At 40.6% G+C, this 123493-nt stretch overlaps 12 protein-coding genes and 2 pseudogenes across 18 annotated transcripts; 7 read left to right on the top strand and 7 right to left on the bottom strand.

The window, feature by feature from the left end:
- Positions 1 to 12753: 12753 nt before the first annotated feature.
- Positions 12754 to 14384, bottom strand: LOC133737901 (protein ECERIFERUM 26-like; annotated as a pseudogene).
- A 2053-nt stretch (positions 14385 to 16437) lies between these two features.
- On the top strand, positions 16438 to 18395 carry LOC133736751 (V-type proton ATPase subunit c''2). Its single transcript, XM_062164342.1, has 4 exons — positions 16438 to 16674; positions 16767 to 16844; positions 17667 to 17837; positions 17941 to 18395. Exons 1-4 carry the CDS (start codon positions 16544 to 16546, stop codon positions 18104 to 18106), a joined length of 546 nt encoding a protein of 181 aa, XP_062020326.1. The 5' UTR covers positions 16438 to 16543; the 3' UTR covers positions 18107 to 18395.
- Positions 18396 to 18512: 117 nt separating this feature from the next.
- Positions 18513 to 20659, bottom strand: LOC133736750 (uncharacterized). Its single transcript, XM_062164341.1, has 3 exons — positions 20302 to 20659; positions 19917 to 20221; positions 18513 to 19482 (listed from the first exon to the last, which is right to left on the bottom strand). The coding sequence occupies exons 1-3, from the start codon at positions 20545 to 20547 to the stop codon at positions 18771 to 18773; spliced, it is 1263 nt and encodes a 420-aa protein (XP_062020325.1). The 5' UTR covers positions 20548 to 20659; the 3' UTR covers positions 18513 to 18770.
- A 1026-nt stretch (positions 20660 to 21685) lies between these two features.
- On the top strand, positions 21686 to 23826 carry LOC133735907 (uncharacterized). Its single transcript, XM_062163354.1, has 3 exons — positions 21686 to 21930; positions 22989 to 23111; positions 23369 to 23826. Exons 1-3 carry the CDS (start codon positions 21774 to 21776, stop codon positions 23584 to 23586), a joined length of 498 nt encoding a protein of 165 aa, XP_062019338.1. The 5' UTR covers positions 21686 to 21773; the 3' UTR covers positions 23587 to 23826.
- A 333-nt stretch (positions 23827 to 24159) lies between these two features.
- Positions 24160 to 25965, bottom strand: LOC133735906 (uncharacterized). Its single transcript, XM_062163353.1, has 7 exons — positions 25729 to 25965; positions 25604 to 25646; positions 25408 to 25500; positions 25261 to 25323; positions 25063 to 25158; positions 24809 to 24886; positions 24160 to 24519 (listed from the first exon to the last, which is right to left on the bottom strand). Exons 1-7 carry the CDS (start codon positions 25896 to 25898, stop codon positions 24433 to 24435), a joined length of 630 nt encoding a protein of 209 aa, XP_062019337.1. The 5' UTR covers positions 25899 to 25965; the 3' UTR covers positions 24160 to 24432.
- A 154-nt stretch (positions 25966 to 26119) lies between these two features.
- On the top strand, positions 26120 to 32144 carry LOC133735905 (carbon catabolite repressor protein 4 homolog 6). Of its 2 annotated transcripts, none has more exons than XM_062163352.1 (15): positions 26120 to 26278; positions 26364 to 26706; positions 26792 to 26958; positions 27084 to 27149; positions 27584 to 27636; positions 28154 to 28235; positions 28409 to 28455; positions 28687 to 28768; positions 29342 to 29434; positions 29574 to 29606; positions 29691 to 29775; positions 29966 to 30909; positions 31066 to 31151; positions 31324 to 31408; positions 31740 to 32144. In XM_062163352.1, exons 1-15 carry the CDS (start codon positions 26201 to 26203, stop codon positions 31806 to 31808), a joined length of 2313 nt encoding a protein of 770 aa, XP_062019336.1. In that variant the 5' UTR covers positions 26120 to 26200; the 3' UTR covers positions 31809 to 32144. The 2 variants fall into 2 exon arrangements, with proteins under 2 accessions (XP_062019336.1, XP_062019335.1); XM_062163351.1 differs by having other exon boundaries at positions 29687 to 29775; positions 29880 to 30909.
- A 30439-nt stretch (positions 32145 to 62583) lies between these two features.
- Positions 62584 to 65426, top strand: LOC133738643 (3-ketoacyl-CoA synthase 11-like). The gene is made up of 3 exons (XM_062166220.1): positions 62584 to 62766; positions 62919 to 63102; positions 63354 to 65426. The coding sequence occupies exon 3, from the start codon at positions 63652 to 63654 to the stop codon at positions 65188 to 65190; it is 1539 nt and encodes a 512-aa protein (XP_062022204.1). The 5' UTR covers positions 62584 to 62766; positions 62919 to 63102; positions 63354 to 63651; the 3' UTR covers positions 65191 to 65426.
- A 175-nt stretch (positions 65427 to 65601) lies between these two features.
- LOC133738644 (probable histone H2A variant 3) lies at positions 65602 to 67347 on the bottom strand. Its single transcript, XM_062166221.1, has 2 exons — positions 67163 to 67347; positions 65602 to 66061 (listed from the first exon to the last, which is right to left on the bottom strand). The coding sequence occupies exons 1-2, from the start codon at positions 67271 to 67273 to the stop codon at positions 65765 to 65767; spliced, it is 408 nt and encodes a 135-aa protein (XP_062022205.1). The 5' UTR covers positions 67274 to 67347; the 3' UTR covers positions 65602 to 65764.
- Positions 67348 to 70203: 2856 nt separating this feature from the next.
- Positions 70204 to 73640, bottom strand: LOC133738352 (EG45-like domain containing protein). Of its 5 annotated transcripts, none has more exons than XM_062165882.1 (4): positions 73390 to 73640; positions 70876 to 71045; positions 70397 to 70700; positions 70204 to 70276 (listed from the first exon to the last, which is right to left on the bottom strand). In XM_062165882.1, exons 2-4 carry the CDS (start codon positions 70988 to 70990, stop codon positions 70270 to 70272), a joined length of 426 nt encoding a protein of 141 aa, XP_062021866.1. In that variant the 5' UTR covers positions 70991 to 71045; positions 73390 to 73640; the 3' UTR covers positions 70204 to 70269. The 5 variants fall into 5 exon arrangements, with proteins under 5 accessions (XP_062021866.1, XP_062021863.1, XP_062021864.1 ...); XM_062165879.1 differs by having other exon boundaries at positions 70876 to 71040; XM_062165880.1 differs by having other exon boundaries at positions 70876 to 71032.
- A 1725-nt stretch (positions 73641 to 75365) lies between these two features.
- Positions 75366 to 80475, top strand: LOC133738351 (probable 1-deoxy-D-xylulose-5-phosphate synthase, chloroplastic). Of its 2 annotated transcripts, XM_062165877.1 has the most exons (10): positions 75366 to 75938; positions 76532 to 76651; positions 76738 to 76902; positions 77138 to 77285; positions 77586 to 77854; positions 78210 to 78486; positions 78778 to 79070; positions 79181 to 79459; positions 79642 to 79926; positions 80082 to 80475. In XM_062165877.1, the coding sequence occupies exons 1-10, from the start codon at positions 75771 to 75773 to the stop codon at positions 80229 to 80231; spliced, it is 2154 nt and encodes a 717-aa protein (XP_062021861.1). In that variant the 5' UTR covers positions 75366 to 75770; the 3' UTR covers positions 80232 to 80475. The 2 variants fall into 2 exon arrangements, with proteins under 2 accessions (XP_062021861.1, XP_062021862.1); XM_062165878.1 differs by lacking the exon at positions 75366 to 75938 and having other exon boundaries at positions 76733 to 76902.
- A 3461-nt stretch (positions 80476 to 83936) lies between these two features.
- Positions 83937 to 88116, top strand: LOC133735917 (probable boron transporter 7). The gene is made up of 12 exons (XM_062163360.1): positions 83937 to 84193; positions 84441 to 84546; positions 84622 to 84704; positions 84870 to 85062; positions 85154 to 85292; positions 85372 to 85537; positions 85647 to 85813; positions 85929 to 86102; positions 86186 to 86712; positions 86998 to 87253; positions 87360 to 87500; positions 87598 to 88116. The coding sequence occupies exons 2-12, from the start codon at positions 84443 to 84445 to the stop codon at positions 87625 to 87627; spliced, it is 1980 nt and encodes a 659-aa protein (XP_062019344.1). The 5' UTR covers positions 83937 to 84193; positions 84441 to 84442; the 3' UTR covers positions 87628 to 88116.
- Positions 88117 to 92148: 4032 nt separating this feature from the next.
- Positions 92149 to 96634, bottom strand: LOC133735916 (potassium channel AKT1-like). Its single transcript, XM_062163359.1, has 12 exons — positions 96168 to 96634; positions 95689 to 96054; positions 95529 to 95586; positions 94922 to 95239; positions 94517 to 94762; positions 94314 to 94412; positions 94123 to 94155; positions 93843 to 94028; positions 93521 to 93715; positions 93328 to 93403; positions 92653 to 93228; positions 92149 to 92491 (listed from the first exon to the last, which is right to left on the bottom strand). The coding sequence occupies exons 1-12, from the start codon at positions 96344 to 96346 to the stop codon at positions 92205 to 92207; spliced, it is 2619 nt and encodes an 872-aa protein (XP_062019343.1). The 5' UTR covers positions 96347 to 96634; the 3' UTR covers positions 92149 to 92204.
- A 2201-nt stretch (positions 96635 to 98835) lies between these two features.
- Positions 98836 to 100707, top strand: LOC133740688 (cytochrome b-c1 complex subunit 7-2, mitochondrial). The gene is made up of 4 exons (XM_062168637.1): positions 98836 to 98994; positions 99087 to 99244; positions 99818 to 99865; positions 100276 to 100707. The coding sequence occupies exons 1-4, from the start codon at positions 98901 to 98903 to the stop codon at positions 100342 to 100344; spliced, it is 369 nt and encodes a 122-aa protein (XP_062024621.1). The 5' UTR covers positions 98836 to 98900; the 3' UTR covers positions 100345 to 100707.
- A 5311-nt stretch (positions 100708 to 106018) lies between these two features.
- On the bottom strand, positions 106019 to 107512 carry LOC133737900 (probable glycosyltransferase At5g03795; annotated as a pseudogene).
- Positions 107513 to 123493: the final 15981 nt, after the last annotated feature.

Here is a 123493-nt window from a genome sequence, read left to right as displayed (position 1 = left end):
AATTGACTTATTTGGGAGTATTAGTAACAACCCACCGAATTCTAGCCAAAGTTTATGATCAATTAATCAAGAAATTAGACTCTATTCATTTATTTATTTTCAGTATTGTAATTGTATGTCACGATGCATGAAGAATGGGTTTTGCATTCTAAAGTCCTCAATGAATCTAGGTAATGCAAGAGAGATTATTCAGAGCACCGCCGTGCACTTGCACCAATATAAATGAATGGTTAGATTGCATTAAATACACTTTTTGTTTATTAAAAATAAAGTTGATAATAAATATCAAGGGTTGAGATTATTTTATAAGAGTTGGGTCACTTGCACCGTCGGTGCATATAATAATTTTCAGTACTATAAAAGCAAAAAATTATAATTAATAAGCCAGGAAGTGGAAAGATTCTGTCGAGAAAAAAAAAATGACCGATAGAAATAATTGTGTTCTCTATCAGTAATCACACTAATTTAAAGGCGGCACCATTAAACTAGGTATTAATGTCAACTAAAGGCTTGATTAGTATCTGTACAGATCTTGCATAATGATATTGAATATCCACTTTCAAATCAAAGCTTTATGATTATATGGCAATACTTAATTCCACCAATAAGATAGAACAGTAAACAAGCACATGCAGTCTAGACAATGATGTAGTTCTTGGTTTCGTCAAAAAAAAAAATGATGTAGTTCTTGGTAAGGTCGTTTGTTGATGCGAAAATATGAAGCAGAAGAATACAACTTTTGATTGGAAAAGCAGTATCTTCTATTGTTTAGTGTTGCTTTCTTGGCAGACAATCAAAGCCTCAGGGTTTATGCTCGTGTTGAACGGTTTTAAGGTCTTTTTGATGCGAAAATATGAAGGAGAAGAATAGTAGAATACTGATTCTCTTTTGATTGGAAAAGTAGTATCTTCATTTAGTCTTTCTTCTTGGCAGACAATCAAAGCCTTAGAGTTAATGCTTGTGTTGAGTGGTTTTAATTATTTTGACTACATTGTAAAATATGATAAGGTATGAAATCGTTTCTACATCATATTCATATATTTTCTCTTTTTTTCTTTATCGATCCAAAATTGACAATTGCTCATATGATATTTCATTAGTTTTACACCTCCATTAAAATTTCAATCATATTATTGGATTTGCGTAATATGAGTTTTGTATGTCATCACTTTTTTAGGTTTCAATTGTTGATTAATCTTCTTATGGTTTTTTTTTTCTCTCTTTCTCTAGAGAGGTAAAATTGTATAAAAAAAATGAACGAGCTCTAAATATTAAATTTAGAGGTGTAAATACAACCACCTCTCTGTCTCCCCTTTGTAAGATTGAGGTTGTGAGTTCGACTTTCGTATTGTAACATTTGAGTTATTTATCTAATAAAAAAAATCATTTTCTGAAAAATCAATATATCACATAATCTTTGATTTATTATTTTTATAAAATAAAAACTAATTTTTCTTTTTCCATGTGAACATGAAAGGGGAGAGAAATTTCTTGGTAATCTTGGTCTTGCTTTCTTGTCAAACAATCAATTGTAATCCCTCTAACCGTCCTTGAACTTGGCGCAGGAGAAAAAGGGCACAGAAAGTCAAAAGATAATCAAAACAAATGAATCTCAGTTAATCAAATAAAAACAAGACAACGTAATTCATTGTCAACCCATCTTGGATCAAAATTTAGCTGGAAGTGGGATTTGATTGAGGGTTTAGATCATCCCAGCAAGACAATCCAAATCTGGAAAAAGATGTTGCCTTTACATGCAATTCATGTTTTCATGTGCCTTTCCCAACTAACACAAACCAACAAAACAAATACGGGTTTGACTTTGGAACTCTAAAATAGGTTCCTCAAAGATATTTAGCACCAAAAAAGATATGGAAAAAATTCACCAACGGTGTCTGGATACTTAGGGGACTTTCAGAATGATACCTGAACTTACAAAGTTATCAATGTGATACCTAGACTCATTTTTTCGTATCAACATCGTACCTATGACCAATTTCTGTAACGGCTCCGTGACGGAAATTGGCCGTAGGTATCACATTGATACGAAAAAATGAGTCCAGGTATCACATTGATAACTTTGTAAGTTCAGGTATCATTCTGAAAGTCCCTAAGTGTCCAGACACCGTTGGTGAACTTTTCCCAATTTTGCACGTGCGATGCACGTGAGTCACTTAATGAAGACAAAAGGACCGATTTACCCTCAAATTCTTTATTTTCTTTTCTTTTCTTTTTTTCTTTATTCTTCTTTCTTTCTTTCTTTCTTTCTTCTTCTTTTTTGGTTTCTTCTTCCCCTGATTTGAATCATCAAGATTCAAATCATCTTGCCGTCCGATTCCCACCGCCGATCACCGATCAAACACCACCGTTGTGTCTCAATCCACCTTCATGCACCACAGATGTTTCTGGTTCCCCCAACTTCAAATCCTATAGCAAATTGAAATTGTGCATTGAGGCTTCACCGCTCACTCCGAGTTCATCCCCGCCGCCACCGCCAATGACTTGACCACCACCACTCTCGTTCTCTCCTCCGACCCCCTTTTATACACCATTGATCAGAAACTCAGACCCCGCCAGCCCTCCACTCTCAAATCACAGCTCCAATCCCACCCCTCCATCCTCTCCTTCGTTCCCGACATGCAACACCACCTCCACACCATCCTCACCTGCAACTTCATCAGTTTAGCCGACAACTTCGGCCTCTAGTCCAACTTCGATCAGAGGCAATTTTAGGCAGACAAAGATTAACAACTTCGGCCTCCACACCATCCTCACCTGCAAAAAATTCGAGCTGTTCTTATTCACCAGCTTCGCCACTCCGCTGCTACCCACCATTGTGCCTCGCCGATTAGTAGACAAAGAACTCGGAGCCTCCACCATCGAGAAATTGAGGCTCACGTTTTGCGTGTCCTGCGCGGCGGATATCGGCATCGTCGGAGAAAATGTTGTATGAACATAAATTTAGTTTGGGTTCCACGGTGGCAGCTAGTCGAGCTCGTTGATTGCGGCCTTGGCTTTCTTGATTAGCCAATCGACGACTTTGCTAGGCTGGTCGTATCCAAGCCAGTCCTGCATGTCGTAGAATTGAATGGCGGTGTGGGCGACGAGCCTGATGCTGCGGTCCCTGGGGCATTTGGTGGTGCAAACCTTGCTGTGGCGGTTCTTCCGGCCGGTGGTCCTTATGTGGTCTTGAGCCTCCACGATTTCGCTAGCGGTGGAGGAAGAAGCAGTCCTTATCCCCAAACCCAATCGAGAAGCAGCGGAGGACGACGTTGTTGTGCGGTGGTGGAGGTTGTTGTGGTCAAGTCATTGGCGACGGCGGCGGGGATAAACTCAGAGTGAGCGGTGAAGCCTCAATGCACAATTTCAATTTGCTATAGGATTTGAAGTTGGGGGAACTAGAAACATCTGTGGTGCATGAAGGTGGATTCAGACGCAGCGGCGGTGTTTGATCGGCGATCGGCGGTGTTTGATCGACGGTGGGAATCGGACGAGCAAGATGATTTGAATCTTGATGATTCAAATCAGGGGAAGAAGAAACCAGAAAAGAAGAAGAAGAAAGAAAGAAAGAAAGAAAGAAAGAAAGAAAGAAAGAAAGAAAGAAAGAAAGAAGAAAGAAAGAAAGAAAGAAGAATTAAGAAAAAAAGAAAAGAAAAGAAAGAAAGAATTTGAGGGTAAATCGGTCCTTTTGTCTTCATTAAGTGACTCTCGTGCATCGCACGTGCAAAATTGGGAAAAATTCACCAACGGTGTCTGGACACTTAGGGACTTTCAGAATGATACCTGAATTTACAAAGTTATCAATGTGATACCTGGACTCATTTTTTCGTATCAATGTGATACCTACGGCCAATTTCCGTCACGGAGCCGTTACGGAAATTGGTCATAGGTACGACTGCTCCGTGACGGAAATTGGCCGTAGGTATCACATTGATACGAAAAAATGAGTCCAGGTATCACATTGATAACTTTGTAAGTTCAGGTATCATTCTGAAAGTCTCTAAGTGTCCAGACACCGTTGGTGAATTTTTCCCAAAAGATATTTACCACCAAATTAAGTTTCTGGGAAGCAGCTAAACGTCTCCTGTTTGAAAACATGTACCCCAAGGTACATTAAACCGACCCTAATCTTTACGGAAAGCGATCGGAGCCGGATTCGAGTGTCTATTAGCTAGAGTGACAACACCCTTTTGACAATTTGGTTATATTCCACGTTTTATTAGTTAAACGTTTAGCTTCCATCTGCATTCTTTGGTTGCTTATATTCAATTTGAATGTGTTCCTTGAGCGAGAAGCGAAGCAAGAGTTGTACACGTTATTGGTTATATAACTTAATTCAGCGTCATCACTTACTTCACATCTTCCCATGTAGTACGTACCAGGAGCTGTACTATATTTGATTAAACCCTAAAATCTAGTTTATTCGATCTCGATTAGTATTAGTGGTGAGTCGATCGTGAACCACAGAGCCATAAATGATGATGAATCATATATAAATTAATATATTCGTTGCTGGGTTTATTAATCTTGTGTTTGTAAAAACCTCAATTTGAAATCTCTATATTTTGTTTAAAAATACATTTTTCCTCCAAGCGATGAATAAACAAATAATTCTTTATATCACCCTATTGTTTCAACCCCCTCTCCTTTTTCTCGTTGCAATGGAGAAGCAGTAGCACGTTATAAACAGAAACCAGATTACATATATAGTACTAGAGAACAGAGATGAGTACATCAGCAAGCCAACTAGACTATCTTCAAACGTGAAATTCCAGGAATATAAGCGCATGCCTAGCTAATTGGTACGCTTCTTTGCCAAAAAAAAAAAAAAAAAGCTAATTGGTACGCTACCCCATTACACTCGCATAAGACAGGAAAACATAAGACCGAACTAAAATAACGAAACAGAGTCCTAATTAACTTCTTCCGATATAAGATCATTAACAATTAGCCTCTCCAACTAAGATAATTAACAAGCGGCTCATTGATCAAAGGAAAATTAAAGAAAAACCGCCCTCGCTCTTTAGCACCCAGTTCTAGACTATCAAGACAACGATTTAAGTTGGAAATGATGATGTAGATGACAATATCAGCTTAATTGCCATGATCTCTTCCAATATTTATCAGGCATCATGCATGACTTCATGCTTCAATCGTTTACTGGGTTTTGAGCTATTGCTATAAATCTATTTTAAGGAATATGTCAATGTCATAGAAGCCTTGGTCGTTACACAATGCTAGCTCTTCTGATTTTCTTATTTTGAAAAGAGAGAGGGAGTACGTTCTTTTATTGAGAAAGAGGGAAGTCCAACATATTCTAAATACTCCAAATTCAAATCCTTAGCATATAATATAATTAAGGATGTAAAATACCTCTGAATGCTAGCATTATGGAAATGAAATTAAGCTAGGTCATTTCAGTGTCTGACCCAAGCCGGCCAGGCCAACAGAAATTTCTCTATATATTTATTTTTCATTTTTTTTAAGAAATAAGATGGAGCTAGCTAGCCAGCATCAAAGATTAACTGGATCTATGTGATTCATATATATTTCCCATGTGTAGAAAATCCCCACGCAGCCGGAGAAGATGTGTCGGCCAATGGTCAACCATTTTTTCTTTTTAAATTATTTCACAAAATTATCGATTTATATATATGTGCCTATTTCTTGGGTACATGCATCTAAGTGGATGTGATTCCCTCCTTTGCTGTTAATTAACAAACCTCGTTTAGTTTAATCAATTAATTAAATGAACCCCAAAAATCTCCAACGTGGTGATCGATTCCCCTTAATCCTCTTCATGTCAGCATGACAATTAAATATATGCAATAATGCAAACACAATTTTCTCTAATGTTGACATTATTTTAAGCTGTTAAAATTTTACGAGCTGCATAGAAATTGTGGTGCGATTAGATCATTTGCGTTTACTTTTTAGACTTGGTACTTGATGAACGAACTATAGTTGAAGTTAAGTGTTCTTACATCTTAGTAGTGACTAGGATCGATACCAAGTACTAATTTATTGAGTTAACAACCATTTTGTTTACCAGGAAAAAAAGAGTATAATAAATATTTTAAGGATGATATATAGCGTTTCTTCAAAGAAAATTGATGCATTAATTTGAACTTAGGTGTTGATGTTAATTGACATGATGAGCTCATTTCATATATGTTTATGCCTATTATATATACATATATAAGTGTGTATATATAAGTGGGCGTGTGTGTGTGTCTATATATATATATGTATATATATATATATATATATATATATGATCAGAAGTGGACGTCCGCAGTGCCACAAAAGTGTGAATGTCCATGCTTCTGTCGCGATTAGGAGCTAACGGCAGCGCGGCTCTTGCCGGACGGAGGCCATACGTCGATCTTGAGCTTATTCTTGCCGATGGACTCGCCGGCTACCAGTTTGCAGTCAACTTGATCGGGCTTGAAGTTTCAGGTGAGGTCGCTGCCCAGAACCTTCGACCTTGATCTCTTTAGCCTTCATCTTCATGCTGAAGTCGTCTGGGAAGCCCCTGGCCTCCATCCGGCAGGAGCCGCGCTACCATCGGCACCTGATCCCTAGAAAAGCATGGATGTCCGCACTTTTACAACAGTGGGGACGTCCGCCTCAAAACGGGCCTATATATATTTTTATATATATAAGTTGTCGATGGAGTGTGTTTAACATATATAGCACATCAATCTGAAAGCACAAGCATACAGATTTGTAGTGTTCGTTTGGAGATTCCACTACACCCTTTTACTTTGAGAAATCAACTCTAGCCTATATTCTTTGTCTTGAATCACGGAGCTCGGACCATTAGTAGTTGGATGAGTTTACAACTTTACAAATAACATGCATGTTTTACCGCCTACTAAACATAAGCGGTAATTAAGTTAGGAAAGGGAGAATTCCACAAATGGTCACTCAACTATGACTCATTCGACATTTTGGTCACTCAATTTTCAAATATATCACTTTGGTCACTCAACTATTACTCTGTCAATCACTTTAGTCACCCAGGGGCCATTTTATCTCACTTTAATCACTTCTCCCAATCATTGTAATACGGATTTCTCAATTTTTCACAATTGGTTGGACGTAAATATCATTAATATTGTGGCAAATAATTTTTTTTTAATGAAAAAAATTAACGAAGTGACTAAAGTGAATTACAGAGTTAAAGTTGAGTGACCAAAGTGATATATATATTTAAAAAGTAAGTGACCAAAGTGTCGAATAGGTAAAAGTTGAGTGACCATTTGTGATATTCTCCCATTAAGTTATACTAGGGCTGTCACTCGGTCGGTTCGAATCGGTTATAGGTATTACCAACTTCAAAACCAAAACTTTCGGTTTCAAAATTGAGCTACCAATTACCAACCAAAATTTTCGGTTTAAATCTACCAAATTCGGTATTTCAGTTTTCGGTATTACCAACTTTAGAACAACTAATTCTTTGTTATAACAAAATTAGGTTTTTCAATTTTATAACCGTAAACTTCGTATTCATCTACTAATCGTAACTTTCTTTTGTAAATATGACATCAAATTTTAGCCATTTTCAATAAAACTAGGTTATTTAACCATCTTGGACTAGGTTACTCAAAATACATGTACTATTAATTAATGTAGTATATTGAGTAATGTTCATACTATTATGAAAACTTTTATGTTTATTTCTTAATATACATGTATGTGTATTGAAAACCATAGTATATAAAGCTAATATTTAGATAATCGGTAGATTCAGTATTTACCAAAACCAAATCAACTTTTTCGGTAATTTTCGATTTCGGTTTTATCAGTCTCGGTTACCAAAAAGTCAATTTACTAAACCTAAAGTATCGGTTGGTATTCGGTCAGTTTGGTAATTACCAAACCAAGTGGCAGCCCTAAGTTATACTATTGATGATGTGATGGTAGGTTCAAATACAATAATTTTCACATGCATGCTAACCCATTGCCTAACAACATACTCATAGGCGCCCAATAATTAATACATTAATCGAAAGCATTTTGGTGCTAGCGTGGTACTGTAAATTCGCTTAAACAAAATATATGGGTTTTTTGTGTGGCATGAACGAAAAAACTGAACGCGCTCCACGCGCGTCTCTCTAAAACTAGGTCTTCGTGTGCTCCTCTGTGCTCGTCCTGTGGCTCACAGCGCCGAGGCAGGCTTCTGGCCTCGTCGGAGGGTGGTGAGTGCAGCCGGACGGGTTGTCTGTTGATGTGATGACGGTTTGGCTCAGGTTTGGGTCCGGCTTGGTTCAAGGGTTGAAGACAAGGTCTAATGAAGGCGAGGGGGAGGCGACTGGTAAGGGTTGGGGGTTTAAAGGCAGATCGCGGTGGATTGTTGTCGGATCCGGTGGTTGGCTTAACCGATCATATCAGATCGGAGGGTGGGTTAAGGATGGGGAGACCGGGTTGTGGGATCGGGTTCTTCCCAAGTTTCGGTGGGGTGGCCGGATGCCAGAGACGAAGGTGTGGCCGGTTGGGCGGTGAATGGGGAGCGATCTGGTCTGACAGCACGGTGGTAGTAGAGCGACTGTGGTAGACCACTGGAGGTGATCCGGCAAGGGTGTCGCTGCGGTGGTGTGGAGGCTGGGCATGATGGGCTTCTGAAACTTTCATTTGACTTGACTTTGGGCTTGGATCCAGTTGGGCCTGGGTTGTGCTTTTGTTATTTATTTGTTTTAGTTCAAGTTTATGTTTATCTTTTATCTCATGGTTTTTTACCATTAATAAGTCACTACCATTTGTTGGTAGAACGAAGTGGGTTTGGTCCCGGTATATGCACTCTACGTGCCTTGTCTGCTCTGAGAAGACGACGAGTTCCTTGCACTGGCAAATGGTCGCAGTCTCTTAGTGGCAGTAATGTGTCTGCTCTAGGTAGGCGGCGAGTTCCTTGCTTGGTCAAATGGTCGTAGCCTCCTAGTGGCAGGGTGAAACTAAGTGTCGTCGGATCGATCTTCCGGCGGCAACATAGTAGGAAAGCTGTGTTTATGAAAATTATGCTACGTTGTAATCGGGTTACATATCGAGTTATCTTTCCGTTATGTCACTGCCATGTCAAAGCAAATGGAGTAGCCAGTAGAGCACTCTTTGCTAGTTGGTGCTTGTTAGAATACATGTGTTTTGTAGAGATTTCTGATACTATTTCGGGAAATACTCTAGATGCTTCTTGTAATAAGGGGTTTAGGCTCAATGTCCCCCCCTTGTATTCGACAATTTCATTAATGAAGGATTGAGGGCAGCCGTACCAGCCCTTTATTCAAAAAAAAAAAAAAAAAAAAAAAAAAATATATATATATATATATATATATATATATATATATATATATATAGAAATGCGCTTTCATCATATACTTAAATACCTGCCGTAAGCAAAGTCAAAATTTTAAAACTTGGAATTGGTATTTTTCTATCTTAATTGCTTAAGATAATAACTCAACTCTTTGTATGTTGCTTTCAACACACAGATTGTAGTTCTATACCTCATATCTATATTAAATAAATGGCTTCAAATTGAAGAGAACTTGAGAGTTTTGTTGGTTAATGACTGGCAAACTTACAAGTATGTTTCATGTTCGTAATCAATTGTAGAATCATTCGACACAAATTGTATAATTTTCTAATAAAACCTGGAGTTGCAAATTTATATATGAAGAAATTCTTTGGACCCTTCTTCCTTCTTTTTCTTGTCGTAAACTAAACCGGAATCTTTCCCTCATGAATAGAATTGGTTGATTTACAAGTAACAACATTATGCTGGTTTCTGTCATGATATAAACTTCTTGATTAGTGTTGTTTATAATTTAAGGTTTTGTTTTGCTCGTTAGGTAATTAATTTGTTTAATTCTCGAGGAATAAATACAGATTAATTAATTGGCTAGGAAACTGGTTTAATAAGGAGTGCTTAGCCAGTTAGAGGTTATTATAATCTGGCACTTGCAATGGAATTTTTGTGATTCCATTTTCAATGATGCTAAGCTGCTAACTGCCATTGAATATGAGATATAATCACTAATCAGTATATGTTTAGTGTTTTAACCAAGTGTTGTCTTGGCCGCAGAAATAGACTGTTCAACTTCTAAATGACGTTGCTTAGACAAAATTTGCCCACCATTTTAATCAAGCGTTGACATAATCGGTTAATTGAAAGCGATAATTATTCAGATTATCTTCCTATACATTTCACTTTCAGCTTATTCATTTTGCAGGCCGGCTAGATATATTATGAAATCAGGGTTAGGCTAGGATAGATATCTAGCTAGTATTTTTTTTTTTTTTTTCACTTTGACTGCTTTGGAGTTTAGGGTACTGTTACTTTCATTTCTTCTTTGGGTAATTAAGTTGCTAATTTCTTTTTCAATATATGTAAAAATTGATCGAATAAGCTTCTTAATTACTATTTGTAATCATGTTTATGTGAGATGCAATTAAGATGAACAAATAAAACATAACCTTCATATATTAGAATAACATTATAGTACGTAGGTACAGGTCCTTCTCCTTGTGATAGTACTATTCAGGGTTTATAGACTACAGTTAGCACAACCGGCCGGCCTGCTTCTCTTTACAGAGCTCGTCAACTTCTATATTCTAGAAAGAGAAAAATTCAGCTACTGTCCCCAAACTATTCTGCCAAGGCCAATTTGATACCCGAACTCTCAAAAGTATCAATGTGATACCCAAATACCTAAATTTTGAGAGTTCGGGTATCAAATTGGCCTTGGGACCATAGTTTGGGGACAGTAGCTGAAATTTTCTAAAAAAAAAAAAAATGAAAATTAACCAAAAAAAGGGTAAAAAGTCGATTTTGCTCTTTTTTTGGACCCACGTACTTGCCACGTCAGCAAACAAACGACATCGTCAGAAATTTTGGACGGAAGTATCACGTTGATGCCAATTTGAGAGTTCGGGTATCACATTGATACTTTTGAGAGTTCGGGTATCAAATTGGCCTTGACAGAATAATTTGGGGACGGTAGCTGAACTATTCTCTTCTAGAAAACACTTTCTTTCAAGTCAAAGTCATTCATTTCTGTTTGGAAATTTGTATGTAAGGGAATTGATTAAGCTCATAAAATTTGGTGACAAGAAGGCATATTCAAACTTATTCCAAGATGTAGATGCTAGCTCCATCATCAACTACTGCAAGTCTGCAACAACAACCGATACTATGCAGTATTTGTATGCTAATTTAGAGAAACGGCACATCATATATTACATGTGTGCGCGTGTAGTTTGCAGTCTGTATGTGTTAAGCTTATACTAATCCATTTCGCTTTCATTCATCAGATGATTTAGCTCAGGGATACGTATATTCATAGTTTATTCTTTGTGTAGTGTGACCAAAGTCTATAGATCACGTTTCCTTATCCTAAGAGCAAGTTCACCCGTAGTCAAGAAAAGGCAAAGTTGAGAAGTCAAGAATTCGACCAACCAATGTACTGTTCACTGCCACTGGACATGGATTCACACCCGTTGTTTTTCTTGACTGGTCAAGACTGGTCAAAACTCCACCGAACATTACCGTTACAATTAATTCCTATCAATATTAATTCATCCACCGTCGGATTGTTCACCTTAATTGAAACCAACGGCCCAGATTAAAGGACCGTTGGTTTCAAATTTTCTGAAAAGCCAACGGGTCGATGCCACCTGTCTCCTGCCGTAAAAGCAATGTCGCTACGCGACAAAATACGGATATGCAGAAGGTGCTGGGCCACATGACGCTTCTCGATTGGTCCGTGGCCTCCACTCCCGCGTCTGTCTCCTTGCGTCTGCACCTGACGTCACCCACGTTCTCCTCTTTGGCGAGCTGGCAGCTCCATGACCTTGGGCAAGAAAATAGTCAGAGGCTTGCCCATTTTTTTGGCCTGGGTCAAGAAAAGGCAAAGGTTGGCTGGTCATGCTAGGACGGTGGAAGCATAAAAATCAATTAACCGGTCAAACACATCATCATTCCCTCATTTTACCCGGGCAAAGTCATACTGATGGACTTGCTCTAAATAAGATGTTTTTATGGGCGGTTTTCGTGAAACTCAATGCGTCCGAGTTTTTAACCTCCATTTAATCAAGTTTATTCTTCAATTGATTTACGAATACATTACCCACTGTTTGAATAATCAGGTAACATGGATCAAAAAGTGAGCTTGACATAAAATTGATTAAACAAAAAAACTAAATTTAAAAGAATCCTGTAATAGAATGGCCATCCTATACTACATATAGCTTTGAAAATGTTCATTGCATGTGGCCTGCTGTGATTGAAATTTATATATACGTCATTGTGGGAGCTTTTGCGAATTAAAGATCAGATACAATCGTCTTTGGAAATATGGAAGAGAACAAATCATTCTAAAGATGCTCTATCTTCTAATTCGCGCTAACATGCATCATGCGTATGGAAACAAATAAATTGGTAGAGGATTTTCAATACAATAATAAATGCATGTTTTCTTTTTCATTGTACTCAGAGTTGGAACATGTTTGGTGGTGATGAGATGTGTCAATTTTCCATGGGTTACTTAGACGGCTTGTCACAATTATGATGATCAAGAGCACCCCAATACAGGGTACAAACTCAAATTATTAATAAGAACTTAATTGATACACAAAAATAACTAATTGATTGGATTGCCACAACCATTAATTTTGTTTTGTAAAACCATTTGATACTCATGAGTGTACCATGAGTCCATGACAAATACACAAGTACAAAATTAGCTTGTTCTAAGCTAGTTTTGAAAATTTAAATTTTTCTTTAGCATACACAAAATTGTACAGAAACTCACTCTAACGTAGTAAACTTTAGCTAGCTAGTTTTTATTCACGTTCATAAAGATATTCGGAGATAGGAGTAAAATAAGATCGTCTTCACATAACTTGACCATCTCGTCATGTGAAAGTGTAATTATTACCACCCTACTCAATTCACCGTCTTCCGGCTTTGCCGGAAAAATTAGAACCTGCCCTAACCCCAACACCGGCTCTACATAATACGACATGCGAATGGGTGCAATCCCATCTTCGAAAACTGTCCAAAACGGGTCTACAGCCTCTAAGCTAGCACAAATGAGATCTGAATCGTTCATCAGCGAAGGACATTGGTCATCGGTACATTCGAGCCACTCGATCAAATCCATGATACCCTCGTTGTCCATTTTTGCTACCAACTCACCTATAGAACTCACAGCTTCTGATAAGTTGTTTTGTGGGATTCCATCTTGATGTACCTTGTTATATACCATGCAATTTCCAAAGAAGCCTTTGTCCCAACCTAAAACCTTTCTCATATCCATGCATATAGACATGTTGATAAGCTCGTTTCTCATCCCCTTGCTAATGCAGACCCAAAAGAGCCCAGCTAGGGCCTCGAAGGGTGACGGGTTGGATCTGTTGGTTGCACCAATGGTCTGGGCCATGGCAATGCAGGCCCGAAGCCCCGAACCATGGAGTCCGAGAAGGCAAAGGCAACGGTTGTGTGCTTTTGTTTGCGGGATGCATAGACTTCTTGATGGAGTATTTGTAGTGGTTGATCAAGGAGGTATAGGGCCTGAATCGGGTGTTCTGTTTCCGGGTCTACGGGGTGGCAGTGGGTGGAAAAGCGGAGGCTGCAACATTTGTCCGGGGAAGCTTGTGTCAGCCCAGGCCTTAAGGAACACGGTTGCCAAAGTGGGATCTGCCAGGAGATGAGTGCAGCTTAGCCCAATTGCTAAACCACCATGCATCCTCAAATTCAGTAAGCTGAAAAGGAAACAAAACGCATCATATATTATTAATGACGATTAATGTGACAATGTAATATATTAGACAAATTCTAAATATTTTGGTCGCTGAAAGAGTAATGCCTGAACATAAAATGTAGACCAAAATAAGGGATGGTGGTCCATTTCCTCCCAATAGACAAGCATAAGCTCCTTCTCCCTATCCACATTTCTAAGCCACTCCTCCAAAGTCCCTTTATCCCTAGCTTCCACCATTCTCACTCCAGCGTCATTGTACTTCGCCGACCACTGCCCCCTCTCATTCCTCTCCAATCGGCCTGTCATTATCGGAAAACTTATAAGCGCTCCCGAAATAGACTCTCTACGCCTCCTGGTGACTTCACTGGGCTCTGTCACACCCATTGATGGGTAATACAACACCATTCTTAGGTGTTTCTTCTCCATTATCCGGTCAAGAACCGATAAGGGGTGGCATTTTCCGACTTGGACTGGCCTCGTACTCACAACTGTTCGTGTGCAAATGATTCTGACCTCGGCTATTAATGTTAGGATGGATATTGGAGTTCGTTGGGTCGGGGTTTTATGGGTTTGTTTAGCTAGTGTGTCTCTAGTTCTCCTGTAACAGATGAAGGCTGAAGGGTCCATGTTTAAGGGTACCAAAAAAAACCAACTCTTGATTCCCAATGGAACTATCATAATCACACAAACAACATGCAACAAAGTTTTTTTCTGCATCTTTCTTATTGTTATAGTACGTGTTTGATCTCATCTCTATTTGCCATTCAATTTAAGTATCAGGAACCTCATTGTGCAAAGAAAATTAAACAAAATAGTGTTTCACATTACAAAGGATATTATGTTGAATTCTCTTGCTATAACACATTTCATTTTTTTAGAATAATTAACACAATTTCATGACAAATTTATTGTTTTATTTTCTTTATCTTTTGTTAAGAGCTTTTAGTCTTTTACATAGGTGTGATACGATGTAAATAAATTTGTAGATAAGTTTTTGTAATTTGAGACGCATGGTTGTAATATGCAAAATTTAATTTTAAAGCATTGCAATTTAATGTTCTAGTATCAACTATTTAAACTTCTTCAAAATTACGAAATTTTTGTCCAAATTTTTATAATTTAATGTTATCGATATTTAAGTAATATTCAAAATATTTTCGAAACTAATTTTTCCCGACCATTAAGACTGATTTTAATAAGTATTTCAATAGATTCCCAAAACTTCAATCAAAATTTTCATATACCAAACTTAAATTTTTAATCTTGATTTGTATCTATAATGTATTGTTTTGGATTAAATAGTATCTCTTAATTATAAAAATGGAGAATTTCACAAATGGTAACTCAACTATGACTCATTCGACACTTTGGTCACTCAAGTTTCAAATATATCACTTTGGTCACTCAACTATTACACTGTCAATCACTTTAGTCACCCAAGGGGCATTTTATCTCACTTTGATAATTTCTCCCAATCATTATAATACATATTTCTCAATTTTTCACAATTAGTTTGACGAAAATATCATTAATATTGTGGCAAATAAATTTTTTTTAATGAAAAAAATTAAATAAGTGAATAACAGAGTTAAACTTGAGTGACCGAAGTGATATATTTAAAAGATGAGTGACCAAAGTGTCGAATAGGTAAAAGTTGAGTGATCATTTGTGATATTCTCTCTTATAAAAAAAAAAAAAAAAAACTCGGACTGTGTCTTGGTTTTTGAGATTTTCTTCTCGTCCGACGGCGTTGGTTCGCCATGTCGATTTGGGCTGCTGCCGGGCGGGTACTTGAATGCTACTGCCTAGGTGGTTTCATGAGTGAGGGGTTTGGCGGAATGGGTGACGGTGAATCCCAGGTGACATCTCCGACTTGGGGTCGGATTGTACAGGGACATCAACATTTCCAAGACTAGTGGCGGTGGTGGCTAGAGCGGTTTCTGGGCAAATTGTTTGTGAAGGTGTGGCTTTGGTGGTCTGGGCGGATCGCTGTGGCGACGTGGCTTGGTGGTTCTGGGCGATATCTTGGGGGTGGTCGCGGCGGTTGGGCTCTGGAAGGCGGCGTTGCATCGAAGCTGTGCGTGCGGCTTGTGGGTTTGGTGATGGTGTTTTGGGCTTGAGTCAACCCTTCTTTGTTGGGCCTTGAGCTGGGCCCCTTCTCTTGGGGCTGCCCTCTTGGGCTTTTAATTTAGGTTGTGGTGTTTTGCCCTAGGCCCATCCCTTATGTTTTTAGTTTATCTAATTACAATAATTTTCTTGTATTAGGAAGCTATGCATTTTTGTGCACTATATGTATTTCTAACGCCTCTAGAGTAGTACCAAATGAGGATTATCTTTATGTCTACGTATTTAATTGTCTAATAAGTGAGTCTATAGCTATGTACCACTGTGGGTATTACCACTATCTTCTTATCTATTGCGGAAGAGTATGTAACAGCCTATTCTGCCTTGTGTTGTAACATATTGACACCCGATTTGGGTTTGATTCAAAAAATAGTGTATTGTTTTGAAGATGCATATACTAAATAAGAAAGACATAAAAAAATCTTTCATTCTTAAAAAAAAAAGAATTCGACAAGACGAGTGACACTATCGGAGTCCCAAAAAAGAAAGAAAAAAAAAAAAGTGGCTCACGCGCGCATTGAGGACGTGTAAGCACAGCTCCATCCACTCCTCCCTTTCTCAGTTTGTCTCGTAATATCATACCCTCCCGAATCAGATCAGAAACCTCTTTCCTCTCATACTCTCCCTCCCAATCTTACCCCCACAAGAAGAAGAAGCCGAAGATGTCAGGGGCGGCAATAGCGGTGGGTTACTCAAGCTCGTGGGCCCGCGCCCTCGTCCAGATCTCTCCCTACACTTTCTCCGCCGTCGGTATTGCCATATCTATCGGCGTCTCTGTCCTCGGCGCCGCCTGGTTTGATTTCTCTGCTTTCTTCTAATTTCATCGATCAAGTTCGCATCTTTGAATTATTGAATGATTCTTTTGAGTATTATTTGGATGATTAGGGGGATTTACATCACTGGGAGCAGTTTGATCGGCGCAGCAATCAAGGCTCCTCGCATCACTTCCAAGAATCTCATCAGGTGATTAGTTCTTTGCCTGTTTCTAGATTCTTATGGTTTTAGATTTGGAATTATATACACCAAGCTTGTGATGAGTTGCTTACCAGAAATTTGGATTGCCATGATGATATTGCATATCTCTGTGATTGAATTGGATAGTGGATATAATTAGGCTGGTTTTTGGTTTATGGAGAATGGTGCTGTCTTTTGAAAATTTGAAATCATATTTGAGCAGATGTTAGTGTTTTGTTTTGTTTTGTTTTTCAACTCCAACCTATCTGCACTTGTGGTTAGACATTGGCCGTTTAGTTAAGTTGTGCCTTGATTTTTTGCTTCAACTAGCTCTGTGAAGTGCGGTCGTCTAGTTGAAGGAATCTCGTATTCCTGATGTCCCATAGGGCAGGAGGTTATTAGAGCAATATTGGGCAGGAGAGCTATTTGTGAATTTCTTATTCTTTGATGCTATGGATGGAAGGGCATAGTATAGGACCTATGAACTCTAATATTGGAAGCTGAGCAGCCATGTAGAGAAGGAAGCTATGATAGTTATAAGGCTTTGAAAGTAGGATAGTCGTTACTGCCGTTTACGGAATAACAGATTTTTAGTAATAGATATTCAGGATACTTTGACCCCTTTTCAGGTAGCTTATAAACCCTAAACCTTTCTGGTATGAATTCTGATAATTCATCTGTTGCTTGACTGTGTTTGCTAGTAAAACCTACACTACATCATCCTATAATTGGCCATGTATGTTGATTCATACATATGTGTCTGAAAAAAAAAAAAGTATGACCATGCTGCATCTGGAAACTAACTTGGAAGCGGTACATCTATTGTCTCAGTGTGATCTTTTGTGAAGCTGTTGCTATATATGGTGTTATTGTTGCAATCATTTTACAAACAAAGCTCGAGAGTGTTCCTGCGTCAAGGATATATGAACCTGAATCTCTTAGAGCTGGATATGCAATCTTTGCGTCTGGGATCATTGTGGGATTTGCGAACCTTTTCTGCGGGTCGGTACTTTCACCTTCCTTGTTACATTTTTATGGAGTTTTATTAAAAATTCACCAGATCGTACAGTATGAATGATTTTGCTGATTTCTCTTTCGGTGACAGGTTATGCGTGGGAATTATTGGAAGCAGCTGTGCATTGTCCGATGCCCAAAACTCCACACTTTTTGTGAAGATCCTTGTGATTGAGATCTTTGGCAGCGCCCTTGGATTATTTGGAGTAATTGTTGGAATCATAATGTCAGCTCAAGCAACATGGCCTACAAAATGAAATTGATTTGTTGCTCTCTGAAACTTGGCAAGACATTAAGACAGCGTTATGCGCCCACATGAATCTGTATTTCGCTGGTTACTTCATTAGTGATAGGAATGTTAAAACTGCTGTGGAAATATTAATTTTTTTTCCTACTGTATCAATCTTAGGCTGTATTTAATCGGATGGGAATGAATTGTTGGAGAGCTGGTTCTATCTTGTATAAGAATGAGTAGTATTACCTCATTCTTGGTCACAGACAATATTATTTAGTGTTTCAATGAATAACATGAATTTTTTAATTTTTTTTCTGAGACCTCCTTCCTCAACTTTAAGCTTGAGTAGTATTTCCCATTTATATGAATGTTCTATAATTGGTATGCAGTTTCTATTTGAATCTTCATTATTGTTTGCAGAAGTCCCATACCAGATGAAACTAATTCTTTTTCTGCAAAGTAGTTGCACAACAATAATACATACATATGCATCGGACATGGCGAAAGTGATACAATGCTCATATAGAGATCATGCCTTATTGGCTGCATCAAATCATTTTGAATATAAAAGGTGAGAACATCTGAGAACATCAGGAGCAGATGCCATTCTTCGGTTGAAGCCCTTAATTGGCATCAGAATTGGAATGAAATCTGTCTTGACGATTCCCCGGGTCATAATATTCAAATCACACTAAAATGGAAGGAACGTCAGAGAAAAAAGGCATGAGTTTCTGTTGAAGCTCTTGGCACTCCTCTGGATCAGCCTTCTTGGGGTCAAAAGACTGTCGGTCAGGAAGAACTAGACCTTGTTTAATCCTCCCCATTCTCCTTGCATGAAGGACTTGCTTCGATACTACTGGTAACCGAATGGACTGATATTCTTCAAGAGCTGATTGCAAGTTTTCTGCACCCCACTTCTTCAGGCACTGGCCTAACACCGCAGCATCCAAGACCGACATGTTTGTGCTTCTTACTGCATGAGGAGTTGTGGGGTGAGCTGCATCTCCAACCAATACCACATTGACCCAATAGATTTGCTCCAAGGGTTCACTGTCATATATGGCATTGATGAAAGGGTGGCTCGTTTCTTTGATGACTCCCACGAACTCAGGAAGCCACATCTTCTCTGCTTCTTTGTGCATTGCCTGGATCACGTCGCTGCTTGCCTTCGTGGTCATTGAATTACCCTTCAGATCAGGCTCTGGTTGATGGACATACCAAATCCAATTCAGCCTATTGTTCAGAAGCTCGTATAGCACAGTGTGAGTCCCAGAACCTAAGCCGAAGTACAAGCATTTCCCGAGTTCAGGGTATGCCTTTCGGATCCCCATTATGGTTTCGGAATTCTCATTTCCTGAAAAATCAAGAACCCCTCTCCATGCACAATAACCTGAATACCTACAAAATCATAATATCATAGTACCCCCCATAAACTTGGTAGATGTTCAGAAATAGACCAACAATGTATATAACCTGAATACCTACAAAATCATAATATCATAGTAACCCCCCATAAACTTGGTAGATGTTCAGAAATAGACCAACAATGTATATAACCTGAATACCTACAAAATCATAATATCATAGTACCCCCCCATAAACTTGGTAGATGTTCAGAAATAGACCAACAATGTATATAACCTGAATACCTACAAAATCATAATATCATAGTACCCCCCCATAAACTTGGTAGATGTTCAGAAATAGACCAACAATGTATATAACCTGAATACCTACAAAATCATAATATCATAGTACCCCCCATAAACTTGGTAGATGTTCAGAAATAGACCAACAATGTATATGGAGTTAGCTAACAACACTACACACACCTCAGCTTATGATCAGGCACAAAGCTTTGGCGGATTTTAGAGAGACACCCATCTGCTGCAACAAGCAAATCCCCAACGATTTCAATGATCTCGTTACTTTGAAGGGATAAAGCCTTCACTTGAACTGATCTCTTGTCACTAGAAATGGAGAAATATTGGAAATGGTGACCCCAAAGAAACAAGTTAGGTGGCAAAGCATGATATAAAAGAGCATGTAGGTCAGCCCAATGTGCTGCTCTGCAGTTAAACTTCTCATCTCTGGTTAGTGTCCACTTAACCTTCTTCTCACCACCCACAGCATCATTCTACACAGAAACAAGTATTCGTTAGATAGTTGTGAAATTACAAATTGAACATGATTGAATTGGGGGGGTTTAGTTTGTACCTGATCAATTGTGAGGGGTAGGGTGGTCCTGTTGAGAAGCTCAGGGTCTTTGATCCAAGACTGAATGAGTTGCAGGGAGAGAGGGTCAAGTCCTAGTCCTGCACCAGTTGGGCTTCCAGTTGGGACTTGATATGATTTCTCAAGCACCACAACATCCCACCCTGCTAATATGAGCGTGTGTGCGCATGATACACCTGCTATGCTCCCTCCTACTATTACTGCCTTGGGCTTCTTTTCCAGAGTCATCTCTCTTCCTTGAGACAGACTAGAGAGTCCTCTCTGGTTTGTCTTTGTTAATGTTTTTGCTAGCAACTAAAGGACAATGTGACCAGAAAGAAAAGAGCAAGACAAATAAGATAATCAGGGGGAAAAAATGAAAGGATAATAACTTATTATAAGATCACCACTAGTTATAAGGGAATCATATGTCATCACATGGCGGTTTACTGGTTTACCATCGCTAGACTGATATTTGAAAGGTATGTTTTTCCTTTCCTTTTGTCTCACAACATGATTTCTCATAAATTTGTTGGGTAGTGATTTTTGTACTCCATTATTCAACATAATTCATCAATCCCACTTCAATTTCAAATAAGAAAAAGTAGAGTGCAAGTATGAAATTGGAGTGTCAAAATTACTCTCCATTTTTTTTCTATCATACCCATCTCTTTTTTATTTGAGAGTTTCTATTGAGACCTCCAAATCTGCTCACTTGACCTCACTCTATTATGAATTATTAAATGACATATATAACCTACTATAAAATGACTATTAAGGACAACAATTATACCAAAAAATATTATATTTATTTTATGTAGATTTTCCAATTCAATAATATTACATTGTATTTCTTATTATTTTCCTTATCTATTTTCATTTTCCAATTTCACTACATACTCATTAAAGCATTCATATATATTTAATAAGAATTAAAAATATGATTAAGATCATGTGACATAAAAATGTATGATATATAAGTTGAACGCATATTGGTGAGGGAAAACAAAATAAATCCTCTTATGATTTATGACTTAGAATCTAGGTCAATCTATTATAATTAGTAATTTAATCTGTTTAATATCAATTTAAACAACTCGTGGAATCAGATCAGACTGATTTCTACTCAATTGGGTTCATTATTTTTAGACATAAGAATTGAATCACAACTTTCTCGATGGGCTTGAACCAAACATTGCACACCCCTACTCAAATCCGGTGTGCCAATTCCACCTCTTGCCAATGAAAATAAAATTTGTGAAAGAAAAGAAAAAAAAAAGAGTTTGGAATTTAATGTTAATGGGCCTCAGTCTCATCGTTTTAGCAGAAGGGTCCAGAGAGTTGGCCTGCACTGACCCCTACTTAAACCCAAAGATACAATTGTCTGTAGAGTAAGTCCTCTCCCCTGCAAAACCCTCCGTCTGTGTTTCTCTCTGACTCTCTCTCTCTCTCTCTCTCAGAAGAAAGAAGAAGAAATGGGGGCTGGGAAGCGCGAGATCCAAACCTCACTGGAAGGACTGAGGGACAAGAACTTGATGCAGCTCAAGAAGCTCAACACCGCTCTCTTCCCGGTTCGCTACAACGACAGATACTACGCCGACGCCCTCGCCGCCGGCGACTTCTCTAAACTAGGTGACCCTCGCTTCTGGGTTTCGCTTATTTTTTCCTAATATTTTCTGGGTTCTGCTTGTTTTGTGTGGCAACTTTAGCTTTCTCAATCAAATGCTTGTTCATATTCTGTATTTTTGTTTGAGAGAAGTAATTGTTCAAATGTTGTTCCTGTAGTGGACTCTGCTTTTTCATTGCTTTTGGGGTACTGTTTGATTCGTATGCGGTGGTATTTTGTTGATTATGCATATGTTGTATTCTTTATTGTTGTTTTGTTTGCTTCTGTTTAATGGAAGATTGCGTCTGGTTTGTGCTGGACAATGCAGGAGTTTGAATAGATTATGTGTTCTGAGGCTTGGTTTGATATATTGATGACTCTGAATCAGATTGTTGATACTTGCTGATTTTCTCAAACAACCGTGAGGAACTCACTTTTTGTTTTATATTTTGAATATAAAAAAAATGAATGATGAGACTCTGGTGCATCGGATCAGATGAGGTAGTTGAGACTCTAATGATAAGAGGAGTTGCTCTGAAAAATTAAGTTGAAATGTTTTGACCATACATTATGCATAATCGATTTCTAAAATAAATTTGTAGGAATTGTTTCTTAGTATGTTGGGCTTGATGTTAGGAAGGACTGCTGTTTTATGTCCTCTTACTATTAGACTTGCCAAGAAGGTCATTGTCTATTCTACACTAGTCAGAACTCATGAATGAAGAAGTGGGTGGGGCAGTGGCTTGAGCGTTTTCAAAGGTATCCTGTTGTGAATTATATGTGTAGTATGTGGACCATGACTTGTTTATATGAGGAGTCTAAGGACCTATTACTGAGCTCTCAAGGTGAATTTGTTATAGTTACTTGATGAAGGTGCATATATGATTTACTAAACTAGACTGATAAGTAGATGTGGTATATAAATACAGAAATACAAACCTACTATGTATTGGTATGTCCTGAAATCATCATTCTGGGGAGTTTATATGTTGAGCTCTGCTGTTTGTGTTGAATTTTGCTCTTCATGGCACGTTGACAATTATTCTGGTTATTAAGCGTTTGTTCTTACTATTGTTTTCCACAGCATATTACAGTGATATATGTGTTGGTTCAATTGCTTGCCGGCTTGAGAAGAAGGAAGGTGGGGTTGTCCGTGTGTACATCATGACACTGGGAGTTTTGGCACCATATCGTGGGATAGGCATTGGTAAGCATCTACAAGCTTTCTTATAAATTTTGTAGGGAAAACTTACTACTTTGGTTGAAATGCATGGTGCATTCTTCGATAAATTTGCCTTCTGGATACAATATGTAATGCTGTGGAGTGCCCTTTTCAATATCTGATTGATTTGGTGTTAGGTTGTCCAGAAAGAGCCCTCATACTTTCTGGTGTGCAGTAAAAGTTTCTTGGATTCAAGTATGGTCTGTGCAGGTTTTCTGATATTAGCTCTGCAATTTCTGCAGGTAAAAAGCTGTTGAACCATGCTTTTGAACTCTGCGCCAAGCAAAACATTTCTGAAATTTACTTGCACGTTCAGACTAACAATGATGATGCCATAAGCTTCTATAAGAAATTTGGGTTTGAAATCACGGAAACTATCCAGAACTATTACACAAACATCACCCCTCCGGACTGCTACGTTCTTACCAAGTATATTACCCAACCTCAGACAAAGAAGTAACATGTCAAGCCGTCAAACGGGAAGTTCGTTACATTAATTTTTGATCTCTGTCACTTCCCAATTATGCTTGATTTGTCTAGTTATAAACTTGTTAAATCATTGGAAGGCCGAGTCATGTGAGAGTTCATCTGCTATGTTTCTGCAGACATGACTGCCTCTTTATCTTTTTTGTACCGAGACATAATGTCATTTTGAAAATTTTGTAATTTATTGGCACCAGGTAAAGGGGTTTTCATCTTTTTCAGTAAGGTATGCATGTGTGGCAGTAAGGCAGTTGAAGTATGCTTTAGTGGCGGAGTGCCATTATCTGAGTATGATGCTTTAAAACACATAATTAGCCTGTTCTAAGCTACATGAGCTGAAGTACCAAATTTTGATTCACCTTTACATGGTGTAGAAACAAGTAAAATGTGAGGGTTGCAAGAGCACACTGCCAAGCCTTCTATATATGGCTAGGAGTCATCCAAAACAAGTTCTCTGCAAGTTTTTATCAGCTAAATCTGTGTCTAATTAGTCTTTCTGACATTCTTTTTTCCCAGTAACTTGATAAAATCATACAGATATAAAACAGAATATACTCGAACTGCTAGATGCAATTTAAAATCTAGCGCCTGCTGGCGTCCCAGAGATGTATCTAATTCCTGAAAGATATACAAGATTTCATTTACAAAGTTCCCCTACAATACTGAATACATGATGATGGGCGTTACAATAGCTTCACTTATTCTTTCATATACAGATTCAAAGGTAGACAGTAGGTGAGCAAATGCCGTGTATAAACAACAGAGATCGCGGAATTCCAGAGTTCCATCATACAAATGATACAGTAGCTGCTGTATTGACTGTTCAGTATGCTAAACCGCCAGAAAAAGCATCTCCATCATGAAGTACACTCTCTGTCAACCAATAACCATCCCAAGAGCCACCAACCCTCTGTCAAGAACAAAGTACAGATCAAATCCTCTAGTCTGCATTTACGTAAGCATTAGAGATTGATCTCTAAATCACAAAGTACCCACATGACCAAGATCCGTATATGGCTACCCTAATTTACAAAATCATAAAGAAATAGTTATGCTTTGGAATTCAAATAACTCTTTAAAAGGTCTACAATGGTCAGTAACTAGCAGTCTACTGACTGTACAGTTGACTGTCAGTTCCACTGAGCATGCCTGCAATGAAGCATCGGTTATGATAACACAAAAGTACTGGAATCACCTACCTGAACCATTGTGAACTGGAATGTTTCTTCTTCCTCTGGCCGATTTCCTCGTATCCAAATCCGCTGCTTATATCGATTCTAGTTCACAATCAATTAAACCATGACAGATGATTAGAAACACATAGTTAACTACTAACACCATGGTAGCACTGATACCACAGAAATGAGTTGGTTCAAACTTTGCATCACATATATGTATGTTAGTGGCCTCACTAAAACTCAAAATAGGTACACTGAACAATAATAACTCATACCTCCTCTACAAATAAACTGCTCAATATCTCCCTCTCCTTGTGAGCTAGTAACACCCTATAGGTCGAATGGTGAAAAATTCGCCTGAACCGTTCAAACTGCAGTTGCAGTGAAGCAGCCAACCAAGAGGAAAATCATCAGCCACATATTGATCAGTAATCGTAGAACCACACACTGTTGAAAATTCAAAATAAACCAACCTGCCCCAAATCAAAGAATGGCCCAAAGTAGGTGGACCTCTCAAAAGGATCAAACCCGGCAAACTGTTTAAACAGGAAAGAAAATGTTGGTGTCTGAAACATAAAATAAAAGCCACAACCCAGAAAACAGAAAGCTAGAAACTTTACCCTGTACATGACCTCAATGCCATAATCTGGGCGGGGTTGGTCATTGTACTTCAACGCATCTAGCTGGTGCTGAACAGCTTCTTCTGCGCTAAACTAGAGCACAAGTCATATATATATATATATATATATATAGAACATACAGAAATATGAAAAACCGGTGATACTATTTTGTGGAACCAATCAATAATATGATTACATTTAATCTTGGCCCAAACGGTCTCTTCTTGCGAGATTCCAGCCTGCACCGGAAACAAAAATCATCAAACCCTAACAAAGACGAGAAATTGATTTGAATAATTAACCGAGAGGAGTACGGAGTACCAATTGGCCGAGAGGAAATCAGGAACTTCAGAAGAAGAAGCTCTGAACCGAGAGCTGAAGGAGACGGTTGGAGGACTCAGAGTTCTGTTATCAGCAGCGGCGAAAGCCTTGGATTTGGAGAAGAGAAACGGAGAGGAGTTGGCAGATGACGGAGACGAGCTAAACGACATCGTTTCGAGCCTGAGAAAAAAATGGTCTCTCCCAGAATGGCGCGCGATGGTGGGAAAAAACACGAAGAGGGTTAATGGTGCTTTTTGAGGATGAGGTTGAAAATTACGTAGCAGCCAACTCAATATCCACCGTCTAAAATGAGAACGAGTGTACCAGCGGCCTTGATCCCACGAACAGCATACTACTCTGTACACGACTACATTGAGTCCAGTCCGTAAAAGAGTAATATTTACTGGGCCCCACGTGTGGGTCCCCCCCCGGTTAAAGTGAGCAGCGGGTGCTAGCTTAGCTAGTAGAGAACATGAAGCTTCCTCCTCCTTCTCTTCAATACGTCGCCGTTTTGGCCACACGCGCCACCGCAATGCCTTCGCGCCCTCCCGTACTTTCTCTCTCTCTCTCTCTACTATCTTCCAATGGCTTTGAGACGTTAAGCTGACACTGATCGGTTCCTTCTTTCTCAACAGCTTCGAGGCGGACGGAACCAATGGAAGAGAGGCTGCTCGAATCGTCCGTTTTCCGGCGGCGACAGAGCTCAATACGTCACCGGAGACTCGCACATCCGGTCTGTCCAGGACTCCAATCTCGGATTCCGGCAAGGCGACGCCGGAAGCTTCACCAACCAACCCGGTCATCACCGTCCGTTTAGTCAGAACAATCAGTTCCGTCGACCTCCGCCGTCGGATCACAGCCAACACTACCGGCCTCACCAGCAATTCCGGCCACCTCAGCAGTCGCGGCAGCGGCATCAGAAGCCGTTGGATTATCGGAATTGGGAGTATGCCATAACCACACTGCCCCCTAATTCTGGTAAATGAGTCTAATTCTGTATGAAGAAAATGAATCATAGTCTAAAGCGTAAGAGAGTTTAAAGCTTTGTGTTTGGGCTTGACAGAGAAGTTTATAGTGCTTTCTTATAATATACTGGCTGATTACTTGGCCAATGGCCACCGGAGTAAGCTTTACTATCACATTCCCCGGCATATGATGGACTGGCAATGGAGGAACAAGAATTTGATTTTCGAGCTTGGCTTGTGGTCAGCTGACATAATGTGCCTTCAGGTTAGATGACATCTTTACAGTTCCAGTTTTCGTGTACTAGTAGAGATGGTGAATGTTCAAAACATCTTTGTTTTGGACCTTTGCTTTGCTATGGGAGTGACAGGGTTTTGTGGTTTCAATTGCAGGAGGTTGATAGATTTCAGGAACTTCAGGACGAGTTGAGGCCTCGGGGGTACAGTGGCATATGGAAGGTGTGCTTAGAAATGATTATGCTAAGGTTTTATTGATAAAAGAACATTTATTCGTTATTGTTTCTCTATCTACATGTTTAGTTTAAATAAAGCCGTGGAATAGATACCTTCTTAGCCTTGATGCACTTTAAATCAATATGTTTGAGTGCAGATTTTGGTTAGAATCAATGATTGAATTACTTGAGCGGTCCTGCAGAAATAAGGGCTTGAGGAGATTGATAAATAATCTAACGTCCATAAATATTTATGATGGTTTGTAAATAATCAATATAGCTGAGCGAGTATCATGTTGTTCACCCTTTAGTTCTTTAGAAAAGACCAGGAAGTAAAATTTTCGACTCTATTTAATCAATCTGTTAGTCCACAAGTTATTTATGGTTAGAGAAAAAAAAAAATCTAAAAATGATGGTTTATAAGTGTCTTGGTTTCTACAGATGCGAACTGGCAATCCAGTAGATGGCTGTGCGGTTTTTTGGCGGTCATCAAGGTAGATCTTGTTTCCAGTGTCTAGATTTCTTATTCATTTCTTTGCTTAGTTGTCATCTCCTTGTGTCGTAAATATGTTGATATCATGATATGTGAGATCCTATGTTCATTTTGACTGGATTCCTACATGCATCTCTACATTTATCTTACTGGATCTCCCAATTGGAGTTGGCTTTGTAGGACAATATTATAGAGGGATGTGAAACTTAATGGAAACTTAAGGTGTAGACTGATGAATTGAAACTCTCTTCGTTTGGATGAAATTCCCTCCCCTTAGAAGTAAGAACTCATGTGTCCCAATTATCATTTTTCTGTATTGGGTCTGATTGTCATTTCGTATCTTATCGTAGTCATTGATTTAAGTCGTTTATTGACACTGCTTTTTTATTGGTTTGTTTTTCTTTTCTTTATTACTACTTTGTTAACAAAGATATTCATCTTGACAGCATTTATCTGCTGGTACCGCATGCTAATGTTGACAAAACCTGATTTATATATTACTTAAATTATCTTTATAGGTTTAAGCTGCTTCATGAGGAATGCATTGAGTTCAATAAGCTTGGTCTTCGGGATAATGTTGCTCAGATATGTGTGCTGGAGGTATTAAATATTTGGTTATTTATACCTTGAACTTACATGTAATCACCAGCATTTATTCTGGATATTCATTATTCTTTCTTTTTTTTGTTTTTTGTTATCTCAAACTGTCAATTTCCTTTTTGTTTAGTTTGAAATGGTTTCATGCAAATACTGTTAGTTTCTTTGTTAAACAGTCGTTGCGTCAAACTTCCAAGGAAAATAATGCAGCTCTACCAACAAGGTAATTTAAGTTTCTTTAGATAACATGCACACTTGTTTTGGTTTTGGAATTTTCTCATTGTTTGGTACATCCCAGGCATCTAGTTTTGAAGTGGTTTTGGTTTTAAAATTCAGCTAAAACATTTATTTTGAAAATGGGAATCTCTCTTAGATGGGATGCACATGAACGTAATGACATCTTGTATTTTCCTTGTGACTGATACTGTATGCTGACTTTGATTTGCATCTGCAGCTCACCAGATTCTAATAAAGTTGTTATTTGTAACATTCATGTTCTTTATAATCCTGGACGAGGAGAAATTAAGCTTGGCCAGGTAATTACTCTTATTTGAGTAGGCCATACAAGTTGATCTGTGTCTTTCACCTTCACCATTTATTGCATCATTAGTGCACGACTACCACTTACATAAATGTCACCTTCCATCTTCTCATCAACTATACAGAACTATTGATTAGCAACACCTTCCTCATAAGTATGGGTGGAAAAACTACACGAGTTCCACTACTTATCCATTCTTAAAAGTGATCTGATTGTTTGATGCAAGACTTGGTGACTAACTGCCTGAAAAAAGGGCAAGTACACAGCACTCACAGAAGCTGATGCACACTTTATTGCTATACTAAGATCTTTCATTCCCAACAACTGCGACTTTTAAGTTATAATATGTGCTATACTAGGTGATTTAGTATTTTTGAATCATGAAAAGCTCTCAGGTTCTCGACCCTATCTTATTTAAAAGTCTTTTGTTTGCATTCTTCTATCAACGTTGAAATGAGTAGCTATGGTGTGGAAATCCATCACAAACACTTCGACTCCTGTACTGCTAAAGTTTCCATTCAGTTTTTCAGTTTTCAAATCAAGTTTTCCTGCAATGTCCTTCAAACAGGTCAGGGTGCTCCTGGATAAGGCTTGTGCTGTTTCCAAATTCTGGAATGATGCTCCCATTGTTCTTTGTGGGGATTTCAATTGTACTCCAAAGGTGTCTTTCTTTACTCCTGAAGGTTATATTTGCAATGTGAAATGTTATGGATAATTTTTTGCATCTTCTGAGTTGGTTTTTTTTTTTTTTTTGTGCTTTATTCTGATACTAATACTTTTTTTTTTGGTCTTTTTTGCAGAGTCCATTATATAACTTTATTTCAGGGCAGAAGGTAGTTCTCCTTTCCTTCTCCATTTCTAACCTCCATTCAATTTGTAATTGCAAATGTGGTTTACATCATAACTTGTGCAGTTAGATTTGTCTGAAGTGGACAGAGATAAGGTATCAGGGCAAGCTTCAGCTGAAATTGGTCCACCTAGGTCATTTAATCCTAATTATAGGTATGGTTTGTAGAAGCCAAATACTGAATATCGGTAGTTATTGGAATTTTTATCTTTGAATGCCTCTTATATCTTGAACTGAAAGCTTGACAAAAATATTGCAGGGGTCAGCATGCTAGTAATTTCATTCAAGGTTCACCAATGGTAGAATGGAAGGAAGCTAACATAAATGTTAATGATTTAACCTCAGATCCACAGAACCTGAATAATCCAGAAAGCATTGTGGTGGATGCTGGTGGGCATGATGCTGAAGCAAACCTGGAATCTAAGCAGAATGCTGTGGATGTCTGTAAGGTTGAAACTGGATCAGCTTTCCATGTTCAGGGTGATGGATTTGAGGAACATCCAAGTGATGGTGACGTGTCTGTAAATTTGAGTGATGAGTTTCATAATTGTTCTCCTGCAGTATCTTCCAATTCTGAAAAGGTTAACTCTGATGTGACTGACATTAGATACAAAGACAGTGTGGAGTACACCTCTAATTCAAATGATGACTCAAATGTTTGTGTAGAAAGAGAAAGCATGAACTGTAGTATCCTTAAACTTTCCTCTACAAAGGACAATGTAACTACTGGCGAGGGTTGTGATACAGATTATGTGGATCCTTTCAGCTCTAAAACTCCTTCTTCTGAGGTCTCTGGTCAGACTTCGTTTGCTGATGTGACTGAAGGCCCCCGATTGGGGAACTTGAGACATTTGCCATCCAAAGAAATTTCTGTTGTTGAGAAGTCAGCCCAACATGAAGTCAATATCACAAGTGCATCTACTAGTGTTGACCCTGAAGTGCAGAAAAATTTGGAAAAAATGTCTCTTACTGAGCTTGATGAAGCCATACCAGAAGGTGGAAACACAGTTGAAGATGATTGTACATTTTTATCTGCATTACACAACACTGGAGATGGCTTCGCATCTGATTTTGCTTCTGATCCTCCTAAGTACATGTTGCCTGTATCAACTGATAGGATTGAGGATGAATTATCTCCAGGATTGGATTCAGAGACAGTTGGTGTGGAGAAAACTACCTATGATCCATCACTATGGACTCCAATGGAGATAGAAACTGCTACAGGCAATGGGGAGTGCACTGTTTTAGAACATCCTTTGAAGCTTAAGAGCACATATACTGAAGTTGAGGTAGTCTTGTCATTCAAGATTCTTTCCACCACTACATGTAGTCTACAATCTTGCAGTTTGATGTGCACAGTAATCACAAATGTGTCAGAAAAATTATAATTCTTACAACTAGTAAGGATCTGAAAGTGTAAGCTTACATTTGTTTCATCTTTGCAGGATTGTACTGGGACTAGGGACTCAAATGGAGAGCCCCTGGTGACCAGTTATAATAGGTGTTTCTTCGGGACAGTTGATTACATCTGGTAAATTCTCTATGGTTCTGCTGTTCCTAGTGTCATTTCTGTCACTTAAATTCTACCTATTAGATTTGGTGGAGTCAAAACTTCATTTATATCAGTGCTTTTGTCAATATCTTTATTTCTTATTTTGAGAGAACTATGATTGCTTATGATTGTTGTTCTATTTAAATATTAGGCGATCTGAAGGTCTGCAAACTGTCAGGGTCCTTGCTCCAATTCCAAAACATGCTATGCAATGGACTTCAGGATTCCCAACCAGGGTAGGTTACTTGATGCTAAACTAATAGAAAAATTTCCCTAAATATTGAACAAATTTCTTTTCATTTCATAATTTTCAGTAAAAGCAAAGGAATGATTTAAAATATGACAGAATTTATAGTTTAGTTTAGTTTCTTGGATTCCCAACATCCACAAATCTGTGTTTCATTGTTTCTATTACAAACGAACAAAGACCTTTAAAAAAAAAAACAAAAAAACAAAAACAAAAAACAAAAACAAAAACCTGTCCTGCTTACATCATCTTCTTGTGGTTGCTTTCTGTTATTTTTTCCTCACTTTGCTAATAGTATATTTTTGTGGACTGGTTTTCAGAAATGGGGTAGCGACCACATTGCCTTGGCTACTGAGTTGGTGTTCATGAAGTGCTCTGACCAATCATAAGTATAACTCTGAACTCTGCCAGCAGTATGGTCAATAGTCTAGAAAATTGAAGCTTGCAGGTGAGCTTCAATTCTCTCCGCATCTCGTAATACTTTTAGTTTTACCACTGCTTCTTGTTTTAGGCTCTGGGAGAATCTCTGTCAGTGTTCTCTTCCAATGATTTGAGGTTGAGTATAGTCTTGCAGCAACCGGTGCATATTACATTTTTGGTGTTAACTCCTGTACATAATTTTGGTCTTCTGATCTAGAGATATTCATCGACCTGGTCCTAAACATAGTGTTACTTGTATTACACCATTTAAGTTAATTATCAGGTAGTACATTTTACCGAGTTCATGGTGACGGTACCCAGTTGGAGCTACTTACAAAGTTACTATTCCATTAGTTGTTTGGTAAGTTGACACATTCAGTGTCTGAGCTTGCATGCTTTTGTGAGGCTCGAAATGCTTTTACTGGTAGCACTTTTATCAGAAGCAGGTATGCGTATATTTTCTTAAGGATCTCGTGTGAAATTGCTTTCACAGCAAGTACTTCCAGAAATGAGTAAAAAACAACCCAAAAGCATATCGTTTTGATAATTGAAAAGCGATTTCCGGATTCTTAGCTTTTATCTGAACTAAAACAGATTCGGATTTCTATTTGGATCAGTAAACTGAGATGTGCGATTTCATTTTTCAGAAAATGGATCTATAATAATTCCATGTCCTTTTGTCAATGAAGGCCCTAAAAATGCCACAGATCGTTTGTCCCAATACTGAAATCAAGTAATCAACTATAAGGTAGAGCATCAAAGTTCAAAAGAACTTCGAGGAGCATCTTTCAACAAAAAATTTCTAAAAGCATCTCTATTGCGCAGGCCCTTTGTAGTTTGGAGCAAGCAAGTTGATATTCACGTTGATATCATCTTCATTTTCTCCATTGCTATTGGACTAAGAATATGAAATGAAATTTTGAGCCGACCAAACTCTAAACCTGAATTTAACTCGTTTGGATGGTAGATGTCACTTCTTGACCTAAGTGGCTTATCTTGTGTCTGAATTGAGGCGTAATTTTAGTTGTTAAGGGCATTCGTCTTTACACCTCGACATCCTATTTGAGTAGACGTAATTTTTTGTCCGTTTTCTACTTTTTAAGGGTAGCTTTTGCCTACGGAAAATTCTGGCACTTCTCCCATAATAAGTCTGCGGTTGACTTCTTCATCGACATATGTAAGTTTTTATTTTATTAATAAAAGACTTCAAGCGATGAATGATTTTTTGACAAAGATGTTAGTTTATATTTTAATTTTTTTAAGAGACGTCTGTGCATCATATAAATTCTTGTGGTACCCATAGGTCGGGAACGTGGTAGCCAGAGGTCCTCGCCTTGGCCCGGGGCCTGTCCTACATATAGAACTCGTAATTACTCAATTTACTTGTCTCACGTCCTCATCATCTTCAAGAATTCACATGAAAACTTTATGATTTGTACCATAGAGTATTGGAAATCAGAACTCTGAACCTGCCTCTCTCCTCTTTGATTAGATTATGTCTTTCTTTTCTGAAACATGGTCCATTAAGTCTGTATTTTGAAGAAGACAAGACACTGAGAATTGGCAAAAGCATTTACTCATAATAGTTGTACTACTGTAAAAAGTACCCTATGACTATGACTCTTCCACTATAAACTTTACCTTCATTCAGACCTATAGAACAGAAATCTAATTTTACTTGGGTGAAATGCTATGAAACTTAAAAACAGGGTTTGGTTTTTCTTTTCTTTAGCTAAAGAATTCGGGTTTTAGATGTCTGCTGTCCTGCATTTCCAACCATTAAGAAATAGGGGCCGTTACTTTTGAAAAAAAAAAAAAGGGGCCGTGATCAGTTCTTCAAATACGGCCCAACATCAATCCAAACACTCCACTAAGAGATATTTGTGTCCACTTACTCAAACTAACAGTGCAACGACGCCATTCACTTTACCTTTTCAGTTCTCTCTTTCTCTCTCTGGGGAAACGACCACGATACTCACCGAACACCAGGGATTAAGATTCAAGTTCTTGCAGCGGTTGTATTTTCTCCGGCTTCGGAAACATCGAAAGAGGTCAAAATTGAATTTTCGATTCGTTTTTCAGATTTTCAGGTTTTTTGCGAAATCGATTACATAAATCTTCAATTTAAACTTGTTGATAGCTTAAATTTGGTTCATATATGTGAAAATAGACTTTGCATGTGCGAAAATCTGTGAAATCTAGGGTTTCTGGTTCATACGTGTGAAATACTGTTGTGAATGTTGTTTTTTGATTATAAACTGTTAATTGAGTGAAAATGGAGACTCATTGAAAGCCTGTTGTGAAGTCGAAAACAAAAAAGAAAAAGAAAAAAAGATTATTGCCCTCCAATAATATGTCTATTTGAGGGCAATAATCACTGCATTGTTTATTAAAGTATGTACTTACATGAGCATTTGCCTAAGCATAATTAGCTACAATGAGCCACACTCATATTGCCACCAGCGACACCAACAGGTATCGAGGGTGTGACCTATGGAAACACAGCCAAGCAGGCTATCACCTGAGCTCCTGCCCATCCCGAGATCACTGCTGACGCGTCGCCACGCGCCGCGCCAAGATCACTTCGCTGAAGCATCAGAATCTGGGAACTGAAGCATATCAGTCTCACATCGAAAACAAGGAAGAGATCAGTCTCTTCCCCACCTATAAAAGGTCTACTCTTCTCTCCTCATTAATTACGCATTTACTACTTACCTAACGTTATTCTGTCAACATAAATACATTGACTAACTTAGGCATCGGAGAAGAGAAGATCGCCAACCGCGGTCTCCCTCTGACGCCCTTTGTATTTCATTTGACCGATAGCGGAAGCAACGAGAACATCACAAGTAGCGGTTCGCCCATTGAACCAACGTTGACCAAGGTTCAGCTACCGCTGAATCTTAGACATTAATATTGGCACCGTCTGTGAGAATCTTTGAGCAAAAGGTCATCCCACCATAACAATCACCATGACTAACGGTAGCGGGGGAATCACCGAAGGGCAAGCTAACCAGTCAGTCAATCCCCAACCCACATGTTGTGAAATTTTAATTAAAACTCGCAAGCGCACGAATCGTCGTTAGTGTAGTGTGCAAGTACGAGGTCGTTCCAACTGAGGATTGATAATCAATTTAAATCTTAACCTAATTAATCCAAACACAAAAACACATAAACAATCAAACTAAAGAAGATATGGCTTTAAGGTTTTGGACTAAACAAATAATGTGAAAATTAAAGAAATAAAGAAAGAAACAAATAATGATAAAACCTAGGGTTTCAGAATCAACCACTAACAATCCTATTTATGTTTCAATGCAATTAACAGATTCTTTTGTTTATCTAGATGATAATTCCCGTATCTAAGTCCTTCTTAGGTACTCTAGACCATAGTTTTCCTTAAGTGTATGATGCTCTCCCTCTCGGGTAAAGATCTTATATCCTAACTATGCAGTTTATCCTTCTCAGGTATAAATTTAACGTGCAAGACTCATTACGCTTTAGAAAACTAGGGAATCAAGCAAACCATTAGTCTTTCTCAAGTAATAATGTAATTTACCACACTTAATCACAAGAAGCTAATCAAATTATATTGCATCTCTGCTTCAAATTTGTCTTCCAATTACTATATGCAAAGCCCTAAGGTGATCAATCAAAGAACTTAAACATAAAACATCAATTCAAATAGTGATTAAGAATTCATCATAAAGAAACTATAAATCCATCAATAAAACATCAAAGTATATAAACAATCATGATAGGGCATCATCCTAACCCTAGAAAAGGTTTAACAAAAGATAACTAAGTAAAACATAGGAAAAACATAAAAAGAATGGAAAGGAAAAGAAAGGGAAGATGGATGAGTCGTCTCCGCTCCTTAGGCATCTTCAATGTGCTCCGAGACTCCCCTCTCATGTAAACTCGTGCTCCCTTATATAGGGAAGATTTCTGCTCATCTTTGGCTTCATGTTTCCTTGTAAAACTTGGGTTTAGATTTCTTTCTTCATTTGGAATAATAAAACCTTGAAATATCTCTTGTAGAAGTAGGAATAAGTTCATTATTTAATCCTCATCTGAATTAACTTCCTTGAAACATTAGGATTGATGATCTTGTACCACGGAACTTGAGTTCTCCACGAATGGTTGTAAATTCTCGAGCAGATTTCCTATTCTGACTTATCTTCAATCAAATAATAGTAACTTGCTCTAAAAGTATCGAAATCAAGATCCGTAAAATTCTACAGAAAGTAGACATCCGTTGCTTTCCAATGATATAAGGCTCATTGTCTGATTCGATCTGGATGACTCCCAGTAATTCGGCGAAGTTGGGTGTTCTGCACAGACAGATTCTAGGACTTGAGATTGCATATCTTCTTTCAATCCCACATAGCTCATTCTAGCTTCTTTAATTTCTTCTTTCTACGAAACAAACCTACAAAAACACTAAAAGATGTAAATGAATCATAAATAAAGAGAACTAAACAAAAATATCAAGATTAAGAAGCATAGAAATATAGGATAATATGAGCACATCACCACCAACCCCGCGATTAACATTAGCCACTGACCACGCCTTATTCAACACTCCGATTAATCCCAGCATGGAGCCCCAGGACACCCCCCAGTTTCAACAAACCGAAGCAACAGCGGAGGCTCATCCGGGCAGCAGTCGTCGCCCGACGGGCCAAGACCTTGCCGCTATGTATGAGCTGGCATTGGCGGACCTCCACAAGGCAAACAGGAAGCGTGAACAAGAGCGCAAGAAAAAGGCCGAGACCCAGAAGCAAGTGGCCACGCTAATGTCAAAGTTCGACGAACTGAAGAAGGCGCTGGAAGCAAACGCTAACATAGCGCAGAGCGAGCAATCACAAAGTACCAGGCGAAGTCGACCTAACGGCGGACGATTGGTACCCGCACCAATCATGCAGATGCAAGTCCCGCTGAATCCATCCGAGCTGTTGGGAATGGGTCCTCCACCTCCACCCCCACCACGATTGATGATGGAACAAGAAGCGGAATCACAACTGCGCACCAACCGCTCCTTAGCCAGGGCAAGAACCTAGGGTAATCCCCCTGCCCCCAGGAGGGAGTTAGCTTAGCAGAACTTCCAGGAAGGACTCGCTGGTGACGCAATCGCCTTAATCTTGGAAAGGTTGCAGCAACTGAAGCAGAGATTGATCCGGGCTGAGACAGGCGCCCCAACGCCAGTTCAAAATCGGCTCTTGCGTCAAGGCCAGGACCATTCACCGCCAGAATCCTACAGGTCGTCAGGCCAGCACATGCAAAAACACCAAAGATGCCACAATACAGCAGCCTCACTGATCCCTTTGTCCATATGGACACCTTCAAAAACGTCACTAACAACAAGGGGTTCGATGACGCCACCCTCTACCATTTGTTCAGTGAGACATTGGACAGTGAGGCAATGAGCTGGTTCTTCGAATGTCCACCAGGATCCATCGACTCATTCCACGCGCTATCAAACGCTTTTCTGTCACGGTTCATCCTGTTGGCCGCTGGACATCACAACACCAGCCAATTGTTCAGTGTCAAGCAGGGCGCAGAGGAAACATTGAAGGCATTTGTCACTCGATGGAGAGCGGCGGCATCTCGGTGCCGCGATCTTGATAAAACAATGGCAGTGGCAGCCTTTAAGAAATGGCTCCTAAAGGGACCATTTCTCTATCACCTCAACTACAATCATCCAAACGCCGTGTATGACCACGACATGAGCGAGGCCGTCCTCCACATGCAGGCAGAATTCATCACATATGAAGAAACCCCACCACCACCGCCAACACCAGCAAATTCTACTCAGCCCTCCTCTAACCAGCAAGAGACCGCTAACAAAACCCCTGCCGCACCGCCAACTGATAAAAAGAGAGAATGGCAGCAAAACAACTACCAAAGCAAGCGACAAAATGATCAACATTACCACAAGAGCAATCGCTCATCCCACGGGGATAACCGTAACAAGCAAGCGGAGTCCTCTCAACGGTATGCAGTGTTCACGGTCCTCACGGCCTCGTATGAAGAGATATACGATCAATGCAAGGACCAAATCCCACCACCACCATCAAGAAAATACCCAAGAGTGGGCAAACCAAGGAACACCAGCAAGTGGTGCAAATACCACGAAGACAGCAGTCACAACACCAATAATTGCAACGCTCTTAAAACAGTGATCGAGACTTTGTATCGTGATGGCAAGCTGGAACAATTCAAGATGCAGCAGCCACCGCCAGTGGTCACCAATATCTAGCCCATGTGCCGCATCAATACCATTGACGGCGACACTCCTATCACTAACATGTCTCATAGGGCTAGGAAGCGGTATGCGCGCGCTAACCACCCCAAAGAAGTTTGCAACATCCGCTATGAGAGATCCGCTAAGATACCAAAATCTGGGTGGGAACCCATAACCTTCTCTGAAGAAGAAGAGCGCGGAGTACATCTCCCCCACGATGATCCATTCCTCATCAACGCCATGCTCGATAAATGGTCCGTGGGAAGGGTCCTCGTTGACAGCGGATCCGCTGTGAATGTCATCTTCAATGGCTGCTACAACCAACTCCAGCGGAACAGAAAGCTACTCCAGGATCACGAGCCGCTGCTCAACTTCTCCGGTGACGTTACACAACCACTGGGTTCTGATTACATGTGCCTAGCTATCGGCGCTAGGCTATGCACAGCAGAGATACATACAAAATTTATTGTTGTCGATTGCTTCAGTTCCTACAATGCCATCATTGGTCGCCCGACACTCAACAAGCTAAAATGCATCATTGCCGGGTAGCTTCTCATGAAGTTCCCCACACTCAACCGCACGGGCTGTGTGAAAGGAAGCCAACAGTTAGCACGAGAGTGCTACTCAACAACTATGGCTCGGTCAACACGCCGCCATGAGATCCTAACGGTAGGAAGTCATGTACCACTGATAGATGCAATTGAAGCCTTCCCATCCTTACGCGCCCTCTTTAGTTATTGGCACATGGAGAGCGGCATGTTGTCCACCGCATCGTCCCCTTCTTCAACGTCATTTTGCCGACTTTTCCGTTGAAGGACGGCAACCGGAGGGGCGTTACAGGCAACTCCCCTCGACGAAGCAACCGGCTCAAGACCCGCTATTGTAACAGCTTCATCACAGCCCAGATCTTTCTGCGGCGCGGTCCTTTCCTTTTGCACCACGCGGCGTGCTCTGACAGGCCTCTCCGCGACCTTCTCTTGTCTCCGAACCTCGGCCACGGGGCGCTCAGAACAAAAGGCAAAATACAAAAAACAACAAAGTATGCTTAGCGGTAACTACCTGGAATCCAAGTCAAGTTCAGTGACGCTAACAACTCCCAGCCAGTCAATAGCCGCAGGTTAAGTAGATTGCGATTATCCCAGCAACCCTTGATTCTTGCCACGCGGCACTCTTCCTCTGGCGTCAACACGAAACGCAACCCCGCTACACGCACCAAGAAAAGGGGAAGTGTTAGTTTCAGATGTAAAGGAAGTTAGGGTAACCAAAAAAAAAAAAAAAAGGAGGGGAAAAGAAAAAAGCAAACGACGGCAACCTCGGATAGGTTGAAACTTTGACTTAATCCTATGGGTTGGTCCCTCTATGTTCAGGCTCGCGTCGTATTCCCAACCCTCGGTCCCGACGCAATAGGTTGCCCGGCAAAAGGACATGGAGTCCGGAGGATTCTCGACCAACTGAGGCGCCCCGTTGCGCCGACTCAGGTTCACTTGGCGCTACACCATTTCCTCCTCACGTACACTAACTCGTAGAAGTGTAGAACCTCGGCTACAGTCGGACCTTCACAACCGGACATCCTCCACAGCGTGTTCAACACCATCAGAAGCTTCCACATATTTGGACAGATTTGTCCAAAGGCGAGGTTGAATTCGCATAGTATTATTTGGAGGTTTGGCAACAATGGAAACCGAACCCCCTGACGAAACGCAGCCTCGTGCACGGCTGCGTACCCCGCTGGCAGAGACGACGAGGGCTCGTTCCTCAGCGGCGCCTTTAGCTTTGCTACCCCAGCAAGCTTAAACACCCGCTTTATTCTGTTGATCGTCACTTGAGACATCGGGCCGACCGCTTCGTCTACCGGCGTCCAGTCCGACAACTTCCACGTCGAGATGATGGCGTTTTCATCAACGGGGTTACCGCCCTCCTCATGTGAACCGCTGGCCGCACCGTGACTAGCCAACCGCTCCTCTCGCCGTTGGCTAGCCGCGGTGTCCTCCCCGGCCGACACAGCGGTCTCGCTTCGTCCCCCACCGCGTTGGGCATCTCCAGCCATTGTCGGATATATCGTTTGCAGCGGTTCGATGTCTAGCGAATCGAATAGTGAGGTTCCTGCTGGGGCAGACGGATGCAACGAGTCAATAAAAACCCTATCTGAACCGTTGAGCGACACGTCAGACCCGAAATCCTCATTGCTCGAGATCTCTATGACGTTAGCCATCACAAACACCCTAAAACCAAAATAAGTTAGTAGTAAATGGATCTATACTACGCCTATGTCAGATTCTATCCAAGAACACCACGAACACAAGTGCAAAGAAAACCCAGAAAGCACCAAAACAAGAAACCACATATACCCTTCTAAACCCAGATTCGTCCATCTAGCAAAGTCACAACCATCAACTGTAATAACCCGAAACTTAGTATCACTGTAGAGCACTCTAAGATACCTTAAACTTAGAAGTAATCCAAGTATCTTCTAAGCACTTTTTTTTGAAACCGATGATACCACATGCTATACTTACAAGTTATATAGGTAAATTTTTAGAATTCTAGTAAACTTTCTAAAATACGTTAGTTCGTATTACTTGTGTACACTCTATATTTGTTTTCAAACCCAAGACTATTATCTATGTTATTTTTGTGATGCATGTTATTTTAGAACTAATTATTGCTATTTTTTTTACCTTAAGAAAGCACTAAAGTTCTTTACTTATTAATTGGGTAAATGTGCATATATGTGTGTGTGTGTGTATATATATATATATATTTAGCAAGTGGATTTATGCTTTCTTTCTTTTATTACTTTTTTAATTTTATCTTATCATTTTAATCATTTAACCTAAATAGTAACTAGTCACTCACCTTATAATAATTAGTCACTTACTTATTTTATGCTTAATTCTAGCCTATTTAAGCATATGATCTGATCATACTTCCTACAAGCTTGAAGATCAAATGCAAAATTGATCTAAAACTCCCTTAGTTGAAGAGAAAACTCAACTAGAAGTTCTTCACACAAATCCTTCACCCTTTTTCTCTTAAGAAGTTCCCTTTTTGTGAAAGAAGTCCAAAGTTTGATCACAAGACCTTCTGAGTTCCTTAAGTAAGTACATGATTACATTCCTATATTCTTTTGTCTTTAAGATTTATCAAATTGCATAATCAATGATAAAATGGAAAAGGATCTGCTTTGCTGCAAACCCGTATTTTCGTATATAACAAATTCTGTTTTGTCAAAAATAATTACAGTATTAAATTCCTCATCAAAAGTTCTTCAATTTAGGCTTTTGAATCACTCAAAAAGGTTAAGAAATGAAGAAGTTATGGCTAATCAAAGTTTTCAACTTTTAAACTCGCTGGAAATCTCATACAGCCATCACAACTTCAAAAATTCATATCTCCCTCATTTCTTATTCGTTTTCTACAAACTTTATATCAATTTGAAGCTTAGGACCTCTACTTGTGATCTGGAAAGTTTGAGAATTAATGGTAAAATACACCGTACGTAAAGACTTAAACATCAAAGGGCAGTATCAAAAATATTGGTTTCTATACTGTTATGGTTCTTCACCATTTCTGGACTATGTGACTAAGAACAGGATTACATGACTTATTCCATTAGATTCCTTGTGAAAAACCCTTTGAATTGGTGTACTCATTTGACTAATTCGGACTTGTGATGGACAACATAACACATCTTGAAGTTTGATGACTCTAATTGGAGAAACATGAACATGGTCAATGAACTTCAATGGATTTGGACATAAGAACTGAAATATTAACTATAATTTAATTTTGTATTGTTACTCATTTAATGCTTGTGCTTTATTATTTTACTTGATTTCAATTATGTATAAGCTTCTTTTTAATTATGTTATTTGCTAGTGAATTTACTTATTTTATGTTATACAATTATGTTACATATGTTTTCATATGAGATTATTCCTAAGTATATGTCTCTATATGTGTGTGTACATATACATATATTACGATCTATAATTCATAAAGATTGTATTTTGTGAATTTGATTATGTCCGAAAAGTACAGTTGTGAAGCCGGGTGATTAGTACTACCCCGTGCTTAAGTGAATTACTGGTAAAAGTGTTTTGTGTTATGAGAAGTTAGCCTGGGCCCTAGTCCCTACAGATAGTGCACTATTATACTCATAGGAAAGAGGTGTCTACCTTGGGTATACATACTTTGGAGGTGTCCTCAGTATGCTGCGGCTTACCCGTGCTTTGATATTATGGACCCTAGCACGTGGATTTATGAATTATTACCAGTCAACCTGGCTTACTTGTGCTTTGGGTATAGTACGTTGGACCCTAGCACTTGTATTTATGATTTGTTACCAGTTAATCCGAAAATTCACTAAGAAGAGAAGTGTACTTATATTATTTTGATCAAATATCTGTCTGCGATATATATTATCAATATGTTATGATGCTAAGTGAAAAGAGAATCAAGCATGTATTGCTTAAAGTTTATTTCACATATTAATGCTGCAATATTTGTTGGTTCAATAAGGAGATGTGATTAAGTGATTTATTACCAGTCTCATAAACCATTCACACGAATGAATATATTTGTATATATGTGTGTGTGTATTGTGTGTATACATATACATATTTAAGAATTCGTATGAACTTATAAATGGTTCTTGGTACATTTTAACTTGGTTGTCCAAGTTTGATTTCTTATAAGACACATTAATATAAGAATGTAAGATGTGTACTTACTGGGCTTGTGTTGCTCATGATGCTACACCTTCTTGTTTTCAGGTAACGAGTAGACGCTTGGGGAAAGTGGGGTGATTCTCTAAATAAATGAATGTCTTATTTTCTACTACTATTTCAAGAGAAATAATGTAATATATTTTTGTTCAACTTCAGTATTGTAAAAATAATAATTTCAATTCCTAATAAAAGTACTATTCAGACTTATTTACAAATTCTCTTACTTTAATTTATTCTTTGAGGAAGTTTTGTTTGAAACAACCCACATCACTAATTCGGGTACCATATTTCAATATAATATTGGTCTCGGGTTTGGGGTGTGACATCAACCCTCTGCCAAAAACGCAAAAACCTACCCACAAGTCTTTCTAGACCCTCAAACACGTTATCACAACAACAACAAGAACACATTCAGAGCCAAACATATCCAGAAGTCCAAAACAACAAACAAAAGCGAAAGCCAGAACACCAACCTGAAGTATGTCGAAATATGCGCTCACAAAATGCCCGCTTCTGCCTCTGTGATGGTCTTTCTCTCTTGCAAGATCAACACCCTCACTGCTCACTTATAGCACTCGCTCCTCCAGACTCTCACAGACCAAAGCTTGAAGACAACGACTCGAGTTTGAAGTTTGCACAAAGTGTCAAATCTCTCTAAGTTCCCCCTCTTTTATGTCAACATTAAGCAAATCCTAGCCGTCCGCTAAAAAAACGACATCGCACGGGAACTGTACACGTGTTCCACGATCGCAACCACTATCCGGATTAACCGAAGCATTGCCTCGATTACAAAGATGATATTTACTCGCATTAATGGCGAAGAGACAAGCGTGCTGAGAAGACGTACACCCACACGCCAACCCAATAGGTCGCCGACACGCATCCGCCGATGTCAGACGAAACGTCTAACCAATTCAACCATCAGAAACAGCCATATCAATCGGCAAGCGAGACAGTCTCCGCTAAGCGCAACACCGCCAGCGGAACTTCTCCCTTTCATCTTGCAAGCGAGACAGTCTCCGCTAAGTGCAACACCGCTAGCGGAACTTCTCCCTTTTATCTTGCAAGCGAGACAGTCTCCGCTAAGCGTAACACCGCTAGCGGAACTTCTCCCTTTCATCTTGCAAGTGAGATAGTCTCCGCTAAGCGCAACACCGCTAGCGGAACTTCTCTCTTTCATCTTGCAAGCGAGACAGTCTGCGCTAAGCGCAACACCGCTAGCGGAACTTCTCCCCCTTTATCTCGCAAGCAAGAGGGTCCCCGCGACGCTTCTTACCATCCTAGTTAGTAAAAAACGGGACGCGTATAATTCGGCAAATAAACGTACGTGTATTATTCGGTTTACCTAGTCTAAAGATACGGTCAAATATTCGGTCAAAAAAATGAGATACGGCAAATTTATAAGTTTGAATTATATGTGTATAATTCGGCAAGTAGTAGAAAAAACGGGTTCAAAAATACGGATATATAAAACACTATTTTTGTAAGAAAATAACTAATAATCTACTCTAAACTCTTGCTTTATTTTATATCATTTATGACGAAGTGGTGTTAGCTCAGTGGTTAGAGCACCCACTATCTAATGACGAAGTCATGGGTTCGAGTCATCATGGGGGTAGGAGTGAAATCCTTTGATCCTCTTTTTATAAAGAAGAAAAAAAAATATATATCATTTATGATATGTGATAAAACATGAAAAAAAGGATATGGCACCTGTTTGGCTCCAATTTTCCTTGAGCTGGTCAACAGTCTCTTTTCTTGTCCGGGCGTGCCAGCACTGTTCGGGTGCGGTCGTCGGGGGTGTCCCTTGACCTGACTTCTTTCAAGCGATTGTAGACGAGGAGAGCACCAATTCTCGTCGTGGGATTCTTTGTGCCTCGTGGCGAGGACTTTTGCTGAGCTTCTTGAAAATCACAATCGATACTCGATGTTGTAGATCGAGCAGAGCGAGAACCACTGGGAAGTAGAGAGAACTTGCTAAAGCGTGACTTTAGCTTGACTGGTTTGCGAGGGCGTTACCCTTGCTTGGCTGGTTCCGTAACCGTTGTGGTCGTACTACAATCGGCTCCCGAGGAGACTAGGACCGAAGTACGTTGACAGAGTGTTTGGTGGCACTGAAAGTCGGCTTCTGAGAAGACTGGGACTAGGAGTGTGATCACCGGTAAAAGAAAGAGAATGAGAGGAGTTGCTCTTAGAGAGGTTGCTCTAGAGAGAACTTAGATCATCTTAGAGATGTTTTGATGAATGAATTGTTGTTTTTGATACTTGTTGTAGCCTCTATATATAGGCTACCAAGCAACACTATTTGGCCTTAAACAACTCATAATGGATTAGGTTTTAGCACTTAAACATTAATGGAATGTTAGGTTTGAATACTTAAACACTTAATGGAATTTGTTAGGTTTAAGTCATTTTCTGCTCCCTTATCCTTCAATTTTTTATCTCCACTAAGAACTCAGATTCAACCTTCGATTTCTTCATATGAAATGATTCACCATGAATGTAGATTATTGTGGTAAAATTTCAGAATTTATTTTCATGTGGTTGGGCCGGAAATGCTGCTGGACCTCTTACAGGTCCAATTTTCCAGTTTTGCTTCTGCAGAAAATTGGATTGATTGTTTGAAGGCCTTCCACTCAAAACTAGCTCTGGAACTTTTCATAAGAAATGATCCTTGGGCTGTCTAGAATGGATCTGCAGAGTTTCAGCTCATTTAGAGTTCATTTGGTCAGGCGGCCGCTCCTTCTGTTTAGCTCGGTTTCTCCTAGCCGAAGTAGGAAAATGTGTTATAGTTGACTTTTCATGCTTCCATAGTAGGCTTTATTTAGCCTTGATTATACGCATTTATATGCGTGTAATTATATCTAAAACACTATAAATAAGCAAATCTCCATGTCAATTAATATGTAATTAATCCATTTTTATTTATTTTGTAGAAAATAAGCGGAATTGCGGAAACGAGAGAAAATAGTGCGAAATTGGAGTTTCCGAGAAAGAAATGAAATTATTGATGTGGTCAACCACAGTCAAAATCAGAGAAGGAGTAGAATGCAATTATTCATAATTGTGGGCATGCACTTGAAATTACGAAGAGAGAAAGAAAAAAATATATATATATAAAAAGGTTATTGTTTAATTAATCAATCATTGATTGATTAATTAAACCAACAAGGAAATGGTGCTGCACGTGTGTTTGACTTCTTTAATTCATGTTAGTATGGCTGGCTTTTCTCTCACCACCACGTGCTAGACCACATCCATTTGCCCTTTCAATTTTTCAGACCATGTGCTGCTCACACTAGCAGACATCCACAGTCTTTTTGACACGTGCCAGACCTCCTTACCCATTCAGCCCTCTTTCATCCTTGACACGAAAACCTACCCTATATTAAGGGATATTTTCTCTCTTCCTGGAGACAGCGCCGGAACACAAAAAATAGAGGCAGCCCCTTTGGGCTGCTCTCTTTCTCATCCTCTCCTCCTCCCTCTTCATTTTCTTTAGTTTCTTTAGTTTTATTTTGGGAATTTAGAAGGACTCACTCAAGGCTTTAAGGGAATCATCATCAAGAGGACCACACCTCTATTTTGGGTAGTTGGGTGAAGAAATTGCTTGGTTCATACTAGCTCATAGCTAGAAGTGACCAAGCTAACTCTCCCCTCTCTTCCTTATTATCTATTCCATAATTTTATTTGCTATTGATGATGTATTTGACTATGGGTAGTGAGTAGTTCAATTTTGGGAGTTAGGGTTGTGAAGCCCTAACTCATTTTGTATAAATATTGATGCTTTAATTTTAATAAATGCAATTTCCATTGTGTATGTTTTAAATCCGAATTTATTGGTCCTTAGAAGCATGTTTCTAGGCTTTGTCACCCTTTGAAATTATGTTGTGGGCAATTGTGATGAGTAGATTGATAAATTGACAACTTATTGGTCTTGTTGCATCTAGGATTTAAGTGTGGTAACCATTAGCTAGCTTAATTGTAGCTAAGCTTGCTTGGGTCTCTATTATCTTGCACTCTAAGCCTCTAATTTTGGATATTGCAGCCTTAACCGGCGTAATGCCCAAATTAGAGAGTTGATTGTGGCCCTAACCGGCATAATCGATACACCGAAAGGATAATTGGTTTAGTAGCCTTAACCGGTACTAGATACGGGACTTGACACATATAGGAAATGCATGCATTTGTGAAATTGACATCGATATTTGCAAGATAGTTAGTGTGAATCACCCAACACTCCCATGTTCCCATTAATTTGAAAACCCAAATTTATTTTTCTAGTTCGTTAATTAGTTGTTTAGTTTACTTTTCGGTTGCGTTTAATTTAGTTGATTCCCAATTCAAAACCCCCTACAAATTTCGACTCATTTGTGCATATCCACCACTAGGCTCTTAGTTTTGATTAGGCTTTGGTGAAAACCAAAGCCGAGCATTGCTAAGGCTTGGTGCCTTAGATTAGCCTTTTTTATTTTATTTTACTTTTCTTTTCTTTGCTTAGTGACTCTAGTTCCGACCACCCAAGGATTGTGGGTTAGCCACTAATCCTCGTGGTACGATAAACTTGGGCACAATATTTCCCTATCTTGACAACGATACGTACGCTTGCGTAAATTTGTATCAAGTCAAGCCTCTAAATATATATTTCGAACTTGTCAACAATATATAGCTTGAGCCACTGACATTGGCTCAATTTCTCCAAGACGTGCCTTGTCAGGCCAAAATGCTCATTTTGGGCCCAAACAGCACCCAAGTAAAATATAATCAGGCGCTTGAATTACAATACGCTATACATAAGTTTTTCTTTAATTATACGCATACTAAAGTTTTATACGCGTTTTAATTAACTAGCGCTTTAATTTTTTTTTCAAATTCCAAGTATTTTTACTCCGTATAAAACGGATACGTGTATAAAACGTGTTTTAAAAGGTCGAACTCAATAATACGCGAAAAAACCCGAGTCTACAATTTCAATACGCCGTACTGAAGTTTTTTTCAATTATACGCGTATTGAAGTTTTATACGCGTTTAATACGCGTATTAACTAACTAGGCTTACCATTGACACTTAGCGGAAGGCCTTCTGCCAACGGCGACTCCCGAGGCAACGCCTTATAATGACAACGACCGCCACACGGCGTTGCAGTCAAGCTCTTTTCCTCGGGACAAGTAAGGGGACACGTCAACACAGTCTTCGACAGCCCTGATCAGGCACGTTGACCCCCGCCACTCTGGTATCAAAGATTGGGCTCGCTACCCAACACCCGCTACTCAGCCCAGCTCCCCTCAACAAACAATATACTTGCCAAACGGAGGTCTATCTTCGCCGGGGAGTGGGAGACTCCTTGGGGGGGCTAGCAGGGGCCCGCCTGAAAGGGTGTAAAGCTTTTGCTCAGAACAAATCCATGGTTGACAACGCACTGACGCTAATTATGCTTTTGCAAGACTAGCTGAAGTAACGCTTCGAACCGCTAGGCAACTCCCCAACCAAGATTGCCCTCCTTGACTGGGGACTTGGGGGACTTGTACTTACATGTGCATTTGCCTAAGCATAATTAGCTACAATGAGCCACGCTCATACTACCGCCAGTGACACCAACATGTATCGAGGGTGTGACATATGGAAACACAGCCAAGCAGGCTATCACTTGATCTCCGGCCCATCTCGAGATCACTACTGACGCGCCGCGCCAAGATCACTTTGCTGAAGCATCAGAACTTGGAAACTAAAGCATATCAGTCCCACATCGAAAACAAGGAAGAGATCAGTCTCTTCCCCACCTATAAAAGGTCTACTCTTCTCTCCTCATTAATTACGCATTTACTTCTTACCTAACGTTATTCTGTCAACATAAATCCATTGACTAACTTAGGCATCAGAGAAGAGAAGACTGCCAACTACGGTCTCCCTCTGACGCCCTTTGTATTTCATTTGACAGATAGCGGAAGCAACGAGAACATCACAAGTAGTGGCTCGCCCAACGAACCAGCGTTGACCAATGTTCAGCTACCGCTAAATCTTAGACATTAACAAAGTACACTAATATGTTATTGATTGAAAATGGAGTGTTTTCTTGGTGGTCTGTTGGGGGGAAATAGACAGATTATTGCCCCCCAATAATTTCTTAACTGTGGTTAATTAATCACTGAAATTGGAGTTTTGAAAAGTCTTATGTTGTTTTGAGTTTATTAAAATACAATAATCTGTGAATGATAGAAACTGGTGATTTTTGGGGTGGTCTATTAGGGGGCAATAGACAGATTATTGCCCCCCCCCCCCCCAATAATGTCTTATTGGGGGTCAGTAATGTTAGAAACTTTGATTTTGAAAGTCTAAGATGATGATTTTGGTTTTGTTTGCGCGCAGAATGGCAAGACCAAGATTCAACCTATTGAGTGATTCTGAAGAGGAAGCACACAGTTGAGTGAATCATGACTCTTAATGGAGCTTGGAGAAAGTGAAAACTGAAATCCTGAACATGATATGACAGGACCCGCCCCGGATTTCAAAGTGAAATCCGAAGTGGCCCTGCGGGGCTCACTTTAGAAGAAATTATATCAAAAATTTGGCGGAACTTCTCCTAATAATGGACTACCCAAAAACCTGGAAAAAAAAAATAAATAATAATTACACTTCTAAAAATCCATCCTTATTCTCTTGGAGTCACCCTGCTCCCTAATTCTCAACAACTTCACCACAATACAAGTCTTAACTTAAGAACATTTAGCTACTAGGTGATCAGAGCAATCTAATATACAAGATCTTCAAGAAAATAAAATAAAAAGGTAAGGATCGATAAGTCCTACAATGTGGAAGCAATGACGGTTATGCCTCAACTCCATGTACTCCCGATCTCAACTAATCTAGCCTGCAAGCTGGGCATTGGAAATCGAAGGGCTCAGGGGAAAAGCATTTAAAAATGTTAGAGTGAGTGGACGAAAAATAACTAATCTCGAAGGAAAAAAAATATAAGATTTAATTCTTTACCAATTTAATCTCTTAAAAACCAAGCATGCAGTAAAAATCTTGAAAATACTCTTAATCATCATCTTTACTGAAATCTCAATCACGTAAAGTAGAACATCTCAAAATCTCAAATCCCTCAAATATATAATGATATTTCAAAAATCTCGTTAAATTACTCATATCTCAAAATCATATCTCAAAATAGGCAATGACTAGAGGGGACTGCCGACTAGTCATCTCATACCACCTGGAGGAGACTGCCGACCAGTGATGCATCGGAGAGGACTGCCGACCAGACGAGGAGGAAATGGTTAGAGGGGACTGCCGACTAACCATAGGTAGTTAGAGGGGCCTTCCGACTAACTACCTCATGCCATCTGGAGGGGGTTACCGACTAGATGACGCATCGGAGGGAACTGCCGACCGAAATATTCTGGAGGGAACTGCCGACCAGAATATTGTCTGGAGGGGACTGCCGACCAGACTATTACCTGGAGGGGACTGCAGACTAGGTAAAGTATGCATGCGCTGACTAGAGGGGACTGCCGACTAGTCATCTCATACCACCTGGAGGAGACTACCGACCAGTGATGCATCGGAGAGGACTGCCGACCAAACGAGGAGGAGATGGTTAGAGGGGACTGCCGACTAACCATAGGTAGTTAGAGGGGCCTTCCGACTAACTACCTCATGCCATCTGGAGAGGTAGCCGACTAGATGACGCATCGGAGGGAACTGCCGACCGAAATATTCTGGAGGGAACTGTCGACCAGAATATTGTCTGGAGGGGACTGCCGACCAGACTATTACCTGGAGGGGACTGCAGACAAGGTAAAGTATGCATGCGCTGACTTATTTACCTCCTCAATGAACTGGAATCAATCTCTTTAAAATAATTGCTTTCGGAAAGAAACCCGATATTAATTCAATAAATCATCAATAATTCACCGAAAGCATAACTTCAGAATATCTCGATAACTCAAGGCTCAATATCTCAATAAATCCTCGAAAGCATAAATCAAATACTCGGTAAATCAATAAATGCTTTCGGAAAGAAATCTTTGTACTTACATGAGCATTTGCCAAGCATAATTAGCTATAATGAGCCACGCTCATACCACCCCAATCGGCACCAACTCCTCCTCCTCCTCCTCACCTTCAACGGGGTCATTTTCTACCGTTTCTTCTACAGAGGACCCTGAGTGGTGCCCACGGTAGTGGCCCTCGGCGGCTCCTGTGGCTCCAAACCCGCAATGGTAGCTGGCTCCTTAGTCGGCACCACCCTCTCGCTCTGGCGCCCACGCTGCTGGGCGGGCACTCTCTCCTTGGTCTTCTTGGGAGCAGCATGGGCCTTGCTCCCGCCAGCAGCCCCACGCTCGGCGCGAGACTCGGGCTGCACCACGGTCTGACCGGCGGCGGCAATATGGGAATGGTGGGGAATCGGCATCACCACCTCAACCTCCGATTGGCTCAGCGCCTGAGTTTGAGGGTCAACGATGGTCTGCTTAGCGCTGAGCCCGGCAGCATACATGCCCTCGAGAAAGTTCAGCAATTCCGCACGGTCCATAGCTTTGTCAAAAGCGTCAAGGCTGGCCTTTTTACCAGGAACGGGATCTGAACAAACAAGCAAACAATACAAGTGAGCGTACGACAGGTTGACAGAGGCACAGGTTGGCGGGAGACACTTACCAGGGGTACGAGTCAATTTCAAGTCGACCAACAGCTCCCAATCAGTGAGCAAACGAAGGTCAAGAAGATTGCGGTTCTTCCAACAACTTGTAATCCGAGCTATACGACACCGCTCCTCGCTTGTCAACGTGAATCGCAATCCCGCTGCACAAAGAAGAAAACAGAGACGATGTCAAAAAAAAAAAAAAAAAAAGGGGGGGGGGGGGGGGGATATTTATTATACAAAAAAAATTTTGCTCAGCGGAAACTAGCGATAACCTCGGATAGGTTGGAACTCCGACTTAATCCTAAACGTCGGCGCTTGCTCATTCACCCTCGCGTCGAACTACCAGCCCTCGGTCGCAACATAGAAAGTCGACCGCCTGGGGGACATGGAGTCCTTCAAGTTCTCAATCAACTTAGGCACCCCTTGACGGCGGGTCAGGTTCACTTGCCCGCTACAACCCTGACGCTTCACGTATACAAGCTCGTAAAAATGAAGAACCTCCGCCACGGTAGGCCCTTCGCACCCAGACAACCGCCAGAGGGAGTTCAGCGCCATCAGCAACCTCCACATGTTAAGGAAAATTTGCCCGAAGGCGAGGTCAAGCTCGCATAGTAGAATCTGAAGGTTGGGTAGCAGCGGTAACGTTACACCCTAGCGGAACACGACCTCGTGCACAGCGGCATAACCCGCCGGCAGAAACGACGCCTTCTCGTCTTTCTTCGGTAAACGCAGTTTCACCACGCCAGGGAGGCGAAACACCCGTTTTAGCTTGGTGACTGCGGATGGAGGAGGTCTTCCCGCCTCGTCAACTAGGGTACCGTCGGGAAGAACCCAGGCCGATTCTATATCCTCTTCGACGACGTCATCCTCGTGCGCGGAACCACTCATGGCGCTGTGGCTAGCAAGCCACTCCTTAAGTTGCTTGCGGGCGGCGTTTTCTTATCTCACCATTGACGTTTCTGGGCCCCCAGCACGAGCCTTGGCTACTTCCCACGGAATAGTTTGAAGCGGTTCGACGTCTAGCGGTTCAGGCAGTGAGTTTCTTGCAGGGGCAGACAGACGCAACGTGTCAATAAAAATACTATCGGAACCGCTGAGCGACACGTCAGACCCAGAATCCTCACTGCTCGAGATCTTTATGACGTTAGCCATCGTAAACACCCTAAAACCCAAGTCAGTCAGTTCCAAAACTATCTAAACTATCCCAAGAACAACCATACCCAGAAAACCCAGAAAGCACCAAAACAAGAACACATTGTATATACATTCAAAGCCCATATTCGACCATCTAGCAAATCCATAACCATCAACCTTCCGCCACAAACACCTAAACCACTCCCCAAACCCTTCTAGACCCTCAGACACACCACAACATGGCAACAATTACTTCGAATGACAACAAAAGCATCAAGTGACAGAAACAACAAAGCAATCAAGTCAACACGAGGCTCAGATCAACAACTCTGTACGCTTGAATATGCGTCGATGAGTTTTTCTTTTCTTCCAAACTCAACGCCCTCACTCGACTTGCAGACCGCCCTCCTCAACTCTCAGAGAACAAAGCTAGAAGACAAACGATTTAGGTTTTGAAGTGCAGAAAATATCAAAACCCCCTTGGTTTCCCTTTCTTTTATGTCAACATCAACCAGATCCAGGCCGTCCGCTAAAAAATGACATCACACAAGAACCGTACACGTGCCCCACGATCGCACCCACTATCTAGATTAACCAAGGCGTCACCTCGGTTACAAAAATGATATTCACTCGCATTTATGGCGAAGAGACTGGCGTGCTAAGAAGTCGTACACCTGCACACCAAACCAATGTATGACAGCCACGTGTCAGGAGCTGTCAGACGAAGCGTCTATCCGAAGTAACAGTCAAAAAGCAGGTATACCAATCGGCAAGTGAGACAGTCTCCGCTAAGTGCAACACCGCTAGCGGGACTTCTCCCTTTCATCTTGCAAGTGAGATAGTCTCCGCTAAGTGCAACACCGCTAGCGGGACTTCTCCCTTTCATCTTGCAAGTGAGATAGTCTCCGCTAAACGTAACACCTCTAGCGGAACTTCTCCCTATCATCTTGCAAGTAACAGTCTCCGCTAAGCGCAACACCGCTAGCGAGACTTCTCCATCTCGCAAGCAAGAAGGTCCCCACGGCATTTATTACCGCTTACTATCAGCGGAGGGACTTCCGCCATCGGCGATTCCCGAGGCAACACCTCATACTGACAACGACCGCCACACGGCGTTGCAGTCAAGCTATGCTCCTCCGGGACACGTCAACACAGTCTTCGACGGCCCTGATCAGGCACGTTGACACCCGCCACTCGGGTATCAAAGATTGGGTTCGCTACCCAACACCCTCTGCTCAGCGCAGCTCCCCTCAACAAACAATATACCGACCAAACGGAGGTCTATCTTAGCCGGGGAGTGGGGTACTCCCTGGGGGGCCTAGTAGGGGCCCACCCGAAAGAATATAAAGCGTTTGCTCAGAACAAATTCATGGTTGACATAGCACTGATGCTAATTATGCCTATGCAAGACTAGCAGCAGTAACGCTTCAAAACCGCTAGGCAACTCCCTAATCAAGATTGCCCTCCTTGACTGGGGACTTGTACTTACATGAGCATTTGCCAAGCATAATTAGCTATGAGCCATGCTCATACCACCGCCAGCGGTATCGACAATCATCAACGGTGTGACCTACGGAAATACAGCCAAACAGGCTATCACCTGAGCTCCGGCTCACCCCCAGACCACTGCTGACGTGCCGCCACGTGCCACACCAAGATCGCCTCGCTGAAGCATCAGAAGATGGGAACTGAAGCATATCAGTCCCACATCGAAAACAAGGAAGACGTCAGCCTCTTCCCCACCTATAAAAGGTCCACTCATCTCTCCTCATTAATTACGCATTTACTACCTACCTACTGTTATTCTGTCAACATAAATACATTGACTAACTTAGGTATCGGAGAAAAGAAGACCACCAACCGCGGTCTCCCTCTGACGCCCTCTGTATTTCATTTGACAGATAGCGGGAACAACAAGAATATCACAAGTAGCGGTTCGCCCATCGAACCAGCGTTAACTGAGGTTCAGCTACCGTTGAATCTTAAACATTAACAATCTCAATATAACTTCAAAGCTGATAAGTGCGGAGCTCAAACCTCAAGAAATCTCGATAATTCAATCATGCTCAAATATTTGCTAAATCATTCGTACTCGTACATCATTATATAAATCGATATTCGAAAACAATAATTCTCATAATATTTACTTAATCAATCACTTCCCGAAAATCACTTCTTAACTCAATAACTCATAAATAAATAGCTCGAAAATCTACTGAAAACCCTCGGGAAGGAAATCCACTAATAATCCGGTAATTCATAGAGCATAAATAAATCTCAAGAAATCAAGCTCATAAAATCATTAAAACCCAATAATTCAAATCATAAATTAAATCTCGATCGAAAAAAAATAATAATAATATACTGCATGCACAATTAATTTAAAATAAATGTCCACTCACAGTACTGTTTAGGCGACCACGCATACGGGTTTCTTTGTCGAGTAGTAGCTCGGTATATCGCCCAGTACACAATTATATTCTGTGAATAACAATTTGGCAATTAAATACGATTCCAAAATCAATCCTCTTAAGTCAACATCTCCATTTCCTTCTCCGGTTCAACCCAAACTTTACCGCTAACACCATTTCATTAATTTACAAGTTTTAGGGCAGATTCGAGAGAAATCCGACGGTTGGATTCTCGTAAATCAATAATCGAAATTCTAAATCTTCGGAAATTAGAAATCGATTCAAAACTTCTCTAATCTTCACCAAATTCACATATATAAGCTCTACAACAATTATAGGATTTAACTAGGTAAAAACATAACCCAAAAACCTTCCCTACACGGCTCCATGCGCCACCTACAGTGGTGGCGCGTGGGGTTCGCGCTCCACCGGCCACCACCTCCGCTGGCTACCAAATTTCATGTACAATATCATCTCAATATTTCCAAAAACTTTCTCAACTGTGGTAAAGTCAGAAAATACCTCTAAGTAGCCGAACAATTAAGCAACCCGATTGCACAGTGAAATCTTCCAATTATGCTTTCTTCCTCCACGCTGCAAGAGGTTTGGAGAGCATGAAGAGTAGCTCAAGGCACTTCTAATGGATCCGAGTTTGTGGTCGGAGGTGGCAGGATTCGATAGAAACTGGCGTTGACCACTTTCTGCTACAGTAACCGTAAGATTCTCGGAGTTGGTTCTCCCTTTTCTGGCTAAATCGTCACAAGCCATCGTCGCAGGCTTCAAGGGGAGGAGGAGATGCGTCTGTGGGGGCCGGTAGCTCGCCTGTTGGTGGCCGGACGGCAAAGAAACGCCGGAGAGAGAGAGAGTTGCAGAAGAGAGAGAGAGAGAGAACCACGGGAGGGAGGAGAGAGAGGAAAATAGAAAGTTACCGTGTAACACAGTAAAAATTTAAATTTATACCATTTACTCCAAACAGTAACTTTACTATTTCGCTTATAACTTTCGCATACGAACTGTGATATTTACGTACCACATATGCATGCGCTCGGTTTAACGTCATCTACAACTTTTATGAAGAAAGTTTTCTCAAATTTTGACCCGAACAAAAAGTCATCTTTTAGGGCCCCCTAAATGTTCGAAACGGAGTCGAAAGTAAAAATAAATATCGTTTACCATCCGAAAGACCAGTAAAACAATAATTTGAGGTTGGAGGAGTTTACCATCCAATAAATATTGTTTAATTAAAAGCTGCTGCACACCTTTGTTTGATTAAATACCAGCCAACAAGACCTCCTGCTGTTTGATTAAAGTCTAGCCAACAAGTCATGCTGCACCAGTGTTTGGTCACGTGCAGCCCTTTGTTTTTTCTCAATGGACGACCCTGCCACCCTTGCACTCCACAACATGCCTCCAATCATCAACCATTATCATACCACTGCTCAAGATAACTCGGCGTTGCCTTGAATGAATCCAACCACACCATATGGGCACCTCTTATGAAGATGAGGCTTGGAGCACGAGGAAAGGTTGCTACCTCACTGGAGCCAGAGCTATACCAGATGAGAACTCTCCTGAATTTGAAATTTGGGCCACAGACAATGAAAAAGTGAAGAGTTGGCTCATTGATTCCATGCAGCCATCACTCATGAATTGGTATATCCGACTCCCAACAGCCAAAGATGTTTGGGAAGCTGTTGAGAAGACTTTTTATGATGATTCTGATGAAACCATGATTTTTGAATTAAACAAGAAGTGCTTTGGAGCGAAACAGAATGGTCGGACCCTTCCTACCTACTACAATGAATTGGTGGGAATGTTTTAGAAGATTGATCAGCGTATGGCTTCTCAAAATAACACAGTGGCTGCAGTTGTTCAAGAGACTACTGCCATGGCACGGATACGAGTTCACATGTTTCTTAGTGGACTTGATTCTGCGCAAAGACCCAAAATTCGACTTGGAACAAAGCTATGCCTATGTTCGAAAAGTGCATTCTGATAGGCAAGCAATGGGACACGCCTTTAAGTCCTCTGTCATGGCTGTCCAACACAAACAAGGTCCTCCCCCAGGCTTCTCAACTCCTCCACCATGTCGTCCTCCAGGTAAAACAAATCCATATGCAAACACAAAGTGTCTGCTCTGTGGAGATTTGGGTCATAGCAAGCAATGGCGTTATGAAGTCATTGGCTATCCTGATTAGTGAGATTTCACCAAGAAACCGCGAAAAAACCTTGGAAAAGATGTTATGGCTACTACAGAGGAAGATGAACCACCTAATGCCTCCGCTAATGTAGTACAGTCAGGTATGAAGGGTAAGGTATCTGTGAATAGTTCTTGAATAATTGATACAGGTGCATCTAACCATATGACTAATAATCATAGCCTCTTGAAAAAGCTGAAACCCTCGTCTCAAAATATTGTTTATACTGCTGATGGTACTCCAACTCCAGTTACCGGAGAAGGCTCTCTTGTTCTATCTGATACGTTAACCCTTGACTCTGTATTGGTTGTCCCTTCATTAGCATATAATCTCCTATCTGTTGGCCAGATTATCCTAGCACTAGCATGTATTGTGACTTTTTATCCTTATTTCTGTGTGTTTCAGGACATTCTGACTCGGCGGATTCTTGGTTATGGTGTTAGAAGGGGGAAACTCTACTACTTGGATCTGATAGAACATGGAGAGCAACAGCTGTTAGGACAAGTGAATCAGGTCAATGGAGTAGAGAATGCTAAGGAAACAGTGTGGCTGTGGCATCGTCGTTTGGGTCATCTGTCTTTTAGTTATCTTAAGAAACTACAACCTCATTTATTTTTGGTTGTTAGTGATTCAGATTTTCATTGTGATGTATGTGAATTGGCTAAAAGTCATCGAATTTCATATTCACCTAGTCTTAATAAAAGTCTCGTTCCGTTCATGAAAATTCATTCTGATGTTTAGGGTCCTGCCAAGATCCCGTCTCTCTCTGGAGCTCGATATTATATGACTTTTATTGATGATTGTACTCGTATGACTTGGGTGTCTTTATTGAAGAACAAGAGTGATGTGTGTTCCATGTTCAAAGAGTTTCACAAGATGGTCTCTACACAGTACCAACAGAATATTCGAGTTTTCCAATATGATAACGGCGGGGAATACATTAATGGTCATATGCAGGAGTTTATGCAATCTCATTGAAATCGACATCAGACGTCGAATTCATATACTCTTCAGCAGAATGGGTTGGCAGAAAGAAAGAATCGGCAGTTGCTTGAAGTTGTCCGTGCTTCCTTGTTTGGCATGCATGTACCTCATGCATATTGGGGAGAAGCTGTGAAGTCCGCTGCCTACCTTATTAATCGTACTCCTTCTCGAGTGATTGAATTTCAAAACCCTCAGCAGCAGCTTCAAAAACTTTTGTCACTTCCATTGTTACCTAACCTAGAGCCCCGGTGTTTGGATGTGTAGCCTATGTTCACATTCCTAAGCCTCAACGCAGCAAGCTTGATCCATGTGCCTGTAAGTGTATATTTGTTGGTTATGTTGAATTTCAGAAGGGTTATCGATGTTATGATCTTCTTACTGGCACTATGCATATCTCTCTTGATGTTGCTTTTCGTGAGTCCAAGCCTTATTATTCCGGAGGAGTTTCGACTATGAAAAAGTTCATCTATTTGCAATCCTCCTTAATTGATTTCGACTTTTGTCCAAAGCCTTTACTACTTATGAAATAGGTTCACAAAACTATTAGGTGAATTGTTTACCTAAATCTAGCTCCAATTACATGAATATATTTGGCAACCAAAGAACACATACATATAAAAGTTTTCTGTAAAACAAAATCAATCAAGCAATCTCACATAAGCAACATAGAAATCAACATATAGAAATCACAACTTTATTATCAAAACATATAAACGGGCTTTAAACTTTGCCCTTAACGTCATGTTAACTAGAATTCATAGCTCTACGAATCACACAAAGGAAAACAAAAGAAAGTATAAAATACACCTTGAAAGATGAATGACAAAGCCTTGAGACGAAGAACTTGAAGATCCTTGAAAGCAAGCAATCTTCTAGGGACAACACAAGGGTGGATGACGGCTAGGATCTTGATGTATTGCATGACTTCTTCTCCTCCTTGGTTGAGACGCAGAGCTTCTGAAGACTAGAGAGTGGAGAGAATTTTTGGTGTGTGAAAAGAATGAAAGAATTGGTTTGTGAAGTGGTGTCTTTGGCTTCAAGAATTGCTGCTATTTATAGTGGAATCCTCCTCTCTTGTGATGCAATCATGGCTAATCATCTAGAGGTGATTTCCCCTCCAAATTTCCTTGATTTTCTCATGACAGGGTCTTGAATTTTCTGATCTCTTTTCCCTTGAATAGTGACCGGAGACATCCCTTATCCTCTCTGGTATTTTCTGATTTTATTCCTTCCTCATAACTTCCCTAGAATTTTGCACAGCAAACTCCACATTTCCCTCCTTTGAATTGCACTAATTTCTTCTTCCAAGAGTTGTGCACACAATGAACTCCTATAATCAAGAAAAATCAGAAATTAATTAGAGTTATAATCAATAGGAAATAAGATAATTAGGATAAATATTGAATATAGACACTCCCCTTTTATCTTCATGAAATAAGAAGAATTTATGTGAATGAAAACTCCTTGAATTCCTCCTTATTTATGTAAGTCTTCTTATCCTTCAAGTTTCCTTGATTTCATCACTCAAGAGTTTTCAATGGGATGGACTCTCTTTAAAACAAGAAAATCAAAAATAGGAAAGTTCAAAGGAAGAAAGTTCCCTAAAACAAAATAGGAAATATTTCCTAAAATGAAAGAGAAAAATTTCTAAAATGACTTATCCTTCATTTACGCTCATTTCTGCTCTTTTTTACCTCTTTTCTCTGATGTACCTAGAAAATAGAAACTAAATTAAAATGATTAAGTAAAGGAAATAACTAAGCAAAATATGAGGAGTTAAATATTAAACCGTCGCATTAAAATGCTCCTATCATCTGTGTTTGAAGAATTTGAAGTCTTGGAATCAAGATTTGGGGTTGGAAGTTCAGTTGAAAACGAAGCTGTTGGAGTAGTAGAAGACGAAACAGAGGTTGAGAAAGATGGCCAAATTGGTGGTGGACCTGTGGGGAAAGATGGGCTAATTAGTGGTGGACCCGTGGGGAAAGATGGAGATAGCTTGATTGACTTACCTAGCCGACATCATGTGGGGTCCTCTTCCTGCAAAGACAGAAGGGAAGATGGAGATGGACTGAGTGACTTACCCAGCTGACGTCATGGCCTACCCGTGGGTTCCCCATCCAGCCGACAACGTGACCTACATGACCTACCTGTGGGATCCTCATCCAGCCAACATTATGACCCATCCAACCGACTTCTTCATGACCAGTCGAGCGGGACAGTACGCTATGACACTAGCATGCAATCCCAAAATGGCCTTGACAAGTCAAACATGGAAGATGCTTCAATCCGTCCTGGAACATATGAAACATCACATGATGACGAATTACCCATTGATCAGCCCAGCTGTGACTCACCCAATGAAGATAATATAATTCAGAGTTCTCATCTGTCAGAGTTTTTACCCCTCTCTACATCGTCAACTGAAGGATCCGCTGCGAATGTTCCTCCTCAGGTACCTTTATTTTTGAATGAATCATCTAGGGTAGATAATATTGAGTCTAGGAAATCACAGAGTGTTACCAAGGGTATTCCTAAGAAACAATATGAACCAGACATCAAGGCCAAAACTAAATATCCTATCGCTAATTACATATCTAACCATAGGTTGTCTGAGTCACATGCACTTGCTGTTGATCAATTATCTATTGTATCTATTCCTAGTAGTGTACAGGAGGCTTTGACAGATCCTAAGTGGACTCAAGCGATGAATGAAGAACTAGAGGCCTTGCAAAAAAATTTGACCTGGGATATTGTGTCTATGCCTGATGGAAAGAAGACTGTTGGGTATCGTTGGGTGTTTACATAAAACTTAAAGCTGATGGGAGCATTGACAGGTACAAAGCCAGATTAATTAGTTGCTAAAGGATACACCCAGCGCTATGGAATTGATTATGAGGAGACGTTTGCCCCTGTACCAAAAATCAACACTGTTCGAATCTTGATTTCACTTGCAGCAACTAAAGATTGGCCTCTACATCAGTTTGATGTGAAAAATGCTTTCCTCAATGGAAACTTGGAGGAAGAGGTGTATATGGACATGCCGCCAGGAGTCAAAAATATGCCTTGTGATTCTGGCAAGTTTGCAAGTTGAAGAAGTCTCTGTATGGGTTGAAGCAGTCTCCTAGAGCTTAGTTTGGCAGATTCTCTAAGTCTATGAGGGCATTCAGATATAGACAGAGTAACTCGGATCACACCTTGTTCATTAAGCGTAGTCAGGTTAAGATTACCGCTCTGATAGTATATGTTGATGATATGATTGTCACAGGGGATGATCTAAAAGAGATGGAGGCCATACAGAAGTATCTTTCTAAGGAGTTTGAGATGAAGGACCTTGGACAATTGAAGTATTTTCTTGGGATTGAAGTTGCAAGGTCTAAAAAAGGGATTTCTTTATCACAACATAAGTATGGGCTTGACTTGTTAGCTGAGACTAGAATGCTTGACTGCGGACCCATTGAGACACCAATCGAGATGAACCACAACCTCGCCATCTATCCGAATCAAGTTCCAACTGATAAAGGAAGGTACCAACGTCTAGTAGGGAGGCTTATTTATCTTTCTCATACTAGACCTGATATTGCTTATGCTGTGAGTGTGGTTAGTCAATTTATGCATTGTCTCAGTGAAGAGCATATGAATGCGGTGTATCGTATTATGAGATATCTTAAAATGGCACCTGGAAGAGGTTTGTTGTTCAAAAAGAAAGATGAATTGGAAGTTGTGGGGTACACGGATGCAGACTGGGCTGGTGATAAGACTGACAGACGACCTACATCTGGGTATTTTACATTTGTTGGAGGAAACCTTGTGACTTGGCGCAGTAAGAAACAGAAGGTTGTTGCTAGGTCAAGTGCTGAAGCTAAGTTTCGAGGTATGGCACATGGAGTTTGCGAGATGTTGTGGATTCGTAATGTGTTGAAAGATTTGGGTTTTAAACTCAAGAAACCTATGGACTTGCATTGTGATAGCACATCTGCTATTGAGATTGCTCATAATCTTGTTCAGCATGATCGGACTAAGCATGTGGAGGTGAATCGGCACTTCATTAAGGAAAACCTGGACAGAAAGATTGTCTGTTTCCCCTTCGTGCATACAGAAGATCAATTAGCAGATGTTCTTACGAAAGGAGTATCAAGGAAAGTGTTTGACAACTCAATTGACAAGTTGGGCATGATCGACATCTATGCACCAACTTGAGGGGGAGTGTAGAATATTATGTAAATATTTACTTTCATTGTTTGTGTAGATTACATATTTTGTATAATTGTAGGAGATATTGTCCTATTAAGATTACACTTGTATCTCTTTATAAACCTCTTATTTGGAGATGAATAATATATCGAAGCATAACAACCACATAGAACTCTTATTTTCTACTGATAAATGAGTTCCCAGATGACAAGAGAGAAGTCCTTTTCCTTCTCTTCACCTTTGTTTCACACAACTACAAGACTTAAAACACCAACACTTGGTGTAAAGTCCATTTTGATCTCATCTATATTTCCTTCAAAAACAAGAGGGAGCTTGAGATTTTCCTGTGACCATTTTCTGAGCATTCTGCATTCCTGGTTCTTCCTCCAAGGTTTGTTGACGTGTCAAAGTAGTAGTAGTTGCATTTTGTAACTCGTGACCGATCATCATCTTGTGAATATTATCTTGTTTAGTTTTTAATTCCAATATATTCCCAGTACAATCTCACACTGTGATAGTATATAAATGGTTACATTTTTACAGCTCAGCCCAACACAAGACATTCATTGCTAGTTTGCTACCAAAATTCATTTGAAAATCATTTCTGTTCACCCTGCGTCACACTCACACTCACCCTCTCCCTCATAATAAAGTCACAAGAACCGTTATTAGTGCCTGTAACTCTCAGGCAGAGAAGGAAGAACTTCTGGTCAGATTTGCATTCAAGGTCAGTTTTCTTATCTGGGTCTATCTCAGAACATAATTTTCTCATCTGGGTTTCTTGCAATGCTGGTATTTTGATTTTTTTTATTGCATGCATTAACTTGGACTCTTGGTTTTTCCAAATCTTGTAAAAGTGAGAAACTTAACCTATGATCGTTTTCTGGAAATAATTAGAGATTCTATGTTTTTGTATGTTATCACAGAAGGTGTGTTTCTTTTAGTTAGTGATGTGATTGTGGGTCATTCATTTTGCAGGGATGGTTAGAGCTGCATTTGCTTTTCTCTATTGTTGAAAGTACTTTTCTAAAATTCCTTTTCTTGTAAGGTTTAATAATTCAATTCCTAAAACCCCAATATCGTTTTCTTGGATTATCTTAAGGAAATCCAATCCAACCCTAAAGCCACACTATTTTATTGACCACCCAAATGTTGTTGAAATTTCACGCTTCTTTAACATAACTGTTCCGCTTTATTTCACCCAAAGTCTCTTTAGTTTTGTGTAATTTAGATCCAAAACCCATCAACCCATCTCTTAAAATTTTCTGAGAAAAAAATGTCAAGGTCCAATTTAAATACACCTTTAATATCTCCATCACTATCATCACCAAAGCTCCCTGATTTCAAACAATCTGTGAAATTGAAGTATGTAAAGCTTGGTTACCATTACCTCATCACTCATGGAATGTACTTGTTCCTAACCCCTCTTTTTGTTCTCACTGCTGCACAACTCTCCACATTCTCACTCCAAGACCTCCATGACCTTTGGGATCATTTGAGGTTCAATCTCATATCCGTTCTGCTCTGCTCAACTCTCTTGGTCTTCTTGTCCACCCTTTACTTCCTCACTCGTCCCCGCCCCGTTTACCTTATTGATTTCTCATGCTACAAGCCCGAAGATGCTCAAAAAACCACTAGGCACGTGTTCATGAATTGCTCACATTCCATAGGAACATTCACTGGGGAGAATCTTGAGTTTCAGCGCAAAATTATTGAGAGGTCAGGTCTTGGGGAGTCTACATATCTCCCTGAAGCTGTTATAAGGGTGCCTCCTAATCCATGTATGGCAGAGGCAAGAAAAGAAGCTGAGATGGTAATGTATGGTGCCCTTGATCAGCTGTTTGAGAAAACTTTTATAAAACCAAAGGACATTGGCATTTTGATTGTGAATTGTAGCTTGTTCAATCCAACACCATCTTTGTCAGCTATGGTGATCAATCATTATAAGCTACGAGGGAATGTTATTAGTTACAATCTTGGTGGGATGGGATGTAGTGCTGGTTTGATCTCAATTGATCTTGCTAAAGATCTTCTTCAAGTCCACCCGAATACCTATGCTTTGGTCATTAGTATGGAGAACATCACTTTGAATTGGTATTTTGGGAATGACAGGTCAATGCTTGTGTCAAACTGCTTGTTTCGAATGGGGGGAGCTGCAATTTTGCTTTCGAACAATAGGTCTGATAGGCGTCGATCTAAGTACCAGTTAGTCCATACTGTTCGAACACATAAAGGTGCTGATGACAAGTGTTTCTCTTGTGTTACTCAAAAGGAGGATCCTGCAGGGAAAATCGGTGTTTCTTTGTCAAAAGATCTTATGGCAGTAGCTGGGGATGCTTTGAAGACCAACATTACAACTTTGGGTCCTTTGGTGTTACCTATGTCTGAACAGTTGCTCTTCTTTGCTACACTTGTTGGAAGAAAGCTTTTCAAGATGAAGGTGAAGCCTTACATCCCAGATTTCAAATTGGCTTTCGAACATTTCTGCATTCATGCTGGAGGAAGAGCTGTGCTGGATGAATTGGAACAGAACTTGCAGCTTTCGGACAGACATATGGAGCCTTCAAGGATGACCCTATACAGATTCGGCAACACCTCAAGCAGCTCTCTTTGGTATGAACTGGCTTATACAGAAGCCAAGGGAAGGATGAAGAAAGGTGACAGAACGTGGCAGATAGCTTTCGGGTCTGGCTTCAAGTGTAATAGCGCGGTTTGGAAGGCTTTGAGGACTGTGAATCCAGTAAAGGAGAAGAACCCGTGGATGGATGAGATCGACATGTTCCCGGTGGATGTTCCAAAGGTCTCAGCCCTCTAAACTCATATGGCAGTTTCCCATTCCTTCTAGGTGTGTTGGGGAAAGTTGGTTTTCTCTTTTAGTCGTAAATCTTCTTGTTTGTGCTTGAATAGTCTCTGTAGCGTTTGATTTACAATCTGTCATGGCTAGTTCTCTTGACAATGTCAGAGTGGTTTATGTTGTTATTTCCTGGGTGATCCATGATTCACAATCGATCATTAGTAATCGGTGTTTCTTGGATTCTGCCTACTTTTTTCTTCTGCTACTGAGTTTAGCATGTTCAAATAGGTGAAGCTTGATATAATAGACAAATGTTTTGACAGGATTCAAACTCTCGTGACATTTTTTGTGTTTTTCGCAAGTCTGAAAACTTTTAAATAACAAACAGATATAACTTGGTTTTGTTTTTTTCTTTTTTCTGTTCGGAAAAGATGAAGAAGATGAGCATATATTAGTCTGATATTAGAAAATTATACTTAACCCTTACACACCAAGCAATACGCCTCTAGACTAATAAAAGTATAATATAAAGATGTACAGAGGTTCCATTTTCCCCCGAGGGTTGACAATACAGGGAACCCACAACAATCCAATCCTATTCTTTAGAGGACTTGTTGATGAGAGACTTGTGAATGTGAGGGATCACGCCACCGCCGGCTATTGTACCTTTGATCAGGGTGTCCAGTTCTTCATCACCACGAATGGCAAGCTGCAGATGCCTGGGTGTTATACGCTTCACCTTTAGATCTTTGCTTGCATTACCTGCCAACTCCAACACTTCTGCAGTCAGATACTCCAAGATAGCAGCCGCGTACACAGCAGCTGTAGCCCCAACTCTTCCGCTAGATTGAACCCTTGTCTTCAAAAGACGGTGAATTCGACCAACTGGGAACTGCAGGAATATTTAATCACATATGAGCGAAAGAAGAACAATGATCTATTACATGAGCGTAATGGTTACAAGCACCAATTTATCTACTCATTGACAAGAGCATGATACCCTCATGCCTCCAAATTCATAGTATAAGAAACCAAAATTTTCACTTATAGGGTGGATGATAGCTCACAGATTAGATCAATTCATTATTAAAAAGATAGAAAGCAAATAGCCATTTCACATTGCAGATGCGAGAAACAAGAGCCGTCCCAACTGACTATATGCATTGACCAGAACAATGAAAAATTAAAACAGACAAATAAACCAGCAGTAAGATATCCCAAGAAAAAATCATTTGGCCCGAAAAACATGTTCAATCTTCTACAAAATAAGACTGCAGTTATACAGTGGCCAGGAAGTGATCTCTTAAGCCAACTGTGTTCCTCCTTTGACAGAAACTATGTATGTTCCTAGCAGGTATTCATTAGGTGCTGCATTCAATGTGACATATTGGTTACAAGTGAGTTACAAAAATCAGGCATCAAAGGGTTATAGACATCATCATAGTTTACAAAAAATATACACAGAGGGAACCAGATATCAGATTCAACTTTATATGTCCTGATCCTCAATGTGATTGGAATAGGATAACCAGTAGAACAACAAGTTGGGATTCAGTAGCAAAATGTCTTGTTTTTACTTACTCCTACACCCATCTAATTTGTGTCAGTAAATCCTTGACGAGTCTAGATCACTTTTCTTGAAAGAGGACAACCTCCAGTTACACACCAAAGATTAATCTAAAGAAAACCTCATATGTAAAGTATAGTTGCACCAAAATTTAACTGCAATAGATAGATTCCTAATCTCTCTGACCAACTCCAACCTTAAGAATCAGAGACCCCATTGTAAAGATTTAAGGCTATTGGGCTCTAAAATCTCCATGACCCACAATTAAATTTCTCATCTTGTTCACAATCAGATTCCCAGCAAATATCCTCAAGACATAAAACTGGTCTTCTGAGCAATCCGATGAATAAAAATTACAAAAAGATGGAAACTTTACCACAAAAAAAAATCAAATGCCCAATTAGCCTTGAAATATAGAAGTAGTACCTGAAGGCCAGCTCGAGAAGAACGAGAGGTGGGTTTCTTCTTGTTGTCTTTGTCTTTGTTGGTCGCTGGGGATTTCCCCATTAACAAACCCTTTGCTCCTTTACCAGACATGACTCACCAAATTCAAACGTAAAACGCACAAGAGTGAATCTTTTTTTGGTTTCAGACCAAGTCGGATGGATTATTTATTTATTACCACCGCCTTTTCTTTTATTTATTACCACCAACCACATCTGGATTTGGATTTGGAGACGGATTTACGGTCCAAAAGGAATCACACTCTTTGGGCTTCTAGCAACGACAAGGTCTTTGGGTCCAGACCTAGGTTGACCCTTTCAATCTGCTGGCCCAAGTATATGGGCTCATTATCCATGTAGTCCGGAACCAAAAAACTGAAATCACCCCAATGGTTTTGGTTTTGGTTCGGTTTGGTTGGTGTTTAGGTCTAAGCACCAACGGAAAACCGAAAAATTACCTCGCGGTAAGGCCGAATCTAGCCAGATTTGTTTATTTTTTGGTCAATCTCATTGCAAATTTTTCATTTTTTTAAATAGTAAAACGGTTCATTGAATAAATCAAATTAACAAAAAAAAAAAATTGTTTGCATGGTAAAAAAACTTTTTTTTTAATTTTATCCAAACCCCAATTATTACATGTTGGCGGTTGCTGATGAACTATGAATTTGTGCCAACAGCCCATAGGTCACCAGCTAACATGAAAAAAAAAAAGAACAACAACAACTTTGTTGATTCAACTTATGGCATGTAATTAGCTACAGCGTACATAAATTACCGTGTTCCCCGACTTAAGTGCGTAGTTGATGACTCAGTTGCTTAGAAACCACAGAACGCTGTTGAGTAACATGCGCCACGACACAGTAATCATCTAGAAAGAACATTAATCAAATCCCTTTGTAAATTGGTATTTCTCATTGGTTAATAATAATTTAAAATGACCTGTCGGTTGTGCATATCATTAGCAAATACACCCAAACATAGTATTAAAAAACAGAGGCGAGGTTTACTTACCTAAATAACAGTTTTTAAGGGACTGTGAGGAAAAAGTAAAAATCTTACTACTGAAAATAAATACACAGTCTTAAGTTTTTATGATTTAAGCTTTTAAACTAATATATGTAGCTGTTATACATTTGTTTCTCACAATCCTTTAAAATTGTACCTCAGGTGAGCAAACCAACTTGCTAAAAGATAATCATTTTAGGTTTTAGACTTGCATTCTATATATATGTGTGTGCGTGTATGCAGAATTTGACTTCTCTTTTGTATGATATTTTGATCCGAAGTTCAAATCGAAACATATGTTAGAATAATGATGTATTAACCTGTAGTCAAAGTAATTCGTTGAAAATTAATATTAATTAATTAGGTGGTTCTTATATATGGCTAGCAGCTCAAAGATCTGGAAGACCGCGTAATTCTAGTCTTCTGGAAGAGAGATTGAAGCTCTAGATACTAAATTCCAAATGAATGTTAAACAAATTAGTAAATTATGAATTAGGTACGACGGTACGTGCTCGACATGCAAATTAAGGCTGAAATGTCATAGAATATAATTAAAACAAAAAAGTAGCGCGGATTTTGGAAGTACTGTTTGAGAGTAACATGGATTCATGTCATGGGCGGAGTTGAATTTCAGGCATGCATATATGCGATGATTGCGATCACCATGCGTTTATTAGAAAATAATCATAATCTGTTGCTTGAATCATGCCTTAATTCATTAATCTCATCTCTCCGATCTCATCACCTACTATTTCTTTCTTATTATACATCAAATATTTTTTCCTCTTTAATTAATTTGATATACATCGTTAACTTTCTCGACATATAGTTTAAGCTTTAATTTGGAGGATATACTCGTGCATCTTCTAATGTATGTGTCAGCTGGAGGATTGATCGATCAGTCTGTACGCATTAAATTATTTTTTATAATTTCCAAGGTTTCTAGAAATTAAAGATCAACATGCAGTATAATTTCAACTGCATACCAACCATGCAGAAAAAAACATACATAAAAATCAATACCGCGCACAGAGTAGCTAGCTATCCGCTAACCAACCAAATAAGTTGACGTACAGCAAGTAATTCTAGAAATCTAAAGGGACCCAATTTGCACGTTGACTTTGATTCAAACTAGTGGCGGAAGGACGTGGAAGGCTATATGGGCTCAAGCCTAGACGAGGTTTTGGGCTAAAAACCTTTAGGTATATATATATCTCTACCTTTCAGTCCATACCAGCCCAAAGAAAATAAAAATTATCCATCAAAGTCGCGTGTATTCCCAATCTCCCACAGCAGCTCCCAGTCTCCCACAGTAGGTCAGATTTGTGCGTTTCGATGAAACAACTCCTCTAAGTGGCTAAGTCTCTCTTCGAAAGCGAAATGCCTCAAGCAATCCACACCCAAATTCCTTTCTTGTGGAAAATCTCACCCCTTGTTGTCCAGTAGCCTCAGTCTGCGACGCAGACCAAGGAATCTCCAAAGCAACAATCTTTCTTTCGCTTTCTTGTAAACAAGGTATGAAGCTCTGTTTATCTCCCCTGTTTTGAATTTTTGATACATCTCTGTTCTTCTTCCTGCTCTGTTTTTCCCAATGGGGTTTTCTCAAAGAAATCCCAGATCTCCTCTCGCCGATTCTGTTTGCTAATTGCTACTAGTGGCGGATGTAATTGACTAATTGTGAGTTGGGCTTTTGTGTATAAGTTGAGGATTGGGGGGGGGGGGGGGGGGGGGAGCGAGAGAGATTCCATGTTAGCTGAGGATCTTGATCATGGTCGATGCCTCGGTGGATAGCCTATAAGGCTATGATGATTGTATTTTTAGTTAGAATTACCGACTGATGTCTTTGATGATAAATTACTGGCTAAAAAAAAGAAAAAAGAAAATAACAATAAAGTGAATGAGCTTTTGTTGGCTAGAATTACCGACCGTTGTATGTTTTGATTGAAAATAATAAAGGTGTGAAGATGAGCCTCCCACTGAGTTCCAAACCTCAAAAAAAAAAAAAAAAAAAAAAAAAAAAAAAAAAAAAATTGTGCACTTCTAATTATACCTAGACAACAATTGGATCCTGGATCTGCCACTGATTCAAACCCTGCAAAATAATGATGAAAAATGTATCAATTAACACTGTCAAGAAGAAGCTTTTAAGAAATTAAGATCGAGAGGGTTTTATATATGTTCTGTATATATCGAATTATCGATCACCACTTACTGTTGAAATTCAACGTTAACAAATGAAGCAGAAGAGTTGGCGATGGCGGCAAATGCAGTTGTGGAAAGCACCATGGTAGCATCATTCCTCGAAGGCCTAGACTTAGAAGAAAGCGCGCGATCCACAATCTTGATCTGAATCGTCTGCTGCCCCGGAATGCAAGTTTTCGGGACAGCGGCGCTTATGCATCTCACCAGATACTGCCTGCCACAGGCTGCTCCGTTGTCCCATATTCCTTCTCCGGCTGACCCAAACAGGTTGCTTGAAGGAAACTGCGACGGATCGCTACCAAAGCAGGACGTAGCTGTAGGTATTGTACATAAACTCCTCATTAGAATCGTGGTAGAGTATAAAACAATCACAAACTTGCATTTCCAAAACTGAAGCAGTTAGGAAATGACTGAACCAGCAGTTAGGAAATGAGCGATCTAAAACTAGCTTCAAGTATATGCTTGAGCGCAGGGAGTGATAATACTTACGCAGATAAGGTGGGCTGTAGTGGGCAGCGGTGCCAACATCGGCCTGAGAGGGACGGAAGAGAGTTGCGAGAACGAAGAAGAGCAGGAATGGAGGGAACCGAAGAGGACTAGACATGCTTTCTTCGCAAATAAGAAATTTGATTAACTATCAGATCGACTGCATATCTATACTATTATTAAGAGAAGAGGCTTTGTTAGCTAAAATCTAAAATTTTGACATAATTAACCCTAGAAGATTAATAAACTTTGAAAATTAATTAAATCACAAGGATAATTAAGACATTTACAAAATATATTTTTATTAAAAAAATTTGAAAAAAAATATCCACAACCCACTTTTCTCTCTCCCATTTTCTTTTCTCTGCAATAACCAACTTTTTTCTTTTTTATTTTCTGAAAAAAAAATTTAATAACTTGCACATGCAGAGCATGTGTGGAAAAATGCTAGTATATAATTAATAATGCTGCAGTTGTCTTATGTTCTGTTGAGGATATAATGAGACATAATTGAGAAATGGAAGATCCATTCAAAATCAACGATTGAAAAGTTAGGTTCATTTTAAATGAGGTGCGTGACAGTTATTTGTTAGATAATATTAGGACAACATTAAGGGTTCAAATTTGAGTTGAAAAACTGTAATCCCGCTAATTAATAAAGTGAAAACAGGAGAGAAAACAGATAGAAACAAAAACAAGAGTAAAAACAACAAAGCATATATGCAGCAGAAACTAAAAAAAAATAAGCAAAGAGATATCTGACCCCAATATGATAGTGGTTACAACTAATGCATGTACTTGCTAGCTAGATTTTAGGAGAGAGCAGAGATGGAGGAGATCGATGGTTGAGCTAGGTTCAATGGTTTTGGTATTATCGTAACAAAGTTCCAAACAGATGCAATTCTCCTTTGCTTATTCGTGTTGTAGTTCATGATATCAATCCGTCAACCAACTCTTTTTGTCCACAATATTTACTTATACTTTATGTGAAGCCAACTTCTTTGTCGATATTCTTGCATGTATCGACCTATTAAGTTAAGAATCAAGCTCTTCTTCTTCACGAGAAAAAATCTAAAAAGGGAAATATATGACCCAAAATATAAGAGTTTTGAACAAGATGGTGACTGATTGACCCTCTTGATTAAGCTAGGCGAGGAGGAAAAACCCTTGTTTAGCCTTTTATTTTCAATTAGACTTATTTCATCCAGCTTTTGATATCATCAAAAAACAAATATTTTTATCATCGATCAATGATTCAATAAGATTGATCCTTGTTCCTTAAACGGCTTTTAAGTTACCTGCAGGCTAGTTAGCTATTGCTAGCTGTCTTCTTAATTAGTTAAATTTCATGATCTTCGGCTCAAAAATAAACTATATACTAGAAAGGATAGAGTAATGGGAATTATATATACTGGTGAAGAAGAAACAATTGGTTTTCGTTATCTAGTTAGCCAAAAACAAAAAGTTGGCGGCAGCCCCAGGATCGAACTGATATAAGTTGAAGAATAATCCAAGAACTGAGACAAGATATACAGCTAGCAGAATCTGAAATATTCTCTTGAGTGCATATATATATTACGTACGTATGAATCTCAGCCGCCCATTGCCTAGAGTTCAGTTACAGAACAGAATTGAACTATGAAGTTCCATCTGGTACAAGGACGACAAAGCTAAATGTTGCCGCCTCCATCTCATCTGTGCTACAAAGTCTTCACAGATCGAGTGTCGATCATGAGCAGACTCAGCACCCTTAATATGATGTCAAGCCACCTCACACAACACATGGGGTTTATTAAACCGCGAATTAGGATTTAGGGTTTAGCAGGATATACATGACCCGGCCATTAGTCCTTAACAAGTAATGAAATGTCTAAAATTTAAAAAGCTGCCTCTGCAACTATTATCAGGTCTGCTACATATATGGCTGATCGTTGCTTAAAAGTTGTGTAATCTCTAGCCCCTTAATTTTAACATTCAATTAATTGAACAAAGTAGTTTTATCTCAAAATGCCTTGGATGTTATTATTAGTGAATATCCAGTACAATTTTGAAGTCTTATGTCATGGAGGTGTATATATAGCTTCTTTCTTCAAAAACTTGTAATATTTTTGTTTTTAAATGATCTCATTCGTCAAAAATTTATGCAGTACTCATTGATCACTTGAAAAGAAATAAAATAAAATTATGCATTACTCTATACACCAGTTGAGATTAACCCATATACATATACAGAAGATTAAATGGTTTGACGGAAGTTTTCCCCAACCAACCTTGAACTCTTAAAGAGGAAAAGCTCATCAAAATTGAGAATCCACCATGGTCTAGATCGACTTTACATGTCCAAAAATGTATTGATTCACACAAGATCTATGTTTTCCTTGCTATATATATGACGAACAAATATGAAATGCCATCCAAGATCTAAAATCACAGTCAGTACGACCATATACATAACATGCGCTTTAAGTTGTAACATTAAAATTGGGTATTAGTGAAGGCCAGGGGAGATAAACATACCTGCTAAGTGCAGAACTGATTATCAGCTAGCGCCTGAAGAATTAACAGATCGAGCCTTGTACTGAAGGCTGCAAGTGCTGATGGACAAATTCAAATTAACGAACTGAAGCTCCGGACAATATTGTGGATGGAAGGAGAAAGATATAAAAGAAAATGAAATCTCAACAAGATATATTAGGTAATGCAATAACTGATTCAATATTGATCAATTCCTCAGCAAACGTTTCCTTGCAAGGGAGATACTCCTCAAATGTACGTTACGCTGTGGTCAATTGACTCAATTCAAACGTAATATACTTATCTTCACCACAAGATAATTGTTTAAATGATAATGCAGCAAGATGCATGTGAAGCAACTTGGTGGTCAATAGAAATATGGAAGGATATTAACTAAAATTGACATGATTGATATCACTGTTCGTAGCATAATTATTTTGTGACTTATACACACACAGATACCATGCCAATTAATATTAACTAAAAAAAATGTTACCGAAAAATGACTCAAAATTTATGACGATCTGTTTTAAATTGTTTTTTTTGGTTGTTGTTGATAAATTTTTTTTTTTTTTTTTTTTTGAAGGGAAAGACGACAAACTATATTAAGTGAAACTGAGAAGTACATGGAGCGATGCAACAGCATCGAAAGAAAAACAATAAAGCATAACAAGATGCACAAACGCATCTATAAAGTAGGAAAATAATAAAGGATAGCAAGATGCACAGACGCATCTAAAATTAAAGGTAACCATGTGACTTGATGTCGGACGACATCGCTGCACTGCATATGTCACGAGAGCAGTGTAAATATATGAGTAACCGTAACCGTAACCGTAACTGTAACCGGTGATATGATCACCTAGGAGAGGTGATTCGCTCACCAGGAGTTTGAAAGTAACCGAGGGTGTCAAAAACTCGAAAGTTAACAAACAAACTCCCAAGAACCAGAACAAATACCAGATCAATATGAGCAGTTGTCTCGGATCTAAGATCCGGATTTGTAAGCGACCAGGATCCCAAATACGGATCCAAATCCGGCCCGAGACCAAAGTCAAGTCTGCCAGAGCAGCCTTGACAACAGCCCAAGCCCATTCGAATCTGATTAGGGCACCCCAGCACCATCTCTTCTCTGAGCACTCGAAAGCTTCCACCTCTGAGCACTGGAAAGCCTCCGCACCCAAACCCCAGTGATCCGAGCGGCCGCGCTGTCTGAATCAATCCGGGGCTCCACCAAACCTTGATGGAAAAGACCATTCCGGGGAAGGCAGCTGCGCAATAGATCTGGGATGCCCCACCACGTTGATTCGATCTGCGAATTCTGCCAGAGGCGGCCCGAGTGCAACCCCTCCAACCCTCGTCGAAGAAGAATCAACCATCGTTCCAACCTAGCACACCGGACGGGGTCAGCCTCACCTAGTACCGATTCGGTGACAACACCACCCGATCAATCTGGTCTGGGCATGCCCTGAACATCCAAGCACAAACCAACCCGACCCACCACACCAAATTTGAGACGCGCCCGCTGAGGCCTTGACGAACCACCACCGTGAGCCGCCATCCGCGATGATAGATAGGCTATCATCCTAAACGCCGATCGAGCCGGCAAAGAGCAGGCCGCTTCCAACTCCACGCAGGGGACCGTCATTGGATCAAATGAGAAGGAGGGAAGACGAGAGTCCCCGCTCCAAAGGTCAGACACCACAAAAAGTGAAGGAATAGAACCCCATTGAAGGGGGAAGGTTCTGCAAAACCACGCCCAAGGGCGGCGACCGCTCAACCCTAGCAGCGCACTAGTAGGTCTCATTATCTAAAAAAAATAACCTGCTGTTTCAATCATTGATAAAATTCTTCTTGATCTATGAGAACAGAGAAATGCCAAGTATATATAGAACAAAATAATATTATTCTCAAAAAAGAACAAAATAATTATTGCCGTATTGGGTATTGGAGAGTAGGGGGACTGCCGGAGCCAGAGTGTGTGGCCGGTTAGGTATTTAAAGATGGTTCTAAATGGAGGCTCCGACCCGGATTATGCTCATCCCTTCATTTCCTTTTGTACTATTTGCGAATAGATACTCTCCCACTTATTCTCTCTCTGTCTCCACTCAACCTCTCTGTTCATTTCCGGTTCGTCTTTACTTACCAACATCCTTCTCTAGTCTCTACTCTCCTCTACAACACAACTCTTCTTCTGTCTCATCACATGCACTAGGACATTATTACCCTCCACACTTGTGGATTATTACAAGCTCAAGGCTTAAATGCTTTGGTTCTTATCTCTCTGACATTAGTTCTTCATCATTTTCTGCACCTGAGCTCTCAAATTGTGCTCCTGTTCTCAAATTCATTGATTTGGGAGAGTTGGGCATCTGGTTTTTGTTATGGGTGCTGCTTCTGCTGGGTACCCATTTGGAGTTACTTCTCATTGCTATGGAAAGATTGGGGCTTTTTCTCATAAAGTCCAGTTATTTGGAGCTAATTTTCCACCTCGTGTGGAATTTCCAAGAACCAACTTGTACCCAAGTTCTGCTTCCTCCATATCATCCAAGGTAATCACTTTCACTTCCATGTCTCTCTTATTGAATGTTACGGTCATCTGCATGATTGCCCAGAAACTGAGAATCAGAGAGAAAATTGGGAATTGGAACCTTCATGTTGTACTTGCAGTGAGATATGATTTTGTAGTTATGAGGCACAAGTGTTGTAAAATCATAAATCAGTTTATTCCCATTGGTGGGTGTGTGGCAATGTGTATGTTTGTCAGTAGCATCTCTAAAATGAAAAATCTTTTTTTTTTGGTGAGTAAAGACTAAAGACTTTGTTTTAGGATGTTCAGAAACATAAAAGGTAGAGTCTTCCATAAGGAAGATGAGAATTGAAATTAACATTAATACAATTATGTCACTTCTTCTCATAAATGAAAGGTTTCAAATGGTCCTGTAAATTCTTGCTCCCATTAGATATGTTGTTTTTAGTTTGATTTATAACCTGGATCATATTTTAAAATGATTTGACATGGATGCAGAAGCTCGGCCGTATTGGTTGATCTGGATCCATAAAAGTATGACACCCTTAAAATGGTGGAATGTTTGTATTATTCGCTGTTACATTAGTAGTTGATATCTTCCTTTCCTCGATGCAGGAAATAGTCACTCAAATATGTTCTCTACCTGATAGTGGTGAATTCTTCCCAGAAGAAGTCTCGACACCCATTCTCGATTCAGTTGAAAATCCTATGCACCTGAAGAACTTGTCCCTTAAAGTTAGTTTTGAGGCATTCAGATACTTTGCTTCTTGTGCTTAGACTTAAATGCATAGCTTTTACTCACCACAGAATGATCAGTGCAGGAACTGAAGCAATTATCTGATGAAATCCGTTTAGAGTTATCATCTATAATGCTGAAAACACGGAAGTCTTTTAAAGCCAGTTTGGCAGTAGCGGAGTTGACAATTGCAATACACCATGTTTTCCATGCACCAGTTGATAAGATACTATGGGATGCTGTAGAACAAGTAAGACCATAACACATATAGCTTTCTCTTTGTATGAATGCTTAGTTCATAGAGAGACATGCAAGTTATGGATTACTTTTAAATGAATCATTGTTTATTCTGATATAGTTGGCTCTTCTAGGTACTTGAATATTTCCCAGCTGTTCCAGTCCATTTACTGTTAGTGCGCTTCTATTTTTTTATTTTTCTAGTGATTGTATGAATAGAATTTGAAACATGTCTCTTGTGGTGGCAGACATATGCTCATAAAATTCTAACAGGACGGCGGGCCCTCATACATACTCTGCAAAGAAATGGTCTTTCTGGTTCTACATCACATCCTGAGAGTGAATATGATCCATTTGGGGCAGGGCATGGGTGCAACAGTGTTTCGGCTGGACTTGGTAGGACATAATTCTCATTTGTTTCCTGTTTGTGATAATTAACTGTCTTCCAAGAAAGTTCACGCTTGTATTCAATGTAACTTGAATAGCGTGCTTCTCTATCTAGATGTTCTGGTAATCATATGTTCTTTCCATATCAGTGTTGTTTTATGTGCAGATATTATTATCCTTTCAAGTTTGATCAGTGAACTTTGTTTTTTATCCTTATTTTTTTGACTGCACTGCAAAAATTGAACCGCAGTAGTACTGCTTTATTTTTCAAAATCATACTCAGAATTTCAACCTGATGTTTTGTTACAGGGATGGCAATTGCACGGGATTTAAAAGGGAAACGAGAGCGTATTGTTACAGTCATCAGCAATGGTACAACTATGGCTGGTCAAGTCTATGAGGCGATGGGTAATGCAGGGTATTTTGACTCGAATATGGTAGTTATTTTAAATGACAGTAGGCATTCTTTACACCCAAAGATTGAAGAGGGCCCCAAGACGTCTATTAGTGCTCTATCCAGTACCCTAAGCAAGCTCCAGTCAAGTAAATCCTTTCGGAAATTTAGAGAAGTTGCTAAGGTACTTCGAGCTTTCTGTAGTTTTATTCTAATCAATTCTTCTGCTAGGAATAGAAGATTATTGAATAACTTGAGGACTTCCATATATACATATATATATATATATATGTGTATTTTCAGATATATCAAAATGCTTGAAATCGAGAGATATCTTGACCAAAAGAAAAATTCAAACCTTGGCAGAATTTAGCTATCTGAGCATGCAGAAGTTATTTGGTTTTAATTGGCCTACATATGAGAAAGAATGTATTTTTCTTGGTATATTTTGAGACGTGAAATATATCCTGTTACTGCGCTTAGCTTTATGCCTTATGCTTTTCATTCTGTGAAATGACTCCCGCTTTTTTTTTTCTCAGGATGTTACTAAAAGAATTGGTATGCATGAATTGGCAGCTAAAGTTGATGAGTATGCACGTGGTATGGTGGGTCCACCAGGAGCAACTCTTTTTGAAGAGCTTGGATTGTATTACATTGGTCCTGTTGATGGACACAACATTGAAGACCTGATTTGTGTTCTACAACAAGTGGCATCTTTGAATTCAATGGGTCCTGTATTGGTTCATGTTATAACAGAAGAAAATCGGGGAGTGGAAAACAACCCAAAGCTTGAGGGGGAATACAAGCAGCAGGAAGGTATTTCGTTGCCTCTCTTGTTTCCTCTCTGATGTTCGTTTCATATTCTCTCCAAAATGCTGTGGCAACATTGGGATTCGTGAGTTGATTTAGGTCTACTGTAGCTACACTCGAGCCTGTTTAATGTGGTTTTATATTTCTGACCTGAGGCTTGGCCCTGGTTCAGCCCCTTTAGTGATTCTCATTTTCTATCTGGTTTTCTGGCCCTTCTGATCTTCTATGTACAGGATTAAAAGACATATTCAATTTGATCTGACATATATATCATTTTACACTTCCCAAACCTCACAGGTTTAAGTAGTTCTGATGATTTAGCGTCCAGAATGCACCGTAGAACTTATAGCGACTGCTTTGTGGAGGCTTTAGTTATGGAGGCAGAGCAGGACAAAGATATCGTGACTGTTCACGCTGGGATGCACATGGAAGCATCATTTGAACTATTCCGTGACCGATTTCCTGATAAGTTTTTCGATGTGGGAATGGCTGAGCAACATGCAGTTACTTTTTCTGCTGGTTTGTCACGTGGAGGGCTGAAGCCATTTTGCATAATCCCTTCTGCATTTCTACAAAGAGCTTATGATCAGGTTTTGCAATTTCTCACATCTGCTGGTTTTATAGTAATTACATTTATAACAATGTGAAAGAATAACGACACTAATGTCCCTGAAGCTCATTTTCTCATGGCCTTTTTTAGGTAGTTCATGATGTAGATCGACAAAGAATTCCAGTGCGTTTTGCCATAACAAGTGCAGGCTTGGTAGGATCTGATGGTCCCATGCAGTGTGGGGCATTTGATATAACATTTATGTCATGCTTACCCAACATGATTGTCATGGCACCATCCAATGAGGATGAGCTTGCCAACATGGTGGCCACTGCAGCCCGCATTGATGATCGTCCAGTTTGCTTCCGATATCCCAGGGGTGCCATTGTTGGGATGGATCATTCAATTTGCAGTGGGATGCCCATCGAGGTACTTGTTCCTTTTTAGCTTCATCACTTAGAAAGAACTATAGTTCTATACCACTCTTTACCAACAGGAATATCTAAAAACTTGGTGGTACATTTTCATAATGGTTTGTTTTAACCAAGTAATATTAGACAATATAACTTCTTCTCATGCCTCTGTTTTAATTCGTTTTCCCTTCTGAGCAGATTGGAAAAGGGAAAGTTCTTGCAGAAGGTAAAGATGTGGCTTTGCTTGGATATGGATCAATGGTTCAGAACTGCCTTAAGGCTCGGTCTCTTCTTTCGAAGCTTGGCATTGAGGTAACCGTTGCTGATGCGAGGTTCTGCAAGCCATTAGATATTAAGCTTCTTAGGCAGCTTTGTGAAAACCATTCATTTCTGATCACGGTTGAGGAAGGGTCTATTGGAGGATTTGGATCCCATGTTGCACAGTTCTTTGCGCTCGATGGACAGCTTGATGGAAAAATTAAGGTAATATTTATAGCAACATGGTTCTGGTACTCTAATTCTCCTTATGTATCTGATCCTGCTTCAGTCATTGAGCATGCATCAATCAGATACATACCTTAACTTTTAACACATCATCACTTATATCTTTGTTTTCTCTGTTTCATTTAACTTTCCAGTGGCGACCAATTGTTTTACCAGACAACTACATTGAGCATGCATCCCCAAGTGAACAACTAGCTATTGCTGGGCTGACTGGACACCACATAGCTGCAACAGCGTTAAGTCTGCTTGGCCGAAATCGTGAAGCCCTCCACTTAATGTGTTAGTCTGCTAGAGGCCTGCTTTTTCTTTCCTTAGAGAAAATGCTGCTTAGCAGAAGAAAGGAAAATGCAGATTGAAGCTCAAGCAACATATACTCTACTGAAGTATAGGGAACCTGTACATGTACCTATTTGTATATAGGTTAGAAGCTAAAAGTCTTCAGCCCAAAGTCCCAGACTTCCAATTGCTGGTGTCAAATATACTATATTGTGCAGCTATATCTTCAATAATAAACATGAAATTTCATCATAGGTGTCTCTCTGAACCTTGTTACATTGTGTCTCGGATAAACTAGTTGGTTATTGGCAAGATAGGCCTATAAAATGACAATAATGCCTGGTCTCCCAGAAAATCACAACTATGAAACATATCATGTTCTTATAGTAATATGAATTGAAGATCTTGAATTGTAATTCAACAAAGCTAAGAACAAAGTCAAGACATACCATCAAATGTTTACCCATTTCCAGTAACAATGAGCAAAGGTCAAAGGTGAGTCATGGCAAAGCATAATGAAACTGCCTCAAAAGCAGCTTTAGGCGTTTGTTACAGACACTAGACAAAATGAGGAATTCAGTTTTGCTTTATGAATCATATGCAGTGTGTGAGATTAGATCTCCCATTATGTATATGCTTTTTGCTAGAGGTAGAGCTAGAACTAACAAAGTATATATGTAGCACATGGGTATATGCTTATGCATAGCTATAATTTTCTATTAGTCTATTACCATTGTCTAGTCCATTGGTTGGAGTTACATCCTTGATCTAACAAAACCTAACTAATAAACTTTAATTACCTAACTAAAGTATGCTATACAAGCTCTAACGCAAAGTATATTTTCTCCAAAAATTAGGTAAAACTCGACTCTCGATCAGACTCTACCTCTTACACGCACTAGGGTTTGTCGATCAAGCAGAGTCTTATATTGGATCCAAATTGAAATAAACTTTACACCTAAACGCACTAAATGTGGATCCCAGATGGTACTACTAGCTAGCTAGAGGCACAAGGCTCGAACAGATGTTTTGTTTTTTAACACGGTTAGATATCTATTTCATAAACAAATCAATTGATGATAGATAGATCGAGATCGAAATGTATCGTGTAAAATCTTTATATATTTATTTTTTTCAATATGGAACAATACTTGACGTACGTTACCATTTCAAAAGTTGCAAGATGAGGACGTATGGCAGTAGGGCAACGCAATAAACATGAGGACCCGGTCACCCGAAGGACGTGGACTCCAACAGATCGAGTCGGTGTCACACACTGATATGAAGATCTGTGCATGCAGATCAATTGTCATGCATGCATAATGCATTCATACACAGTCAAGCTGCGAAAGCTAAAACGAAGCTGTGCTCGGCTAGGATTTTCTGTACGTATCTGCATGAAAGCTGTGTCTTCATTGCTGGACAGAATAACATGCTGTCTATCTCTTTTCTTCTGCTGTAAATTTTGAAAGAGAAGAGGATGTCATCAGGCTTCGAATTGATGGGTAGGTGGGTAGGTATATAGCAAACAAAAATGACAGAGAAATCCCAGAAGAGAAAGAACAGTACTCGATCATATCTAATCCACGCGGAGTTGGGAGGAGAAGTTTTAAGGCTTCCAGATGAGAACATATTATGTTCCGTAAGGTTAGCTAGCTGACGATCGTGACCTCAAAATTATTCCATTTTGTGTCTATTAAACAGCTACCAATGCTTGTTAAATATCAATTTGATATGAAAAAACAGTTATGCCCCCTTACAAGTCATAGTAAATTAAGTTAATAACAAAAAAAAAATCATAAAATTTGAAATCTTGTTTTCTATTTATACCGAGCAGTTCACAATGTTCACGTAACAACCTCATTTTCTTCCAACAAAAACCTTGAACCCAAATTTCACTTTTCATTATAATTGTTTCATCTCTTAGGTTTAATATGCATAGTATGGACAAAGTTGTAATGCAATCATGATTTCGAAGGCTTCTAATAAAGTATGTATAGTTTTATCTATCATTTAAAATTAAAAGGTTTGCTACCGCATAAAAGTTCAATCGCACTTCACTCAGTAGTAAATGGCTAGAGGAACATTATTTGTTCGGTCAACAAGCACCGAATAAAACTACTTATTTATTCGGCAAGATACCACCAAATAAGACAAATATGTCGATACGAAGGGCTTCTTTTTTTTTTCTTTTTTCTTTTTTGAAGTAAGGGCCGGTGCGGCTGCCCTCAAGCCTTGATTAGTGAAACAGCGGAATACATGAGGGGACATGATACCTAAACCCCAGAGAACAAATTACAACAAGAGAACTTCCTGAGATAATAACAGGAGCCTCAACTACAAATTAACATGTATCCTAATAGGCACCAACTAGCAAAGAGCGCTCTACTGGCGTCTCTATTTGCTTTGACATAAGTCATACAGCGGTGACACAACGGAAAGATAACTTGATCTGCAACTCGATTACAGCTTAGCATAATTTCCATACGTATAGCTTTCCCATCATGTTGCCACTGGACAAAACATCCAGCGACACTAAGTTTCACCCTGCCACGAGGCGGCAGCGACCATTTGACCAAGCAAGGAACTCGCCACCAACTTAGAGCAGACCAGGCACACAGAGTGCACTTACCGGGACCAAGCCCACAAACTCCTACCTGCACTCGATAGGGACTTATTGGAAATAAAAAGCAATACAATAAAACATAAATGTAACACTGGACCTGGGCCGAATACCAGCTAGCCCAGGCCCAGGCCCAACTACCAACGAGCCCAAGTCCTTCTTTAATATCAAAGAAAAGAAAAAACTTAAATGTTATCGTGAAGAAATTTTGGTTCATATAGATTCTGCTGGGTGTTTGAGTTTTGCTGGGTTTTATTAAAGAAATGATGTTATTGGAAAATTTACTATGTGTACTAAGAAATTTTATAATTTTCTAGGTGTAAAAAATTTGCTAAGTATAATTAGATATTTGCTGGATACATTTAAAAAGACGTTTCTTATCTAGTGTAGTTGTGTTGCAAATTTGCAATAATATCATTTTTGTATTTAACAAAATAAAGTATATACTCATTTATGTTTTCAGTGGTGGCTATGAGAAAAGAAGAAGAAAAATATAACCTAAATCTTGCTAGGCTGGGTTTCCGGAACTTTTTGTTAGTTGCATAAGTCATTCACGGATGACTAGTCGTAAACTTCCAGTCGTTTTTAAATTGCTAGAGAAAATTATGGCTTTTCCTCGCAAAGTTATGGAAGTTTCGGGTGAAGGTGTTTCAAAATTTTTGACATCTGTAGCAATTTAGTGTGATATTTATTGGTGAATGTCATACTAAAAAAAAGATTTATCAAAATAGAAAAAAGATAAATTTCAGAATCTATGCAATCTTCAGGAGAGTAAAAATCATAACTTCCCCAATCAAATTAAGAAAAATAGTAGATCATGCATGGATATTCTGTCAGAATTGTATTTCAGTTTCATGGTTGAGCCCTAATCTAAATAGCAATGAAGATGACAGACATCCTCCCACCTAAAAAACACAGAAAAGAACAAAACAAACTTTACAAACCCTCAGTTACGCGCTCTCCGATCTCGTCTCTCCTCCCCAATCCCTTCCCTCCACGTCAGCTTGTCTCCTCCCGGGTCCCGCGAAACCCGGTTGAACTCGGATCCTCCTGCATGTTTCCTCGTCTGTATTTATCTCCGAAACTTTCTCGAAAACCAAACATTTTGAGAAGGAAGCCAGCCAGACGCAGAGAGTCAGAGACACATTGCTAATAAAAGAAAATTTAAGGAGAGAGGGACAGGGAAGGGAGGCCTTTGTCCCTGCACCCTCTGGTTTAGAGTGTCTGAGACCTCCGGCGACCCTCCCCCGGCCGGAAATATACTCTCTCTCTCTCCCTTCTTCATCCGCCGCCGCCGGTCACATCCCACATTCTTCATAATCAACCAAACCAACTCTCCGCATTAAGGTAACATGATCTAATAAAAAACATGCAAACCCATGTTCTGTTTTGTGTTTTGGTGAAAATTTGTTTCACATTTGTGTCATGAGGCCTCTCTCTCTCACACACTATGGTACTGTTCATATTGTTTATTGTGTTTTTGAGTCCTGTTTTTCACCTAATGCTAATGGGATTCACATGACTTGGCTTTAAATTTGTTGATACCAATTGTGATTTTTAATCCACTCTGTTTTTTTTTTTCTTTGCAAAACAGGAATGGACAGCATCAAAAGTCCATTCAAGGGTATAGTCAATGATTTTAAAGGAAGAACAGCATGCTATAAACAAGACTGGATTGGTGGACTTTGTTCTGGCGTTAGGTAAATTAAGTCTTATGATCTTACTTTTGTGCGATTGATTCGATTTTAACTCATGGTGTTTTGAATCCATTTCAGGATATTAGCTCCAACCTTCTATATTTTCTTTGCTTCTGCGCTTCCGGTGATCGCCTTTGGGGAGCAATTGAGTAGAGATACAGGTACAGCATGTGCTCCTTATGGACATCATGCTAAAAAAGTAGAAACCTTTAAGAAAAATCTACTCTCTGCCTACCTAACATTATGTTTTAGTTTCTAGCTAGTTTTGTGTTTTTAGTTGAGATTTTTAATGGAGGAGCCTGAAATTTATGTTTGTATGATGGTAGATGGAAGCTTGAGCACAGTGGAGACATTAGCTTCTACAGCAATATGTGGTATCATCCAATCATTATTCGGCGGACAGCCTTTGCTGGTTTTAGGAGTTGCTGAACCAACCGTTATTATGTACAATTATATGTACACTTTCAGCAAAAAAAGGCCGGAGTTGGGGACCAAGCTATTTCTAGCTTGGACTGGTTGGTACGAATATCTTTGTCTTTTTCAATTTTCAGGTTGCCAATGTAGCTCAGAAAATGATGTTAATGATTTGTCCAATGTACTTATGTTACAGGGTTTGTGTCTGGACATCACTGTTGCTGATTCTTCTTGCAATTTTCAATGCATGTAACATCATATCCAGATTTACGAGGATTGCAGGAGAGCTTTTCGGCATGTTGATTTCAGTGCTCTTCATCCAAGAGGCCATCAAGGTACTGAGCTTTTTAACAAGAAACAAAACAAGTTTCGAGTCTAGTGCATTGACTAACTCTCGTACATGCTTATTGGCAGGGAGTAATCTCTGAATTTAGTATTCCACAAGCTGAGAGTCCAGATAAGGAGGAGTTCCGATTTGAATGGCTCTACGCCAATGGGTTGCTCGCAGTTATTTTCTGTTTTGGTTTGCTTTTGACTGCCCTTAAGAGCCGAAAAGCAAGATCATGGTGGTATGGCACAGGTAATAAATTGATATTTTTTTTGTTTTGTGATTTCATCTTTTTATGAAATTTTTCTACCAAAACTGGCTTTCGTTATTCTAAATAGCTGTTTTTGGGTGACTAACACAGGCTGGCTGAGAAGCTTTACCGCCGACTATGGGGTTCCCCTTATGGTCTTAACATGGACAGCAATGTCTTATGCTTTACCCAGTGAAGTTCCACATGCAGTTCCTAGGCGGCTCGTCTGTCCATTTCCATGGGACAAAGAATCACTGTACCACTGGACAGTCATAATGGTATTAGTTTTCTTCATTAAGTGACTTCTTGAGGAATTACGATGGTTCATATTTGGTCCCTATAAAGGCCATATTGCCTAAGACACTAATCAGAGGCTTGACATTTTAATTGCAGGACATGGGGAAGGTCCCAATCGTTTACATCTTTGCTGCCTTTATACCAGCCATTATGATAGCAGGTCTATACTTTTTCGACCACAGTGTAGCTTCACAGCTGGCACAACAGAAGGAGTTTAATCTTCAAAAACCATCCGCATACCATTATGATTTGTTACTGCTGGGAATAATGGTGTGTTTTGGGAGCTCAATCTATTTTTCCTGTTCTTTTGTAATATCTGTTCTGATACTGCTGATTTATTTTGATTGTTACAGACATTGATTTGTGGGTTGCTTGGACTTCCGCCATCAAATGGGGTCCTTCCACAGTCCCCCATGCACACTAAGAGTCTTGCTACACTAAGGAGGCAGGTGATCCGAAAGAAGATGGTGAAGAGTGCCAAGGATTGCATGAAAGAAAATGCAAGCAACTCTGAGATTTATGGAAGGATGGAGGCTGTGTTTATAGAAATGGAAGGCGGCTCTCCTCCAAATCCCAAGGAGTTGGCAAACTTGAAGGAGGCTGTGATGAAAGCTGATGATGGGGGAGATTTGAAGGGAAAATTTGATCCTGAGAAACACATTGATGCTCATTTGCCTGTTAGGGTCAATGAGCAAAGAGTGAGCAACCTCTTGCAGTCGCTTCTTGTGGGAGTCTCAATATTGGGAATAGCCGCAATCAAAATGATACCTACCTCAGTTTTGTGGGGATACTTTGCCTATATGGCAATTGATAGTCTCCCAGGTAGTCAGTTCTTTGAGAGGATTTTGCTGCTCTTCATCAGCACTAGTCGCCGTTACAAGTAAGTCATTGTTTTAAGTGGTTTAGAAGTTTTCGTTAAAGAATTTTAGCCAACTTTCATATGGAGGCACAACAACACCTCTTAATTTGGAACATTTTTAGTTTGTTTTTCATCAACATTGGACTTCAATCCAGATTCACAAACAGCGATAACATTAGAGACCCCATGAGAATCTTTTTAATGTGTTGCAGATAGTTTTCATTCAAATACACTATGTGATGGTGCTTTAGAATTTAGATCATAGGCTTGAGTTTCATGTTCTCATTGTCTCATTGTCTTGGACAGGGTCTTGGAAGGTTCTCATGCTTCATTCGTGGAGTTAGTACCATACAAGTACATTGTTGGGTTTACGCTCTTCCAAGTGGTTTACTTTTTGATGTGTTTCGGGGTGACATGGATACCTATAGCTGGAATATTGTTCCCATTGCCATTCTTCCTTCTTATCAGCATAAGGCAACATGTGCTACCCAGGTTCTTTCACCCTGCCCATCTTCAAGAACTTGATTCTTGTGAGTGGGAAGAATGTCCTGGTGCTCCACAAGTAAGTCCCTTTAGCTTGCATCTAATTATTATCCACAGATAAAATATATTGCAATGTTTATGATGATGAAATAAAAAATAAAAACTCTGGTGTTCTGTGTGAGCAGGAAAAACCACATGAAGCTGGCGGTGACGAGGAGGGTACAGAATCGTTCTTTGATGCTGAGATATTGGATGAGATGACAACCAGCAGAGGCGAGTTGAAGCTTAGGACCAGCTTCAGTAGTACTGAAGACAGGTTTTCTCAGGTAAGTTAAACAAGACAATTTGTTTATCCTTTCTTGTGATTTACTACTACAATCAACAACTGATGTCATGCCACATTGCCTTTAAATATTTGTGCAGGTGCATCCCGACGATGCTCCCCGAATATGACAAGACAGTGGATTCTGATTAGAAATAAAATAGATTGATTGATTGATCGAGCTTCTGTTTTGTGCCTTGTGATGAGAGGATGATGATCAGTATGCTCCTCATCCGAGGATTGCTGACAAATGCGTCTGTCTGTCTGTTGTGCCACTCAATTATAGCAGAAGATATTAACAAAATACAGAAAAGGGAAGGATAGGAAGGTCTAGTTTGAAAGACAAAGTTATAAAGAAAAGCACATGTGGAAGGTCGACATTGTTTTTTCAAGCAAAATTAGAACAAGGATGGGGTAGTGAACAGAGGGATACAAGGTTAAATGGAAGTGTAAGGGGATTCAGGAATACTGTACTTGTATGCAAAATTGAACAAAGGGTGTAAATCCTTTTTTGATAAGAACCAAGTGGTTTATTAGAATTTCACTTTAATTGGTTCAATGTACTTACAAAAGTTAGTGGCTAAATCACAATTAGATTAGATCCCAGCATTCATTTAGTATATCCTTGTTTCTTTTTTGTTCAATTTTCCTTTTAGTGTTTCCAATGGATACAACTAAATCATCGATAATGATAGACATGAGCCGAGCGAGCCAACTTGTTGGGAATCAGCCCGAGCTTTGCACGAAGAAATTCAAACGGACCTTTGGAGAGAGTATTCGTAAATATGTCTGCAACATTCTCACTTGTCACCTCCTTCTTGTTAATTGTTCCATCTATAACCTTCTCTCGAATAAAATGTTGCTCAATCTCAATGTATTTAGTTGTAGCTGAAGAGAAATGGAATTGATTGAATTGCTTGTTGTCAATTGATTACAAGAGTTAACTGATATTTAAACTATTACAAGCATAGAGATGCTAAACAAGTGTGGGAGACAACATTGAGATGCCAAGGTCTTGAGCTCCTAACATGTCGTGGTCTTCTTATTCTCAATGTATGGGAGATGGTGACTTTGTACTTTTGAGGACAGAGAGCATGCTTTGTCTCTTGGTGGAGAGTTACTATTATTATCCCCCCGCAAGCTGATGCGGGGATGAGGAGCAATCAGCTTGGAACTTGGAACTGAGATCTGCAAAGCAATGCTTGGAAAGTACTTCGGTAAAGATATCGGCAACACTGGCAGCAGAGGAGGCAGGTTGAAGACGTGGATTGCCACTGGTTCTCGAATGAAGTAAAAGTCATGTCAACATGCTTTGGTCTAGATTGGAGAGAAAACAGAGAAGTAGACATAAACACAGTGGCTGAAAACACAGAGAAGAAGCAAACTGAATTGGTGTACCATGGAACTGACGAATAGAGAAAGAGAGAATTTTGAGTTTGTTTAAGAATGAAGAAAGGTAATAGTCGCACATGCAAAGTGGAGATGTAAAGTAAGGAAGAGTAAATCCACTGCACCAGACGCACGAACCCAAAGGGTCCCTCAAATCTACGGCCGACAGATAGGATTTCTTTCACAGAGAAAAGAAAAAGAGATAGTGAGAGGAGAGTCTGAACAGAGGAGAAGGAGAAGGGTTGTTGGGATTTGATGGGAATTTAGATATGGTGCTTCCGTTGTCAATGGAGGAGAATGGCAGCGGATTGATGTCAAAGGTAATTTAGGGTTTAGAAGAGTAAAGAGTGAGGAAGAGTAAATTCACTGCACCGCAGACGCACGAACCCAAATGGTCCTTCAAATCTGCGGGTCACGGAATGAAGATTATAATTTATAATAAAAAATGTGAGAGAGAGGAGAGTCTCAGCAGAGGATAATGGGAATGAGAGGAATACTTACAAAGAAATATAAGAAAAACTATATATATGAAATTACGAGAGAGAAGAATGAGTTGAGAAGAGTGAGTTTCAGAATGGGAGCCGAGGGCTCCAAATAGGTGACATTGAGTGCACCGACAGCAACACAAACTCAAAAGAGAAGGAAGAGACTGAAAAAAATAAGGTAAAAACAAGAGGAACATGACGCATGGTCTGGACAATAAGAAGAGAGAGTTGGCAAGCATGGGAAGAAGAAATTGTAAACAAAGGAAAAGGGAAAATGTGGCAGACAAGACTCTTTTGTCTTGATGTATTTGCTTTGTCTTGGTGTGGCAGACAATGGGGAAGATGTGGGAAATAATTAAAGAGAGAGAATTAAAGATTAAAAACTTGAAGGAGAGAGACCGGGAGGATGTGGGAGAAAAAGACGTAATAGGAATTAAAAAACTTGAAGGATGATTGGATAGAGAAAGATACATAGATTAATAGTGGGTTGTTCTTGTGGTTGACAAAGATGTTGTTGGCACGGTAGGTGTGAGAAGATGACCGAGAGTGGGCAGATTATAGAAAGTGAGTTTGGAATATAATATCTCAAAGGATGAGGAGATGAGGAGCAGAAGAAGAAGACACGAAGTAGAAGAGAGAGAGAGATTGTTGCAGACGAGTGGCCAGTGAAGAAGAGAGAGAAAGAGCAAGGCCTGCATCACTGGGGATTGCGGCGTGGTTCATCGAAAACGCTGCTCCGGCATGGCCCGGCATGGTTCATCGGGACGCTGCTCCGGCATGGTTCATCGGAGATTGAATGGCCCGGCATAGTTCATCGGGACGCTGCTCCGGCATGGTTCATCGGAGATTGAATGACCCGGCATGATTCATCGGGATGCTGCTCCGGCATGGTTCATCGGAGATTGAATGACCCGGCATGGTTCATCGGAGATTGAATGACCCGGCATGGTTCATCGGGACGCTGCTCCGGCATGGTTCATCGGAGATTGAACTAAGAAGAAGGTTCATAGATGCTGGATCTCGGAGAAGGGATGTTGGGATAGGGTGGGAAATTGAAACATGGTGCTTCTGCCATGATGGTGCTAGAAGCCTAGAATAACATATCAAGGGAAAAGAGGTAAGCAGACTTGAATCGGAAATTGAACTAGTGGGAAGAAGAATTCAGAAATGCTGCAATCGATTTTAGACCCGTGGGTGCATGGAGAAAATTACTCCATACACCCAGGGAAGGTTTTGGAGATCAAAGGATCAAGAGCTGTTAAGCAGTAGCTCTGATACCATGAAGAGAAATGGAATTGATTGAATTGCTTGTTGTCAATTGATTACAAGAGTTAACTGATATTTAAACTATTACAAGCATAGAGATGCTAAACAAGTGTGGGAGACAACATTGAGATGCCAAGGTCTTGAGCTCCTAACATGTCGTGGTCTTCTTATTCTCAATGTATGGGAGATGGTGACTTTGTACTTTTGAGGACAGAGAGCATGCTTTGTCTCTTGGTGGAGAGTTACTATTATTAGTAGCATGACAGACCGGATTATAAGCAAGCTTGATGGCACTTTGATTATCACCAAAAAGAGCAGTAGGCTTGTGAATTGGATGATAAACATCCTTAATAAGTCTTCGAAGCCAAATTTCGCTTTTGTTAGTTTGTTGATTATGTATTGTTTGCTTGCTTTGCTTTTGAAAGACATAATCAACAAACTAACAAAAGCGAAATTTGGCTTATGGTCTTAACATGGACAGCAATGTCTTATGCTTTACCCAGTGAAGTTCCACATGCAGTTCCTAGGCGGCTCGTCTGTCCATTTCCATGGGACAAAGAATCACTGTACCACTGGACAGTCATAATGGTATTAGTTTTCTTCATTAAGTGACTTCTTGAGGAATTGTTAGTTTGTTGATTATGTATTGTTAGTGTTCTATCACCCCAAACTTGGTGTATCCTTTTATTTTTTCTAATAAATAGGTGGTTGGATCTTCCGGTCTCTGTTTCAATGCAAAAAATAATGTATATGGATAAAACTCGGTCTTTCATAATGCATCTTTCTCTATGTTGTGCCACTCAATTATATCAAAAGAGAAGGATAGGGAGGCCTAGTTTGAAAGACAAAGTTATAATGAAAAGATAGCACATGTGGAAGGACATTGTTTTTGACTTTTTCAAGCAAAATTAGAACAAGGATGGAGTAGTGAAGAGAGGGATACAAGGTTTCCATTTAGTGTAAGCGGGTTTCTTTTACATTTTTGTACCTCTTTAGAATTTTGTAATTTTTTTTAATTTTTAGTAAATCAAATTATCAAATAGAGGGATGGGCGGTGCGTTCTCAAACTAGGACAGACTCTTCATCTTCAGTTTTAAGGGGGTTTGAGGATGGGACATGTTCCCTACATTACGGACAGATAAAGCTAATATCGCCTAATCCTTTTATTCATTAAAAAAAAGTGTAAGGGGATTTAGGAACACTGTACTTATGTGCAAAATTGACCAAAGGGTGCAACTCCTTTTTTGATAAAAACCAAGTGGTTTATTAGAATTTCACTTTAATTGGTTCAATGTTCTTACAAAGTTTGTAGCTATATTACAATCAGAATAGATCCTTCAATGCTTTTGAGATGAAGTGAACTTTGTTCAATTTGAAGCTTCTGCGCATACTTTGTAAGACTCGAGTGTTTAGTATTTAGGATAGAAGATTGTATATTTACAATTCCTTTTTCCTTAGTATTGATCTGTTCAACAGCAGATGATCATAAATATATGAGTACCTGAGATCACATGGAGAAAAACATTTATGATGGAATATATTACTTTAGGTTTTAGGCTTTTGCATCATCAAATCTCACCATCACCAACAAGAACAAGATGATCACCATCCCTAACAAGCTCTATATCTTCAACTTCAGCTCCTTCTGTGGTTAAAACTTTAGTGGGACAAAACTGAAATTTTTTGGCACCGATGTCAAGTAATTGTTGAAGGGACTCTGGCACAACCACAAGCTTTGCAGCAGTTCCACTTTTTTCTGGGCAACTAAGAGTAACTCTGGCTGGATATTTGCTCTTACTACGGCTACCACGGACAAAATTGGCTGCAGGTTTGATGAGGTCTTTGTCTCTCTCACCTGCGTCATTAGAAATTGAACAATGCATTCGTGCATTGTTACTTGCTGGTGAGACAACTCATGATATTGTGACTCCATGTCGAATACTAAGTAAGTCAGGAAAAAATAATGGAAAACACAACATTTCTAAGGAATCGACAGGAAGTGAGTAATATAATCACCGGTATTGGCAGCTGACATGATCCCAAAAAGCGAATTGGGAAAGTTGTTGAACCTTCTTATCCGAGTATCATCCAACCACCGTGTTTCTGAGTTTGGCCTGCCATCCCGGACATAGGGTGGTATAATGGGCTCACTCTGGAACTTCACAAGGCGTGGTAGCTGAGGATCGTTTGGCGGAGGAACAGTAGTTGGTTTCTTAACTCCAGATTTGTGCTGAAATAGCTCCATTATTTCTTCATGTCCCTGATGCTCTGCCAAAGCCCTCGGACTCCATCCATAGCTATCCCTATTGTCAGCATCAGCTCCTTGTTCTAAGAGGAACTTAACTATCTCAGCATTTCCTTCACTCACTGCTGTATGGAGTGCTGTAGTCCCATCGGTCTTGGGCAATGTAACATCACCACCATATCGGACAATGTCTTTGAGCAGCTCTAAGTTGTTTTGCTCAACAACAGCACAAGCATAATGGCCCACATTGCCAGAACTAATCTCAGCTCCATTTTCTAAGAGAAGTTTAATCAAAGATTCATGTTTGCCCATTATTGCTTCCCATAGAGGAACATTTTCTTCACAATCTGCATCCAAAGTATTAATATGTCATTACTTGTAATACAAGCAATGTAAGGAAACATCACTTTTAGGAGGTTTGTTTCCTGCTTATACGCCACACATACCTTTGATGTTAGGATCACCTCCATACTCTAGAAGTAAAGTCGCACAATGCTGACTTCCATTTGATGCTGCAATGTGCTGTTGAAAAGAAGGAAAGGAAACACATACACAAAGTAAGCTTCAAGTCTCAAATTGAAAGGCTATTAGAGGAAAAGAGTGACTCTGTGTTCTCAAATGAAGACAGAATTTGCGCACCATAGCTGTCCGGCCTGTATGATCTGTCTCATTCGGATCTGCACCCCGTCTTAGCAATTGATGTAGCAACAAATCATCACTCCTCTTTGCAGCAAACCCTAAACTAAGAGGCATGTCCATCTTTCCCCTAGCCAGCATATGTTCTACATCTGTTAGAATTCCTTCCATTATGGGATCCTTCATTTCTCTCAAATGCTGCATCAACGACATATATATGCATCACCATGTATAACATGCATGCATGAAAGGACAGATTGTATATTCTTCTTCCCAAAGATTTTCTTCCTCATATTAAAACTAAAAAACTAAATAAATGACATACCTGAAGAAAATTGCTCATGATAATTGTCCCATCTCCAACATTTGCCTGAACAATATTCAAGAAAGCTGTCCTATTCAAACGCAGCAGCTGACAGAGTCCCTTCGTCCGAACTGTGAACAGTTGTGGCCTGTAACACAGCACACCTATGGCACCAAAAACATCTCCTGTCTTTGCTTCACTAAATACCTGCAATCTTTGCAATTTCAGAATACTAACATTGTGCTCTACAGAACGAAGAAGGACAAGTACGTGATGAAAAGGCATTAAAGATTAAACTTGCCAGTTCTGCTCCATTCTTTTGGAATATAAGTTCCTGTCAGAAAGTTTGAAGAATCAGAAGCTATTTGTCAGACTAAAAGAGCAAATGAAAGATGAAGATACATGGCCTTGATTCAAATGCAATGGAATTTTTTTTTTTTTTTGAAATATGCAATGGAATTTTTATGCATATGCTGTGTTTCTCATCCTTACCAGAGAACCAGTAACCACTATATACATGTCAGTGGGCGCTTCATTCTGCAAGATGACATCTTCTTTCGGAGGAAAATACTCGGCCTTCATCTCCGCGACCTTAGGATTCGAACAAACAAAGACACAGAAGTAATTAAAATAAAGTGTATCATTTACATGTACACAAATTTGCAGGAAATATAAAGTAGTGTGCGCACGATTACCAGTTGGAAAAGCATGTCTCTCGATACCCCCTGAAAAAGGTAAACACTGTCAACTAGTGAATTGAAGAGATAGTGTGAGATACTTGATCTGATGGCGTGAGGGAGTGCATCAAGAGTCTCTTGCTGCTGCAGCCCTTCTGAATTAGTTCTGTACTTCAAACACAAATGCGCAAGCATCTGTTCATGCAGACGATCAGGTATTTGGTTCCTTAAAGCAAAACTCGAGGCAGCGTGAATGGTATCTCTCTGTTCCAGGCACACGAGTCCAAGGTGAGGAAAAAAAAATATAGGATTTAGGTTGAAAAACAAAGATGTATGCTACTTGCAGAACATGAAAATAATCTTCAAAAGTGTAAAATATAGTTTCAGAGCAAACATAGAGGTAGTAAGAGACTATTTACTCACAAATTGTCTAGTTCGAGCAGTCCCATGGACGATTAAGTTGGTCATGTTTCCAATCAGGTAAGCTTGCAGCCCAACATTAAAGAGCATATAGAAGATATCGAAAATCATTTCTTGAGAATTTACAGGATGCAAATCACCATAGCCGGTGGTCGTGAGCGTGATTATGGACCAGTACATTGATGTCACATACCGGTTCCACAAACTTATATCGTTAAAGTTATCTGAGATAAGCCCAAGCCATGTCCTTTTAGGATCACGATAATTCGCAGCAAGGAAGTAGAAGATGCAGCCCCCACAATGAACTGTAAACAGAGTAACCTACAACCATAGGCAGAGCATGATGATCATCAGATAGGTGTATTAGACAACCTAACCAGGTATTAATCATAATCCTTTTTTTTTTTTTTTTTTTTGAAGAATCCTCCTTTTTCAAATATATTCAACATGGTTATGTTATCAATTCGGCATCACCTAGTCATAATCCTTCTTTTCCAAAAATTGAGAATCTTGCAACATAACAACGCATAGTCTAGTCCCACAATATAACATGTCGACAATATTGCAACAAAACATATTAGGCTACAAACGGTTCATGTTTAGTACTCACAAAGATAAGCTTGCAGCATCGAACCCAGAAGTAGCTATAATTCCGATCTTTTTCCAATCTACAAAAACAGAATAATGAAGAAAGTGAAACAAATAAAAAATGTGATAATCTAATGATCAATTTCTTGTAAATGAAGACTAACACCACCCTTTATTTGCACCTGGCAAACATTCCACTGACTCTTCGGAGACGCCATAGCCGAAGAATATTGAAGTATCCATAATTCGCAAGAGGATGAGGCAAAACCGCTTGAGCAAATTCTGAAGGGATAATGGAGATGATGTCAAAGGCCAACCAGGTCTTGGCATATCTCAGAGCAATTAGCTTTGGGGCATCAATGAGCAAATAAGAAGTTTTATCAAGGAAAGCCACAAAGAACGTCAAGATAATATCAATGCCAAAAAAGGCATTGACAACATTATCAGTAATAGCCAGAGGCCCTTTTGGACTGTCCAGGAACCCAAATTCAAAGGGACACACCCATGCCGTGTAGAACACCAACAATATGAGAAACGACTGCCAAAACCTGCAAGTTCAAAACCCAAAAACAAAGAAAATTCATCAACCCATTTCAGAAAACAGATTGATGTACAAAACTCAGAAGCCGGGATTCGAAAACAGAGAGAGAGAGAAACAGACTTGTAATGGGGATTGAAGGGGGAGATGATGAAACGACGTAGTTTCGGTCTGCGGTGGTTACGAGAGGCAGCACCAAGAGAAGGCAAAATGCCATCGGAGAGGCTATACTGACTGCCCTGATCGACACTGGACATTTGCTCCAGCTCTTGGCCACACATTGCCATTGAACCTCCCAACATTTTGTTCTCCACCTAATTTCTGGCCTGTGACGCCGACTGTGACTGTGACGCTAGCACCGACGGTCATCTTCTTCATGATTGTGATTATTTTCTCCTGTAGGTTTTTGGCTCTGTTTCTCTCTGTTTGGTAAGATTGGATGGTGCATGGTAATAGTAATATATTTCTGCTTTTCTCTCATGTTTTTAGCTAGGTTATGGACTCGCCACTCTGACACTCATGGTAAGAATGAAAGAGTGCGAGACAAGTTTAACTGCTTGGGTCTCATCACATTTATCAACCTACCTTCGTGGAAATGAGATTCCTACTTTGGAGGTGATTGAATCAACAATATTCCACACGTTCCGTGTTTCTGTGATCCAAGTCAATGATATATACATGATCATCTAACAACCAAAAACGAGTGCTTCTTTAAATCGATCTAAAGGTCAATAATTTTATATTAATTTGTGAACTACAATGAGAATAATGAGAATGCTAATTAAGGATAAATTTCGTTGTGGATTCCATGCGCATCTACGGTTAAAAATCACCCATGTGGAGATGGGAAACTTGAATTGATCTGATCTCTCTTTTGAGTGTTCTAACTGGTATGTGACTCTGCTTTCCGTTAGGGCCTGTGATGCAAGCAAATCGTGATACATGCATGTGCAAAAATCTCACCTTAAACTGTGTGACAACAGTGAAGATAGGTATGAAACTATGAATGAGCATGCAGATGAAGCCATGCATTTGTCATCCCCATAACCACAAATCTTCTTAATAAATTAAATGAGTGAGACGAGTAACTAATATGAAACACATAACACGTAAATTTAATATGAATCGATAATAATATTTTGACACATTTCATCAAATATCTTATTTTCTTTTATAAGGAAAAGTTTTAAAATAATGGATTCAATAATGACCCTATTTTCTCATTACCGCACAGCACATAATTTCGAGCATCTTAAGGAAAGATTTTCTCGGGGGGAAAAAAAAAGCATCTTAAGGAAAGCAGTAGTAAAGGAGGTACTACCAAGGACAAGATGTGAAAATAAAGGAACAAGCTAGGTACTATCTTTTGAAAAGAGATTTGAATGGGACAGTGTAAAGTATAATAATGATCACTTTTCTATGATTCGGGATATTATGTTAACTGAAGTAGGAACATAATGAGAGGAAGCTACGCAAGGAAAAAATGAGAATCAGAATCTTTACCAAAGCAAGATTGGGATATCAGTACTGTTTGTACTGATGGTGAGTTTCGATCAGTTCTTTCACTCTGTTTTTGTCCATAGGCTATGTTCTGCATGTGTAGAGCTCGGTTATCTTTAATTAGTTACCTTCCATCTTATGTGAGGCAGGATTGCATCGAATATATTTGACCATTTTTGAAGGCCAATCAGACACGTACGTACTCGGATGCATATCTTGTCTGCATGCATCAAGCTAATGCTTGAGATTGAGGCTTTGATCTAGTAAAGGAAATGTAGGGCTCGTCTTGGAATCGATTAAGAGGGAGGGAAAATTCGTTATTTGAAATGGAAAAAATTATGTGTATATAAAATTTGGGAGCTGAAATTTGCACTCTCATTTTTAGCTTGTCTCCAGTAAAGAGCCAACACCCACATTTTGGCATCCTTATACAAGCATTAGGGTTTCATGTTTCCCAGAGATACATGGGAGTACTGTCCTTCTAGATTTGGTGGGCATCGATGGATTGGAATAAAACCAAGAAAACATAGACGGTGAAACTAGTACCATTTTCCCATACCAGAAATATGGCGATATAACCCCATCCAAAATGAATTCAACCACTACATCGAAATCCAACCCCAAATTATCCTCACACCATTAAATTAGAAGAATCAATCTGTTGAACAACATATAAATCCAATTTCTTTGAATTAAAGTGGAATTCTTTAGAAATAGAATGGATCTTTTTCCTCTACAAACGAAGAAATGAAAACGGATGGGCAGAGAAAAGAGGCGTCTTTGATCTTTGAAATGCAATCCCCGATCACCACCGGCACCGGAACACAAAGTGGATGGAGAGGATGTGCCAAGCTTTGGAACCGGAGATGGTTGAGGCGTGAGGGCTGAGTCGAGTGGGCTAGTTGCCATTACTGTGGGGGGTAATTTGAGATTTGGATCGGAGGAAGATAGAGTTTTAGTTTTAGACTTTTACGCCGTAAAAAGGAGAGGATGAGACAAATAAGGGTGATTTGGTTAAAAAGCCGCACAAGGGGAGTGCAAATTTCAGCTCCCCCAGATCACAAGGAAATTTCTCTTGTAAGTTCCATAGAACACACCCAAATATTTGGATTTGTAATAATCTCAGCCATTCAAAATCCAAGCAGAGGATTCAAAGTCCAGTTCACAATTGGGCCTAAGGTTGGAGGCCGATATGATCAAATTATTGGGTCGAACACATACATTCTGTAGGCCCGAATTAACCATAGCCCAAAACGACGTCGTGTAAGCATATTTTCGAAGTCGTCATAGCCATAGCCACCACCACAACCTGGCTTTGCCCTCAGAAACTCATCGATCCTTCGAGAAACGCGAAGAATGGCTTCGTTTTTGCAGTCGTTCATAGATCCAAGGAAGAACTGGTTCGCCCGCCAGCACATGAAGGCAATCTCCACGCGCCTCCGTCATTACGGTTCGTTCTCCTCCCTCTCTCTCTCTCTCTCTCTATCAGAAAACCCTATGTTTTTGTTTTGATTTTTTTGCTGAATCGATTTGGAAAATTAGGGCTTCGATACGACGATCTGTACGATCCCTACTACGATTTGGATATCAAGGAGGCTCTGAATCGGCTGCCCAGAGAGATAGTCGACGCGCGCAACCAGCGTTTGAAGCGCGCCATGGACCTCTCCATGAAGCACGAGTACCTCCCCGAAGATCTCCAGGTTCGTTTCGCTTAGTTTTCTGTTGTATTCATTTCCAAGTTTTAATCCCTAAAGCTGAGAAATTTGATTTCAATTTTGATTGTGTGATCCGAATGAACGAGTCAGTATGATTAAAGACGAAATCATTGATTTAATCGAAACAAGGGGTGTGCATTTTTCAGTGCTTATGGTCGGTCATAAGATAGCTGTAATTGTTCTTGTACGAGTCTCGGATTGGGTCAGAATGGTTTAAGACATGATCATGAATCAAAGTTTATCAATTGGACACGAAAGGGGTCTGCATTTCTGATTCTTGTGATAGCAGTTGCCTAAGATTAAGTTGTAGGATTGCATTAGGGTGCCAAGTGTTGCATATTGTAAAGAGCATCTTTAGAATCATGAATCAGAGTGTGTCAATTGGAGGCAAAAGGGTCTGCGTTTCTAATGCTTAACAGTTGTGTAAGATAAGTTGAAGGATCCTCTGTCAGGCTGTGAAGTGTGAAGTTTCTGTTGCATATTGTTAAATGCCATCTTTAGCGTATTTTCTCTTGCTGTGTAAAGGTCTGTAAACACTCTTTCTTTGCTCTTTGGCAGGCTATGCAAACTCCATTCAGAAGCTACCTTCAAGAAATGCTGGCTCTGGTGAGCTCCTATTTTTTCCTCCATCACTGTTATTCTCTTGGGTTTTTCATGTGTACATGTGTGTCACTTTGATCGGCTATAAACCTCCTTTTTACGAACAAATGTCTAGCTGCAGTATAAAGAATGACAGAGGCTCTTTTCCTTATACAAACTGCATGGGAAAAAATATATGGTTTCCCATTTTTGTTGTTCACATACAAAGGTTTTCAGCATTTGTTTAGTGCTTATATACTTGATGGATACTAATGTCAGTTCCCTTTTTCATGATAATTTTGTTCTCGTTACCTGACGAGACAGAAGATATACAAATAATAGTAGATATTAAGAGAGGTTTTAATTATTTAGTTCATTTTTGACATGTTCTATGCGAATGTTGTCATTTATTGTTAAATTGTTGTTCTGTCTTGCAGGTGAAGAGGGAAAAGGCAGAGCGTGAGGCTTTGGGAGCTCTGCCACTCTATCAGCGCACCATTCCATAAGCATGCTATTGCTTCTTGTAGCTAATTTTTATTGGAATGAATCTTTGGATGAAATTATAGCAGTGTTTCTGGTAGATGCTTCCATACCTTAAGGGGATTCTTTTCCTGTTCTAGAAGTTTTTCCCAATTATTGGGCACTTGAGGACCAGAATTAAAACTTCCTGGATTTGCTGTCATATTCTGGAAGAGTACTTTGTTTTTCAATAATAATGTATGATCCAACTTTTGACTTCTTCAATATTCTTGATTGCAATAAGCTCATTTGTCTATTGGGTGCAAAGATTATTTGCTATACTGCGATGGTGCATTCTGTTTATGTTCTATTGTACTTTGTAAATGTATCTGGTTTTGCTATTTGATTCAGTAATTGTGTTTGCTGCGGAAGGGTGGCAGTCTTTCCATTACGCTTTTAATCCCTGATCTTTTCCTGCAAGATTTTTTTATGCCCTGTTAAATGGGGTGGAAGGATTCTGGTTGAGCCAGATTTGTTTTCTGGTGAATCATTCACTGCTTGTCTTAAAAGGATTAGCCAACTCCCAAGCTGCTGCTTCTTTTGCACTGAAGAACCTGCAAATCAAATCCACAAAACAAAATTGCAGTGGTCCGGCAGGGTAGGTTGTAACTTAAAACCCCATCCATATGATTTAGCCTCTGGAAGACATGCTATTAATTTGTTAATTTGAAACCACACTCCTTTCTTTACATCTATGCAAATTTTCCATTTGCCCTTATCTCCCCATCATCATCCTGATTTGTCTAATCCTTCTTCTCTTCTCTTCTGAGTTTTGACCCCATTAACCCCTCTGCATCTAACTGCATCCTAACCTATTCTTCGAGATTTTCAACTCGTTTTTCGTGCTTTTTTTTTTTTTTTTTTTTTTTTTTTTTTTTGTGTCAAAGAACAGAGTTTGATTCTTCAAACTGCATAATGTAAAAGATTAACCAATTTTTCTGTCTTTGTTCTATACTCTTCACAAAAAGCCTTATTGGCTGGAATTGCAAGAACAAGGAGACGGTTTATATCAAGACAAACTAAAGGGAAACATTTGATTTTAAAGGCTGGAATTGTAAAATCGTGGTAAGCTGTACTTTACATGTTGAATTCTAAAACAAAACACAAGAACTGCCAATGATCTATAAAGATTCTATACCTGCCACCTCCTGCAATCGATCAATTCATTAATTTGTACATCTAACATAGACCAAATGCAAGGGAAACTGCATTCCTAGTATAATAATTATAATATGTGGCAAACACACCCTTAATTTAAATCTCTCTCAAAATTTTCGACCAGATCTTTTTCTCAATCTGTTCATTTGCTGTTAATTCTATTGACAGTAGGTGTACAGTGTATTTTGAAATGCACATTATATACACCATCTGCACCAATACTTTGTTTCATTGTATAAATAGATCTTTAAATTGAGCTGTTTTGCAGGCCATGCGAACGCCATTCAGGAGCGACCTTCAAGACAAGCTTGGCTCTGGTAACAAAGTAACCGGCAATTTTATGATCCTATGCTACCTTTAACTATATAGCTCGTTTTAACAAGTCATGTTTGAGTGTCTAACTAATGTTAGTATGTTACCGCTTTTGTTTTTATTTCTGAAACAGAACTGGATAATATATATATGTCTGATCTTACACGTATATCTATTGAGATTAATGTTAATGATATGCTTTTTTTGTTTTCTTACCATGAGTGAAACAGAAGAATCAGGATTATGCTGAGATCGGTTAGAATGTGATGAAGCTCAGTCCTAGACATTCTCGGTTTCTCTCATAAACTTTCTATTTACGTAGAATAACTTATTCCTATTGTACACAAGATTAAGCTACTCTAAGTTCTACATGGAAACAGATTACTTATTCCTATTGCACATAAGTCTCAAGTCTCTACTCTATGTTCTACCAGATTAATTACTCCGAGTGTAGAGAGGAAACCTGTTTGTTTTTACTTTTTTCTCTGGAGAAGTAGATATGGTAGCTGTTTCCCGATGATCTAGGTACGTGTGTGCTCAACTGACACCAAAGGAATAGTATTGAGGCTTAACCTGAATATCATTACATCACTCAAAAGGTGACAGATCTTAAGAGGTGGAATTGACTGCTTGCACTGCAAGTAAACAGTCACTCTCAGCTATGGCCTTGTCAATCTGCAAAGCTTGAAGTAGATCAATGCCTGACCTTGGCTCATAGCTAAGAATTCCACCTGAGTGTTGCTGAAGTAACATGATCAACAGGATGAGCAAAAACAGCTATAAATTGACCATTGCAGTCACGCCAATTCCACCTATGGTCACTGAAGGGAGAAAAGCTCCTTCTGTTGTTCTTGCTTTGAACCATAATTTCTAGCAGAATGGAATTCATCATACCGTTTGGGAGTGTTTTTGACCAAAGCATTTCATTCATGTTTTCCACAAAGCCAAATGATCATTAATAAACGATCAAACAAACCTGCAAACATGTTCATTTCTTGTTCAAGCATCAACTTTTTTTTTAAAATAAAGAAAACAGTGAGGTTAATCCATTGTGAAGTCAAATGTAGTGATAGTACTGCATATAATGCGACTTAATTTATACAAGTAAAGTGCAAATAATGGAAAGCGATTTGATTATGAAAAATAGAGGTGAATTCACTGAATTGTGTATTGGGAGTTTGGAACCAAATAGGAAAGAATAACCGAAGCGAAAAAAAAAAATATATAGGAAAGAATAACAAGAAAAGTCTGAAAATTCCACTAAATGTTTAATTGAAGCTGAACGTACAAAACAGTATTTTAAGAATATGAAAAATTGGTGCCTAAAGATTTAACCAATTCTGGATACATATAAAGACATCCTTTCTTAGTGACCTGTGTAGTATAGTGAGTCACTTAGACCCTCCCTATACAAGGACGGGATATCAGGAATTGGCCCGGGAATTACAATATTCTCTGGCATGAAATTATCTTCCTCTTCCCGCTGCTTTTCTTCTTTTGAACTCCTCCTTTTGCCATTATTGCTTCTTCTCTTAGGCACATTGCGATGGTCTTTATACAAGTCCACCAAGTCTGGAATGTCCCCAGGAATTTCAAATAAACATTCAGAAGGATATCCTTCAACAAAATTTGAATTAGATTTCCAGTTTCCAGATTTTCTGTTGCTGTCCTTTTGCATATTTTTGTTGGAGGAGTCACCTGCGTAGTAATTAATTGACCCGCCTTTCGAATTCTTTCGTTGTGCTTTCGTGTCACTGATCACCGGATAATCCATAATATCCTCCTTGTCTTTACCAACTCGATTGATCGATTTGCAGCTTGTAATTACTTTGATTGTTTTACAACTTGGCTTTAGCTGTTGGATTCTTAGGGGATATATAGGTACCCTTTATATAAGGTATAAATAAGTTTAAAGTTTTTACTCCAAGTTGTGTAAGGAAATCTTCTTATTCCTATTGCGCACATAAATCATGAGTCTCTGCACTCAGTTCTGTTAGGAAATTAATGTAATACGAACATACGATCCTGTTTTGTTTTTTAGGAAAGTGAAAATTAGCTAATATGGTAATTTTGTAATTCTAGTTGCATGCGAGTCCTAAACTTTCTCAATTTATCTTTGGTCATGTAAACTTTAGTCAAGTTAATTTTTACTCAAAATGGGCAAACTTTTGGTACAAGGAATAGGAATTCGGTCGAGAACATTAGGCAAGTTGTATCTTAGAACCTAGCTTTTGGTTCACGATTCTACTTATCTTTTCACTAATTTGATTCCTAATTAATACTTGAAAACAAAATATTTCTTAGTTTGCCGATTCCAATTATTATATTTGTTTTAGACTTTTAGTGTAGATCTTTTTGGATGGAATGTTAATAGGAAATACTGGCTTTTGACGTTTATACTTTTAATCTTGATCCCTATCATATGTTTGATTGAAATAAGCTGGTCTCTTGCTACTGACAATTGTGTTTTCTGCTGACGTCTCGATAATCTAATTTGGATGGGAGATATGAGTATATGACGAATGCATGTATTGTGATATGACGAATGCATGTATTGTGATTCAGTAATTATGTGTTTACGATCGTTAATTAGCAGAGAAGAATGGCCGCAGGATGGCATCTATTATTATTATTATTTTTTTGGTGGAAAATGTAGTAGCCTAGTTGATACATCTAAGGGAAGTAAGTTGGGTCACTTGGGTGGCCAGTCGGGCTTATGTTATTGTGCTCTCTTCCGGACGGGGTAATGCTGCGAATGCATGATGACATAATCGCAGAAGATTGTTTTCTTTCTAGCCATTAGGCCTTTGGCTCCTTTATAAAGCGCACACATACAATCTAATTATCTAGTCATTCCTAGTATTCAGTCAAACGTACCAAAAGTGGCCTATATATGTGTGCGGGCGCCCTCTAATGTTATCAGTGACATTATATGATGCATAGATATATAAGTGATGCAGAAAATGCTTGTAAACTAGCTAGTGCGAAATGCATCGAAAGACAGACTGTAAGAAAGCAAAGGAAGAAGCATAGTTGGCTCATGCCTCATCTAATTAAGTTTGAATGTAACATAAACATGACCAAATGGCAAAAGGCATCAAACATGAGTTCCCGTTTTATTTGTAAGGAAAACAAATACAAATAAAAGAAAAAACTCTCCGAAAAACAACGTTGTGCCCTTCAATGTGTACATCCACGTGCATTATTATCAATCAAATTACATTCATTTCATGATGAAGCTGGATTGAAATCCGAAAAGTAAAAGAGGATCTTCCATGTGGGTGTTGAGTATCCACTGACGATAAAATGAAGGAAGCTAATTTCCTAGAAGTTTCTTCGTCCAAGTCTAAATGATCCATCTGATACACATTAGTTTCATCATTTCTGGCTATTTGAATTTGACCATAAATATCCCAACCCTAATTCGTCCAACTGTAAAATCCACTTCTTCTCTTGTAGACCACCTCAATTGCATGACTTGCATAAAAATGATTTAGTTATTAAACTGAGTTTATTAAAGCCAAGCAGATTTAAGGCACAGTGATTGGTAGGTAGGTTATCTCCCATTCTCAGTCAATTTATTCGATCTGTACAAGAAAAATCAGTTCACCTTTTCTAAGCAGTTCAAACCTTACTTTCAAATCGTACGTGCGGGATAAGTGACGCTGCTGTCTCGTGCTTGATAAGTATTTTTGCGTACAACTGCACAGGTTTCATTTTGATCGTATAACTAATATTGTTAGAGATGCTCTTTAGTGTAAGATTAAGATTTAATTATTCCTTGCAACGTAGCATCAGCCTAAAATTGTTTATGACGGTTAACTTTGTAGACAAAGAGTGACGTAATTGTTGTAGACAAGAAGCTAGAAAGTGAGTAGTTGGGCAGGGCGATCCCGTAAGGGCAACTCAATCAGAAGACGTAGGCAACATCAAACTAAAAAGAATTGTCTATCTCCGAAGTTGAGCTTTATTGGCAAATTGGCCAAGTAGTTGGACATTTTTGCCTCGATGATCATCCTTACATTACTCTCCTTAGTCCTATGTATACATCTTTGCCTCAATTGCTATACGTACAAGTCCTCACGCACTCTCTCACATACTTGTGTCAGTTAGAGTAATACAATTTCTTCTCTTTTCTGCCTATTTTCCAGTTTATAATCTTTTGCGGAAACTGAGAAAATCTATCAGGTTTCATAAGCTATGAGTTGCCTTATGAAAAATGTCATACTTTTCAGGCATAACATGCCACAGAAAATGCTGTTGTACGCTTTTCACCCTCGTTTGCATCTGTAGATATCTCTTCTCTGGGATTTCAAGCAATATCTTCTTCAAATTCGGAATATCTTTCTCCAAGACGAAAACAGCAAACGACTCCCAATTGAGAACTTCGAAAAATGGAGGCACAAAATTGTCTGATATAATCACTGGAACACACTCGTAGAAAATGGCCTCTAGCTACCACTCTTGGACTGTTGACTTCATAACCTTTTGCACAAATGCAGTACTTGCTGCTTTTCATATGGTGCACATAGTTCTTGTTGCCTTTTCCCCTAGGTAATCGACCAAAAATTTTCATGTCGGGATCTTTGTTTTCCCAATGCTGCAGCAGAATCGGCCGAACATAACCATGCATCTTTCCAGCAAAGAAAGCAAGTATCGACCTCTCAGAAGGACAGTTGCCGCCTAGATTTCTTAGAGGATTTTTGACATGAACGTTTGTTTCAGGAAGAGACACATCCAAAGCCTTCTTTCATATCAGCATTGCAAAGGGACCTAATGCACTTAGACATGTATTTCTTTGTTTCTGTTGGAGCCTAAGGCAGTAGCATTTTATTGATTAGAAAATACTCATATAATGTGATACACAATACATATGAACTGAAGCCTGGATGTGAAAAGCATACCCAGTCATGGCAAGCAACAAGAAAATGATCTGCTCCACCAGTTCTGTTCCAGAAAGAATATTTCCCCGCAATCAGGTTGATGTAGTTCTTCAAATACTCTACGAAATTCTTATAACTATGTGAATTTGGCACATATAGTTTTTCCTCTAACATTAGAGAGCTAAAAGGTAAGTAATAGAGGTGCGCTTTCTGAGGGTCTTTAGTAACAAATTTTTTGTGATCTTGGAGCTGCTTCATGAACCATCCCTCAGAAGCATATATATATGCCTTTGAGTACTGGCGTGTGCATTATAGGTCCTTCTCCTTCAATGTATGTGTATACTTTAAGAGTGCTCTCCATTAATTCATAGCTCCTGCAAATTAGATGAGATGGTTCATTTTCACTTACAGTAAGTTAGTTATATGGTTCAAATCACACCAAATACTTTGATTAACTTACCTTTAAAACATGGAAAGATTCCGATAAAGAGGAGCATAAAGATTTGGATCATTCTCTATAAAGGGTGCATTTCCAATCTGTGATGCTGCATATTGAATCTCTTGGTCTATGGACGAAGACCATTGTGGTATCTACAAATAAGCACAATATATAAACAGTATAAGATAAGAATGAGGGGTTGGAGAATTCTCAGTACTTAAATTACATTGAAAACAACATGAAGCTAGAATTTTTCGGACATACCACTGAATGGTACGAGGTCCGACTATGATGCAAAAGCTTGTTCATATCAGATATCGTATATACATCCAATATTGGAGTCTCTGACCCTTTGTTCTTGTAAATACTTGATAGAACAAAATGATTAAAAGACCTGCGCGCTTTGAAAACAGTAGAAAAGAATACTTTGATTTAGGGTTTTCAATTGATATTCTATTCATCCCACAAAGGGGTATATATACAAGGACAAGAGGAGTAGTCTAACCCTAATAGGAAACAATCATTCCTATAATTACATGATAACCTAAATAAATAAGAATCATAATTACATAAGATTTACAGCTATTCTACACTCCCCCTCAAGTTGGTGCATAGATATCTATCATGCCCAACTTGTCAACTGAGCTGTCGAATATCTTCCTGGACACTCATTTAGTAAGAACATCAGCTAACTGCTCTTCTGAGTTTACAAATGGAAAACGAATAACCTTTCTGTCAAGATTTTCTTTAATAAAATGACGGTCAACCTCTACATGCTTTGTCCTATCATGCTGAACTGGATTATGTGCAATCTCAATTGCAGCTTTATTATCACAATGCAAATCCATAGGTTGTTTAAGCTTGTAACCTAGATCTTTCAGGACATTACGAATCCATAACATTTCACAGACTCCATGTGCCATACCTCGAAATTCAGTTTCTGCACTTGATCTGGCCACAACTTTCTGTTTCTTGCTACGCCAAGTGACAAGGTTCCCTCCTACAAAAGTGAAGTACCCAGATGTAGAACGCCTATTAGTTTTATCACCAACCCAATCTGCATCTGTGTATCCCACAACTTCCAATTCATCCTTTTTTTCAAACAGTAATCCTTTACCTGGCGCCATCTTCAAATACCTCAAAATCCGAAAAACTGCATCCATATGTTCTTCACTAGGACAATGCATAAACTGACTGACAACACTCACAGCATAAGCAATATCAGGTCTAGTATGTGAAAGATAAATCAACCTTCCTACAAGACATTGATACCTTCCTTTATCAGTTGGAACTTGATCAGGATAAATGGCAAGTCTGTGATTCATCTCAATGGGTGTCTCAATTGGACTGCAGTCCAGCATCCCTGTTTCAGCAAGTAAGTCAAGAACATACTTCCTCTGTGATAGTGAAATTCCCTTCTTAGACCTCGCAACTTCAATACCCAGAAAATACTTCAGTTGCCCCAGATCCTTCATTTCAAACTCCTTTGACAGATACTTTTGCAACTCATTCATCTCTTTTGGATCATCCCCTGTAACAATCATGTCATCAACATACACAATAAGAGCTGTAATCTTACCATTCTTGCGCTTGATAAACAAGGTATGGTCAGAATTGCTCTGTTTGTATCCAAAAGTTCTCATGGACTTTGAAAATCTCCCAAACCAGGCTCTTGGAGATTGCTTCAGGCCATACAACGATTTCCTCAACTTACACACCTTGCCAACTTCACTTGGGTAATTCTTAACACCAGGGGGCACATCCATGTACACTTCTTCCTCTAAATTCCCATTAAGAAACGCATTCTTCACATCAAACTGGTGCAAGGGCCAATCTTTGTTTGCTGCAAGTGAGATTAGAATCCGAACAGTATTGATCTTTGCCACAGGTGCAAAAGTCTCCTCATAATCAATCCCATAACGTTGTGTGTATCCCTTGGCAACCAACCTAGCTTTGTATCTATCAATAGTTCCATCAGCATTAAGCTTCACAGTAAACACCCAACGACATCCTACCGTCTTCTTTCCAACCGGCATAGGTACTAACTCCCATGTTGCATTCTTCTGAAGAGCCTCCAATTCTTCATTCATCGCCCTTGCCCATTTCGGATCCGTCAATGCATCCTGCACATTACTAGGAATAGATACAGTAGACAATTGATCGATCAACAACAAGTGCATGTGACCCGGAAATCCTATGGTTAGACATAAAGTTAGCTATAGGGTATTTAGCTTTGGCTTTGGTATCTGGTTCATATTGTTTCTTAGGAATTCCCTTGGTAACCCTTTGTGATTTCCTAGGTTCAACACTCTCTAACCCAGAAGACTCATTAAAGTTTAGGGGTACCTGAGGTGGATCATTCTGAGCGGAATCTTCGGTTGGTGATGTAGAAGGGGAAATATCTTGTGTGTGAGCTTCAGATATGTCTAGATATTGATTCAAATTATCCAAACAGGTCATCTCAGGAAACGATCGATCGTTAGCTTCGTCTGCTTATACCTCAGTCTCTGCTTGTTGAAACGATCGATCGTTATCTCCAAACGATCGATCATTTGTGTCGTCTGCTTCTGTCTCTGGATTGTTTGTCCCGGGCGATCGATCGTTTTTGGCTGTTTCAGAATTTCTTCCTTCAAATCGCTCCTCCAAATTTTCCAAGTCTTCAAAGACATCAAACTCAACAATAGGATTCCCTTCACAACCTCTCTCCCCCTGAAGGGAAGACCGAGAAGCTCCCCATGGGTAATATGGCTCAGATTCACGGAACGAGACATCAAGAGAGAGATGTACTGTGTTAGTGAGCGGGTCATAACATCGGTAGCCCTTCTGAAACTCGGCATAACCTACAAACATACACTTCGTTGCACGGGGATCAAGTTTGCTCCGGTGTGGCTTTGGTATATGAACATATGCAGTGCACCCAAACACTCGGGGTTCCAAATTAGGCATAGAGGGGATGGTCAAGAGTGTATGAAGCTTCTGATGAGGATTCTGAAACTCAATTACCCGGGAAGGAGCGAGTACGATTGATGAGGTATGCGGCTGACTTCACTGCTTCTCCCCAATAAGACCGAGGTACATTCATGCCAAACAATGAAGCCCGAACAACTTCCATCAACTGCCTGTTCTTCCGTTCTGCCAAACCATTCTGTTGAGGAGTATAAGAGTTGGAGGTTTGATGACGAATCCCCTGTGACCGGCAAAATTCAATCATAGGGCCATTCACAAACTCTCCACCATTGTCAGATTGAAACACTCTGATGGATTGTTGATACTGAGTGGTCACCATTTTGTGAAATTCGGTAAACAACCCAAATACTTCACTCTTATTCTTCAGTAATGACACCCACGTCATGCGAGTACAATCATCAATAAATGTGACATAATATCGAGCTCCAGAAAGAGAAGGAATCTTTGCAGGGCCCCAGACATCAGAGTGAATTTTCATAAAAGGAACAGGACTTTTATTAAGACTTGGTGAATATGAAATACGGTGGCTCTTGGCCAGTTCACAAATGTAACAATGGAAATCCAAATCACTGACAACCGAAAACAAATGAGGTTGCAGCTTCTTAAGATAACTAAAAGATAGATGACCTAAACGGCGATGCCATAACCATACTGCTTCCTTTGCATTCTCTACCCCATTAATCTGATTAGCTTGCCCCAAAAGATGCTTCTGGTTTTCTCCAGTCTCTGTCAGATCCAGGTAGTATAATTTTCCCCTTCTAACACCATAACCAAGAATCCGCCGAGTCAGAATGTCCTGAAACACACAGAAAGATGGATAGAAGGTCACAATACATGCAAGTGCTAAAATAATCTGACCAACAGATAGGAGATTATAAGCTAGTGAGGGAACAACTAGGACAGATTCAAGGGTTAAGGTATCAGATACAACAATAGAACCTTCTCCGGTGACCGGAGTTGGAGTACCATCAGCAGTAGAGACAATATTTTGAGAGGAACGTCTAAGGTTTTTCACAAGGCTAGGGTCATTGGTCATATGATCAGATGCACCTGTATCAATTATCCATGTATTATTCAAAGTAACCTTACCCTTCATACCTGACTGCGCTACATTAGCGGAGGCATTGTCGAGATGCTCTTCCTCTGTAGTAGCAATAGCCGCCTTGCCCGGATTCTTTCGCGGTTTCCTGGTGAAGTCCCACCAATCAGGGTAGCCAATCACTTCATAGCACCGCTCCTTGGTATAACCTAATTCCCCACAGACAACACATTTTTTGTTTGCATATGGGTTTGGTTTGTCATGAGGACGGCGTGGAGAAGGACCTGAGAAGCCTGGAGGAGGACCTGGTCGGCGTTGAACGGCCATAACAGAAGATTCGGTAGGTACCGAACGCCCCATAGCTTGTTTCTCTGATTGCACCTTGCGAATGTAAGCATAGCTCTGCTCCAAGGAGAATTTAGGCTCCTTGCGTAGGATTTCTCCACGCACCTGATCATACTCTGGGTCAAGTCCACTCAAAAACATGTGAACACGCATCCGGGACATTGCTAAAGTTTCTTGAACGACAGCTGCAACATTATCCTGTTGAGAGGCCACCCTTTGATCAATCTCCTGGAACATTGCCACTAACTCATTGTAGTAGGTTGGAATGGGCCTTCCATTCTGCTTTGCTTCAACACTTTTTGTTCAACTCAAAGATTCGGGTTTCATCAGAATCATCATAAAAGGTTTTCTCTACAGCTTCCTAAATATCTTTCGCAGTAGGAAGACGAATATACTGATTCATGAGAGAGGATTCCATGGAGTCAATTAGCCAACTTTTCACCTTTTCATTGTTCGTGGCCCAAGCTTCATACTCTGCAGAATTCATGGCGGGTTCAGCCTTTATTCCGGTCAGATAACCAACCTTCCCTCGTGCTCCAATGCGCATTCGCATAAGAGGAGTCCATATGGTGTAGTTGGATTCATTCAAGACAACGCTTGTGGGGAAAGCAGAGTTGTCTTGTTGGGTGGTGTAGTGGTGATGGATGATCGGTGAGGAGGACACCATGGTCGTCTCGGGATTTGACTGTTCGCCTTCAATTGCAGGTCCGGCCATTGAGGAATTTGGGGTGTTTTTTTTTTTCAGGTTTGGTTTTTCTAGGGTTTCAAAAAATTCAGGGATGGCTTGATTTTAATGGTGGTGGTACGCAGCGGTTTGTGGTGTGCTTTGGGATTCAGGATTCAGGATTCAAAGGATGCAGGCAAGTTCAAAGGATTGAACCTGCTCTGATACCAAGTAGAAAAGAATACTTTGATTTAGGGTTTTCAATTGATATTCTATTCATCCCACAAAGGGGTATATATACAAGGACAAGAGGAGTAGTCTAACCCTAATAGGAAACAATCATTCCTATAATTACATGATAACCTAAATAAATAAGAATCATAATTACATAAGATTTACAGCTATTCTACAAAAACGTAATAGTCACTTTCAATTCAACTCATCGATTGCTAACGCAGTCTAACCCTCTCCACTGAGGAAACTTCACTGCATGGCTTATAACGTAGCCAACACAAGAAAATCAATCTACTATAAGTCAAATGAGTTTACAGTATACAAGTAGTGTTGTTCACAACAATCACTTTCACTTAGCAAAAAGCTAACTTGTTTTACAACTGTTCTAACTCCTAACTAAATGATCATGCTATCAAATGAACCAATCTTCCTTGCACTCACAGTCTCACTAATCTTGAGAATGAAGTATGCAAATGACAGAGTATGCAAGGGAATGAAACATATAACACACGAATAGAGTTTTTCAGAAAATGATTTTAGCAAAACATATGCAGCACACCAATGACAAGATTAGGCAAAAAAACTCTATTTGATAAAATCAGTTCTGAACCCTTTTATAGAGGAGCAAGACTCCCCCTCAATCAAATCTCTCTTTCACACCAAACAAGATAAACAAGGAAAGCTTTTAAAACTGATTTCGATAAACACTCAATACTTTCTAACTGTTTGCAAATCCAATCTATATTTGATATGCATCTCAACAACCTTTTAATGCAGATAAGTATCTCAAATCAATTTAATCAATATGCATATCAATTTCAAAATCATATGAATGATATGGAATGAATACCATTTTTAACTCAAGATCAGTGAGCCGATTCTCCTTGATTTTCTCTTCATAATCCGATTCTGCAGTCTTCTTTTTGTTTTCTTGAACCACCGGGAAAATAGGAGAAATACTCTCCTAGTTCTGTACAATCCTCTCGTCTCCTAGTGTCTTTGGGAATGTGTGTGTTGAATGAGAATAGCCCAACATACTTACAATCTCCCCCTTTGAGCATTCCCATTCAACACACACACTCTCCAAGTTCTATCCTGCAAAACAGACTTTACAGACTCACCAAATACCTATTATCAAAATATTAAGGAGAAGAACCAAAAGATTTTCTTGAATCGAAGGAATCAGTTTCCATCCTCTTCCCGGTTTCAAGAAAAAGTTTAAAACAATAGAAACAAAACAAAATAAGCAAGCATCCAAATAGTCTGTGCTTATGCACTTACAACCAAAATACCAAAATAAAATTTGTTGTCCATCAAAAGTTAAAAAGTTTGTTTTACTTCTCCCCCTTTGAATGGGAAGGCACATCAAACTCCTCCATCAGTTTGGTCACGGTGTCCTGAAACTCCTCACTGTCCACGGAGATATCGCTCTCCTCCTGGGAATCTTCCTTCTTGACAAGGGTGGACGACCCGGGATCGCATCCGGTGCGGGGAAACCCTGGAGGGTGGCTCTGCATGTTCCGGACTTCTTTGACAAGGTTGGTGAGGGTGCTGTGAGTGCGGACCAGTAAGGAGTTCATGTCATCCATGTCATTGGTGAGACAGGTGAGTCGCCAATCAGCCACCAGGATGGTGTCACGAAGAGAGGAGTGCATGTGCTCAAGAAATTCAGCAAGGCTAGCCAGAGAAACCGGAGGACGAGAGATATCAGGTGGCGGAGGGAAGGACATCTCTTCAACATGCATCCGAGGAGACCAGCTGCGTTCACGAGACGAGTGATGCATGCCAGGATGGAGAATGCCGGCTCGGGCAGCGGTCTGGCGGCCTTCTTCTGGAGGAGGAAGACGCCGATTCCCACCAATGCGAGTGGTGATCTTGGTGCGAACCATGGTGAAGAGAAACTGTTTGGAGAAAACCTGCACACTTAGACAAACCATAATGAAATCCGAGAGAGATATGACAGACTTTATATATCAGACCAGTAGGGTTAGAGAAATTCAAAGGACACGCCAGTTGGAGATGGCGTCTCCAGGAAGGAGAGAATTTATGACAAGCTATGGTTCCTAGATACACGCATGCAAATAAAAGCTCCCCCTTAAATCATGCTTAATCAGTAAGGAAATTAGATGCAAACAGATGGCAGTCAAGGATAGAGACCAAGAGAAACATGGATTCCTAAAATCTGCAATTATATCGCACAATATATTCCTCTGCCAAGTATTTATATCGCACACTATATTCCTTTGCCAAGTATTGAAGCATTAAATGTATTTGCCATAATATGGAAGGAGAAAATATAACATAGTTTGAAACACAGTGAGCACAAATCAATTAGTGAAAAGAACATATTTCATAGAATCAACCATGATGTATTCTATCAACAAAGGAATGAATACTTAAGGCTAGACCGTAATCAGGAAGTCTGTGTAAAGAGTGAGCATAACTAATATATGGAGCTTAGACACATGTGTAAAGAAAGAGAGAAGAGGTGAAGGAAGAGAACTGAAGACTTGAAATTTGCTCAGAGGGCCTCCTAAAAGGAGGAAACAATGGTTGTTTCATTTGGGCAAAGTTACTTAGCCATACATTGTCATTTTGACATATTGAAAAGCACGAACTCATGTAGCGAGACACCTCTTAGTAACTCTCAGACCAGACGATCTTAGGGTACTGAACATAACAAGGATGTTCGATAGAGAGGGACTCGAGTTTCTGCTTATATTTTTACCATTTGAGTACAGAGGTCACCTAACCAACTCGTTTCTTACAAACCCTGGAAAGTTCACCACAACCAGGACCTGATTACTTTGAGAGGAGGAACCACGTATCCATTCTCGTTTCTTACTGTTAATGTCTAAAAGTCCGGCGGTAGCTGAACCTTTGTTAACGCGGATCGATACTTGTGATGCTCTCAAAGCTTCCGCTACCTGTCAAGTAAAATACAAAGGGCGTCAGAGGGAGACCGCGCTGGGCGGTCTTCAACTCTCCGATGCCTAAGACAGTCAATGTATTTATGTTGACAAAGTAACAGTAGGTAAGTATTGAATGCGTAATTAATGAGGAGAGAGGAGAGAACCTTTTATAAGTGAGGAGGAGGCTGACCTCCTCCTTGTTTTCGATGTGGGACTGATGTGCTTCAGTTCTCAGCTCTGGGAGCTACTGATGCCATTTTGGCACGACGCGTGGCGGCGCGTCGGCGGTGACCTGGGGGTGATCCGACGCTGTGGTTGTAGGCCGCCTGGGGTGTGTCTGCATGTCATTCCTTTGGTTGGAATTAGTACCTTTGGCGGTATAATGAGCGTGGCCCATTATAGCTAATTATGCTTGCAAATGTACATGTATGTACAAGTTCCCCAAGTCCCCAGTCAAGGAGGGAAATCTTGGTTGGGGAGTTGCTCGGCGGTTTAAAGCGTTTTGTTCCGCTTGACTTGCAAGAGCATAATTAGCGTCAGTAAGTTGTCAACCATGGATTTTGTGAGCAAACGCTTTATACCCTTTCGGGTGGGCCCCTGCTAGGCCCCCCAGGGAGTCCCCCACTCCCCGGCTAAGATAGACCTCCGGATGGTCGGCAAATTGTTTGTTGAGGGGGAGCTGCACGGAGCAGAGGGTGTTGGGTAGCGAACCCAATCTTAGTACCCGAGTGACGGGGGTCAACGTGCCTGATTAGGGCCGTCGTAGACTGTTGACAAGTCCCCGTGTCCCGTAGGGACCGTCTGACCGTAACGCCGTGTGGCGGTCGTTGTTAGAGTGAGGCGTGGCCTCGGGATCCGCCGCTGGCGGATATCCCCCCACTGACTGCAGCAGGAAGCAGCGTCCAGTAGACGTGCCTGGCGGTACTTCGTTGAGCGCTATTGCGCTGAACAAAGCACGCAACTTGCAAGATGAAAAGGGGGTCCGCCAGATGTGTGTGGCGGAAGACGCCCCGCTTGCAGGATGGCAAGGGAGAAGTTTTGCTGGCGGTGTTTCGCTCAGCGGATACTTCGTCTCTTGGAAGATGACAAGGGAGAAGTTCCGCTGGCGGGGTTTCGCTCAGCGGAGACTTCGTCACTTGGAAGATGACAAGGGAGAAGTTCTGCTGGCGGGGTTTCGCTCAGCGGAGACTTCGTCACGTGGAGGATGACAAGAGAGAAGTTCGGCTGGCGGGGTTTCGCTCAGCGGAGACTTCGTCACGTGGAGGATGACAAGAGAGAAGTTCGGCTGGCGGGGTTTCGCTCAGCGGAGACTTCGTCACTTGGAGGATGACAAGGGAGAAGTTCGGCTGGCAGGGTTTCGCTCAGCGGAGACTTCGTCACTTGGAGGATGACAAGGGAGAAGTTCCGCTGGCAGGGTTTCGCTCAGCGGAGACTTCGTCACTTGGAAGATGACAAGGGAGAAGTTCCGCTGGCGGGGTTTCGCTCAGCGGAGACTTCGGACGGTTGGGGAAGTCATCCCAAGCGGTTACTTCCACTAGACGCTTCGTCTGGTGGTGGTTGACACGTGTCCAACCCGTAGAGGGTTAGCTTGCGTAGGTTTGTCTTCTAAGCCTGGCCGTCTTCTCGCCATAAATGATAGCAATTATGGATTCCGTAACCGAGGCGACTCCTCGGTTAATCCGGAGAGTAAGTGGAGATCCGCGACACGTGTACGGCTGGTGTGTGATGTCGTTTTTGAGCGGACGGCTGAGAACGCGCTGATGTTGACATAAAAGGGGGGGGAAACTCAGCGAGATTTGACACTTTGGTAAAAGCTGCAAACTCACAGTCGTCGTCTTCTCGCTCTGTTCGTCCGAGACTGAAGAAAGTGGTTGCCGGGGCTTGGAGATATCGTTCCCAGAGAAACGACGATCTCACCCCCCTAAGATTACTGTACACCATCATATCGTAGGCTTCACCACCGAGGTTGCTACCTGGATTCCCTTTTCCCTATTTCATTGGATCTGCTATTTTCTGGGTTTTGTTGTTTTTGTTTTTTTGGGATGATTTCTGTTCTTCTTTGGCGTGTTCTGAGGTGTGAAGCGAGATTTGGGGGGGGGGGGGGTTGGGTTATGGTGGTTGGCAGAGAGTTGGCGTTTAGGGATTTGCTAGATGGTCGAATCTGGGTTGAGTGTGTCTGTTCTTATTTTGGCATTTTCTGGGTAAATTGTTCTTGATGTTCTTGGCTATAACTGATGTAAGAATAGGCTAGATCTGTGTTTGTGCTAACTGGTGTGGGTTTTAGGGTTTGGGATGGCTAACTTCATAGAGATTTCGAGCAGTGAGGATTCCGGGTCTGACGTGTCGTTCAGCGCGGCGGATAGGATATTTATTGACTCGTTGCGTCCGTCTGCCCATGCAGGAACCTCACTGCCAGAACCGCTAGAGGTTGAGCCGCTACAGACCATACCTTGGGAAGTAGCTATGGGTCGTGGTCCACGTCCAGAGAGCTCTAGGGCGGGTGAGGCCGCTGCTGCCAAAGCTAGGCGCGACGAGCGTTTGGCGAGCAATAGCGCTGCCAGTGGCTCCGCTGGGGAAGAAGAAACAGCGGGGGAGAATGCTGAGTCAGCGTGGTTCCTCCAGGATGGCACCGCCGTTGACGAGGCAGGAGGGCGGATGAATGTCGCCGCCGTCACTCGAATGAAGAAGACGTTCCGGTTGCCGGGCTCGGTGATGCTGCGCCCGCCGACGGTGGATGAGAAGGCGTCGATTCTCCCAGAGGGATTTGCGGCCTTGCATGAGGCGATATTCCGCCAAGGAGTGACACTCCCGCTGGTGCCAAATCTCCAAATCCTGGTGTGCGAGTTTGGCCTTGCCTTCGGTCAGATTTGCCCCAACATGTGGCGGTTGATGCTGGCGATGAACTCACTGTGGCGGTTGTCCGGGTTCGAGGGGCCTACTGTGGCGGAAGTGCTTCACTTCTACGAGCTGGTCTACGTGAAGCGCCAGGGTTGCAGAGGGCAAGTGAACTTGAGCCGCCGCCAGGGAGCGCCCAAGCTGATCGAGAATCTAAGGGATTTAATGTCCTACTGGCGGGGGACCTTCTGCGTCGCCACAGAGGGGTGGGAGTATCAGGCTGGGGCGAACGAGGAAGGGCCGACGTTTAGGATTAAGTTGGAGTTCCAACCTATCCGAGGTTGGTAACCAGTTTCCGCTGAATGTAGCTGGCGGGTGCTTGTATTTTGCAGACGTACCTTTACTAATCGACTTGTGTTTGTGCAGCGGGACTGCGATACAACCTAACGCGCGAGGAGGAGTGTCGCGTGGCGCGGATCAGAGGTTGTTGGCGGAACCGCAACTTGCTGGACTTCCGACTTCTGACTGGTTGGGAGTTGTTAGTCGAGCAGAAACTAACTCGCTCCGTTGGTAAGAAATTTCCGCCATACTGCTCTCTTTTTTTGTAATAAGTAGCCCAGACTGACTGGTTAAATTTTTTTTTTTTTTTTAGAAACTCCGCCAGGCAATAAAGCCAGCCGCGACGCTTTCTAAAAAGCGATGGATCGTGCGGAGGTTGACAACTTCCTGGAGACGATGTACGCCGAGGGTCTGGCGGCCCAGAAGACCCTGGTGAACCCCGAGACCCTGGCGGTAAGCCAATCCGAGGTTCCTGTGGTGCTGCCAATGCCGCACCACTCCCATCTGGGTGCCGACGGCCTGCCCGTCGTTCAAGCTGGGGTTCCCGTGGCAGGCGGAAAAAGGGGGCCGCAACAGTGGCTGCCCAAAAGGAAAGGGTACCCGCCAACAGGCGTGGTTCCCAGAAAGAAAGACCGGTGCAGCCGGCAGGGATTGTCACCGCGCCAAGGGAGGAGCCGCCGGCGAGGATGACGAGGGTCTCTGGCGGGAACACAAGGGTGCTCGAGAGGAAGCGCCGGCAGATAGACTCCCCCGACGAGGAAGAGGGGGAGGATGTGGAGACTATCGGGGCCCGACAGCCAAAGAAGGCCCGTCAAGCCCCGTCGAAAGCTGCTGTGGTGGAAGGGGAGGCGCCCGACGCCAGTGACTTGGACTCCTTCGCCGCCTACACGGATTTTATGACGGATGGTGAGCAGGAGTTCCTCTTCCATCTGTGCGAAAGGCTAGGGTTTGGCGGCCTAGCAGGGATCTCGCGCCCGACAGCGATTGACCAATCGCCCTACAGCTCGGCGTTTGGTCAGATATCAGCTGGGCTGCACGACATGTTTGAGGCGGCGAAGAAGCAGCCTCTGGTCGAAGGGGAGCTCAGGGAGGAGATTCAAAGCCTCCAGAGGGAGCTGGCGGAGGCGAGGGAGAAGCTGGCGGAGAAAGAAAGGCGGCTGGCCAAGGCGGAATGTGACTTCGCCGACGCCCGCGGTAAGCTCACTGTGGCCATCGAGCGGGACTTGGAGAGGAATGAACGCGTCTCCAAGTTGGAGCAGGACATCGCCCTGCTGCAGGAGCGGATAGCCGCTAAGGACAAGAAACTCATTATCATGCAGCGGGAGTCCGCCGCCAGGGTGACGGAGCTGAAGCGGCTGGAAGGCCAGGTTGCCCGCCTGAGGGCTGAAGAGGATACTGCCGCGGCCGCCGCTGTTGAAGCATTCAAGCAGTCGGCGGAGTATGCGAAGGCGATGACCAAGTCAGCGAAGGCTGGGGCCCTAGCGAACATAGACATGCTGAAGCGGAAGGGCGCCATCGACTTCGCCAAAGCGTCACAGCCCGATGCGCCGCCGGCCAAGAGTGCCCCGCCGGAGAAAGATGTCGTGCCTGCCCCAGCGGGAGGCGCCCGCTCAGGCAGTGGAGAAAGTGGTGTACATCCGACAGAAGGGTCCCAGCAGACTCCCAATCCCACCCCGTCGGAGGTGTCGCGTGCTGGATTCCTGGCGGCGCACACCCGGGCGGACGGCACTATAGAGACCCCAAGTTCGACAGCCCGAGGGTCCGATCAAACGAGTCGAGCGATCGTGCCGCCGCATGCTGAAGCAGAAAATGCCGAGGGCAACCCCTGAAGCCAGCTGGAACCGCATTATATTCTCTCTCTTTTTTTTGTAGCCGCTGAGGCATAACAACTTGTGATGAATGCTTTGAAATGAAATGAAGTTTTGAATTCGTGTTTGCTATGATGTGTTTGTACCGTTAGTACTTTGACTTATATTTTTCTTTTGTCAATCAATGAAACATTAAAGGAATTAAGATTGGTCCAAGTGCACCACGTAGCGGACGAGGTCCGCTGACGATTGCTGGCGTTGCCAGTTGCCCTCAGTGCTAGACTTGGTAACAATGGTTTGAATAATTCCTCGTTTCATTGATAGTTGATTGATCAGCGTGTACAAAAGTGGGGTGGTACCCGTTGGGTAGCTTCCCTTAGCTAAATATTGAACAAAAATTTAGCTAAGTCAAGATGCTCCTGGGTAGCGGTCTAACTATTTGTAGTAATACCGAAGGTGTTCGGTATTCCAAGGGTGGGTCGACGTGACGCCATCCTTGCCCATTAAGTAGAAGGTGCCTGGGCTAACGACTTCCACAATTTTGTACGGGCCTTCCCAAGTTGGGCGGAGTTTTGTTGGTGGTGGAATGACTTCCTTCATTACCCAGTCTCCCAATTGGAGGTTCCGGGCTCTGACTCTGGCGTTGTAGAAACGCGATACCAGCCGTTTGTTTTGCAAGTTGTGCAAATGGGCCTTGTGTCTTTTTTCCTCAAGGAGGTCCCTGTCCAGGTTGACGCTGTCGCTGTTGGTCTCTGGGCAGTAGCCTTCGACCCTAGCGGTAGGCTGAGTTACCTCAACAGGTAGGACAGCCTCTGTTCCGAACATCATACAAAAAGGGGTTTCGCCGGTGGCGGTAGTTGGAGTTGTCCGGATGGCCCATAGGACCTCTGGAAGCTTTTCTGCCCACAAACCCTTGGCGTCGTCGAGCTTCTTTTTTAGCAGCTTCTTGATTATCTTGTTTGCTGCTTCGACCTGGCCGTTGGTTTGGGGATGGGCGACAGATGCAAAACTCAACTTGGTGCCAAGGTTGGCGGTAAAGGAGATGAGTTCCTTGTTGTTGAACTGTGTGCCGTTGTCTGTAATGATTGTATGTGGGACACCATAGCGGCAATAGATGTTCTTCCAGAGGAAGTGAATTACCTTGGCGGTGGTTATTGCCGTCAGTGGCTCCGCCTCTATCCACTTGCTGTTGTAGTCGATGGCGACGATGATGTACTTGAACTGGCCCTTGGCGGTTTGGAATTTTCCCATCAAATAGAGGCCCCACGTGGAGTGAATCCATGGACCGATGATGATGGACAGCGGTTCTGCCGGTGCATGTGGGAGATCTGCAAATTGTTGGCATTTTTGGCAAGACCTCGAAATCCGCCGGGCGTCATCACCAAGTGTGGGCCAGAAGTAGCCCTGTCGCATTGTGCGGTTGGCCAAGGATCTGGCGCCTGAGTGGTTTCCACATTCTCCGCCATGGATTTCCGCTAGGACGACCTTTCCCTCCTCTGAGGTTAGACAGCGGAGGTTGGGATGGGTGAATCCTTGGCGGTAAAGCTTGCCATTCTGGATGTTGTAGCGGGTTGCTCTCCGCTTGAGCTGTCTCGCCTGGACCTTATCTTCTGGCAATGTGCCGCTGCGCTTGTATGCAATGATCTCGTCCATCCAGCTGGGACTGACCTCAATGCTGAAGATCTCCGCCAGGGTCTTTGTGATACTCGGCCTGTCAAGGCACTCCACTCTTGTGTCCGCTGGACTTTGATGTGGTTGGGCGGTTGCCAGTCTCGCCAGTGAATCAGCCTTAGCGTTCTTTTCCCTGGGGATTTGTGTGATGGTGTGAAATTTGAACTTTTTTAGCAACGTTTTGACGTACCCCAAATATGCCGTTAACTGTTGGTCCTTGGCTTGGAAGCTGTCGTTGACCTGGTTAACGACTAATTGAGAGTCGCTGAATATGTTGACGCTGTCAGCCCCTGAGTCAATGGCGAGGAGCAAGCCGGCAATGAGGGCCTCGTACTCCGCCATGTTGTTTGAAGCTTTAAAGTTGAATTTCAACGCGTACTCCGCGTTCAGTCCCCCGGGTCCTGTTAAGATGACCCCGGCGCCGCTGGCCTTGGCGCTGGTGGAGCCGTCCACATGCAGGTTCCAATCTGACTGTGGGGGAGTTGCTTCCTCAGCGGTTACCATTTCTGTTCCGGGCTCTGTCTCGGTACCGGGTTCCGGCTGACGCTCGGTGTGTTCAGCGATGAAGTCCGCCACTGCCTGGCCCTTCATGGCGGTTCTTGGCTTGTAGTCTATGTCGAAATCGCTGAGCTCAATGGCCCACTTGCTGAGGCGCCCTGAGTGTTCAGGCATCTGCATCACTTGCCTCAGCGGTTGATTGGTTAACACATGGATTGTGTGAGCCTGAAAATATTGGCGGAGGCGCCTGGCGGCAACGATGAGTGCGAGGGCTAGTTGCTCTAAGGGAGGATACCTCGTTTCTGCTCCGTTCATGCCCCTGCCGGCGTAGTACACTGGGAGCTCATCCTGGCCTTCCCGCCGGACAATGGCGCAGCTTACCGCTGATACCGATACCGCTAGGTATATGAACAGTGTCTCTCCTTGCACGGGGACAGAAAGGAGAGGGACTGTCGCCAGGTACTCCTTCAGGCCCTGGAACTCCGCCTGACATTCTGGGTTCCAGTTGATGACCTTCTTGTGAGTCGTTTTGAAGAGTTTGAAGAATGGGGCGCACTTATCAGTTAGTCTGGAGATGAATCGAGAAAGGGCGGTTAACTTGCCCTGGAGGCATTGGACGTGCACCTTATACTCCGGGTTCGCCAGGTCAAGTATTGCCTGTACCTTGTCCGGGTTAGCCTCGATGCCTCGCTTGCTGACGATGTAACCCAGAAATTTGCTGGCGGTGACTCCAAAGAAACATTTTTCTGGGTTTAGGCGCATACCATAGGCCAGGAGAATGGTTACTATGATTTTGAGGTTTGCCACATGTCCGCTGGCCTTTATTCTCTTAACTAGCATGTCGTCCACGTAGACCTCGATGATTTTCCCCAGATGCTCAGCGAACATGGCGTTCATCAGCCGCTGATAAGTTGCACAGGCGTTCTTCAGACCGAAAGGCATGACGTTGTAGCAGTAGAGGCCTTTGTCGGTGGTGAAGGTGGTGCATTCCTGGTCGCCGGGATGCATTTTGATCTGATTATATCCGGAGAA

Source organism: Rosa rugosa, chromosome 3 (genome assembly GCF_958449725.1).
Source record: "Rosa rugosa chromosome 3, drRosRugo1.1, whole genome shotgun sequence".
Lineage (NCBI taxonomy): Eukaryota > Viridiplantae > Streptophyta > Magnoliopsida > Rosales > Rosaceae > Rosa > Rosa rugosa.
The sequence above is the reverse complement of the archived record's forward strand: the minus strand, read 5'-3'. Positions and strand labels throughout refer to the sequence as shown.

Bases quoted from the DNA above. Each gene is read 5' to 3' on its own strand.
- LOC133736751 (XM_062164342.1), top strand. From the start codon at position 16,544: ATGTCAGGGGCGGCAATAGCGGTGGGTTACTCAAGCTCGTGGGCCCGC. The intron at 16,675-16,766 runs GTTTGATTTCTC...TTGGATGATTAG, and splicing joins TCTGTCCTCGGCGCCGCCTG to GGGGATTTACATCACTGGGA. The intron at 16,845-17,666 runs GTGATTAGTTCT...CTATTGTCTCAG, and splicing joins ACTTCCAAGAATCTCATCAG to TGTGATCTTTTGTGAAGCTG.
- LOC133736750 (XM_062164341.1), bottom strand. From the start codon at position 20,547: ATGACTCTGGAAAAGAAGCCCAAGGCAGTAATAGTAGGAGGGAGCATA. The intron at 20,222-20,301 runs GTACAAACTAAA...GTTTCTGTGTAG, and splicing joins TACCCCTCACAATTGATCAG to AATGATGCTGTGGGTGGTGA. The intron at 19,483-19,916 runs GTGTGTGTAGTG...ATGATTTTGTAG, and splicing joins GTGCCTGATCATAAGCTGAG to GTATTCAGGTTATTGTGCAT.
- LOC133735907 (XM_062163354.1), top strand. From the start codon at position 21,774: ATGGGGGCTGGGAAGCGCGAGATCCAAACCTCACTGGAAGGACTGAGG. The intron at 21,931-22,988 runs GTGACCCTCGCT...TGTTTTCCACAG, and splicing joins CGGCGACTTCTCTAAACTAG to CATATTACAGTGATATATGT. The intron at 23,112-23,368 runs GTAAGCATCTAC...CAATTTCTGCAG, and splicing joins ATATCGTGGGATAGGCATTG to GTAAAAAGCTGTTGAACCAT.
- LOC133735906 (XM_062163353.1), bottom strand. From the start codon at position 25,898: ATGTCGTTTAGCTCGTCTCCGTCATCTGCCAACTCCTCTCCGTTTCTC. The intron at 25,159-25,260 runs GTTGGTTTATTT...CTGCAACTGCAG, and splicing joins CATTCTTTGATTTGGGGCAG to TTTGAACGGTTCAGGCGAAT. The intron at 24,520-24,808 runs GTAGGTGATTCC...TGTTCTTGACAG, and splicing joins TCCAGTTCACAATGGTTCAG to AGGGTTGGTGGCTCTTGGGA.
- LOC133735905 (XM_062163351.1), top strand. From the start codon at position 26,201: ATGAAGCTTCCTCCTCCTTCTCTTCAATACGTCGCCGTTTTGGCCACA. The intron at 26,959-27,083 runs GTTAGATGACAT...TTTCAATTGCAG, and splicing joins CTGACATAATGTGCCTTCAG to GAGGTTGATAGATTTCAGGA. The intron at 31,409-31,739 runs GTAGGTTACTTG...ACTGGTTTTCAG, and splicing joins CTTCAGGATTCCCAACCAGG to AAATGGGGTAGCGACCACAT.
- LOC133738643 (XM_062166220.1), top strand. From the start codon at position 63,652: ATGTCAAGGTCCAATTTAAATACACCTTTAATATCTCCATCACTATCA.
- LOC133738644 (XM_062166221.1), bottom strand. From the start codon at position 67,273: ATGTCTGGTAAAGGAGCAAAGGGTTTGTTAATGGGGAAATCCCCAGCG. The intron at 66,062-67,162 runs GTACTACTTCTA...ATATTCCTGCAG, and splicing joins CTTCTCGAGCTGGCCTTCAG to TTCCCAGTTGGTCGAATTCA.
- LOC133738352 (XM_062165882.1), bottom strand. From the start codon at position 70,990: ATGTCTAGTCCTCTTCGGTTCCCTCCATTCCTGCTCTTCTTCGTTCTC. The intron at 70,701-70,875 runs GTAAGTATTATC...CAATACCTACAG, and splicing joins CTACAGCCCACCTTATCTGC to CTACGTCCTGCTTTGGTAGC.
- LOC133738351 (XM_062165877.1), top strand. From the start codon at position 75,771: ATGGGTGCTGCTTCTGCTGGGTACCCATTTGGAGTTACTTCTCATTGC. The intron at 77,855-78,209 runs GTACTTCGAGCT...TTTTTTTCTCAG, and splicing joins AATTTAGAGAAGTTGCTAAG to GATGTTACTAAAAGAATTGG. The intron at 79,927-80,081 runs GTAATATTTATA...TTAACTTTCCAG, and splicing joins AGCTTGATGGAAAAATTAAG to TGGCGACCAATTGTTTTACC.
- LOC133735917 (XM_062163360.1), top strand. From the start codon at position 84,443: ATGGACAGCATCAAAAGTCCATTCAAGGGTATAGTCAATGATTTTAAA. The intron at 86,103-86,185 runs GTGTGTTTTGGG...TGATTGTTACAG, and splicing joins TGTTACTGCTGGGAATAATG to ACATTGATTTGTGGGTTGCT. The intron at 87,254-87,359 runs GTAAGTCCCTTT...CTGTGTGAGCAG, and splicing joins AATGTCCTGGTGCTCCACAA to GAAAAACCACATGAAGCTGG.
- LOC133735916 (XM_062163359.1), bottom strand. From the start codon at position 96,346: ATGTTGGGAGGTTCAATGGCAATGTGTGGCCAAGAGCTGGAGCAAATG. The intron at 95,240-95,528 runs GTGAGTACTAAA...CTATGGTTGTAG, and splicing joins GATGCTGCAAGCTTATCTTT to GTTACTCTGTTTACAGTTCA. The intron at 92,492-92,652 runs GTGATTATATTA...CTAATGACGCAG, and splicing joins CATGTCAGCTGCCAATACCG to GTGAGAGAGACAAAGACCTC.
- LOC133740688 (XM_062168637.1), top strand. From the start codon at position 98,901: ATGGCTTCGTTTTTGCAGTCGTTCATAGATCCAAGGAAGAACTGGTTC. The intron at 99,245-99,817 runs GTTCGTTTCGCT...GCTCTTTGGCAG, and splicing joins ACCTCCCCGAAGATCTCCAG to GCTATGCAAACTCCATTCAG. The intron at 99,866-100,275 runs GTGAGCTCCTAT...TCTGTCTTGCAG, and splicing joins TTCAAGAAATGCTGGCTCTG to GTGAAGAGGGAAAAGGCAGA.